Below are 144,179 nucleotides of genomic sequence, written 5' to 3' on the forward strand. Positions count from 1 at the left end.
AATTATAAACTCATTTTTCTTATTGCTTGGGCTTATAGCTTCTAATCCATAAATTCAGAAAATTCAGTAATTAGTACTTAATTTAATTTCTAAAATGTTTGATATTTTATAAATTATATATCTATAAATAGTTAAGGTTAAGGGCCATCTAATTTAAAGGTGCAATCTAGGTCAAGCTTGATATAAACTCAATGGCCCATATCTGACGGGACACAGGTTGTTCTTTTTATAGTATATGCCAGGTCATATAGGTAGGTGTTACATTTACACTCGTGACATTCAGAACCTATAAATATTAGAGCGTTTATTCTTAACACCCTATATTTAGTAGGTTTCATTTAGGCACATCTACTATGTATTGTAGGTATTTAAGTATGTATATTTTCTAAATGACTAATTGTCTGTCATCAAAATGAATAAATAATGTACATTGTATATTATAATGTACATTATTTATATGCCTTTTGATAAATTTATCTATCAGCATTCAAGTATGGCAAATAAGAACTCATACACAAAACTCAAAAGTTATAGCAAGCCTATATCCTTTTCCTTCTCCATTATTCCCCTCGTCAATTATTTCTTTGTTCCCTACATACTATCTAAAGTTGGCAAACCATTTTATTATAAATTAAAAAGTGCAATGCATATAGTACCAGAAGAAGTACATTGTATATTATAATGTACATTATTTATATGCCTTTTGATAAATTTATCTATCAGCATTCAAGTATGGCAAATAAGAACTCATACACAAAACTCAAAAGTTATAGCAAGCCTATATCCTTTTCCTTCTCCATTATTCCCCTCGTCAATTATTTCTTTGTTCCCTACATACTATCTAAAGTTGGCAAACCATTTTATTATAAATTAAAAAGTGCAATGCATATAGTACCAGAAGAAGTACATTGTAAAAGCCGTAAAAAATCGTACTTATAGCAAACGTAAATGTTCTGTAGTCACGTAGAACGTTTGCTCTACAACTGATAGAGTAGTAATTCTTTCACGACAAGAACACACATACTGAAAATATTTTATTTATATACATTTTTACGTAATAGCGTGTTATGTTGGGTTCGTACAAAGTCCAAGGAACCGAGAAGCGCTATAAAGCGTATAATGTTATTAGAACAGTAAATGCTTGAACTGGAATTGCAGCCTATTAATGTTTAACTGTGGGTACTAGCTAAGAGATTGCCGACTGTAGTGCAGAGGTCGTTAACCGCCGACAATACTAAAAGAAAAGAATGCAGTTTATATGTCACTAGAGAAAAATACCGCAAGAGGCGTACTTTTTATATAAATTTATATTCTATACCGTGTTACTTCATAATACATAATTGAAAAAGCTTTTAACGAAAATTACGGATGTCGTATGCTCTCGGTGGACTTAAGCTTTATTAAAATATTTTATTTCATTCATAGTCAGAGATATGAAGTAAATTTAACTAATGATAATGACATCATACAATTTTAATAACAAAAAAAATCTTAAGAGGATGTTTGTGATATATTTGGCACATTTGTATATTAAGAAACAAGATAGCACTAAATACTTCCAACGTTATTAACGTTATATACTATAATTCAAAACTCTTTCAACGGCTTCACAACATGAAGATTTGATTAAAAAGAATTTAATTAATGATATTTATATAACTTTATATATTATAAACTAGCTTCTGTCCGCGACTCCGTCCGCGCGGAACAATTAAGAAAAATTAAGGTTTATTTTTTTTTCTACGCATTTTTCCGGGATAAAAAGTATCCTATTATATGCCCAGGATTATAAGGTATAATTATACCAAGTTTCATCGAAATCGAACCGTTAGTTTTCACGTGATGCCTTCACATACAGACAGACAGACAGACAGACGGACAGACAGACAGACAAAAAATTTTTTAATCACATATTTGGGTTTGGTATTGGTCCAGTAACACCCTCTGCTATTTATTTTTTCAATATTTTCAATGTACAGAATTGACCCTTCTACAGATTTATTATATGTATAGATAACAATTTTAAAAGTTGCATCCATAATTTATAAACGTTCAATAGTCACCTTCATCAGATCTTAGACTATTGAAAATTTTAAGTGAGGCGCAGTAGAGCGGAATATTACATTGCACTTTATATTGCCGCATGAATAAAAATTACAGATTTTTTCACAAAAATTATGCACATTTCCCGAGTTCATTTTTAACGGTTGTTTAAAAAGTTAAAAACATATAACTCATAAAATTAAGATGCATTTTATTTTTTGTATAAAGATTTTAGGGAATAGTTTCCCTGTATTTGAACAGTTATGTTACATAAGTTAGTACTTATGTAACATAACTGTTAAAATACACAATATGAAATGGTTTTACATGTACTTATCTACCTATCTATCTCTTTTAGAAATGGGGAATAACTCTTGGGACAATCCGAATGCTACATTACTATAATGTAAACACTTTTTGTATACGTATTAGGTACCTTCATATGCTTTCTGTTTGTAATTTGTTAACAACAAAGGTCAAAACAATACTGTACTTAGAAATAAAGTTAGCATTTACACGTGATATACTGATATACGTGATATACTCGTGATACACTATTCTATATATCAAACGTAGTTACAGTTTGTAAGTAAGAGACGACCCAGGTTACTTAGAAGATTTATAAAAGATTATCGTAATAGCTCTCTTCAAACCAATCCGATAAGGTTCGACATATACCTATTTTATGTATTACCTACGTTCTCAAAACCTTTTCCTTCCTGTTGTCAAGAGCTAACGCTATCCGGGATGAAAAATACTCTCAAGGGGATTCATAAAGGCGTTCAGATTTATAAAATAAAGTATCGCTTAGCATATCTGAGTCTGTATATAATATACATGTACATTGTACATACTTATTTGTTTTCCGATGATTTTAACGCCATCACTACACTATAAGTGATAGCTTTTGTAAGAAATAAAATGTAAAAGGTATGTATCTATCGATATCTCAACTTATGCATTGCAGACATGGGTGACATGTGCAGAAAGTACTAATGTGAATAAGTACGTTCGTTCATGTTACAAACGACTATTTAGCAATTTCCAATTTACTTTTTTGTGAATAGACGCTAGATAGATATAAACAATGTTATCTCACGCTCTCAAATATGTACGAGTGTTAAGAAAACTGAAAATGTGGAAATTTAGAATTGAAAGAAAAATATACCCACCTGCCGTGAGGACGAAGCTGAGCAGAATGTTTGCATACATTATTCAGGTGAATTGCGAGTGAAACTCAACGCTAGGGCGGGAGGCTCCGCGCCATTACGGGCATTACAGCTTATCTGATTCCTATCTCAGCTCACGTACTAACATATCACCAACCACAACTCTATCAATATTCACCACCGATAAACTCTAGAATCAATCGTAGAAGAGAGGAGAGAGGAGTTCAAGAAGGGTGAATGACACTGCTTATGAAACTAGATAAAAATTATTCGGCTCAAAAAACACCTAGGTATATCTTCAAGTGACGGAGGCGCCTTCTTTAAGATAATGGTATACCTGAAGTAATATATGTTGAAGTGCTCGTATCTACTCCTGGAAATAATGTCGAAGAAAGGTCAAGGTTAAGTCCTAAAAATTTCCATTTAAACACGTGCAAAAAATGCGAGGCCCTCTATCGTATGGTTAAGTAAGTATATTATATAGGTAGTTAAATTTCCATTATCTGCCGCACCTTTGTTACAGCGGGATCAAAACTGAATGCGATTGGTTGATCACGATAACATTTTGTCGAATGATGACCACCCAGAATACAGATGCCATACAGATTTAAATTTAGTTGTTGAAATCAAGAAAATATTATTAAATAACGCTTTATAGAATATACTTTATCTTCATACATTCAAATATTATAACGTATTGATATTAATTATTTATTAATAAGCACATAGAGTACAACAGGGAACGTTATTTTATGTATTAAAACAATCTTATAAGCTATAGAATTTGTATGTTGATGTGAGGGTTAGAGAAATTTTTGGTGACTGTGGATCACACGCAAGCTTGTTGTCAGATTCTTTTATCAAACTTCTTGACGAACAATGTAAACTTATACAAAGGTAAACAAAAGCTTTACATTGTTTCTGAATCGAGATGAGTACGCTGATTCTTTGAAGTTTCAAAATCCTCGGCATCGCTTCCTTTATTATCTAGAACGATATTAAATATTGGTTGCTCTCTTATTTAGATCAGTTATTTTTATAAATTATTAGTTATTACTAGATAATCTTTAAATAAGTTATACATATAATTGGTATTTTTAAATACACATTTCCAAATTATGATGAATGTTTAGTATGTAATCATTTAAATATTGATAAACACAAAACCAGAACCAAACAAACCGAACTGTAAATTGTTTGTTTTTATTTTTTACACCTGTGTTTTACACCATAAAACAGATACTAACTTCTATCAATTTTTATTTGTGAAAGACAAGCTATTCAAAAATAGCATTCAAACTTTACACAGACGTCAACTTAGATATTTATAAAATTCGCGTTTAATGGTCCATTTAAACTAGGGTTGTAACGGAACTCCGCCTCCGCCTCCGTTTCTGCGGAACTTCCGCAAAGAATTTAACCTCCGCCTCCGCATCCGCCTCCGCAAAATTTATGCGGAGTCATATCGGAAGTTCATATACGATCACAAACAACGCGCAAGGACGCTAGGCGATGCGGCCGCTCGGCTGCGTGTTTTCAAGTGAAATGGTAGAGAGTTTGCTTCAGCCGCGGGAACACGGCCAAGCGGGTGGTGGGAGTGTGAGTTAATGAATAACAGGAATCAACTTGTCAAAGCGTTCGTTCATCAAGGAGGAGCCCTTATTGTGGTGGAGATATAACATTAAATATAAAGTTTTTGCTCCCATAGTAAACCACCTACATTACATAGTAAACTACATTTACTTATCGGCGCCACCAAGTTCAGTGCCAAGCGAACAGTTATTTAGTGCTGCTGGTTTAATTCACGAACCCTTGAGAAACCGCTTAGAAGGCGAAAAAGCCGCAAAGCTTTTGTTCGTTAAATATAATTTGCCTCTTGTATCAAAATATCTCCATGCCAAATTCCATGCAAATTGGTTCAGTAATCAGAAGTTTAGGCGTGATTGAGTAACAGACAGACAGACAGAGTTACTTTATAATTCGCATTTATAATATTAGTATGGATATAAATAAATGTTGCTGACTCTATTAATCATAAATTTATTTATATTTTCCCAACAAATTTCACCTCCGCCTCCGCCTCCGTTTACCTCCGCATCCGCGGAGGCGAACCTCTTCACCTCCGCATCCGCCTCCGCCTCCGCTAAGTAGGCCTCCGTTACAACCCTAATTTAAACATATACGGTTTACGCCCAACTTTGGGACCAATTCTGTACGGTATTAAATGATCAAAGTATCCCCTACAAGCATTTCACTCGCCTATATGGAATTCACCAACGTGAATATTTAACTACCAACAAAAAAATATATTAAATTAATTTGTTCCGTACATGCACTCAACAGTCTACATCCATTTTTAGAGCTTGACATTTAATAATTCATGAAAGTTACCTATTTACATATAACCAAATATATTTTGGTGTTTTATGGAATAAAGTCTACCTATCTTATTAGAAAACCACTTTTGGCTATTCAATTGTTTCGCTTTGATAAAATAACAACTCGATATCTACTAATTAAGAGAAAGTTGGAAAGGTCAACGTCTTTTTTCAGAAGTAGTATTTCCAACAAGGCAACCTACAACTTCTGTCACGTAGTTATGAAGTTGTTATAGACAATGGCAGGCTCTTAAGACAGTGTTCATTGTCCTTTGCCTCCTATAAATAGACGAGTCTATTTAGAAACTACAAATTGCGCCGACGTTATATGCATCTGTGTCTATTATCGTCTACCTACGTAAAAATGAAAATATAAGACTAGTTCAAAAGTCATTAAAGAATACAATTTATGCTGTACGGTAGCTACTTTCTCAAAATATGCTTTTGAAGCTTAAAATATGAAATGTTATTATACATTTTAAAGTATAGCAACACTTTCGTTATAAATTATCCCCAACTATCAAACATTCTCCGAACCTCCTCGCGCACTTATGCTCCACACTGCGGGCTGGTTTTGAAATCGTTGCGCCTCCTGTACACAGGAAGCGATAAATATTTAAACGCCCAATTCTTCGAGAAGGAAAATACCCACACTCTAAGTTTTATACATAGACATATAAATATGTAACAAGACATTTAAAAAGCTTTTGTTTGTTGAAATATCTGTTATTCTATTTCGATTATGTTTATACTGAGATTGTGACATTATACCAGATATATAGAAATTAGCATGATCATATTATATGAAAATAACATATGGCGAATTAAATACATTTGTAAAATGTTCACAAAGAAGATTTAGTGGACCATCAAAAGCGCCTACGTAGCGTAATAATTATTCATGAGACTTGCCGCCGGTGAGGTGTAGTCTGGTTTTGTTAATAAGTGTCATGCTTAAAATATTACGAAACAACAAAAATGACTAAAGGATAATGAATATATACAGCCCGTTTTAAAACAAGCATCCGACTATGAACAACAATAGAGTGCTAGCAATCACCATAATTATTATTATGTTGATAGCATAATACACATCTGTAATGGATGTATCATATAACTCTTTGACTAGCAACTTTTCACCTGTGTTTCCTATATACTAGATATTATACAAAATCAATTATACTTATATTTTATCGGACAATCGTCATAGCTCTACAAAATTCACATGTTTGGAAGAAAGGAAGTAGGTCGTAATTTAAATATATTTCTATCAATTAAAATCATTAATTCAATGTGTTATGTAAAGAAATAAATAATTTTGTTAGCAACTCGTCTCACAGTACTACGGAGAACCCTAAAAATTTGACACGCAAAGAGATACCGTCATAAAGAGCATCGGGAGGGGTCATAAAATTTATGTTCAAACGTCCTTACTCAAAAAATATAAATTTTATGAAAGTTGTACAACAAATGCAGAAAGATTAATTGTGTGAATAGGTAACATGTTAAACTGTTATTCTCCTATCAATCTTAATATAGTTAAACATGTTTTAAATATACTTAAAGTAGTACATTTTAAAGTAAATGTATGTAATATATAATTTATTATTTAATTATAGATTTTATAATTAGTAATATTAAGAAAGCCCTTACGTCTCCATTTCCCTCTCAGAAGCAGAAATGATTAAAAGAGGTCCAAATAAATAAATGAACTAAACTCAACCGTGAAGGTCTTTGATAACGAAAAAATATATGCTCTAAAGTATTCGATATCATCCTTTTCATCTATATTATCGAGTATGAATGGTCAATTCCATAGTCGATTCACAACTTACCCATTTGCTATAATTTACATTACCTATAAGTTCTTATTATTGGAAAATGTGAATTTTATATTGAAAATATGTTAAAGTAATGAATATATCTAAATTCAAGCATTACATGTTCAAAAATTGTTATTAATTAGGTAGGTACTACTTACTTGACATCGTTAGCAAAATGCTAACTTATCCATTGTGCACATTTTATAATTACATATTTATAATTAACTAGCTGTTGCCCGCGACTTCGTCCGCGATTACGTCGTTTTTCGTCATTCGTCGTTTAAAAAAAAATACGTGACACTTTATTTTTGAATGTTCTTAATTAGTGTCTCTTATAAAATTTAACTACATTAAAATTGAACACTGATAAGAAAATCTTAAAATCTAAAGACAACATGAATGAATGTGATTTAAATTCTACATTACTTAGTATTTCAAATAATAATCTAAATTAAATGTAGATTAACAGTTTGAGCGCACCATTATAGAATATGTACCTAAGTATTAAATTACGTCAGTATACATAGTAACTTTACTAAAAACACGATGACTTTCTTTCGCGCTCGGTACCACAAACTAAGCATGTTTGTGGTACGTGGCCCGCGTCACTTGACCCCCCGCGAGTTCCCCTCCGTTGCTATGCGAAAATACATTCGTTGCTCTACTGTAGGAAAAATTGTAATACTGTGGCCTGGGCGTTATAACACGTCCAGGGAGTTCCTGAGTGCCGATATCACCATCTTGAGGAAAAGCTTCTAATGTCGATTTAAAACTGCATACATACGAATTAACCTGTTCTAAAATAATTGTGAAATGAGTTCAGTTTTAAATTTGAGAAATATTGATTTCTTGTATTCCACTATTCGTTGTAGTCGAATACAAAATATATTTAAACAAACTTAGGTTGGCCTTCAGGCAAAAGGGATCCTATCAAATGGTAAACTTGACCTTGTATCTTAAAAGTAAGCATGAAAGGACCTTCTGATAATTATTGAGCACCAAAGGATCATTTGAAACGCACTACTATAAGAGCGAATATTGTCTAATAACAGTTTAGATTGCACAGTATGTTCCTCTAAAAGTAGTGATTTCAAAGGTTCCGGTGTATCTTCAAACGAAAGCCGTCTCCTTACTCCACTTTAAAGCATGTAAAGCATGCAAAGAACATACTACGTTAATATCGCCTATACAGAAGATGATCTGTAATAAATTGTGAGGTTATAAGCAAACCCACTTTTATATTTGTCGGACCACACCACCGAATTCGTAGATTGTTTACCTCTAAGTCATCAAGACTATGACGAAATCGTCTGCAGTAAGACGGGCCATATCTCGCTATTCGTCCGTTTTCAGAGACTGAATAATTTCAATTGTTAATCTTTCATTAAACAAATATTAATCGTTCTTGTCTCAAATAATTGTAATATTCGCGTCCCTACTCTAGTCATTGCTTATGCTCATGTTCATCTTCAAGAGATCGAATAATATTATGATACACCCTATCATTTGTCAAACGGTCTTCATATTGAGTAAAGTTTCAGATTCTCGAGATAAAATACGACTGTCGTGATCAGTAGTGAGACGTAATTCCCTCTCAGTGAGGGTTTCGGTCTAACGGGATAATAGGGGAAACCGGGTTTGTTTGTCTCACGGGTTGGTTGTCACAGCGGTCTTAACACAAAACTGAACTATCGAATAAGTCTGTTGAAAAGCGTGGCAAAAGCGATACAGTGACAACGCTGTCCCCACTTCGCGTCAGACCGCCCCGATCTGCCGTGAGGGCCTTTTTTTTTTAGTGGGGAAATCTTGCATAGATACCCACGGCCTCCGGGGAAGAGGCCGTGGGTTATGTCGGATTCCTACCGACCAAAACCCCACTGTGTTCCGTCGAGCCGCATCAACGACAGGGCCACGGGTATGTGTAGAATTCATCCGTGACTGCCGTGAGGGCCTCACAAGTGTTTATAGTTTTCGCACAGATTTTTAATGATATGAGGACCGAATATGGTCCTCATAACATCACCATCAGAAAAAAGGAAATATTTTTAATTGTGAAAAAATATTAATATGATTAACACTATTTTAACATAAAATATTATAAGTCTGTGAGTGTGTAAAAAAAAAGACGGGTTGCACTCCGGGAGTGCCGGCAGAAGTGAAAACTTGATTATTAACGTTCAGCATGTTTGATATTTTGGAATGGTAGGTATCTGTCTTACGCATGGAATATAAGGGCTAAAAACACTAACATCCGTCTTACGCTTTTTCGATGGTCACGTGTTCTGACGCGAGTTTAAGATTTTATACCCAACGCCGCTAAAAAAGTTTTCACTTCAATAAATCCAGCTAATAACACATCAAACTTATGTTTATAATTAAGTATACGACATGAAAATATATTAATTACCAAGCAATAATAATACAGATAAATACTGAACATAAGTATAATAGTTAGTATTAAGTAGTATTAGTTAAAATATACTTTGACTGTTAGTCAAAGTTTATTTTTACTAACAACATGTAAATGAAGAAGAAATAATAATTACCAACGAACTAACCTTTTCTATAATACTTAACACGGCACATTTTTCAAATTATCTTGCTCAACTCTGCTCAAAAATTTGAGGGTTTTGTTGGAACTTTAATGTGTCAAAACTATGATATATCTAAACTACGATACTACTTGAAATAACTTGCATGCGGAAATGCTCATTACAATTGTGAATCTAAAGAATAACTAACAACATACTATTCAATTTTATTGAGCTGATGAATATCTTTTGCCTGGAAGAGATCACCGTCTCCTAATAAATATACTGTGTTTTCTTATAAAATCTTTACATAATTTATTTTATTTAGTAGTTTAGTTTTTGTTATTTTTATGTAAAAATGAGCTTGAGCAATGAGCTTATACATATTTGGCAAAAGTATACATAAATTTTTTATAATTTCAGGACCGCAACTTAAATGGGGCGCTCGGAAAATATGCCTATGGGTTATTAATAGAGAAATGATACACAACAAAGTTATGTTGGATCCATTTTATTTATAAATAATGAAAATGATATATTTATAAAATATAAAACATATTAGTTATGTAAAATGATTAAAATTAAATAAATGAAGCAACTACGATTCAAAGAAAACATCTTTTTCAGTGTGAAAATGCTCTTAGCAATCCTGGATGATGAACTGTATATCATGTACTCTGATCCCAGTACGGTCGGTACCTCGATAGCCATAACGATAAATATTATAATCAGATAACCGCAAAGTCAAAATAAAAACATTACTTGTACAGTTGTGAGTGCAAAATTTACGTTTCATTTGGCAATAACATTTTTTCGGTACTAAAACGTAGTAGTTTGATATGTGGCTGGCTGCCCCTCCTCTCCTTCCTGAAAAATATCCTCCAAAATTTCCCGAGATACTTCCAATGATTGAACCATTATGATTAACACTATTATTGATATTGATCAATGATTGAACCATTGGACGTTGGACATTAACTTCAGTCAAAAATTAACGAAGCGATCCTCGCTGCCACTATCTTTATCATCAAATCATCAATTTTCAAGTGGTGTTGTAAAATTGTCAGCAGAAATCGTCTTCCAAAGGCGATATAATTTTATGAGCATTGAATCTGTAAATAAAAAAATCAAAAGTTAACTGTAAATCTATAAAAAAGCTACTTACAAATAAAATTTTATCAAAAACTACTGTTCCCAATGCACCTCAAAATCTTGTAAAAGTCATATATAAAAGAATTCATCAATTCATCATTTTATTATTTCATTCAAAAAGTGTAATAATATAATACCAACAAAACACATGAATTGCTATCATTATAAAAAAATAAATACCTGTATGTAACAACTTACCTTTAGTGGGAACGCATGACGGTGAAAATTCACAAAACACTAAGATTGCATTTGATATTTTTGGTTTTATGGCATTCAATAGTCAAAAGTCGATTTCTCTGTCCCTATGTCCCTTTGTATGCTTAAATCTTTAAAACTACGCAACGGATTTTGATGCGGTTTTTTAAATAGATAGACTAATTCAAGAGCAAGGTTTTAGTATATAATTTATTAGGTTTTAGACAAAGCGGGCGAAGCCGCGGGCGGTAAGCTAGTAAATTTATAAAACACGAAGATTTTTAAAATTGTAACTAATGAACACAATCAATATTAGATTAATTACTGTAGATAATGGTGTCTAGTTTTACTTAAAATTAAAATAATAAAAATCTACCCTCACTTTAAAAAAATGTAGTATATTTATTATTTACACGAAATATACCTTATAGGGAAGGGAAGATATGGGTTAAAGAGTTAAATAAATAACATGATTATATTTAAATTATTAATTTTCAACAGTGTATTCAGTAGTGTTAACATGTAAATTGATTTGATTTTTACGAAATCCCATAGATGGCGCTGTTACAAAATTAACATTATACAACTTACATTCTTTAAACTATGTTTCTCTTCCCAAGTTACTTAAATGGCATAATTTTTATAGTTTCAATCTAGATATTGTCAAACAACATTTATATAAGCGTCATTTAATTATTAATTTCCAATAGTTAATGTGTGTTTGATTTTTATAACACTGGCTATAGATGGCGCTGTTTCAAATTTGTCTTTATACTGCTAAGATTCATTTAACTGTTTCTCTGCCAAAATTACATAAATGACGTAGTTTTTATAGTGTAAAGGTAGATAATAGCATGGCTTACTCAAAAACAACATTTAAACATGAGTCTTTAGATTGTACGCTGTCGTAGTACACGGAATATGTAAGAAAAATAAAGGTTCACAGCTCCTCCCCCGTAGGTGATAGCTTGATAATATGTAGCCTATAGCCTCACCCGACCTGTTAGTAATATTCATGCAAAATTTGAAGTCAATCTATGCAGTACTTTTCGAGATTAGCCCAGACAAACATACAGACAAACAGACAAACAGACAAACAGACAAACAGACAAAAATTCTAAAAACTATGTTTTTGGCTTCTATATCGATTATAGATCACGGCCCAAGTATTCTTTTAAAAAAATATTCAATGTACAGTTTTGACTTTCCTACGATTTTATTATATGTATATAGATATATAGATAACCATTTTCATGCACAATTGATTCAATATACACACACGTTCGCATTCGCGTTTTTAACATTAATTTTTTTTTTTCAGATGCTTTCGACTTATAACATCATGAAGCAAACCATAACATTTTATTGCATTGTTTTCCATTCGAAACACCGATTGTGTCACATTTATATTATCATGGAAATTACCACACCACAAAGAATATCAGCGTCAGTTATCACGTTTCAGTGAATGGGGAGGCCAAGTTACGTTTCATTAAGCCATTGTATAATAATAAACCTTAGTGGAAGTTGTTTAAATTACTTATTTCAGGGAGCAGCTATTTTTACTTGTAGCAATAACGAGTTATTCAGTGTACATTAAAGACACACAACACAAGGAAAATACTCTATATAATATGTAATAGGTACAGGTACTAGTATAGTATTATATTTTATCTGTGGGGCCATCCAATGTTTATATTATACTATTATTTTTTAGTCATATTTGATACACTTTTAGGTAGTAACGTTAATTTGATGATATGTTAGTTATTTTTTAAATGTGTCTGGTAAGATGTAAGAACCATGAAAACTGTCCGGGTCTTGAGGTAACATCTTTTTATACATCCCCAAGTAACATAGATAAAATTTAGCTTTTAAAGTATAATGAAAGTTAGGTACAATTTTATACACCTTTACTACCTGTTTCCTGCCAAAGTAACCACAACCCAGACTTGATAATCGCTAGTCGTTCTTATCTGTATCGGAGACATATACAGAGAAACTTTCAACTTTCCTAAAGAATGGAAAGTCTGGCCGTCGTGGGCTCTTGATCTATAATTAAAGATATGCGAAAAAGTTGTACGCGTTTGACTAAAAATAAATACATGTAACGCCGCTTTTCGGTTGAGTATCGCGCGCTTGTCGAAAAATAATATAATTTCATAATCTGTTTCTATGAATGAATCCTACTTTATATTATAAATGGTAAAGATTGTGAGAATGGATGTTTGTTACTCTTTCACGGGAAAACTATTGAAACTTTGTTTGCTGAAGACAATTTTTTTTTATAAATTTTATATGAAAACAAAGTCAACACGAATTAATATCAAATTAGTTATTCGATATCAATGATAGTTCATTTGGAACAATTCCAGCTTCACAGCTGTTCGAAATTTGGTGTATTGAAGTTATTTACTTTGATTTTCTTTAACTAGAGACAATACTTAAAATACAAAAATATTAAGTACCTTGGAATTGTAACTTTTATTATTTTGGTGCAACTCACCGTCAACTATTTCTTATTTTTATTCATGCCTGTTATTTACATTTTAATAAAAATGTATTATATACAAATCTAGTGTGATTCATTTCAAATTTTTAATAATTGTCAATGGAGTAGGTACTATAAGGTAAATTAAATTGCAAATGCTAATAAGAGGGAACATTTTTAGTTTTTACTTTTTGTGGTGTGCAGCATAACTAGGAAATTTGCTGTTTACTCAACCGAAATTTTAAATGTGCAGTATTAATTTTCTCGTCTAAAGAGCAATTATTTTCCACTCTTTAGACTCAGTACGAGCGCTCATTATTTGAAACGTCATGACCCAGTCATGAATATCGCAAAATTGTCAAAACAAACAGTGAAATGAGTACCTACGATTGAACGATGCAATTAATTCTGTGATTCGCATTTATGATATGCCCGTATAAAGCTATATAAAATCATAAGTATGTAAGTTATTCGCAATGTTTATGCACAATGCTTACGTTAATTAATTTTCATTAATTTATCCGTACTTACCTATTTTATAAATCATCGTCGATTAATATGTTCGGAATAAGTAGGTACCTGTAATTCGTATTTTTAATGGGCATAAAATACCAGTAGTTAACGATTTAAACTCATAAGCTCTTTGTTTACCTAAAAATGCATAATGGAATTTTTTTCCTTCTCATGGTAACGTGGTCTTAACAAGCAAGGTGTCAGTTAATTACCCGCGTATTAGTATTCTTCTTTATTAATTCCCAGGCTACTTGCACTAGTATATTATTATGTTTTAGTTGATATAGTTGTGTATATAACTACATTGTATAAAACAAAATCGGTTTTTCTGTCCCTATGTCCCTTTGTATGCTTAAATCTTTAAAACTACGCAACGGATTTTGATGCGGCTTTCATTAATAGATAGAGTGATTCAAGAGCAAGGTTTTAGTGTATAATTATTTTATATTAGGTTTTAGACAAAGTAGGCGAAGCCGCGGGCGGTAAGCTAGTATTATAATAAAACACATATCGAATAATGTCTCGCTTTAATTTTTGGTCTAGTAAAATTTACCTACAAACACAAGCTCTAGAAATAATAAAGACCACCAAATATAGTGTGGCTTAGCACCGCTGACCCAGGTAAGATATTATCTTATGTAAGTACGTAGATAATAGACATACCCAATTCAGATGACCATAGTATATAACCCCGAGTAAGTATATTCGCCGCAAACATTATAATATATTGTATTATCGGGATCGCGGCAAAGTTCTAACGAAATTATACAATAAAGTCGCAGAGCTTTCCTCTTCTGTAACTTTCAATTTGCACAATCGGAAAATTAAATAAAAGACAGTTTTATTACGAAATATGATCTTCACTCTCGGTGTACGGTTCGTTCGGAATTAATGAAAGATTGATCCAGTGATTGTACCAACGTCTCACCACAATTTTATATCCGTAGTTGCTTTATTTTATTCACGTTTCTTTCATCTGCTTATAGTTATATGGGAGTAGAGTCACGTGCTTAATTATTATTCGAATCCTTCCCTCAAATATTCAGGGAATCTTATAATAAGGAAAACCAATTTACACAAAATTGCATGGAGCACCTAAAGCTTCATACAAACGACAACTTACACATATTTAACTAAAACTTCATAAAAGATAATAGAAATCTACACTCTATATTAGATAGGTGCAATATGAGAGACGAGGTTCAAAACCTGGCGGAGAATTAAATTACGTCTCATTCAATCAGGTATCTGGCAGGGCTGAAATACCACCTGCCTTACCTTGTGCCTCAAAAGGGTTACACCGTACACGGCCGAGGAAATTATACTACCTTCTTAATAATATTATGTACCTATACCTAGTCCATTATACAATCTTATTTACATTTTCATCATACATTTCTTAGTTACGGCAGGCAATTATTATAATTTATGTCACTTGGGATCTGGGAGATTAAGTTTATTCTTTATTTCGATATTCTCATTTTCTATTCGTAAAACAAAATACGAATGCGCAGAGAATTTCATCACGTCAAAGAGCAAGACTGTAAAGTCGGCGTAGGAATAATTAATCTGTCATGACTCGTCTACGCTCATTGCAGCTTCGCACCCGGCACTCCGATTCTAAGAGCCATAAGTACATCATTAAATGGGTTTCAGAATATCGCAATTATGAAATGTTCGACTGAATGCAAATGCAAAATACAAGTTCGGCGAATTTTAAGTCAAAGAGATGTAGTCCAATAGGTATTTTCAACAATAGCCTATTCCTTTTAGATTGCAAACATTTTTGAATTGCGGAGCAAGAAACCAGAATGCTTGGCTGTGAATATATAATTCCTCCACTGTTATATTCGAATAAACGCTATTGACACAGCCAAACTCAGAGTAGGTACCTAACGAATGTTAAATTAGTGCTCTCTTGTGTTAGCAAAGTTGGAAACATCAATTATATGCACTGAAATTTAGGTACGTATATTATGCTAGTTAACAAATGGATTGAATAGGCTTGTACATTTCGTATTATGAGAATAAAACTAAGTTATATATAATATTCTACAAAAAGTATTAAATTGGTATATAGGTAATTCAGTGTAACTATTTTAAAATTGATTTTCGTCAGATTCGGAAAGTTTATTTTATAAAAAGTATTTTTAAGTCAGTAGTTCAAAAATATATAAAAACGTTGAGTCAATATGCTGTGGGTTAATTTGAAAGCTCCCCGATTTTACTGTGCTTTCCGCAAATTAGTGTTCACTCAACTAAAATTTCACCGTCTCTACTTTGAAAAACAAAATACTACATACCCATTACCCACATATTATATTTGACCTGCGTATATACTTACTGACATCATCATCACAACATAGTATAAAACAAAGTCGCTTTCTCTGTCCCTATGTCCCTTTGTATTAGTTAGATATATTATGTTTCTCAATACCTACCTCATTCCAATTTTACCAACAGGTTGAACTTGAATAAAATATATATTTAAAAGATTTCCAAAAATAAAATTATTTCAACTACTTACAACATTTTTCCAGCAACATCAAGAATACTTGAGTAGGTAATGGAACTTTAGATTTTTTAGCGTTTTATAGCCTTTATCTTTAGTAGGATATTTTATGTAGGTAATCCTCGAATCAAGCAAATTGGCTATGAGATCGTTTCCTGCAAAGAGTATTTTAACATCAGTATGAAGTATGAACCACTAGATACACTAATTGCTAAAAATAATATTAGCAATTTTAAAAAACTTCACAGAAAACCGAAGTATTACTAATTAATCTAATGGTGGTTTTGTTACTGATGGATAAAGCTATTGTTTCATATTAATCACTGAACGCCGCGTAGTATCATTATATTTCCTCCGCTGTTCTAGTCTATTTCATCCTCTTATTAAAACGATAATAAGTATTTGAAATATTGTCTTTTTTAAAGAGATATTACTTTGAATTACATTTAATATAACCTCAAGATAACCTACTTTATATAGTAATAAAGCAAAATATTTAAATACTACTTACTTACTACTTTTAATACATAACTATAAGTACCTAGGTACGACAATTTGTTACGTTTCGTCATTGTATCTTTAATATGAATAATAATAATACCTAATAATTTATTATTTAAAAAATCAAATGTGACCCGTTTCCAAGTTAGGTGTAAGAACTACTTACACAAAATTTAAAAGGAAACGACAGGATGGCACCATCCCACAAATAAAAAAATAATTTTCAAAATCGATTCATCCAATTGAGAGTTCAGTTAATTTTTTTAAGTTCTAATTAACATATAATTTTAGACAAATGTCTAAAATAAATTGACTGTTTATCTAATTTTTTCTATTATTACTGAGAAGCAATATATAAATTAATATGTAGTTACTAAAATAAAACTATACCTACAATAAAATTCCTCATGCATAATATTATCCAAAGAGTACATTAATGAAATCAGAAATGTGTTCAACAATTTACTGAACAGAAAAAGCAATTGCTCAGTTCTCTTTGCCATTCCTGTTTAGCAAATGAATACGAAACATGTTTGAGATTTCTCTCTGACTATCAATGTATAGGTACCGAGTAGTGGAAACTTCAATTTAGTATCAATAATTATGTACCAATATTCAATAATATATGTTTTATATACCTATGTCATGGATATAAATGTCTGTTCCTTGGTCTGTTCTATTATATCTTTAGAGAATTTATTATAGGTAGGTACCTACCTCTTTTATGAATATGGTATTTTTTGAATCTGGTAATAATTTCAAAATAGAAAAACTCCACAAGATAGCTCTCTCTGGAATCAAAAAATGTAAAATGTTTTTACATTAATAGTGTGCTTATATAGAGCAACTTCAAAGTTTCTTCCTCTCTTCTCTGCAGAAACTGCTTTTCGAACCGGTTGTATTTTTTATATTCTGAAAAGCGCTTTTAAATGAAGTCCAGTTGAATATAAATGCTTGGGTTTGAGTTTGACTGTTTATAAAATAAAATTAAAAGCTATTCATAATGTCAGTAGCACGGCAATATAAACTTAAGTAAAGGAGATGAGTAATTGGATCTTAATAGCATGCTTACAGTTATTTACGAGAAGATTTAATGAATGAACTGAAAAACGACGCTTTTATAATGTTACTTCATTACAAAATTATTAAGCTATCAATAAATATTGCTAGAAATATCTGATGTCGACCTCTTCTACTTATAAACCTTATATAATAATTCTTTATAGATAACACTTTTTTAATAGGTACTTAGTTACCTACATTTATTTGATCTGAAATCTACAAAATGGATATATTGATGAGATAGATGTTTTAATTGACTTTTTTGAGCAGCAATGGTATCATGAATATGCAGATATGTATATATCTATAATTGTAGACTCGTCCGGGCCCGAACCCCGGACGCTCTGTCCGACCATCGAGCCACCATTGTTTTATTGTTAACGGTAATAATCTCAAATGAACAAATCGAATAATTTTACAAAAATAATCATACAGGCTACAGCCAATACAATATAATAGTAAATTGCGATAAATATCTATCGAAGCTAATTCTTAAGCCCCTTGTTGCCGAGTCTTTTAACGGATTATTGGACAAGCTTATCTTTCCAGTTCCCTGTACGGTTAAGCTTACATAGATTACGCCATCTTATAACAATATAAACTAACCTATTCTCTTTCTTTACAAGCAACATTAATTTATGACTTAAATAGGTATTATTATTTTTATAATAATAGGTACTAGCTTTCCGCTAGCGGCTTCGCCCGCGTAGTCAAAGAAATTACCCCGCGTAGATCCCTTTCCCGTGGGATTTTCGGGATAAAACCTAACCTATTATGTCCTTCGATTTCATTATATGTATAGGTTACAACAATTTAAATTAAAAAGTTAGTAAGAAAATATAAGCTTATCGCGACGATAGATCTGCGAATTTTAAGACTGAAGAATACTGAGAGTATTCAAGAGCGGTCTCACAAGAAAAATAACAATTAAAGAGGATATAGTACGGACTGCACTTATACACCGTGCCTCCTTTAAGTTCTTTTGATCCTAATAACATCAACCTGCTGCCTACCGCGCCTCTAGTGTAACAAGTGTCCTCTGTCAATCAGCAGAAGAACTCTAAGGAAAACACGAAAATAAATAACCATAGCATGCATAGATAGATTCAAAAGCCCGTAAGCGCCCGAGTAGCATTCTGAAAATAATCAACTTTTGAGAACCAATTAAATACGAGATTTCCCTTTAAAATAAAAAAATAAGATATATTACCACAATCATCGGTCTATATTTTGAAAGCAATTTATTATAGGTACTATTTTTTAAATTACTTACCACAAGCTTAAAACAAACTGTTATTTTTACTAATCTGGGGGCACGGTAGTGCCCCCGCCAAGACGAGCAAAGCGAACAAGCGAAGCGCACGGGCACTACCTACCTTTTCTCGAAGCGCTTCGACGTTTTTTTGAACCCTCATAACTTGGGTTTGGATTATGCTAGATCAACAAAATTTTCGGGATATATTGCCAATAGCGGACTTATTGAAAATATTAAGTTTTAATTACATTAGCTTTTATACTTCAGATTTTATTTATATCTAAAAAACGCTAATTTCGTCACTGACTCACTGATGATCATCAAAATTCTTAAGGTATTTCCTAATGTCCTAGAAAGCTGAAATTTTGTATGTAAGCTAGTATTAGCACACAAACAACAAAAAAATTATAAAACTTGTAACTTTCATCCCCCAACCCCTTAAACTAGGGGATGGGAGTTTGTATGAGACCTGTAATTTTAAATTAAATTTTGATGACGCTAGAGGTCTAATCTAATAATCTAAAACTTGGTTCCCCTAGATATATATATGCATAGGTACTCCTTGTTAAAAAAAAAATTAAAAATTCAATAGACATACTTATAAAATTTTGTTACAAACAACTTACAAAAAGAAATGAAATCCCACCAAAAACATTTTCATGTAAAATGTTGCCAAGACGAGCCCATATGACTCGCACTGTGAAAAAGTTATCAGATCTCATGTAGAGACAAGCTTCTAACACTACACGCCCTAACTCTACAAGGCCTAACTTCACAAACTCTACACCTTAGTCAAATTAAGTGGCTTGGCCGTTCGTTACTACAAGAACTTATTGTATAACACAAAAGTAATGAATAGTGAATTAATTAATTTTTCACCTTACGCCGATGTGAATGTAGCGAAATGGCCAAGCCACATATTTTGACTAAGGTGTAGAGTTTGTGAAGTTAGGCCTTGTAGAGTTAGGGCGTGTAGTGTTAGAAGCTTGGCTCTACATGAGATCTGATAACTTTTTCACAGTGCGAGTCATATGGGCTCGTCTTGGCAACATTTTACATGAAAATGTTTTTGGTGGGATAATCTATTTCTGTTTTGGGTTTCTCTTTTGTTTAGGCACATAAGTGGTTTTTAATTTTTATGGAGAGAAAAAAAGAAATATTTGATTTAGGATTATTTTCTATACTAATATTATAAAGATGAAAGGTTTGTATGAACATTTAGGCTACATTTTATTGCGAAATATGTACCACGGGCGAGGCCGGGCGGACGTGGGGCGGACGGACCACTAGTATTCAATATAAGATGATTCTATATACAGGGTTGAGGGTTGTTTTTTTCAAGCGGGATCTTACCAAAAGCGGTCCGAGCGAGAGGTCTCCGAACAGTAAATGGTCTTTGTCTATCGGTCAATCCGAGTTCGGGAAGTGGGAAAAAGAGAAAAAAATGGTCTCTCTCGATTTCCGACAAAACTACAAAGTAATAAAAAGATCTACAACTTTTTTATTAACAATTTTTTCACAAAATCTCAAAATTTAGGTGAAAAATTCAAAAAAACAACTTGTTGGTTTTTTATTTTTATCTACTTACTTCAATTTTTTTTTCTACGAAATTTGGTGGAAACTTACTTTATTATGTCCCAAATACACTGTAATTTTTTTGACTGAATATATTTATTTTTTCGCCTTATTTTGAATTAATACCAAAAAACAACCTAATTTTCAATCGAAAACTCACCCGTCAAAAAATCAGCTTTTTTCAAAAACTTGGGGAGCCTTTTGTTCATTGAAATCTCTACTTTCATATGGTGTAAAAAAAATAAACATTACCATAGTAATTGTGCTCAGTAAATGCATACAATCAGTGTGATAATGAGCTTTTAGGGCCGATTTTTCAATGCTTGAATAAAACTTATCCGTCCAATAAAGTATTACACGATAATATTAAAATGTCACGTAAACTGTCAAATACGGGCAATTAGAATACGTTTTTAAAATGGTAGTTTTATACATTATTCGACGAATAAGTTTTATCCAAACATTGAAAAATCGGCCCTAAGTCAATCAGGCACACTTCTCGAACTCTATATCTTCTCTTGTATCGGCTTTTCGGTAATATTTAGAAAGAAAAAAAATTATCTGTTCTAAGTATAATATTTTACAGCATATTCAAAAGCAAAATGATGTTGATAAAAACATACCTGAAGGTAGTTTGAGAAATTTGCCTTATTAGTATAATAATTATTAACTTAACCTTAGATTACAAAATAAAAGACAGATGGAGCGTTGCCGAACTAAACCGAATAATTTATCGTCATTTTCAATAAAGCTATGTGTGCTGTCATTTCGCCGCTGCACTGTACGTACACGGTGCTTCTGTGTGCGTGTAATGTTGCCAGATATTGAAAAATTTCCAAAATTTTTCCCCGACTACGGAAAAAAGAGGGTTATGTTTTTCGAGTTTATGGATGTATGTATAATATTTCTTTGACACGCCCTGCAGTATAAACCGTTGGACCGATTTTGAGTTGTGAGGTTTCATTGCAATGATCTGAATTATTATGTTAGTGGCGGTAGTGACGTAGGCTATATACATAAATGAGAAGTCAAGTTTTAATTTTTATTTAAATTCTTTTATTACATAAAGTACCTGCCTACTAAAGTTATATATGGACAAAATAATTGTATTCAATTTTTTATGAAATAAATTACATAAAAAAAGTTTCAATATTAACTATAATAATTATATTATTTTTTATTTTTCATAATAATATATGAATACGAATAGCGGTAGTTTTTAGTCGAGAATACGGGACATTTTATTTTCATCATATCCATCATGGAGTTCACATAAATTAAATCGCTAGCGAAAACGACTATGACGTTTTTAAGCTTTATAAAAGTAACAAAATAATGTATTATGCTTATTAAAATAATCTAATAATTATCATGAACCTTTAGTGCACTATACAAATAATCACATTCACGATCGAAAAATCCAACAGCATTACCCTGAAGATCCTTTAACCATTTTACCGTTTTACCAATAAAAATGGCAAATTCATTTTCAAAATACTGGCAACATACGTTGAAGTTTTGTATTCCTTCATATCTGTAAAATTATTATTCGTATTAAAGAAATAAATCAGCCAAATAATCTACAGAAAACCTGTGAAACGATGTTTTATCTTTTTTTTTTGTTTTCGGGAACAAATTTTACAGCGTTTTATTATCACAAGACGGCATTTTTTTACTAAAATTGCAAACCCTTTTTGACGTATTGCATGACACTTTATGCGCTATAGCACTGGTGCAGCGACGTAGGTATTTGTTTTTGATTTCGTATTTTCTTTGACAAGGGCGACGGGCGGTTGTCATGCTCCATCTGTACTTTATTTTGTAATCTAAGAACTTAACGTAAACGTCCTTTACCCTCAAGGGCCTAAAAAACTAAAGCTACATTATGACGAAAACTGTATCTATTTTTCAACAATGTATGATATTATGTAAACAAATCAATTTTATTTTATTTCAATTTCAGTCCCATTTTTCATCACATTATAATCTTAATCTAAACAATGTGTCTATTTTAATGCAATATGTATGTGAATCTTGCTGATTGATTATAATCTGACGGTGTCTACATTTTTACTGTTACAGTATTATAATTTATACTATACGGTAACATTATTTCTTATTTTTACATACATTAAATTAGCTTATTATCATAAATAAATAAATATTATAGGACATTATTACACAAATCGACCTAGTCCCACAGTAAGCTCAATTAAGGCTTGTGTTGTAAATAATATTATTATAAAAATATAATATTTAATAAATACATATTATATAGATAATAACACCCAGACCCAAGAACAAATAATTGAGTTCATCACACAATTAATATTTGCCCTGACCGGGGATCGAACCCGCGACCGTCGCCTCAGTAGGCAGTTACTTTACCACTGCGCCAACCGCGTCATTTGTATACGTAGTATATTATTATTAGTCTGTGGCGTACCTAATTATATAAGGATGCCACTGTTGCCAGCCGTTATATGATTTTTTGCACTTTGTACCACCTACTACCTAGGTATTATAGCTAGAGAGGCTAGGCTCGCGGCTCGCGGCGGTGACAGACGTGCGAGCTAAGGCGGGAGTAAAATTTCAAACATGTTTGGATCGTCAACGAACTTACCTTGGGGTGATACACGAGCGAAAAAGGTCGTCGAGCCACAAGTTCGCGTACTTACTCGTACGTCTATCACCCCTTTGTAAGGGCACAGGTACATCAGGACATTTTTGTAACAAGCTCGTTTTTCAAGTTTATCTGTTATTTTACCATAAAAAAACATTTATTGGCTGTCACTGTCAAGTGTCATAAGCACGTTTTTAATTTTTGAAGTGTTTTGAATTCTAATTTCCAGTGTTCGCGTGATACTCAGAAATCTAACCTATAAAAAATAACATAATACAGTTATTATCGTTTACATTACGAAATATTTGTAGTATTATAAAATGGTAGCGATCAAAAACTCAAGTAAAAATTCAAAAAAAGAAAAAATAAAGAAAGTAATAATAAAAGACACTCCTAAAAAAATCAAGAAGAATTCTAAGAGTATTATTAATCTTCCACTAGAAAAATCAGAACAAAAGGAAAATGGAAAAAATGTTCAAGCTAAACCAATTGCTTTGAAAAAGAAAAAAGTTAAATATGTATATCCTTCAAAAGGTGTCACCGCAGTTATTGTGGACTCATGTTTAAATGCCCTGCAAAAGTTAACAGAACATTATAATACTAAGAATGTAATTTTTGGCGATGAAAGCCCAATATTTTTGCAAATCCGTTGCATTAAAATTCAGAATGAAAAAGGAAACATCAAATTGTAAGTGGGCTTTGATTTTTTACAAGAATCTTTTATATTTCTACAAACTGTCTTGGTCACAATATTTTTTAAACGCGAGGTCTCTTTGAAATATGTATATCTCTTCGTTTTATACAAAAGTCTGTATGGACATGTTTGTGTTTCGCTGATAAATTTTCTCTCTCTGTAGGGAAGAAGTTGGTCATCAGTCTTATATTCTTAGTAGATCAAGCCATTTATTATCTCCACTATGGATCATAATCATTGTGGAGATTATAAGAAATATACAAAAATATAACCTCATATTTTTATTACTAGCGGGCAGCGGCCGCCCCGGCTTTGCCCGTGGTACATATGAAAAATAGATGTTGGCCGATTCTCAGACTTACCTGATATGCACAGAAAATTTCATGAGAATCGGTCCGCCGGCCGTTTCGGAGGAGTATAATGGCAACGAAAACTGTGACACAAGAATTTTATATATTCGATTATAATATCATTCATTATTTTATTTTGAATATTCATTTTGCATTCTGAATTTTTAATATTGTTACAGTACTCTACCACATAGTACAGTTGCTTCGTCAGGCGAAGTGTGTTTAATAACACCTGACCTTAAAAAAGGCAAGAAAGTGGATCATGAACCAACAATTGAACATTGGGAAGATATATTAAGAAAAGCAGGAGTAACCAGTGTAAGTTCTTTGTTTACTTTTTAATTTTTTAATCAATGCAAATTCAGTAAAACTACAATTTTGAATATTTTTTTAATTGTTATGTTTCAGGTGAAAACTATTTTACCAATGAGACAGTTGAGAGTTGAATATGATCAATTTGAATTACGGAGAAGACTTATGACACAGCATGACTTTATAATGGTTGACACAAGAGTCCTAAATCATGTATCACATCTGCTTGGAACAATGTTTTTCAAGAAACACAACATGTTGATTCCAGTAAAACTAAATGAAAATAAAGATATAAAAAAAGGCATTGATGTTGGCTTGCGAACAGCTATGTTGCGTTTGAGTGAAGGGCCTATCTCAACCATGGTTGTTGGACATACAGCCATGCCCGCAGAACAAATAAGGGAAAATGTGCTTGCTGTAATAAAACAATTTGCTGAAAAATATCCTGGTGGAGAAACAAACATTAGATCTCTTTGCATAAAATTACCACTTTCATTGTCACTGCCTTTGTACATGACACTAAGTAAGTGCTATTTGTTATTTTATTTATTACACATCTAGTTCATTTTATTTATGTGGTGTTAGATTATTTTTATACCAATGCCAACCATCTAGAATCTAGATCATCCCCATACATTTGAAAAATATCCTAGTGGTGATTATCTTGTATTATTTAATTTCCATGAATATATAGGTAAAATTGTTTCTTATTCCTTTTTCAGGATCATCAAATTTGATTTCTGCTCCAAAGATAAAGAAAAGTCAACCTAAAGAATATAAATTCTATGAAGATGAGCTTTCTACTATACCTGGAAGCAGGGTAAAGGTTGGACCAGATGGCACAGTACATGTCAAAAAAGTTCCAGAAGGAGATGCAGAACAGAGAGACAGTGAAGAGTATGTATTTATTTTATATTAATTTTTATAAAATTATTGCTTCAAATACAAATCCAAAGACTCAATTATAAGACCTCATCTCATTTGAAATGTAAGCAAAGTGATTTTTATTGATTTGAAATTTGTAACCAATATATTTGTATCATGTTTATAATTTATTTAATCTTTATTGCACTTAGGAAGGGAATAAAATATATTATAATTTAATAACTAGCACAATGCTTTTTCTTACAGAGAAATGGAAGATGATGAAGAGGATGAAAAATTAGATGAATTAAGTGAAAATGAAGATGAATAAAACAATTTTTTTTATAAACAATTTATTGTAACATAATAAATGTGCTGACAATTATTTATTTTTTTATTTAAAAACCTTTGATAAGTTTAAGATATGATAGAGATTTGCATTTTAACAGGCCATACTTTTTTGAACTTTTTAAAATTTTTAATGCTTCCATCAGCAGCTTTTATTTCCAATGGTTCTCTTTTAACAATTAAATCATGTCTGATAACAATTGTTGTAGAACCTATATCAATACTACTGAATTTTTCATCAAGATCTGATAGGTCTTCTTTCTTTATATTTCTTGTTACCACCTTACTTGCATTGGCTGCCATTAATTCTTGTAACTTTGATCCTCTTAATTTTTCCAAATCAATATTATCCTGTTTTCTTTCATGAATTGTTTTTATTTGTGGTTCATCAGAATCATCATTGGTTGTGCTAAAGTCAGACTTCTCAACACAAGGTTTCTTGCTATTTACAAAATTAAATAAATCATCTTCATCATTGTCTTCAGTAACCAATTTTCTTTTGGATGGTTTAGATAAGTTTAATTTCTTAGTTGTGTCATTGCTATTGTCATTTTCATTTATTTTTGTTGAAACAAAGTTAAACATATTATCATCATCTGCTGAGTTGCCTAGTGCAATTTTTTTGCTATTATGATTTAATTCTTCATCAGCAACACGTTTTTTGTTAGCACTTAATACATTTTCTGTGACTTTTTTCTTATCAACATGATTGTCTTCATCATCCTCTAATTTTCTTTTGCCTTTTGACAAACAATCTATTTCTGTTCCATGATTTATCTCATTTTTAGAATGTAAGCTTTCATTGATAACAACATTTTCCTTCTCATGCAACTTTTGTGTTGGCTCTTGAGATTCCTGGGCTAATATTTTATTGTTTTTCGTAGCAGGACCCACTTGCTTAATTACTTCAGAAGAAAAATTGAAATCAGGATTACAATATTTATTAGTTGAACAATAAAGAACGGCTAGTCCAATTTCAGCATCAGCTATCACTCTTTTTTTATTTGATTTTAAGTAATTTACTATATCATTTATCTGATCTTTTTGAGCTTGAGACTCTTGAGAAGTGGTTGTTATATTATACTGAATAACAATTACATTTTGCTCACAAAGAGCAGTCTTGGTCATTTTACTTTCACTTAATAATAAAGGTATAGCAGAGCTCTTTTTGAGAACCAATTTATACATTTCTAATTGCCTTTTTGAAAAAAATATAAATTTTTTTCCACAAAATAATAATTTTCTTTTCTCATCTGGAAGGAAAGACACAGCTTCCTTATTGAGTGTAGATTCCACTACTTGGGGAACAAAATCATTTGAGCTTGGGAGTGTAGAGTTATTGTTGATAGCTTCAATACATTTGGTCCAAAATTCTGGTGTAACAATAGATGAACCTTGTACCAATGCAAGCACTACTTTAATAGTTAATGTAATGGCAGGCATTGTTAGGTGAGAACACGAATCATCCCATTCAGATTTAAAACTAACGCCTAGCTTATTCCAGTTTATTTTCAATGCTTGAAGGATTTCTCCCTTAATTGTGGAAGTACAAGTCACAAAATTTAATTTATTAACTTTCCACACACAATTCATTTTCCCAAATTTTACAATATCACCAGAGCTTAGTTTATGAATAACATCACCTTCCAACTTTTCAGAACTATCATTCAAGTAAGTTCCGTATTTAGAGCCTGCATCTTGTAAAACGAGATCATTATCAGATAGTGATAATGTTGCGTGTTTTCTACTTAATGAAGGATCATCGGGAACTGCAAAATTACAGTTCTGTGCATCGACGCTTCTGCCAATGATAATTTTTTTATCCTCAAGCACGTATATAACTCTTTCATCATGTTCGGAAGTTAAGAACCACATTTTGTTGTGTGATCGGTCTCGGTGAACGTCTCGGTAAGTTTGAAAATAAAGAATCGATATTATAACTATTAATTAGATAGTAAGAAAGAAAGCACTAGAATGTATAGGTGTTGGTAGAATTTTTATACATTTTGTAAATTCAATTTGTTTTCCAAAATTCAACAAATCAAGTACCTACACAATTACAAATGACAGACGTCAGACATAGACCGTAGACGCTGTTTGACTTTTGTGAATGTTGGTACCACAGAGCAAGTAATGGTTGGTACTGGGATGAGCTTGACGAGTTGCCACTTAAGAAAATGAACAGATCTCAGGAAGCTTCAGCTTCTGTTTACACTGTTCTAAATTTAGAAACGATATCTGTAATATCCTTTGGAGATATCAGATGCTGAAGATTATGAGAATTTTAGAACCAACGGGTACAGAAATTACATCTACAAATTAATTCAAGATCGCTACTACTCACTATAAATTAAATTAAATCTCTTGACATCAATTCAGAAGACAGATTCAGATACTACTTACTATTTAAGAGAATATCTATTTATACCTTATTTTTACCCGTGTTTTACCCTTAGCAAATAGCAAAAATTTATTTTTATTCTCTACAAATAACAAAAACTTAAATTATGGCGTTTTAATCTGTTTTAATCGGTATTTTCAGGAAACATTACAGGAGTTGGCATCTCTGGTATGGTTACCATGGCAACAAAATATGATGACAACCAAACAGATTCAAAGTTCAAACTTTCAAAACAAAAATTACAATTTTATTTTAATTTTAAATCTGACTGAGCTCTCCACAAGAGAATTATAATACATAAAGCAACTAGCAAGAATATGTCTATAATGAGCTTATATTAGTTATAAACAAATATGAAGAAATAAACTGTATAAGTTATAAACAAAAAATATGACTCTGTACATTGATACAAAATTGAATTTTTTAGATAATAACATCGTTTCGACTATCGGATCATGGCACAGCTCTTTACCATTGTTAGCGGTCGGTTCCTTCAATCAAGAAAAAGGAGGCTTTGTCACAATCTTCCAAGAAAATGTAAGTATTGTTTTATTTTATTCATTTTTTATGTAACATAAATATATTATTGAGGTGAAGTCTGATTCGTGTGTACTTATATCTAATATTTATACAACTTCTATGTTTTTATGTTTTAGAATTGTTGTTTAGAATCCAAATAAATTCGTACTTTTCTTTAATTTATAGCAACTGTTGGATGTTCTTACAACTCTATCTGATTTTATTTTGCTTGCCTTTCTAACAAAATAAAAGTTCATAACTAGATTTTAGAGCTTTGTGTACTAGAATGTTTGATATCAGTTTTGACCCTATTATTTTACCCTCATTTCTTTTCAAATACCCAAGGATTTTTATAATACCGCATAAAGTCCAATAGTGTGGGGTTTACTTTCACAAATAAAATTAAACAACAAAAATAAAACAACTGATTCGGCGAACCTTGTATAGCATCAAATTATTTTTAATTTCTTATTCTGCCATTCGGTACACCAGGTCGACACTATTTTAGGATTTAAATTTATTCAGGTTTAACGTTTTTAAGTATTATATTATATATATTCATAATAAGACTAATAAGAATGCTTATAACTAAATGTTTTGTATTAGAATATAGAAAAGTGTTATGCTTAGACTTCATCCTATAACTTTTTTCATTTTTTTCTCTGTAAGAGCTATCTTCAAGGAACATTATAAATAATCTAAATCAGTTCAGCTGCTCTCCAAATTTGCACTAAGAAACACATTAATCAGCAATTCATTTTTGTATTAGGTATAGATATTATACAATATATTTATATAAAATGTATATAATATGTAGTTACATGGTACTGCATGAAAAAAATTTAATAGTGAAGGTCTTTATCAAAGCAGTAGAAGTAATCGTAAACAATAATACCTTAAAATTCTTATCACTTTGTCTATAATGTTGTGTGTTTGATTTTGATGGTCTCTGGCCTCTGTTATGTGGCCAAGCTTGAAAAAATAACAAGAATGTATACCTATTCTATGTGCTACTTTACATTCCAATATTGCCATAGGCATTATATTGCCCCACAAATGTACGTGCAGGAATAGCAAGTGATTAAAAAAGTTATTAGGAAAATTTGTTTTAAAATAATAAAGTACCTAACTTAATGGCATATCACTTGGACACATAAAACTGAAAGATAAGAATAAATTCGATTGCTCTGGCGGGATCACAGCCCACGGGTGGCCAAGAGATCAGGCGTGGCCCTTGTAAGATGAAAGACGCGGGTTCGTTTCCACCATCGATTGAATTTTACCTATCTTATAAAAAAAATTTCAAAATATGTTATTTTTATTTTATTTTAGGGTCAGATGCTCGAAGGATGTGATTGGCCAGTCCTTGCAGCTAACCAAGTGACTGCTTTAGCATGGCATCCATCCAGACGCCTTCTTGTAGTGGGCTGGGATGGTGGAGAACTTTACATCTGGCTGGAATATTCTTGGGCACGTTTAGAAGCACCCCACAATGCTGCTTTAACTACAGTTACATTCAGTTCTGGTGGAGGTCGACTGTTAGCGTCAGACGCGACTGGCTCATTATCTGGTTGGCAGTCAAGTTCAGGCGCCCCTTTGACTGCTTTCCACCATCAGTTAGGAGATGTCATTACGCATGTAAAGTTTTGTGCACCGCTTCAAACGTCTGAAACTTCTATAAGAGGTCTAGCACGAGCAGCAGTAGCTGGCGATGAAAACGCATTGGATGTTTTGGCTGCGTGGAGACCTCGTACAACTGCCAGAATGAGAGAAGGATACCAGCCTGATAATCATGCTTGTTTTGCTGCTCAAGATAATGGTGTAATTTTGTATATTGACCATGCGGGATCTTGTTCAGAAGTTCTGAATGCACCAGGAGTAATTGTATTTTTGGATATAATTAGTCACATTTATCTTCTTGTAGCATGGGAATCCGCTGGAGCACTCAGTTTATCCAGATTCCTTATATCGGATGATGGATCACTTACAACAGATACTCATGTAAGAATGTCTTCAAAGAATGGACAAAGTATAGTTTTAGCTGGAAATTTTTCAGTTGCAGTTATAACTGGTGATAAAGTTATAAGAGTATGGGACAGTGAAAATGGCGAAAATGATGTTTTACCTAATGAGGCTGAAGAAATTGCCTCTGGAGAAACATTTACAAGTATAAGTTATTGTAATTTAAGCGATACACTATGTTGCGGAACTTCGTTAGGCAATCTATACCTTTGGAGACGTGATCATAAGAATAATTGGAAATTATTAAGCAGAACTACAGTTAAAGGAACAGTAAAACAAGTTTGTTGGGGATCTGAGGGTTTAATGAACCCACTTCTACATGTAAACTGTATTACAAATGCATATATTTTGTCTGAGCAACATGTTTGTTGGGGATATTCTCCAAAATTATTTATGGTTCAAAAAGCAGCTAATGAGATTAATATTATGGGCAAGGATAACGCAACTTCTACTATAAGTTCTACTCTTACTATTAAAACCTTTGTATATAAAGACATCTATGTAGCTTTGAGTGATGGGAATGAAGTTCAAGTAAGTGACACTACTCTGTTAAAACTTCAACATTACTTTTGCTCTATTTTGTTTCTATATTAATGTAATTAACAGTCCTTTATTTTGCAGATATGGATGTGCCACAAAGAGGATGTTATACAATTTTCACATATCCGAACTTTTGCGTGGAAGACTAGTGCCCTTTTTATGTACAATGAAATGTTGGTTGGAATAGCAAATCCTCATATAGAATGTTATTCAATATTAGGAACTAAATTAGGCATTCTGCCATGTTCTGAAGGAGAGGGAGAACCCATTGCTGTTACAAATACAAATAGATTTATTGTAGTTGCAACCATTGATGGTGTTCTAAAGCTAGCTGAAATAACAAAGAAAGGCTTGAGAATGCCCTATCCACCTAAAAATTGTTATCAAATATTTGAAGACTTCGGAGAAATCATGAGAGCATCTGTAAATTCAAATGGAAATTACATTTGTTTGAGTATAGCTAATGCAGGTTTAGCGCCAGATCCTAAAATATATCTATGGGATGTTGCTAACGATAAAATAAGTAATACTTTGCTCTCTGATTCCAGAACAACTCCATATCAAAGTGTACCTATTACAATTCTGTGGGACAATTTCGATTCTCGTTTAGTTGCAGTTCATATGCGCTCTGTTGACTTTGATCGAATTCATTTATTTTTCTGTCATGAAGGCGTGCTTCATGAATACAAGAATTGGTGTCCAGCTTCAGAAAATTATCTATCTGATTTTATCATGTGCTCGATACATTCACCATATGTTGTAATTTTATCTCATCAAAATATGCATAAGATTCTATTAAAGGAATTCGAAGAACCTTCAGATCATGATAGCAACAAAATAAAGGAGGTTTTAAATTTTCTGTTTTATATGTGTACAGGTTTCTTAGAAAAAGCTGTTATAATAGGGACTAATATAAATGGACCTAAAAGTTCAGTTATATGGGATAGTTTAGCTAAAGAATGCGTACTTCGCAAAAGAGCCGATGTCGGTGCAGTTTGTCTAAGTAAAATGGGGAATATAAAAGGAGCAATGATGATGCGTAAAGTTATGCAGGATGATAATATGGATGAAACATCCAAAGTTGGAGTACTTGCTGTTAATTTAGGCATGATCGATGAAGCTCATAAATTATTCCGAGAGAGTCAAAGACTTGACCTTGTTACACGGCTTATATCTGCTCGGGAAGGTGGATTGAATGAAATAATCAATGAGGAGACCTTAGGTGAAAATATACTTTTGGTAAAAAGTGCTCAGCATAGATTAGCAAAGATTATGTGGATGAATGGAGATACAAGTGAGTCTCTTAAATTATTCGAAAAAGCAGGTACTCTTGTCCCCCATGTTCCTAGAATGCTTATAGCGCAGGGCCAGGCGCCAATGCTGGCCCAGTATGTTTCAACATCCAAAGATGCTGGTTTGATAACGTGGTGGGGTCACTATCTTGAAAGTATAGGTGATCTGGATGGGGCGTTGGAAGCATACGCTCGGGCAAATGATTATGGTGAACAAACAAGATTGTTATGTCATATGAATAGACTTGAAGAAGCTGAAAAGCTTTCTCAGAAAAATTCTTCATCACTGTATCAAATGGCTCGCTACCTGGAAGCAAATACGAATGAAACTGAAAAAGTCGTAAAGGTAAATAATAAGTAAAGTCCCATTTTTTGTTTATGCCATATTATATTTGTTAAATATGTTTATCGATCGTTAAATTGATTTCTAGATGTATATAAAATGTGGTGCTATCGCATCAGCTATTAGAATTGCCGCCGAAACAAGTTCATGGAATTTGGTTTGGAGAGCTGGATCATCATCAACGAAACATGCACTTTACGCAGCGTCCATTTTAGAAAATGCAGGCCAGACAGAGCAAGCCATAGCTTTATATCAAAAGTCGGGTATGAAATCAGCTATTTCTGAATTAAGTTAAATTAGTTTTCATTTAAATATTGGTACTTACATAATTCATAATATTTAATATTTAAGGAAAACCCCATATGGCATTAAAACTAGCAATGAGTTCCGGAGACACGAATGCGATTGTTGCCGCTGTAGAATCATTGGGAGATCGAGTTGACCCAGAATTAGCGTGCACACTCGCTACGCATCTTAAGAAAAGTGATCACCACCCACAAGCAGCGGCTTTGCTAGCTACTGCTGGAAAAGTAAGTCAAACAATTATTTCTAAACTTTTAACACGCATTTTAAAGCATGTACAATCCACCAGAACTATAGGATTAATTTGATGATATTGTGATTTATACTAATGAAATTAATTTTCAATTCTAAAGCAACGTTAATCCAATTTGATTCAGTATGAGGAGGCGTTAGAAATAGTAGAAGAATCATCCGCACCGCTATCTGAAGAGCTGAGTGAGCGTCTCGCAGCTCCAGCGGGTACCACTGGTCGTGATGTGTTGTTGCGTCGTTTAGCTGACGTTCTTGGCGCAAGGGGGCTGTACCATCAAGCTGCTAAACGACTGGCTAATATAGGAGACAAGGTGAATTAAATGCTTTTCATTATTGGTATTATATGTAAATGTTGTAAATAAGTATTTCAATTCAACAACCAAAACATTATTAAAAACACCTTTTAAGTTAAACCGCAATATGAGGGTAGATAAAAATAATTACTTTATGATTTGTATACTGCCCTTTTTACCCGGCTTGATTTGCCTATTTGTTTTCCTGATAGTAAAATTATGTTCATAATGTTTAAAAAAAATCACTTTAATGATGAAATATCCAATGCGCTCTCAGGCGGGTGCGATGCGTTGGTTGATTCGATCAGGGGACGCGGAACGTATCGCGACATTTGCAGCCGCCAGCCGCGATAGAACTGCGCAGTTGATGGCGGCTGACTACTTGCGGCGGAGGGCTCCGTGGCGGACACGACCAGATCTCACTAGACACATCCTGCACTTCTATACCAGAGCAAAAGCGTATGGGAAACTCGCTTCGTTTTACGCGGAATGCGCTAAGATGGAAATTGACGAGTATGAGGTATGTTTCAAGATCGTTTTACAATAGTGGTACTCTTATGTGCTTTGTTTATCCTGTCTTGACGTTATTAGTATACTTTGTAATAAAATAAATGTGGTTTTGTGTTATAGAATTATGAAAAAGGATTGGATGCGCTTAAAGAAGCAACGCGATGTATAGCAAAGTCCACGGATCCTGAAATGAGTGAGAATATAATATTTTTTTTTTATAATTTATTTTCTGAAGTCTGCATACTATAACTAATAAATTCATTTTATTTTTCATAGATGCTCAATTAATAGCTTTACAAGAACAGAGTGCTCTAGTAAAGCGGTTCATTGATGTGAAAAAATCCTTGCAAGGTAGCGACGTTAATGAAGGTGAGTTGGGTAAAGTGAATGATTATATTAATAGCTGACCATGTTCTATTTAAAACATTACGTTTCTGACTTTAAATCCGTACATATATATTTTTAGTTATTTGTTAGACATGACAATTTTTTGATTTAACAAATACAAAAAAATCCATGTAATTTCATTTGGAAAGTACTTAAGTATATTATTTTTAGAAATTACACATTTTTTGCAATTTTAATTGTATTATTTAACCTGAAGTGAAAAAGATGTTTTGAATACTTTATTGATGTGAATATGTAAAGTGTGAGTTTGTGTTTATGAATGGTGGTTACCGGGAGACTGGCTGTACAGTATCTTGTATCTGTAAACTGTTTCAAATGTCGGCATAAATAAAAATTAAAATAATAAATCGCGTTAACTTCCTTTATTATCTTCCTTTATTATTAATCTTCTGAATATATAATGCTCGGGTTTTTTTTTTGGTAAAAAATAAATTTCCAAAAAAAAAAAAAACTTGGATCGTGCTAAGAAGAGAGAGAACGTATTATTAACACTTTTGCTAATTATCTCCTTAGGTGTAACAAGTGGACAACAATTAATACGAGCTGTTAGTGGAAGACCTGGACTGATAAATCAAGAGAAAATATTGAAAATGCTACTTTTGCATGCACCTTCTCACCCAGAAGTTGAAAGTATGTACTTTGGTTTTATTTTATTTTATATGTTTTAACTATATGAATTTATATACTTATTTGTAATATGGTTTAATTTATTGCAGGACTGGAACAGCAACTAAAAACGTTACAAATACAGCCACAAGACGAGAACTCGAGATCAGAGTCTCCTGATCAAAGTGTCGAAGAAGTTATTTAAAAATAAATGTTATTAGAAATACAATGAGTTAAGTTATACGTCTTGTTATTTTTGTTAAGTAGGTACCTCTTGATAGCATTGCATTTTAGAGTTTCAGATTTTCAGTAGATTCACTGTTATTCTCTTATTAAAAGTGGAGTTAATATTCTTCTAAATCTAAAACTCTAAAATCTAAATACAATGAAAACCTAAATATTTTAAATCATTTAGGGACTTGTCTACCAGAGATTTGTTATGCAGCTATGAAAAAAAATGTGACTTCCACTGGTACGTAGCTTAGAGAGTAAGATGAAGATACACTGCTCCCAATTAGATGTGCAAGAAAGATGCGCAGCTCGAGCTATGCGATGTATCGATAATATGCTTCGCTCTAAACATAGCACGCAATACGCATCCAAAGCACGCATATACATATACACGTATCCATGGCACGCATCTTTACATATAAAATACATTGCTGAGACCTTGGGTCGGGCCGTTGCGGTCCCTTAAAAATAGAGCGTTCTATTATCTACAAGTAGACTGACCATTTTTTGCGTATTATTCAAGGTCTTGGAATTCAGATTGGATTCACTTTAAAATGATCATAATATCGCATCGCATACGATAATTGAATAACGTCAAACACAAATTTAAATTCTTATAAAATTATCAAGAAAATTATACGAGAACATAGTGTAGGTGCGAAGCACAGATGCGAAGTCTTATGAGTCTTCTGTATCAAGAACACAATAAAAGGGGTAAAATTGTGATTAAATATCTGTGCCTCCAGTGAATAAGGGAGTAAGACGAGTTATTCCCTTTGGTTTTTATTGCACCATTGGATTCAGCTCGTCAAAATACACAACATATCAAAAGGACATATCTCTAGCTGCATCCTAACCCATTTTTTCGAATGACCCAAACGGTATAAGTAGGGTGTGATTAACGGTATAAGTTACCTTATCCATCATTTTAGGCAATCGCAAAGGAACTATTCGTCTCGAGTCAAAATAACCCACGAACACAAGGACGTATGTGTAGTTATACTTTTTGAATAAAGACATAATTCATTTTGTTCCATCCGTGCTAACACTATTTTAGTATATAAACGCATTTGTGTCATTTTTCTAACATGAGCATAAAGGAACAACTCTTAGTGTCATTGGTTCAAGGGACGACATGAGACAGTTTCGCATTAATGCCGTGTTGTAATTGGTCTATTTGAATACTGCACGGAAACAACAGACACTATTTCTTTTTGCTTAATAATATTTTTCAATCGTTTTTTCAATAAATATGCAACAATAAATCTTTATATTAAAAAAAAAAAGGTATTTATCAATCAACTTGGAATACTTACTAATAATATTTCTATGGAAATTAACTATTTTTTGCAATAGATAAAAATACAGTTTTAATTAACACATTAAGTGCATTTAATGATATTATACTCTTTGTTTATATAAATACAGAACGATAATTGAATTATCTAAAAAAGCCAACAAAAATGTTAAACTTATATTTTCTTCTTTTAATTGGGTAAGTTTTCTAAAAAATAACTAGTTTTTAATCTTTTTTTTAATTTAATCTAACCAATAATACTATAATTATAGACGCATAGAAAAAAAAATTATAACCAGTCTTGTAGAGTCTCTTCAAGTCGTATTTGCATCCAAGGCACCTTCAAATCTGTGCTTAATTTTTTCATAAAATCTCTGCGGCTCATTGTTTTTTCTTTATTTATCTATATTATTTTGATATTATAAGATATAGAAATTGTTAAAATTTCATATCATGCCGTAAAATATCGCCACAGACCACCTATAACTTTCCCTGTAAGGTAACTGAACATACAGGAATATGGTTTTCGAGCTTCTCTTAACTCTTTATAGTGCTTGTATCCTCAATGTATAACACATATTCGTTTATAACCACCAGACAACATCTCAGCCTCCCAATCCTATTTCTTGGAGTCCAAATCCAGCGGAGGACAACAGTCATTTACTAAAATTGAAGGTTTTTCGTCCTAGTGTTAAAGTTTTCTGGATCCTATTTTATACTCAATATATAGTATATAATACTATATCATGTAAAACGTGACTTGGAAAAAAAATATTCACATAAATCACAAAATAATTTTTTTTAAACAATCGTAAAAGTTACGAAAAGCCCAATTATACGTCAAAATGACGTACAACATCCTCTTTACTACAAAATGGCGGAATTCACCGGGAAGAGCCAACTATGTACTGCTAGGTCTCGACGGCTAATGAGTTGTTTCTGGATTTCGAAGTGATTCGATGGTAAATATAGAAAAGACAAAGATATTTCGCCGCGGTGTACATCAAATTTACGTAGATTGGACTTCTAGGGTTAAATGCATAAACACCTAAATGTTGTTTTGTTTTTATTATATCTAATAACGTTAAAAAATCCGTTGATTTCACTCGTTTTTCAAGCTACATGCATGGTTGTTCCACTAAAAGGCTTCAATTGAGTCATAAAGTACACAAATTTCAAGCATGATAAGTCGCATTATTTCTATAAAACCAAAACTGGCAATAATATAAGTCGTGTTATGCGACTATGAACATAGTGCTTTAGGGCATAAGTCGTTATATTGCAAAGAGCAAAAAAAAAATTATGTGAATACATTGAGTTATTCCATGAAGTACTCGTTCATAAGGCCACAACTACAAAAAAACACGAAAAAAGTATATTTATGGGGTTGTTACAATATCTGTTTATATGTAAAACTAAAGTCTAACATCATATCTTACCCATACAAGCTTAAAAATTTGAAGTTATAAAGATTTAGTGTTGATATATAGTTTTTTGTCTCTCCTGAAAAGTGCTGTTTTTGAGTTATTCCCTTATTCACTGGAGGCACAGATATATAGGTTTCATTTAGCAACTTCAAAAATAATTTATACATTTTTATTGGAAAATTCTTGGCCTCGCAATTACGAAAAACTCATCGTGTTTCGATGCGTTCTTGTAATCACAATTTTTATTTCTTTAATTAAATCATTAAATGAAAAAAAAGTCCCATTATAGTACATTCTGTAGGACAGAGTTAGTAATAAATCCATTATTGTGATCTGTAGTTTCTTTGTCAATGTCAAATTTGAAATACGTCATGCGTCAAAGTCTATTGATCACATGTGTTCAAAAATGTGCTTGTAAAAATTTAAATATTGTGTTTAAATTGTACACATATATCATCATTTAGTGCTTAATCAATATTTTATATTGTGCCAATCAACAGTAACATTGACCTTTAAAATGGTGCGACATAATAATCAATTGCCTAATAATTTGACTCAACTACAAAATTTGGTAAAAAGGGATCCAGATTCGTATAAAGATGAATTTCGACAGCAACTAGCCCACTTTGATACAACGTTGGAAATATTTCAGTTAAATCCAACACAATATAACAAGAAGTTGGATGAACAAGCGATGTTTCTGGCACAAGTTACCCAATGTTATCAAAATGATATGAAGACATTTCCACAGAAAATTGTAGATATTTTAAAAACTCATAATACAATTCTCCACAATGATATGAGAATGGCCTTATGCAAATGTTTAATTCTGCTAAGAAACAAAAACTTTGTAAGCTCATTTGACTTGCTGGAGCTATTCTTCTCCCTCATCAAATGTCAAGACAAAAATTTGAGAGAATACCTCAAGACACACATCATAACTGACATTAAAAATTTAAATATGAAACATAAGGATATGAAATTAAATTCAACATTACAGAATTTCATTTTCACTATGTTGCGTGATACTAATGTTAAGACTGCAAAATTAGCTGTGGACATCTTGATTGAATTGTATCATAAAAATATATGGAATGATAATAAGACTGTTAACATCATTGCAGATATTGGATGTTTTTCAAAAATAACTAAGGTAATGGTTGCATCACTTAAATTTTTCCTTAGCCGAGATGAAGAAGACAAAAAAGATTCTGATAGTGAAGATGAGGTTGACCCAAGAGATACAATGATATCAAATAAATTTAATAAGAAGACCAGGAAAAGAGAGAAAATGGTTGATAAAGTGAAAAAAATTGCAAAGAAAATTAAAAAGAGAAAGGAAAAGGCTCCAGTATTTAATTTTTCTGCTCTACACCTTATTAATAATCCACAAGGATTTGCAGAAAAATTATTTAAACAGGTAGAATCTTCCAATGAGAGATTTGAAGTAAAACTTATGACACTGGATGTAATTTCAAGATTAATTGGTTTACACAATTTGTTTTTGTTTAATTACTATCCATTTATTGCAAGATTATTGATGCCCCACCAAAGGGAAGTCACGAGGGTTCTTCAGTTTGCAGCTCAAGCTGCACATGAATTAGTTCCACCTGAAGTTATTGAGCCAGTCATGAGAGCCATAGCCAATAACTTTATCACTGAAAGAAATTCAACTGATGTTATGGCTGTTGGATTAAATGCTGTAAGAGAGATTTGTACACGATGCCCTCTTGCAATCACAGAAGATCTGCTACAAGATTTAGTACAATATAAAACATACAAAGAAAAATCAGTAATGATGGCTGCCAGATCACTCATTCAACTATATAGACAATCTATGCCGAAGATGCTACATAAGAAAGATCGAGGAAGACCTTCTGAAGCTTCTGTAGAATTAAAAACAAAAAAATATGGAGAAATCGATATAAAAGATTATGTGCCTGGCTCAGAAGTGCTATTGGAAAGTGAGGAAATTGTAGACAAGAAGAAATCTAGTAAGAAGACAAAGAATGTAATTGATGACTCTGAGGAAGAATGGGTTGATGTAGCTTCTTCAGATGAAGATATTAATATATCTACTGATAGTGAAGAAAGTGACGGGAGTGACAATGAAGATGAGGTAGAGGAAGAAGAAGAAGAAGATGAAGAAACAAATGCAGATAAAGAAACACAACAAAATCCTGACAAAAAAGACACTACTAAAAAAGTAGTTAAAACCAAACAACGTAAGTTGACACCAGAAGAAATTCAAGAAAAAATAAAAACTGCTCGTGAAGTTGCGATGGGTAAAATTTTTACTGATGAAGATTTTAAAAGAATTGAAGCTGCTCAGTTAAAGAAACATGTCTCTGGTGCTAAACGTAAAAAAGTTGTTGTAGATGAAGAAGACGAATCCTCCGAGTTAGTGAAATTGTCAGATATTGAAAATATTTATAAAAAAAGAAAACATGATAAAAATGCTAGACTTGAAACTGTTCTTAAAGGTCGTGAAGAAAGAGAAAAGTTTGGATTCAAAGATAGAAGGAAAAATGTGAACTGTTCTAAGACAAATAGAGAAAAAAGAAAAACTAAATCATACCAAATGATTAAACACAAGGCTAAGGGTAAAATTAAAAGATCATTTAAGGACAAACAAATTGCCTTTAGAAATTATTTGATAAAACAGAAAAAAATGAGTTAGTATTGAATATGACTGTTTTACATATTATAATAGGTAATACAGATAAAATGAAATAAAAGGAATTTGTTAAGATGTATTAAGCTTTTTTTACTTTATATTTATACAATGTTCTAGCTTCTCTGTCCTCTGCCAGGATTAAATATTACAATCCCTACTGTAATAATATTTAAAATGCAAAAACGACACTGTCTGTTTTTTCTTCAGGCCTAAACCACTGAACCTATTTTGATGAAATTTGGAACCACCTGACAAAGAATATAAGTTATGGAATACCTAGGTATGTGTTTTCTTCACACAGCCTCGGAAATCTAGTTTTTTTATAAAATATTATAAATTCTGTCTATGTCTGAGACGTGAGAAAAATATTAACGTTAGCAAGACTAATTGCATGGCGTTCTTAGACATGGCAATACAAAATTTGTTATTATCTTAATATATATAAATCTCGTGTCACAATGTTTGTCCTCAATGGACTCCTAAACCACTAAACCGATTATAATAAAATTCGCACACCATGTGCAGTTCGATCCAACTTGAGAGATAGGATAGGTTTTATCCCGGAAATCCCACGGGAAAGGGAACTATGCGGGGTTTTCTCTGAAGCCGCGGGCGGAAAGCTAGTTATATTATATACTTTAAGCAAGATTACGACTGAAGGACTTGTATCCATGGTTATGAATAAATTATTAAAAAAAATATATTGTCATATTACTTGCTCTGTGATTGTCATGGTTGTCACTTGTCATGTCATTTGTTAAAAATACCACATCAAGTTGTCGTAAAAATATTGCGAATTTTAATTGATTTTAACAATATAGGTAGTTTTAACCAATGAACATTAATTCATTATTAATTGTGATATATTATTACATTTATTTATTTATTTATTTGCGAACTTTCATTTAAGGTTTTACAATAATAGCACCAAACAAGAACGTCCTGAGAAAAAGCATTTCTGTTGATCGTTATTAATTATTATTCAATTTCGTGGGACCAATTTGCGTAAAACATGTTAAAACCTAAAGCATTGACTCAAGTATTGAGCCAGGCTAACACCGGAGGTGTCGAAAATACCCTGTAATACACAGCTTTTAATATTATAATAATTGAATATGTACTGAACAATAAGTATTAGATTTCTTATTTTGATATTTTAATTACAGACTTCTTACTCATCAAGGGGCACTCTTAGCTTATTCTGGCTATAATGATAAAGATGCAAGAGTCACTGCTGCTATTGCAAGTAATGTGTGGTCTGCATATGAGAAACAGGGAAGAAATGTATTCAAAGAAGAAAAGTTAGATTTAATATTAGTGGATTGTCAAAATGGAAAAATTGCAGTAACACAAGTTGCTAATTTGTTACTTTGCTTATATTCCAAAGAGATTGTTGGGTTCGGTATTTTACGAGAAAAGATTAAAGCAATTGCACAATATTTAGAGGGTCCTCTTAAGCAAGTAGCTAATTCATAGTTATTAAGGCATTATAGCCTATAGGCTACTTTTATATTTATAAAAGTATGATGCTGATGTATAACATCATTATAAAACTAAAAATTATTAAAAAAAAAAACTTAAGTTTATTATTCCAGACTAATAAAATGGTTGCTTTTGTTGTTGATTATCTTGATTAAGTTAAATTAGGTAAGTGTAATGATCTACAACCTTATACAACATGTTATTTAAAATAAATATTAATAATTTAAGATTGAATAATGTATTTTTTTGTAAATTTCTTATATTTAGGAAATGTATCATATACTGAATGCGGCATACATAATAACCAAACACAGAAATCCTCTCCACATTTTAGTCACTACAGTAACAACTAACATGCCAATTATTATAGCTGTACCTAGTACCTACAACATTAATAAAAAATTGCATGTCTACAAGCAAATCATTGAGATGGTCCTCATTCTCAAATTCCTAAGATCAAGCAATTACATATAATTTTCCTTGTCATCAAATTGCAGACAAAATTAGGTTTAGGATTATGTAGGATCGATTTCTTCGTTGTATTGCATAATGATCAATCAATAAATTAAATACATTCAGCTATCGTCCAATAGGAAGGACGCTAGCTTTTATAGGGAGTAACTTAGTCCATTTTGATATTTACACCTCAAAGAGAATAATGTATATAGAATACACCTGTATTCCCACAGAAACATAAGGATTAAAAGTAAAAACTCATTAACGCGCGGGCGCAGCTAGTATAATCTATACTTATACTCAATATAAAGCTAAAGAGTTTGTTTGTTTGAACGCGCTAATCCTGTGCGCTAATCTCACTTCTCAGGAACTACTGGTCCGATTTGAAAATTATTTCTTAGTTATATAGCCCATATATCGGAGAAGGTTTTAGGCTATATATCATCACGTTTTAGGACCAACAAGAGCGGAGCAATACGGGTGAAAATACGGCCACAGCTAGTAGGTACATGATATTTGATTCGTTTTACGATTTCTAGTTGGGCTAGTTATGGAATCTGGCAACAAAATGACATGACGTATTACTGACACTGGACACATGACAAGCGACAGAGTATTTTGTCAAGTTACCGCAAAGTCAAAAATAATATCTATTTATTTATTTGTCTATTTATGTATTATTTACACGTACTTATCTGTTTTATGGAGTTACAATAATGAATTTATCCGAAGAGAATAGTTTTTCAAATGGCTTGTTGTACGTTGGATTTAATCAAGACCAAGGTAATGTCTAGTTAACTGTTTTAACAAAATTATTTTTTTTGTTTTGGTAGAAACTTACAATAATTTAATGTCGCAATGACTTCAGGTTGTTTTGCTTGCGGAACGGAGAATGGATTTCGAGTTTTTAATAGTGATCCACTGAAGGAAAAAGAACGTCAAAATTTTGCCGAGGGAGGCCTTTCTTATGTAGAAATGCTATTTAGATGTAATTACATGGCCTTAGTAGGTGGTGGTAAAACACCTGTCTATCCTCCAAATAGAGTAATAATATGGGATGATTTGAAGAAAGATTCTGCTATAGCATTAGATTTTAACAGCCCAGTTAAAGCTGTGAAGTTAAGAAGAGACCGGATTGTTGTTGTTTTGGGTAAGATTGTTTAATTTTGTTTTGTTATTTTTAATACTTTTCTACATAACTTTACAGTATTATTATTCTGAATTACAGAAAATTTAATAAAAGTATACACATTTACTGCACAACCACAGTTACTACATATATTTGAAACATGTCAAAACCTGAGAGGTCTATGTGTAGTTTGTCCAAACAGCAATAATGCTTTGTTAGCATATCCTAGTCGTAAAACTGGACATGTACAGGTAAATATTATTTTCTAATAGAATTCATTTTGTTATATTTATGTTTGTTTTGGGAAAGTTTTTTAGATTATACTGTTCAATTAATTTATACATTGTATAAACCAACCTTGGAAGGTTTAAAAAAAAAATCTAAATAAAAGCCAACACTATTAGTAAAAGTGCATAGTAGTTGTTGTACTCTTCTAGTTTCTTTAAGTAAGAATAGTTTGATACTTGGTGGAGTTTAATGTTTAATATAAAAAATATTTTCAAGTTGGTGGAATTAAGCAGTCATGCTGGCACCAGCACAGCTCCAGAGGGGCATCTCATAGCCGCACATGAAGCTCCCTTGAGTTGCTTAGCCTTGAATGTGGGAGGGACAAGGCTTGCTACAGCCTCTACTAAAGGAACTCTCATTAGGGTGTTTGATACAGCTACTGGGCAAAAACTGGCAGAATTGAGGAGGGGAGCTAATCAGGTGAGAAATATTTATAGTGTATAATGATTGTTATGATTGGTACCTCTAATGTGTATCTAACAAGTATGCATGATGGCAATGGTGATGATTATCACAATGATGAATATCATGAAAATAAAATAAAATCTTCAAATTTATAACACTCTTTCTTACTTGATTTAATTCTGTTTATCATAAATAAATTATAGTATGGGCTTGTCTACTTGGTTAAAACTGCAGTTTCATTTGTTGCCTGGTATCTGGATATAATCTTATGATCAAATAATGAATAAAATATAAATCATATTATTAAATATTTTAATTTTAGATTGGATCAGCTATTTGGCATTAAATATTTGAAACATACTTTCACCCGCACAAGCTTCTAATTATGATAATACTAATATATTCAATGTAACATTTTTTTCTACAGGCAACTATATACTGTATAAACTTCAATCACACAAGCACAAACTTGTGTGTAGCATCAGATCATGGCACAGTGCATGTATTTAGTCTGGACGAAGAGAAACTCAACAAGCAATCTAATTTGGCGACAGTTTACCTTCTGCCGAAATATTTTTCAAGTAACTGGAGTTTCTGCAAGTTTACAATACCTAATGGACCACCATGTATCTGTGCTTTTGGTGTTGACAAGAGCTCCATCATAGGTAAGATATCTATGTTTATCTTTACTAATATCATAAAGTGAGCTTTTTAGATCTCTTCAAAAAAACATTAACAATTACAAGGTAATTTAAAATGACAAGAAAAGAGCGTGTTTGCCGAGCACACGTGTCAGAAGTGAAACTTCTACGGAAATATTTAAAATGCCAAAATCGTATAACTAGGGACGCAATTTACTCTCAACGCGCCTAAAGAAGTTTCACTTCAACAGACACTTAAAATATATATTTTTTGTATGCTTTATTAGTCTATAAGTAACTATGTTCAAGTATTTCATATTTAACTTTCATTCCAGTTATCTGTGCTGATGGATCGTACTACAAATATAAATTCAACGAAAAAGGCGAATGTACAAGGGATGTTTACGCGCAATTCCTAGAAACGTCGGAAGATAGATAAATGTGATAAATGTTTTGGTTAAGAATTTTATATCTACGACTTGAAATTAGTTGTGTCGATGCTAATTTCTACTTTGTGACCTAAATGGGGTACTATAAAATTTTGTTCTGAAATAATATTTTATATGATAAGCAAATTAGAGACTGCTACATTATCATGATAGTAATTATTGTTGCTTTTATAGACCATTTCACTTAAAATGTTTGCCATTCTTGCACTTGCTGTGTAGCACAAGAAACATTATTATCATTCTGTCTAGGTTATTCCTAATTGAATCAATAATAATTTGGTCTAGATATTTGAATAAAGCATTACAAAAATAATCCTGATCACGAACTTTGATTTAAGTAAATTAAAATTTAAGACCAAATGAGTGTATAGGTAATGATCGAAAAAAAAAAAATTATAAACATCAATTAAGTATTCAAGTAAAGCCTGAAATTTAAAGATCTCAAAAACATATGAAACCAAATTATTCATTTTAAATTAGACATCATTTACTATTCATCCCCTTCGGCCGGTAATATTAATTATATACATAATATTTGTAATCTAAGCATAATATAATAAAGGAGGCTGTCATGTTTTTTGTTTTTCATGTTGTAATATGTATCTAGTTTGATGAATAATTTTATATATTATTACTATTATGAATTAATTTTCTGTTTACAGTTTCTATTTTTATATTATAAGCTGGATCTATTGTGGATTATTTTTATTCAGTAATTAGGTATTTTACTTACTTAATTTAAATTTTTAAATTATCATGGATCCGCCATATTATCTCTATGGGATCCGCCCTCTCTATCGGCATTTCTTTAAATCGGCCAACATATCAAAAAAAAAAATTGTATTTTATTTGCAAAAATAATTCAAGGCTGAACGCCTTGACTTTTGTTTGAAATTCAGAAGATTCGTGACTTTTTTTAACGTTTTCTTAAAATTTTGGTTGCGATGGCGGTCGAAGGGCGCTGGAATCAAAATCGTGTTTTCATAATATTTAACGTAAAATATGAACTCAATCTGTTGCACGAATAGTTATAGGATTAGTAAATCATTTGTATGTTTATAACATTGTTATATTATAGAGATGAAAGAATTTATCCATGAATAATACATTTCATAAAATATTATTGAATATTTATATCAGTAAAACTGAGTTGTATAAAAGATTGTAATATGCTAACGTTACGAATTCTTAATAATTTTTTATGTCTTTTTGAAATTGATGTATTGTCTGAAATAATTTATATGTACTATTGTTGCAAGTAGTTATATATATTAATTATTATGTACTATGATGTTGGTAATATTTCTTATCACTACAGTAAAATAATAAATGATTGATGCAATCTTGTTAGTAGCAGCTTTGAACTTTGTAAATGCCTAATAAACGGATATTTTATCAATTTTAGCGTCCCAGAGACCCATAAAGAGTAATTTGTATTTTTCATATAAATTTTTTTAACTATTTCTTGTTATGCCAATGTTTTGTGTTTCTGTGGTATTTGTATGATATTATTATGATTGCTAAATTTCCATTATTGTTAGTTATCATTTTAAGTTTATGTTTAGTAAATATAATATTATTATATTTTGTGCTTATCCATGAAGTCATTGTAATCAACAGTTTTTAAATAAATTGACGATGAAATTAATTTAGTTTTATTATTATTATCATGGATAATATAATACCTACTATGTTATTACTTATTAATAAGCAAATAAGATAGGTATATGAATGTGATGTTACTAAAATAACTGGCTTGCTTTCTATGAGAGAGAGAGGCAGAGAATTGCGCGCGCTGCATGGCATACAACTATTATACAGGGTGTCCCACTATCAGTATACTAAGCGCGAAGGGATTTGTAGTTTTGCTTACACAAATCACGTAAAAAATACTTAAACAACAAAATTACATCAAAAACTTTTTGCTATTTTTTTCCTTAATAACTCAGGCCCCGGAACCACAGACACAATAGAAAATCGGTGTTGTGGACCGATCGGGCCGCTTGGGGCTCAATGGGTTAAATCCATGTTTTCTTCTCTAGCTTTGCGTATCCGGCATATACCGCTTCGCTAATGTGAGCATTTTGTCTATGAAAACATAATCTTAAACGATAGCCCATGACGATATCTCACGTGCGGGTTGCAAAGTTGGGCGCGTTGCTTGGTAGGGATGTACACAAAGAGGTTTAAAAATTCATCTATTTAAAAAAAATTGGTTTGGAATTTTATAAGTATTTTTTACGCACTCAGCATAATATGCCAAAGTATAACCTCCTTTGAGCTTAGTATACCAACAGTGGGACACCCTTTATAGCAAAAAGTATAGTTACAACTTTTGGTCTTAATTCCGTCCAACCCCCTTTCGCAATGCGCATTATGGAACTCGCTCTAATAATAGTGAGTGTGAATGAGTTCTAATTATTATCCAAATCAGTTTTAATTCTTTGGTTATTTAACCGGCGACTCCAGTGCCATCAACAGGATTTATTAAAAGAAACAAAACTGTTAAGTAATAGCTCTATTTATTAGCATTAACATTATAAATTAAACTTAAATTATTTTTTCAGTACATCTATAAAGGTATTTCTTGGAATTTTAATATTGGCGACACTTCGCATTTTTTTCTTCCCTTCAGCTTGTTGTTTCAACAATTTTTTTCTTCGGGTCACATCACCACCATACTGAAATTCAAACATATAGGTACAATAATTTTAACTTTATAAGAATCTAACTTAAAAACATGTTTTGTCCGGAAAGGTGAAGTAAACACATGAAGGTAGTTGATTCGAACTGCATCGTATGGTCTTCTTGACGTAGTTACAACTTACATTTATGCCATACCTACATACTTACTAACATACATTTATACATACGTTTTGAGAACATAACCAAATATTTTTTAAGAAGATATTTGGATGAATTTTTTAAATAAATAATAAATGTCTCTAAGATTTTTTTCGCTAATAAACAACCGTTTTAAACAAAGAAGTGTACATAAAAAATTGTATACTCACCAATTTTGCTGTAACATCCTTTCTGTAGGCTTTGAGAGTTTCTCTTGATAAAACTTTGCCACCCACTACGGCTTGTATTGCAACCTAAAAATAATCGGATTAGGATTAATACTTATTCTTTTAGTCTGATATACCTATATTATGTCGCCTTTATCTGATTGAATCTTCTATTTAATTGAATGACTAGGCCGAACTATTTGATTAGCATACATATACGACCGAATTTGATTTAATTAGCATCACTCAACGTTCAAATAGTTGGCGGTTATAAACTAGACTTTTGAAAAGAGCGAATATAACGTTCGGCATATTGATGATGCCTAGCGCGTTCATTGAATGACGACAGAATTTGCTTTTACCAATTGTCTACAAGAAAACCGTTGCGAGTCAACGGAGCCTATTCAGGGTATTTAAAAACAAAAAACACGATACTAACCTAACCAGTAACCCCCTTATCCAAACCAAGGCTTTGTTAAATGACGTTCGGTCAAGATATTGAACGTTTTATTCAACAACTTGACGGGTTGTCCTTTCGTCATTCAATCAAATAGCAAATTCAACTAGATGACTGCAACATATACATTGCAATATGTATATGAATGTTCTATTTTGCAAATTATAAATACTTATTTTTTTAAACTAAGTATATATGCTACAGTCAAAACCCTGAACCAGTCAATATCCTTATTGACGGTTATTGACTAAGGGCGTCGGTTAATATCCTTATTGACTGATTTTAACTGATAAATAAGTCAGTCAGTAATAATAACCTTAATAACCGTCAATTAGGATATTGACTGATTCAGGGTTTTGACTGTAACATATACATATTTAATTACCTGCACCATTTGACGTGGGATCATTTCTTTTAGCTTTGAAGTGAGTTTCCTAGCATTATATTCAAGGCGACTGGTGTGTACGATCGACGATAACTCATCTACTAATACTCCATTGATGAGGATATCCATCTAAAAACAAGTCATTAAATTATTAGAGATGAGATTACATTAGCTATATTATTTAGAGGTTATAAATTGAAAATTTATCAATATAAACATGTTCATACACATATAAACAACTTACTCTCACTAAAGCACTGGGATGAAATCCGTAATCTTGATAATCGAAGCTTGCAAAACCTGAAGTAATACTCTTAAGTGTGTCATGGAAGTCCATAACTACTTCAGAAAGGGGTAAAATGTACTGTAACATGGTCATATTGTCGTCCACCGCGCTAGAGGGGAGGGGGGAGCCTCGACGATCTATACACAGGGTGTTAACTGCACCTATGTACTCAACTGGGGTTATTATTGTACCTAAGAAAAAAATATTTTTTATTAATAATTTTTATAGAATAGTTAATTATGAGTAGCTTGCGAAATTAAACAGACAAGAACTAAGTAGTTACAAAATACAAATGATTGAAAATAAAATAAATCTTCGAATTGAATTAACAAATTAGATACATAAAATACATACCTATAACAAATGGTTCGTAATACTCAGCTATATGATTTGTATCAGGTAGTTGTAGTGGATTTGTTACAATCACTTCTTCACCTCTATACTGCTTAATAATTTTTGCGCCTTTTACCCTAAAATAAACTTAACATTAACAAATAACAACTCACTTCAACAACTTTGATACATTAAAGAATGGAATAAGTAAATGAAATACTACTGCATTTTTTTGTTGTGGTGTGATAGATAGAGCTATCAAGACTAAAAAAACTGGTTCTTCACTACTTACTTAACTTTATAAGGTACAGAGGGAGCAGTCAGTATAGCTTCTGCTTTGTACTCTTGCAACAGCCGCTGAGTGAACACGTCAAGATGTAATAGACCTAGGAAGCCCACACGCCATCCTTGGCCCAAAGCTGGGCTATAAAAAAAAATTAATTATGATTAGGAAATATTTTTAAATTAGAAAAAATTCGACCTGGATCCGAACCGGCGTCTTTAAGCCATACCGGGGCAACGCGCCTAGCCTCTCGGCCACTCGTGAACCCGTCTCAGCAAACCAATTTTTGTTCTACTCTTTCGGTTTTATATGAATGTTTTTTAGTCATAAAAATTTCTCATTTATAAAACAAAATTTTAATGATTTATAATAATATAATAAATACAAAATCATATTTGTTTATTGTATTAACATATTTGTTAAGATGCTAAAAAGTGCTGTAAGGTACTTACTTGTTGCTGTGGTGAAATATTTCATTTGGATATAATGTGAGAGTCAATAAGTTAAAAAAATAATAATAGCAACAAAAATAAGCCGTTTTCGTTAAATTCATAATATTACTTTATGAAATGAAGAAAAACCTTGAATCCACATTGATGCTAACAGCAGAGTCGTTGAGAGCCAGTTTTTTAATAGAATCACTAAGTTGAGGATGTTGCGATTGGTCAGCAGGAAATATTCCAGCGTAGACCATATGCTTCACAGCTGTTACTGATGAGGATTCTTGGCTGTCACTAGCTTCTGGTGCATGTAATGTGTCTCCTACGCTACCTCCACCTTTCGGACCCAATCCTAAAATAGAATAACTATATGAAATCATAGAAAAACAAAATAAAACAATGGAGAAAACAGACATGGCATTTATAAATGTTTGTGCAGAGTAAGTGGGCAACAATAATTTACATTTTCATGTATATGACATTGTAAAATAAACTATTCTCCATGCTCTATCAGTCTGATGAATGTCCGAAATGCATTGTATGTTAAGATATACTTGTGTTTGTGCCATTCCTAATATGTACACTTAATAACTTACCTACCATGACAACTTGCCCAGCAATCGCTTCAGTTATATTCTCTTCACTAGGCCTGAGGATAGCTAAATGTTTCACGGTATGTTGTTTGGTATCTGATCTCCACTTGACAGTCTGTCCCATTTTTAGTGTTCCTGAATGTATATAAGCTAGACACATAACACCTCTGTACTTGTCATGCCATGTGTCAATTATATGGGCTCTAAAATGATCATTTAAAGTTACATTTGGAGGTGGAATTCTGGTAATGATAGCTTCTAGTAGCTCTTGCACACCCCATCCTTTTTTTGCAGATATGCTTAATACTGTATCAGGACTAATTTTGAAAACTGAGTTCAGTTGCGCTTTTACTCTGTCTGGATTTGCTCTAGGCAAATCTACTTTATTTAGTGTTGGTATGATAATTAAATTATTCTTTTTGGCAAGTGAATGTACTGCCACGGTTTGAGCTTGTACGCCTTCATTTGCGTCAACCAGTAATATAACTCCTTGACAAGCTGTGACACTACGGACCACCTAGAAAAGATAAATAGATTTAAAATCAAGTTCATTTATAAAAATTAATGCATCATGTTCATTTCATTTTGTGGATTACAATTACTTACCTCATTTGAAAAGTCAACATGACCTGGAGTATCAATAAGATTCAATAAATATGATTCATTATTATATATATAATTTAATGAAGCTGTCACAGCCTTTACTGTTATTCCTCTTTCTTTCTCAACCTGTATAATGAAATCATGAAAAATTTAATTTGATAGGGAAGTATTACTATAATTTTCTCAAAAATAATGTTTGTACCTGTAGCTGATCTAAAACTTGCGCATTCTCTTTACCGGGCTTGATTGCGCCTGTTAATTCTAACAGACGATCTGCTAAAGTACTTTTCCCGTGATCTACATGAGCAACTATACTAAAATTTCTTATCCTTTTAATATCAACAGGTAAACTTGAAGATTCTGATGAGTATTTTCGACTCATACAACTGTAACAAGCATTTTAATTCAATAGCATAAAATAATAAACAAACGTAATCCAGCATACACTAAATACATAATTTTATTTATTTTAACCTTTTAGATGGAGTTTTGTTTCTTACTAATGGTTTGTATAAATTGTTTATGATCCTTAAAATATGTACCATCATAATAGTATTTGAGTAACTATTGGTATTTGGTAAATAATGTTATTTATTTTTCATTTCTGAAATTATAAGGTTATGCCGTCGAACATATGATATTTGACATCTGTCATAAATCATAATTCCAAAACCGATCGAAAATTAAGAATGAAGGAATTGTCAAAATCAGCTGAACGTATAGGTAAACCAGAATCTGATGGCAATTAGGGAAATCAAAATTTGGAGTGTGCAACCCTAGGGAAAATGGACTGAACGATCTTGATACTGCTTATTTTTTATTTTGTCCTCAATATCATTTGTCACATTACATAAATGGACAATACTGTACTTAATAATGAGATATCCACTTAATATTATGTAGGTACATACTTACATGTATAATATACAATTATACATATTACTTTTATACAGGTAATACATATTATTATTAACACATACCTATATTTGTATATTATTCATTACCAGTATGCCATGTGAAAATATCGATATAATCATAATGTAGATCAAAACTGCTCATAATTTTTTATTAAATAAAATAAAAAATAAAATAAAACTATGTTTATTTTAGTAAGTATTAACAGATACAGATTATAAAATTGACTTGGACAGCTTGGACTTGACTATTAGCCGTATTGGAAACTCCTGTAATAAGTTTTCATAAAATTATATTCTAATCAACAAACAATATTATAGTTACCTACATATAATATTATTTTAATTTAAAGTATCAAAACGGGTAAGTCCAATGTACCAATAAAATCTTCAAATTTGAAAATTGTGATGTGTTTGACCCTTTTTCATCGAATGTTTTTCTATACATATTATAAACAACACCTATTGCTTGTGATCGCAGCGGCTTTTTCGACATTTTCGAAGATTTTTTAGACAAAATCCTAAAAATTATTCATCAACTGCAAAAAAGATAAATAATTTGACAACCAATTTGATAGTTATTAGTTGTCAAATAAATTGCCACATGAAAATCTTTTTTTTTTTTTTTTTTTTTTTTTTTTTTTTCGAACTTTGTTGTGTCGGAGAAAACACGTGCAATTGAGATTTTTCTTAAATAATTTGTTGAGAACACTCATTTATAGAGTAAAGTGGTAGTGATAACCAAATTTGTGACTGTCTTTATATATATATTGGGGTAAGCGTATATTTACTAACTTTCCTCATCCATCATGAATCCTGATCCTCCCGACCCTGGTAAACCTCCTGATATTCAGGGTGAGGCGATGGAAGCAGAACACATACGCAATAAAAGACAACGGTCAGAGCCTTCTGTTGCTGATATGGACATTATTCCGTCTAAAAGACATGTAACAGTTACTAACTACGCGATTGCATCTTCTCAAAATACATATGTGGATCCAATTTTATCGAATCCCATAACCTATTCCGGAAATGACAGTGGTCCTTTCATTGTTTATGTGTCTCGAACGGAAGCCGATCCTGCGGCGGGTTTAACTATTAGACCGATTAAATTTGGGTCATTCCTGCACAATCATCGGGTAGCTAACATAGCTAAAGATGGTGTAAAAGCTATCGGGCGTAACAAAATATCTGTGCAATTCCATACCGCTAGTGATGCAAATAATTTTATTAACTTCCCTCCTCTTAAAGATTCCAATTATCAAGCTTCCATACCTACTTTTCACATCACCCGTATGGGCATTGTCAAAGGTGTCCCTACGGAGTGGTCTATGGAGGAATTCATCAATTATGTGGATTTTCCTGGCGGGAAAGGCAAAATTTTGAAAGCCAGACGATTAAATAAAAAAGTAAGAATAGATGGTGTAACTTCATGGTCTCCATCTCAAACTGTTGTTTTAACCTTTCAGGGTCAAGTTCGCCCAGACAGAATTTACTGCCTTTTCAATTCCATGCCTGTAGAGGTTTACCAATACCCCACAGTCCAATGCTTTAAATGCTGTAGGTTTGGACATGTACGCGATCAATGCCGGTCCAAGGAACGGTGTTTCAAATGTTCACAGGCCCACTTGGGTGACTCTTGCCCAACTCTAGAATCTGATGCAACATGCCTTCACTGTTCTGGTAAGCATTATGCAACCGACAAGAAATGCCCTGAACAATCCAGACAAAAGGCCATTAAGCAATTAATGGCATCCGAAGGGATATCATTTGAGGAGGCGTCTAAAGTCATCCCATCAGCACGTAGGTCCTACGCTGAGAATACCCAGATGCAGAATACACTATCTATGAACTCCCAAAGCCTCCCCTCTTCCCAATTTAACCCTCCTATCCAATCAACTCCTAATATTTCATATAGAAAAACCGTCACTCAAACCCCCCGTCCCCGTGCCCCTCTTGGTAAGTCTTATGATAAAACTGTACATCAGTCTATCATCCGTGAACCTTCCTCCTCCCTTTCCAATGGTTGTGCTTTCCCTAATACAGGCTCCTCTTCTCCCTTTGATGAACATCTTCTTAATATGTGTTTATCATTTATAGAAACTTTACTTTCTTACCCTCACCAGTTACCGTCCAACGTTGCCCAAAGATTATCCCGATTCTCATCAATCCTTAATTATGGATCTAGTGTTTCTACAATGGAACGCTCAGAGTATCCGTCCCAAGAAGCATGAGATTTTCGATTTGATATCCAACCATAAACCTCTGGTTCTTGCTATCTCAGAGACATGGTTAATGCCTGGCTCACGCTTTAGGGTTCCAGGATATTCCTGTCTTAGAGATGACAGAGCTGATGGTTACGCTGGCTGCGCTCTGCTTTTGAATAATAGTATCTCCTTTTCACACATTCCACTTCCCCATCATGGCTGTAACTTTAATGCAGTTGCAGCTAGAGTTGCTAATATTTCAGTCCTATCCGTTTATGTTCCTCATCCTCATTCTACTTTTATTCCTGAGCTTTCCCTAATCATATCCTCTCTCCCTCCTCCAATTCTTATTATGGGTGATTTTAACGGGCATCATACTTCCTGGGGTTCGTGCATGTGCGACTCCTTTGGTTATCTTTTGATTGACCTTTTTGAAGATCTGAATATGTGCATTATTAACGATTGCCTACCTACTCGGAGAGTCTCCCCGTTACAAAACCCCAATACTGTAGTGGACTTAACTATTTGTTCTTCCATTTTAGCTCCTTCCTTTACATGTTCTACACTTTCCTCTTCTCATGGCAGTGACCATTTTCCAATCCTCATCTCCTGCTCCCGCACAGTCCATGTTCCCACTAGAACTTTTCCTCCTTTGCTCAAATTTAAACTGGGTAATGCTGACTGGGAGAAATTCACTAACTCCCTCGAGTCCAAAATAAGTAACCTCCCGAACCCATCCCTTGAGAACTGTCTGGAATGCTATTCCCTTTTCGTTAACTGCCTCGATAACACTGCTACCGACTCCTTTCCATTGAAATCCTTTTCCACATCATATACTAAGAAGCTATCTCCTCCCTGGTGGGATCATGAATGTACTGACGTAGTTAAAGACCGTAAAGAAGCCGAATTAAGTTATAATTCTAATATGTCGACGGAGAACTTTATTCATTATAAGAAAGTTGCAGCACGCGCTAAACGAATGCTATCAAAAAAAAAGAAAGAGGGCTGGATTCGATTTTGTGAGAATTTATCTCCCAAAACACCATCATCGCTGATGTGGAATAGTATTCGGCGTTTCCGTGGAGCTTTAAGTGATAATAATAGAATATCCAACAACTCAGACGCTTGGCTTGATGATTTTATTGACAAACTATCTCCTCCATTCGTTCCCTCCTCTGATCATTTTCCTTGTTCTCCCCATCATTTAGTATCTCACGACAGTATGGATTGCCCATTCACCTTGCAAGAACTTGTTACGATTCTTGACGGCTTAAAAGACTCATCCCCTGGGGTTGACGGTATTCCATATTCTTTTCTTTGTAAGTCAGGTGATCAGACCAAATCTTACTTTCTAAATTTAATCAATATCTTCTTTTTATATGCCATTATTCCTGATTCTTGGAAAACCCAGATTATTATTCCTATCCCCAAACCCGGCAAGGATCCCCTTAACCCCAATTCCTATAGACCAATCGCTCTGTCTTCTACCTTAGCCAAAATCACTGAACACCTTATTAAAAATCGACTAGAATGGCTGGTTGAGAACAGGGGCCTCCTGTCTAGTTCCCAATTTGGTTTTAGGAAAGGTTTGAGTGTGCTAGACAGTCTTAGTATTTTAACAACTGACATTCGCTCCTCTTTTCAAAATAAACAGTATCTGGTTGGTGTATTTTTGGATGTAGTTTCAGCGTATGATAATGTTATTCTTCCAGTGCTCAGACAGAAAATGTTACAGCTGAGTTTGCCTGAGAGGATGATACATTTCATCTTCAACTTATTAATGTTGAGGACGATACAGGTACGCTCTTCTAAAGATACACCTACTAGACTTGTATTTAAAGGACTCCCTCAAGGGTCCGTTCTGAGTCCTTTATTGTATTCTATTTACACCTGGGATTTGGATAAATCCATTCCATCATATTGTAGCGTTCTGCAGTATGCGGATGATATAGCATTATATGCCTCGTCAGATAATATGGATGTGATTACCTTCCGACTTAACAGTGCCTTAGCTTATTTGGAAAATTGGATGAGTGATCATGGCTTGTCACTATCGCCTAGCAAAAGCAATGTAGTTGTGTTCTCTAAAAAACGCTTGATCCCACAGCCGGTAATATTGCTAGAAAACTCCTCAATCCCTGTTGTCAACAAGATTAAATTTCTAGGAGTGGTGCTTGACCAAAAGCTGAATGGTATGGCTCACACTAACTACATTTCTCAAAAGTGCGAAAAGGGTATTAATGTTTTACGCTCCCTATCTGGTGTTTGGTGGGGATCACATCCATATTGTCAAAAACTAGTTTATAATGCTATAATCCGTAGCCATTTAGATTATGCGTCGTTCATCTTAGAACCTTGCAATAAAACTGCTTTAGTAAAATTGGATAGAATACAATACAAGTGTCTGCGACTCATTATAGGCGCCATGAAGTCTACCCCAGTCAATGCCCTTCAGGTAGAATGTGTAGATCCTCCTTTATCTCTCCGCCGTCAATATCTGGCAGACAAGTATTTCTTTCGGCTAATACAATTATCTTCCCATCCCCTCCTTCCTAAAATTCGAAATCTTCTTCAAATACTTACCCTAAATAACCTCCGTTGTCCTTCTGATTTTCCTTGCCTACTTAAAAGTCTCATTAAATTTAACCGCCTCCCAGACCCAACATCCCAATTTAGTATCCATCCTTTATATTCAACTCCGTTTCATGCTCTAGTCTTTATCCCCAATATTAATGTGAGTTGTGGTATTCAAAAGCGTGCTCCAGATTCTAATATTGCTTTTAATTGTCTGGTTTCCTCCTACTGGCATGGTTATAATGTTTTTTTCACGGATGCCTCAAAAGTGTCAAAACATCTTGCTGTAGGGGTTGCTGTATGGCACCATAACTCCAAAACTATTTTGCAATTTAAATGTCCCCCTCTCTCTTCTGTTTTTACAGGTGAAGCCACTGCTATTCTGGAAGCTTTGAATTTTATCGACTCTCATAATCTCCAAAATTCTGTAATTTTTTCAGACTCCCTCAGCTGTCTTCAGACTATTACTTCTAACCCTTTCCGCTCAAAGTCTAAATTTCCTATCATCTTTCGAATTAAATCCGCTCTTTACAACTGCTTCAGAAAAGGGCTCCAGGTAGATTTAGTACATATTCCAAGCCATTCAGGTATTATAGGCAATGAGAAAGCTGACATTCTAGCTAAGTCAGCCATTCAACATGGTACTCTGGAGCATTACTCCAATTATGCCCATGATCTCTCTTCTCTGTCTAAGGATCGCTTGGACTGTACATGGAACAGCCAGTGGAAAAATTCAAATAAAGGGAAATTTTATAGAGACATCCAACCCTCAATTCCACGTAAGCCCTGGTTCTTCCGTTTCCCTAACTTAGACAAGCCCATTGTTTCCACCATTTGCCGCCTCCGTCTAGGTCACAATTCCACTCCTATTCATTTATTTAAAATTCATGTTCGTGACCATTCTCTCTGTGAGTGTGGTATAGACGAGGGAAGTTATGATCACTTATTCTTTGTTTGTCCAAAGCTTCGTGTCTCACTTCTGGATATCCTCCCCCCAGATGTTCCCCTCCCTACTAATTTTAAGTGTTTACTTTGTCTTGTCCCTACCTCATTTGTCAATATCCTATCAAAATTTATCAATTTTAACAATCTAAAATTTTAAACTCCATCTAAGTACCTATATCTATTTTATGTTATGCTTTTGTGATGTGTTGTGTTGTTTATAACTAATATTTGTTCTTTGTCAGGTTATACAGCTCCATGTAAGAAGTTTATGAGTAAATAAAAAGTGAATCATCTCATCCGTGATTTTTCCTCAGCACAGAGTATGCTTAACATGAGCATTAACTTAAATTGATCATCTGTTCAAAACTTGACATTGGCAGAATCCGTCTTCACTGGGATCGGGAGTTGCCATTTGTAAAAAGAAGAAGAAGAAGAAGATCTTTTATTTCTTAAATATAAATATGCCATCAGATTAAGGTAGACCTATACTAGTGGGATCTGTGAATAATGAAGAGAAAATTAACTGTGTACACCACAGTGTGCGGCATGTGTACGGCACAGATATAATGTACGGTGTGTGTACATTTTACACGGTTTTTTTATCATATCCATTGATGGTTGATCTCTATCGTTGTTAATATGCAATGTGATCACTTTAATCTACGTTCTACTGTACACCACAGAGCAAGTAATATAATACTATACACCACACTATACAACTACATAGCACTGTGATTCACATTATTTTCGGCACGTCTGTGAAAACAACAATAGCTCAATCCACACGATACATGCAGAGAGCACTATCATTCCTATTAATTAACAACCCTATTCAAACATACATTTCTTCAACCTTTCCTTTTTCAACATTACGATTAATACTTAGTTATGTGCAGCTGAGTGTGCAGCACAATCCTTTCACAATAGTAAATAAATGAATATGGTGGTAAGTGGTAACACTGTTCGCAATGACTGTCAGTCGCGACTGAAGGACTTGTATCCATGGTTATGAATAAATTATTAAAAAAAAAAAAAAAATGACTGTCAGTCAGCCACGTCATTTTTGCTTGAATGAGGTTGTTGAGTTTTAGTTTACGCGGCGTCTAATTATAAGATAGTTTGAAAAACAATAAATCATGAACATATTCCGTTTACTTGCAGACTTATCCCACCTTTTAGCTATTATTATCTTGTTGCTTAAAATATGGAAAACGCGATCATGTGCAGGTAAAACATAAAACCGGCATTCAGACATAGGAATTTTATTGCATTATGTTTCATACAATATCTGTTTCAGGTATATCGGGAAAATCCCAAATACTTTTCTCAATCGTGTATACTGCACGATATTTGGATTTACTTACAACGTACGTGTCGGCATATAACACAGTAATGAAGGTGGTGTTTATCGTGGCTTCATATGCTACCGTGTACTTGATGTATGTTAAGTTTAAGGCCACCTATGATCATAATCACGACACGTTTAGGATTGAATTTTTACTAGTTCCATGTGTGATCCTTGCATTGCTGATAAACCGTGAATTCACATTCTTGGAAGTGAGTAATATTGATGATTGATCTAATGATACAATGCTTATGAATGTTGATTGTTTTTACACCCATATCTGTATGCATAATCATAATTACATTGCAGGTGTTATGGACATTTTCCATCTACTTGGAATCTGTAGCTATCTTGCCGCAATTGTTTTTGGTGTCCAAAACTGGAGAAGCAGAAAGTATTACATCACATTATTTGTTTGCTCTGGGTTCCTACCGAGGATTGTATCTACTAAATTGGGTATGACTAATTTATTATTTATTCTATCAGGATAATTTTGGTCTTATCTAACAAGCTTACCACATGCAGGTTTGTTTGCTTGCATTGTAGAAAACTTAACAATTCATATACTAAAACCTTCCTCAAGTACCACTCCATCTATTAAAAAAGTACATAACGACTGTTTTATACTATGTAGTATAATGTGTATAAATTGTTTTTTCAGATTTACCGTTATATCGTTGAGGACCATTACGAGTTGATTGCAATCGTAGCTGGTGTTGTGCAAACTGTCTTATACTGTGACTTCTTCTACCTTTACATTACAAAAGGTAACTAAATGATTCCTTCTCTTCACTTTAAAACTTTATATAGTTAAGTGCTACATATGTTTTATACTTTACTAATATAATTACATTTTTATTTTCAGTTTTGAAAGGAAAGAAACTACAATTGCCTGCATAAATGTTGATTGATGGATTAAAAGGTGCAATAAGAAGAGACGAAAATGTCTGATAAGATATTTAAATAAGTCAATATTACCTAAGATCTAGTTTTACATGAAGCAGTTTGTATTTAAAACTTTAACCACAAATAGTGATGAATCTACCGCATAATGAGTTGTTATACAAAAATAATATATTTTAATTTTCATGCTTCCTTTATTTAAAACTTACTAAAAACCTTGATAGTTTCTTGTTCTGATAAGTTTATTTTCCTACAGTCATACATTTTGCCATGTTTATCTTAAATCAAACCAAATTAGTATTACACAGATATGCATGATTTGACCTATTTAAATGTGTGTTTCAAATGTGAAATGTAACTAGAATGACATTTTAATGAATATTAATTATTGTAACACTCTTCTTAAATTCTGAATAAGCCAATGTAGGCATCCTACAACCTAGTGGTTGTAAATATTAACTAGAATAGTTAATAAGTATAAATTAACTTAATGGTGATTAATTATCTTCCAAATTATACTGATACAGATAAAAGGTCATTGTGAATGTGATTCTGGCGCAAAGCAATGTTTTATTGTTGTTTGGACTAGTAACTTAAAACAGCTATTTACCCATAAATATCTTTTTTTATTTAGCCCATAAGATTTTAATGTAATCTTGCAATAAGTATTTGTGAATAAAATTTGGAAGTGAATATAGTTTTATTTTTCATTAAAATTAGTATTAACGATGGTTTGGACAGTTGTGTTATTTTATATAACCTTTATTCAGGTGTTTTTACATTAAAATATAGGATAAATGAATATATCAGAAATAACACAACATGGAGTTTTAATATTTTTTAATTAACTTCTAACTGATGTTAAATATTTATATACAACTATTTACTACATATTAAGGCTGCATAGTCTTCAAAGTCCGCTAAATGAACTTGTTCCTGAAATAAAGAAATTAGAAATAATTAGTTAATTGTCAAGATAAAGACGCGGTTATATTTCACCTTTCAATGGAATATCTCCTCATATTAAAAAAAAAGGTTTAAAGACATTTATTCCCATTATGACATAAAGTCACTTACATGAGAAACTTAAATTTTTAAACATAGGTATTTATAAAAAATATCATTCGTTAGATAAAAATTTAGAGTAAGTTACATACTATTAACCCTTAGCTGGTATCGCCTTTTTTGGCAACACTACCGGTATCGTGGGTCAAATTCTACCCAAACCAAACAATCTGTTGTGGAACGTAGATTTTTTTATTATTTGTATAAAATATGGTTAGATAAGAAATAAAATATATTTTTTTATAAAATTAACTTTATTTAATTTTAGAATACAAAAAAATATCATCTTTTACACGCATTTGTAAAATAACCTTATTTGTTGGCACTTTTTGGTTAATGTGAACTTAAAACATAAAAAAAAATAGAAATGTTAGAAAAACTTTAACTAAAATATATTTATGGCACTTCTCATATCTTTATTATAACAAAAAAACAAAGTGCTTCTGAAATCAGCATAAAATAAAAAAAATGACAACCAAAACCAAAATGACTTCTATCATCAACTATCATCCTCATCTTCTTCACTCTCATCTCTCGTATTTTCGTTCCTCGTATATTTTCTATTATTCTCGTATCTCCTCTTCGTTTTCACTGTAGTCAGAATTTACTCCAAATACACTGTCTTCTAAGCAACTAACAGATTAGGGATTGTCTCGATCGCTGATGATTTCGTCGTCACAAAGTTGGTTTACATTTGGTATTCTTTCATTTTTCAATTCCAAATCATCACTTAAGTCGTTCATCGACTCCTCGATTTGTCTGTCGTTCAAAAAGCCCTCCAATGTAGTACAAATAAACAATAAAACCAAAAAAGTAAGTAATTACACTCAGTGAAAAAAGTTACTTATTTGGTGTCGTGGGTCGAACTTGACCCAGAAAGCTACTTACCTCCGCTCCTAAGATAGTCACAGTTCTGCACATCCACCCCCCGCTGCAGCTAGCGACGCACTGAGAATACTTAGAAGCGCACAGTCGTTGCATAAATATTTAAAGAATTATAACCGAAAAAGTTCGCTTCTGGGTCAAATTTGACCCACGATACCTGCTAAGGGTTAACATAAGTTTAGGTTAGGTACTCATTCATTGCATTCAAAGTTTGAGCGTGTGGTCTTCCAGGATGTGTTTCGCTAATTGTTTTTTGAATACAATGAATGAGTTATAAATATACAGGGTGTAATCGTTAAGTGTGCACAGGCGATTATTCCGTAACTATTACAGATATCAAAAAACTTTAAACTGATATCGAAAGTATTTAACCTAATGAGTAAAATGGCCATAATATTTTTTTTAAAATAAAACGAGAAATATCTAAAAAAATAACTTGAAACCCTCCCATACATTTAGTATGAGATACGAATATCCCATGTACATGGGTTGATCCAAAAGTAATGATAATCAATATTAAACATGGTCAATACAGTTATATTAACCCTTAATTTGGTATAGTCCAGTGTGACGGACACTTACTTAAAATAAATCCTGTCAAGTTTTTATTTCATGTTCATCGATTTTTAATCGATTAAATGTTTATTTATACCATAAACAAATAGTAAAAAATTAAGCAATGATTGTGACAACATTGCATATGTCAGTTGGGACGCAAAATGTCTGCGAAAAGGCGGCCACCTGTTTTGCTCAAGGTATTTATAATTATTTTTCTTATTTTTTGTCAAAAAACGAATTGAATTTTATATTTATTTATTAGATCATAAACATTTCAATCATTATTTACAAAAACATACACACTTTATTACATTTTTATGGTGTTTATTTGTAACCGAAATGTTTTGTCCGTCACAGCGGACATTGCTAATTCTATAGAAAAGTACCACTTTATTAATATGTCCGCTGCGGCGGACACCGTCAAAATGTGTGTGTGTGAGTTTGGATTTTTTTTCATTGCCAACAGCCTAATCGCGCAAGTATAATTATTGCTTTAGTGCCGAATGAACATACACCTTCCCATCAGGGCCGTCTTAGACTATGCCGGGGCCCTTGGGCACTCAAGAATTGGGGGCCCTTTCAAACATAAAGAAATTAAACTTTAATAGGTATACAAAACTTTTCCCACAATTATGTATATATGAAGAAACGAGAAAATTTCTATGTAAAATTTTTGCTCCATTTTTTAAATACATTTTACAAAAAAGTTAGTTCTGACCAATTTTGTATTATATGGTCTTTTGAGGAAAATTTTTTCCTTTGAATTCATTTGAAACGCTGCGCTGCTGCTGTAATGGCGCTCCAAAGTTGACTTAAATTAAATTCAATTAAGAAATATTTTAAGAATTACTTTTTCAAATTACCTTTCTCTTTTTCAAATTTATCTTTTTAATTAGCGTCTGGATTTTTTCATTCGTAGCCGTTTCATATTGATCAAAATTATTGCGTGCGTTATTGACATAATTTATTCAAGGCCTAGGCAAATGGCAAAAGTCAAAACGCTTGTCATCTATTCGTATAGAAATGGTCCGGTGTGAACAGAGTTCACCAAATTCTAGGACCTTTAAAACTACAAACTTGAACTGGAATTTGAATTTGAAAAAAAAAAATAGGTGATTTCGCGATTAATACTGAAACTATAAGTTTTATGATAAAATCATTTAGGTGTGAAGTCATTTAAGAAACGTGTGCATATTATAAGGATGGGATGAGTTTATAAATCGTTATATCTTAGAAAATTGTAGGAAGCTACATCTTAGGAAAATAATGTATTGATTCTTTTGTATAGATAATTTTATGATCTACAATTTGAGTAAAAGTGGTTATATGATAAAACTTACCGTTTCGGTAAAAATCACGAAAAACCTACTTACATATTACCTATTGACTTTTAGGAAAAAAAATTTTCCTAGTAACGGAAGGTTGGGAAATTTTAATTTATTTTTGAAGTGAAACTTCTTTAGGCGCGTTGACAGTAAAATTTCAAGGTCGCATCATAACAATACCGTAACGTCATGGAGTAATTCAACGATTTTGGTATCTTATAATCTTGCCAAAGAAGTGGGCTATTTAGCACCGAAATAATTTTTCAAATCGCACCAGTACCTAGTTCCCGAGATTAGCGCTTTCAAACAAAAAACAAACTCTTCAGCTTTGTAATATTAAGTATAGATTGTGTTTTTAATAATTTTAACAAATTTCGGCTGGATGGGAATTTTGGTCGTGGTCGTCGTTGTCCTTGGTAGTGTGACCGAAACATTAGCAAAACGTCATAAGCTTATAATATCAATTAGTATCAATAGCGGATTCTATTCTCTAGCGTTTCTGCAAATTGTCTAGAGGCCCAGAGATTAAAGTTTTGTCACAACGCCCTTGTATGCTATTTGTAAACTTAGACTTGTCATTAATTTTCATAATTCCCAAAATAATTCAAGTAAAAATATATTATTTTACGTTAATAAGTAAATAAATAATTCGAGTAAATGTCTGATAAGTTAATTATAATGGTGTTCGAATCACTCGAATTATTTTACATAGATGTTTTGATTCGAATAAATCTGAATATGATCTGACGTTCTGGCAACGAGAAAAGTGTATTGCTTTTTAATAAAATATTTTGAGATTTACGTGAAAAAAATTGTCAGTCCTACATGGAGATGTAGGACTGACTGGAGGAGTCCAGGGGGGCCCCCAGACGATGGGGGGCCCTGGGCACTGGCCCCCTGTGCCCCTATGGTAAAGACGGCAATGCTTCCCATGCTAGCGAAATATCAGATTCGGAAACTCAATTGCATGAAGCACGTACTAATTCTTCCACCCCCCTGTTTTCTCCTGCACCATCTGCACCATCTCCCCTTGCTAACGTAACAATAGATACATCCGTCGATGAAGAATTACACTCCGAAGATTCTGATAGACCTGCTGATGACCAGATTCTTTCGTGCGTGAAATTGGCGAGTCCATTTTTGAAAATGTTCAGTCCCTATCTGCTATTCCTTGATTGCCTGCAACGCCTATAACACCAATAGCTTCTTGATTAGCACCCCGAAAAATAAGATCTAGGAAACAACCTACACTCAAAGCCAAAAGACCAAAAAAACAAAAAAATTCAGCTGACTTACAATTATTGGAGAGTAACTCAATTCCGTCACCAAGCGACAATAGAAGAAGGTGAGGAGGATGATTACATAGACATGCCAGAAGATGATTCACCTTTGAGTTTCCTTCACCTTTTTTTTCTAGATATTTTACTAGTATCGTAGAGCAGACAAACTCATATTCAGTTAAAAAAACCGGCAAGTCAATTCAACTAACAGAAGTAGAATTTAGAGACTTTTTTTTTAATTTTCATACAAAATAAACTTGAATTGGTTTTTTTTTAATTTCATACAAAATAAACTGTACTTCGGTATCAAATAGTTCTAAAATTTTCATTTCTGTATTTTTCTTTAGTAAAAAAACATAAAAATAGCTGTGGTTTTTATTTTCCGTAATTTGGCAGTGTCCGCTGTGACGGACACAGGTTTTCCCAGCAGTGGGCTATGGTAGATTTTTTTTTCATTTTTCGAGAACTTTATGACATACTCCTAAAACCACAAAATTGTCAAATTCATATATTTTGAATATTTTTATCGGTGCCAAATTAAGGGTTAATTATGTAGTTCTCTAGATAGTCTTCTAACTAGAAAAAATACTTCAATATTTATTTCCTAAACTTAAAAAAAAAAAACTTTGACTTCATCCACAAAAACCCCTCCACGCGGCCATCACTTCGCTGTCGTCTTAAAATAATTTATTGATAAGAAAGTGTTTCTTGTCCGAGGAAAGAGATAAAAGTAAATAGGAGCTAGATCTAAAAAATAGGGTAGGTGTTCAAGCATTTGGAATGCCGATTTTTGAATGGCAGCCATCGCAACTGACGCTTTGTGATCTGGTACGTTGTCTTGGTGAAACAGCGTTCAGGTCCGCAGTTTGCCATGTCTCTTTTCCTTACTAACCTACCGCAATCTTTTAATTTGGTCTGTTTAGTAAGAGCCCAATAAAGTGGCTACCTTTTTAAAATATTCCACCATAATTATTATTCCTTCAACGTCCCAAAAATCCGCTTTAATCTAACCTACTGATTTTCACTTTGAATTTCTTCATCGTCACTTTGGAAGCTCGCATCCAGGACATTGATTGTTTTTTGGTTTCAGCATAAACATGGTGAAATCGGGTAACGTCCATGATCACAAAACGTGACAAAAAATTATCCTGATATCATTAAAAATTTAGAAATTTACCCTCTACATGTCGAATCATTGTTTCTTCTTTTCGTCGGGAAACATTCTGGCACGCACGGTTCACATTCAAATTAATGTAAATAATTGGAAACGTGGCCTGTTGATATGATTTTTTTGTGATTACTTAGTGAATACATGAGCAAGCAAAAAACATTTATTTTATATTTTTATGTGCATAGGAAATACCCAATTATCATTACTTTTGGATCAACCTAGTACATTTAATATGAAAGATTTTAGCTTTTTCTTTCTTTTTTTGGTTTTCTGCTTTAATTACTTCGCAAATTTGAAGGGAAGTTCATTTAGAAACTGTAAATAGAGCTCCTCATTGTATTGCACAATGAGGATATCACTTCGAAAATCTGCTATGAATACAAAACGTATGGGAAATAAAATGTATGGGAGCGTTTAATGTAACATTTTTGGATATTTCTCGTTTTATTTTTAAAAATTTGTTAGGGCCATTTTACTCATTAGGTTAAGTACTTTCGATATCAGCTTTAAGTTTTTTGGTATCTGCAATAGTTACGGAATAATCGCTTGTGCACACTTAACGATTACACCCTGTATATAATATGAACTTATTTACATATAATCAATGAACTGTTATCAACTATGTCAATTGTTTCTACTTCCAATCCAACTGATAAGGCTAATGTATGTCGCTTATATTTTAGTTTTAAATTTGATAAATATAAAGACGGAAGATCCACTAATCACTATCATTAAACAGTTTTAATTAAGTCAGACCCCTAAATGCATAAATAAATAAAATAGGGAAGTGGGATGGAATATTGAGTGCTTTTGTGAGCTTTCTATCACGATCTTTTAAATATTTTAGTGTTGGCCTTTTAAATATGTTGTGTAGTGTTCAACATAAGAGTTATTTCTTATAAACAAGCTATTTTATTATTAAGCACTAGCTTCCGCCCGCGACTCCGTCCGCGCGGATGTCGGTCTTCGCGTGGATGGTTTATTTATCCATTTTGAGTACCTCTGACAATAACATCTTATAAATATCTATTGGAACCAATTCCCAAATACGGCTAGGCCTATAATAATACGCAACGTGTGTTCGCGGTTCTACGGAACAACGTCTATGGATAAAACTGAAAAATTAAGATTATTTTTTTTCTACGTATTTTTCCAGGATAAAAAGTATCCTATTTTACGCCCAGGATAATAAGGTATAATTATACCAAGTTTCATCGAAATCGAACCGCTAGTTTTCACGTGATGCCTTCACATACAGACAGACAGACAAAAATTTTTTTAATCACATATTTGGGTTTGGTATCGATCCAGTAACACCCCCTGCTATTTATTTTTTCAATATTTTCAATGTACAGAATTGACCCTTCTACAGATTTATTATATGTATAGCTTCTATACATATAGTAAATCTGTAGAAGGGTCTATAGTATATAACTTCTTAATATTTCTAAAAAAAAAGAAAAAAATAAACAATTGCAAAGTATCTTAGGTACTTTAATAATTAATTAATGTTATGTATAGGATTTATTCTAGTAAGTAATCGAGTTTATGGTGCATAGCTAATTTCATTTATGCACACTCAGGTATAGTTTAGGTATATGAACAACTATTTTAAAATTGATTCAACGGTATCTTAACATTAGATAAAACAAAGATTTAAAAAATATCCAACATAATAATAAGTCGAAAAGTACCTATGTAACTGATTATAGTTAATAACTTAATTGTAAACGTCATACCTTCAACATTGTACTGCTGTTCAGCAAATGAAAAATACCATTTATTAGAGAGTCATCACTTAAAATCGCAGTATATGTGACACCCTTTTCGAGGTTTTCTTCTATCTATAAAAAAAAAGACATTGGGAGTGGTGAAGAGAAGTTTGAAACTCTTGTGTATAACATTTTATTTGAAACATTAAATACAAAGATGATAATATAACTTACATTTTTACCTGTGTAACAGCTTTAAATTATTAGTTTCATGAATAAGCCCCATTATGGCCTACGCAGACGACAGACTTTTCTCCGTGGTGGAGAAAAAAGTAGGCTCCGCGAATTGCAAAGAGCACGCTTTCGAAGCGAATATTCACAGGTTACAACGCGGACTAAAAGTCAGCCGTGTGCGTTGATTCGCCTAGTCACAAGTGTTATATTCTTTTCGGGGACTTTTGTCCAGTCCGCTCTCTGCATGTCCAAGGTTATTCGAGGGACTTTTTGTATGCGGTTCTTTTAATCCCTCGTTTGCGTTTCTTGATACAGTTGTTATATTTTAGCTAACAAAAAAGTGCGCGGACAAAACTTCCTCGTCTGCACAGGCCATTAAGTGTGAAATTTCTAAATAGTCAAAAATATTCATCAGGCCTTTACCACTTTCCATGTTTGCGATAAGTTTGTAATAACTTACCTGAGTTTGCAGTGGCAGTGAGAAATTAGGTAGCCATGTTGATATGTGTCTTGCATTTAGTTTACTGTAAATGAGGGTAGCCAATTCTTGCAGTGTTTGTTGATTATTTGGATCTAAAATTTACAAAATATACATATTATAAAAGTGTAAAAAATATATGTAATCAGATTAATTGAAAGCAGTTTTTTTTACATATTCAAACAGATTAAACTTCGCCAAATTGTGAAAATAAACTACCTACCCTCCATTTTTAGAAAGGTCTGTTAAAATTACGAAAAATTAAATCCCTTATTGTTGAGTGAACTCATATTCTATGAATTATGTTTTTTATTTTCAAAAAGCATTTCTTGTACCTTTTTAAGTAAGTGTTTTCTATTACCTTGACAATTTAATGCAAATGAAATTTGATATGGAGCCATTTTGTTGTGCAGGCGTAAATAACCATTTGTTGTTTTGTTCAATACTCCATCCAGCAGCAGAGTGCACAGAGCTGTTTCTAAAGACAGGCTGCACGTAAGACTTGCTGTATGTTCTGAAAACTAGGTACGAGGCATTATATTAAAAGACTCGTCAATCTTGTCTATGACTTCAAAAAAAGGAGGAGGTTCTCAAATCTACGGTATATATTTTTTTCCAGTACAAAGCACCATTGCCGCCACTAATATTGATAAAAATACACATTAATAGATTACTAGACATACTGATTTTATTGAAAATGTCCCTGATGGGAACATACTTCTTGTAGTTCAATCAACTAGAAGTACCGTATAGTTGGAAATGAAACTGAAAAATTAAAGTTTTTATTATTTATACTTACATTTTTAACTGTGCTAATTGATACATTTTCCACAACAATTTCATTATCTTGGAACTTTGCGACTATCTGTGTGTCTATTGAAGAGGATCCATATTTCATATCCTTAACTGCAAATAAACTTGGAGTTGTGGTAGTCTATAAAAAAGATTAAAAAAATAAGAAGATTAAAAATAAACCTCTACCTAGTTAATCTGTACTAGACTGACCTGTCACCAAAAAGGCTGACTGAAAGAAATAATTGGTAAAAATATGCTTCACAACAGTAACAGAACCTTTTCTCTATGAAATTTTTGCAATGTCACTAAATTTGGTCTTTTTCCATGCGGATGCCCTTATTTTGCAGAGGTTAAGAAGATAGATGGATTAGCATACAAAGAAATACATAAAGACTTACTGAACTCCACCAATACTTTCTATATCTTTGCCACTGAAAGAAGTACTGCATTACGTCTTGTTTTGGTAAAGTTAGTATTAGCTTTAATACTGATTCATTCTTAATATTACATTCATCTTCATGAAAAACTATCATTTCAGGATAAAAATCAAAAGTTTTCTCAATAATCCCATAGCATAAGGTGTTCTTTTCAGCAGCACGGCATGTTTCTTTGTTTAAATATACTGGAAAATTTGACTGGGACTTTGAATGTATGGAATGCAACCAGCTTAAATAAATGTTGTGTAAAATGTTTTTACTGGAGGGCTCTATTTTGTATAAATGTTTACTATCTATCTTTTTTATTAGAGAGAAAAATGTTCTCAAGTTAAATACTTGTTTAATTTGAGTGCTCATTTTTGCTTAAGTCAATGTTACTATCATTTTGTTCGATTTCATGTAATGGTATATTTCCTGGCGGTGCAACAAAGTAATCATCTTCTGTTATCACAGCATTCTTAAGAATATCTTCTTGACAGTTGCCTTGAGTAATAACATCATTACGTAAACTTAAATTCCTGCAATATCAATTAATATTCATTGATAAACTAAGGTTGATGGACAGTTCTGATAATTTTATTGAAACACTAAAAATATACTTACTCATCTTCCAATACAGAATATAGAGGGTCAACGTTGTCTGTATTTATATGAAGAATCTTATTTGCGAATTCTATTGAATCTTCTAACACAGTAACACCTTCATTTGTATCGCATTTCACCAGTGATAGCCTTTCTAACAATGCGATGGTATTGGAATCTAATTTTGGTTTTTTATTTTCTGTATTCTCTATAGTATTGATGGGACAACGAGGAATTACAGAGTACCTTTTTACATTGATTGGGAAAGAGCAATTAAATCTTAAACGAGTTGAATTTATAAATCTGCAAAACATAGTAGAGTTGAACAAATACTTTTATATAGTAAGATATCATAAAAAATAAATATGAATAATTTGTATGAAAATTATTATTTAACCTACGGAATTTAAATTCGAAATAATTTTGAAATGATAGATTGGCAAATGGTTATTGGTAGGTTTATTGCTCTTAGGTTATTGGCAATTGGCATTCATTTGGCAATGACGTTTTGATGACGTTTATCTACAGTATTACTATTGTGAATAATTTATACTTTTCGGAGGTTTCTAAATAATTATAAATTATAGAAATATAGAGTATTTTACGTAATAATTAATATTTCGAAAATATTTTTAAATTACTCGTCTTGGCGACTCTTTGTTAAATGTATTTGTTTTTTTCTCCACGCAAATTCAGTACTAACTTGAAATATATGATAGGTTGAAATATATTATAGTAAATGGATCAATAATATTTTAAAACATATTATTTACGAATTCAAACGAAATTTATTTAAAATTTTATGAAATGGCAATAAGAGAATATGTTTTACTCCTAAGAGCAATTAACCTATAGAGTACTTGTATCGAGCGTATACAATTTACATATATTTGTTTCTCTCTATCTAAAGAAAACGTCGTATGAAAGAATGAGACAGCTATAGACAACAAGCTACGTTTCAACATAGTCATGGCACCATTTTTACTATAGGTACGTATTTAGATAGATAGAAGGTGATAGTGATGGGATGTGCTTCAATCGATAAAATCGTGAATGTATTTTGCATTTACGGTTTCGTGAAATAATAAATAATAAAAAAACAAAACTTATAATTAATTTCAGTTGAATACATTATTTGTTTAATCCTACGTATATAATAAATGCGAAATTATGTGAGAAGGGATGTTACTCTTTCACTGCGGAACCGATTACAATGAAATTTTGTACATACACACATAGGTTAGGTTTTATCCCGGAAATCCCACGTGAACGGGAACTGTGCAGGATTTTCTTTAAAAACGCGGGCGGAAAGTTAGTACATTATAAAAGAAATTTTAAAACTTGAAATGTAATTTAAAATAAAGAAGGAAATGATGATAAAGTTAAAGGAGTGAGGAGAAAGGCACAGTCAGCATGAAGGAATCATGCAGCATTTTAACAAGTTAATAAAAGGACAGTCTTAATGAAAACATTTTCCTAACATCCTACTAATAAATCGAAAGTTTGTGAGGATGGATGTTTGTTACTCTTTCACGCGAATACTACTAAACCGATTACAATGAAATTTGGAAAAATTACTTTTGATCCCGTAAATCCAACAGGAATGGGAACTATGCGGGTTTTTCTTTGAAAACGCATGTATATTAAGTATGTATTTCAATAGTAGTTTCTCATCTATGAGAACTGTCATTTAATCAACCGTTTAATTTTCACATAGTTACACATTTAAAGTAGGTAACTTATGTGTAAAAAATTTCTAAATAAAAATTCACTCTCTTTTATCAAATGTATTTATTATCTACAGGAACAAAAAAAAAACGTAAGCGTAAGATTGCACAATTCTTCTAGAGTATCCATCTTGATAACACGTAGGCTCGAAATGCAGTGAACACAATATTGCAAATTGTGGCGGCGTCCAATCAACTCATGTCTCACGTTTTATACCCATTTTTATTTAGCTCTGGAAATCTAAAACAAAATGAATTTATTAATAATCTGAAAGAGAAATTAATAAACAACAAACGAAAACTAAAACACATAGGGCAAATAAAACAACCACGTGGTATGTTTTATTTTCCTGCGGTAAAAAATTTACATCTATTATTTGCAACAACAACTACATATAAATCTGATTTATGAAACAAAATAAATAAATCAACGTTAATATGAAATAGATTTTTTGTCATAAATCGATAATATACGCTAGATGTGTTACAACACTACGGTGGTAAACAAAATGCCAAACATGATATTATTGTGACGTTTTTTAAAAATTATTTCATTATTTTATATTCCACAACCCCATAAAGTGGGTAAATGTTACAGTTACAACATAAAATTACAAAAAAGTGCTTGATAAAACCTTCAAATAGGTTTAAAACATAAATATTTATCAATTTGCTGAAAATCACTTACCGATGGAAAGATATTTTTACATTGTTTTTATCCAAAACTCCCATTCGACTAGTGATAGCCGGTTGCTAAACATACAATAGTTATTTTAGCACACTGACAAATAAAAAGAAACACTGTACACTTTATATTTTCTAAATATTTCGTTAAAAACACTTGACGCACTGAGCCCACCAGCTGGTTGGAAAACAAACTGACTGCCGGCGCGCTACGTTTGAAGACATAGATAGGGAGGCGAGGTAGCTAAATGACGTAATTCAACGGCGTCGTCGAGACTTATCAAAATCGAAAGAGAAAATAATTTCGAAAAGAAAAGCTTCTATGGTAAAAACCATTTTAGCGGTGGGTTTGGCGTGTACGGATTTTCAAAAATGTAAAAAAAACAGTTACTTGGGCATTCTCGAGCGCGTCAGATATTTATACTACGTATGCCCCAAGTCCCTCTGATAACAACGGTATACTAATCTGCCGGTTTGCGTGGTGGGGCTAGGCATATAAATTCGTCAAAAATGCACAAAAAAAAAAATTTACTCGAGCGCGTCAGATTTTCGGAAGGGGTGTTAAGTAGGCCCCAAGGAAGCTCCCCTTAAAAAAACTGACGATTACGACATGACGGTAAGTTATGATGAATTTTTGAAAATGCAGAAAAAAAGAGTCCTTTTGAAATACTCGAGCGCGTCAGATTTTCATAGGGGAGGTTTATCTCGGTATCCTGAAAGCATATTTTCTTAATCTGACAAAAATGTTGGTGGGTTCTCTTAATCTGACCGAAAAAGGTTTGTGGGTTTCTTTTTTTTAATCATCGTTATTTCATATCAATTTTTCTTAACTCCCTCAGTTTTCGAGATATACACAAAAAACCGGGAGTTTGACTTTTTACGATGCTTCAAGTAAAAAAAGTTTTAACTTTGGACAAAAATGAAAAGAGACCTTTTTTTGTAAAATAAAATTACCTTTTTTGTTTATTTAAACTTTTTTTTTTTGGAAAAAGTAAAGTTCGCGACTTATATGCTGCAACGCGTTTTTCGAAAGATGAAATGGCTCCTCCAGACTTCCGGTCATGCGGAAACCGGCAGATTTTGTATTTTTAGTAAGTTTTAGATTATATTCTTCAAAATAAAAATAAAAACAATCGCGCTCGAGAATGCCGGATTAACGTTTTTTTTTTACAAGTTCGCGACCCTATAACTCGGCGGCGTCAAGGACTTATGGTCAGATTAGTTAAATTTAGTCTTAAAACACTAAAATCAACCCCCAATATCTTAATCTGACGCGCTCGAGTATTTCAGACTATCGATTTTTTTTTACTAATCTGATCGTCTATCCTAGGCGCGCGTCACTACATATAGAGCTAAATAGTTAACAAGGTTGTTCTATTAGGTCTAAGGTATCTCTCATATCTTAAACTGCCACGCTCGAGTATTACAGAAAATTCCCCTCTTCGCCTCCCTATCTAACAGTGCAGATACTCTATCGCTATCTCAATCTGGCTTATGCTGTTATTGACTAAGAGTAAGTAGATTAGAAAATATGTATTTTGTTCTGTCTTAATATAAGAACTCTATAGGTTAATTGCTCTTAGTTTTACTCTGTCTACGGTTGAATAATATTGTCATAATGACGTTATGTCATAGGTTTTGTGCATTGACCGTTTGACGTTAGAAATTAAATAAATTATTAAAAATAAACAGTATAGGTTAAGTTAAAAGTGAAATTAAACGAGGTAGGAAAGAGTATATAATTCATTACTACATTTTATGTATAGCAGATAAAATAAGAGTCAGTTTTAATCCAATTCTGTTATTGATTATTACAGAAAATCATGAAGAAATATCCACGCACCGCTTTGTATGATAAATTACACAGGGGTTTTGTGATTTGCTGCGTCGGGTTAACTATATATGGTTCAGTGATCCTGGGTGAACATTTCTACAGATATTTTAGATATATGAAACCTCAGATAGAAGCATCAAAAGCTGCCGCAGAGAAGGAATTACTTGCTGAAGGATCACCAGAGAAAATGATGTAACAAATTGAATGTTTTTAGTGTAAACTTTGGTTAAGATAGAGTATTAGTTGCTGTATTTATTTTGTTAAAATAAAATGTAAAACTGGTTGTGCTTTGTTTTAATTCTGGGTGTTTGTTTTTTAACTCTAAAAACTGATAAACATTCTATGCATAGTTATGTTAACCTAAGATTATGTTTAACCCTGTGGTTTAACCAGTAAAAAAGAAGACAATTTTTATAGCAGTAGGTAATATATTATACCAACCTAAAATTTATATGAAAATTATATAAAAAAATGACAGACAAACAGTTAACACCTTGTTTATTTAGTTTTTTTTTTATGTTTTGCTGTAAAATCGAGTACAGGCTCTACTGCGAATGTTTTCGGCGGTGGTGATCGCTTACCACCAGGCGAACCATCAACTTTGGCGATTGCTCTTTCATAAAATAATTACACATGTACCTATGTACAACATTCTTTATCTGAACTGTTATAATAAAGTAGAAAAGATTTCTCGTACATACCTACGTGTTTACATAACCCATAGGAATCGTAAAAATTGAATGTATCAACACAGTCAAGGTCTTTGTATATATAAACATTGATAATATTAAAAAAATTGATACGAAGTCAAATAAAGGTAATAAAATATGTTTATTTCATTTAGTTTGCTAGTCTTCATTTAGCAGGATGTCTAAAAAAGTTATTTCAGTGAAGTTTAACAATGGACTCTCTTGTCCTATTCTCGGCTTGGGCACATGGAAGGTACCTACATTTTATATATTTTAATGAAAGAAAATAATTCATACTCGTGTACATATTGCTGTCATAACTAATGGTTAGAGTAATATTATAAAATCGTAATGAGAAGTTATGTTTCTGTGAGTTGTGACCATGTTGTGACCTATCTTCGTTTGAAAGCAATAAGTACCTACCTAGGTGCCAACAATTCTCAAACTCAAACTCAAACATTCATTTATTCAATTAGACTACTATTTAGTAGCACTTTCGAATCGTCATTACATAGATAAGTATTTTTAACATTTACCACCGATTCGGAAAGCAGTATCTATGGAGAAGAATCGGCAAGAAACTCCATAGTTGCTCTTTTAACATCATGTCAATATTACAATATATGAAACTTATATCTAACTACAATCATTCGTTTAGTACCCACAATTCTAATTACCTATTTAATAATCATGATTAGGTAATGGCAAAGAGAAAACAATTACTAACTACGTAAGATACGTCCATGGGTAATGGTCATAGAAATCTAAATAACATGTGTCTTGTTATATTTTAAATTTCTATGGTAATGGTATATTATGTTCGATATCACATAACCCGATGGCTTTCATTATTTCCTCCAAATAGGTATATATTTTTAGTAAAAATTTTAATTATTCGTGTAACTATAAATTTATTTGAATTTTTAAAAAGCATATTGTCTTTATCGAGAATCTCGGATGGACAGCAGCTAATTTCTTCACTCCTGAACTGTTGCCTGAACCTATAATAAAACACAAATTGTTGTTTTTTGTAAGCCTTCAAGGAAAATAATTACGGAAAACAATTTAATATTTCCTCTCAGTCGAAACCTGGTGAAGTATATGATGCAGTCAGTTCTGCGATTGATATGGGTTATCGGCATATAGATTGTGCGTACCTTTATGGAAACGAGCGAGAGGTTGGACAAGCTATCCAGGATAAGATAAGAAGTGGAGTTGTCAAAAGGTATTTTTAACAATTTATATTATTCAGTTAATGAGTAGTTACTTATAACAAAAAAAAAATTTTTTTTGGTAAAATAAATAACCTACAAAATAACAACGTAAATACCTAGTTACAAACTTAAAAGTAGGTAAGTACAAGGTAGGTTAACCCTAAACTGTAAAATCAGGATGTATCGACTTTCTCCTCAGTAAAAGTGTAGCCAGTAGGAAATTATATAAAGATTAAAGAATGCTGATGATTGATGAACTACCTAAGCAGTTTCGTCATCGTCAGAGGGACACCCGCCTGTTAGCATTGGCCAAATTTTGTTTCAGAAACTGTATTGTAAGTTCTTTTGCAGTATATTTCAGAAGCCAATTTCCGTCTATAAGCTATTTCCTGTTTTTTTTTCAGGGAAGACTTGTTTATAACTTCTAAATTATGGAATACGTACCATCGTCCGGATTTAGTAGAACCAGCTATAAGGGTGTCTCTATCAAGTCTCGGATTGCAATATCTGGACCTTTACCTCATTCACTGGCCCATGGCTTATAAGGTATATTGTGTCCTTCAGGTAGGTAGGTAGCTACATTTTAAATTACACGGATTGGTTGAGTCACAGATAACATAGAATTATAATATTATATTACACATATTGTTGAGTGTTCGAGTTTTTCATTCTCCGACATTCATTCGGTTTATGTACCTAATAAATTGTAAGTAGATAATAAATTCGGCGCCTAAGCACAATTATGTTTTGATCGTTCTCGCAATTTTTACTTCATAAAATCATGATAAAATTAAGTAGGTATAATATAGTTACAAAAGTAAAAAATACTTCGCTTAATCTAAGACTTGGCTTATCTCATCTTAGTATCTAATATAATATCGATTTCTAGAGTGTATTGAGACTCCTTGTAATCATATTACAGGAAGGCGATGATCCGTTTCCTTCAGACGCCAATGGCAAAGTAATCTATTCGGATGTAGATTACACAGATACATGGAAAGCAATGGAAAATCTTGTCAAACAAGGTTTATCGAGGAGCATCGGTGTCAGCAACTTCAATTCAAAACAGATCGATCGTGTTTTGCAGATCGCTAAAATTAAGCCTGTTACGAACCAAGTAGGTACATACCTATTTATACATCATGCTATGGCTTTCGAAACGTATTTCAAATACGTTTCGAAAGCTTTTAAAATTGTTTGTTCCGCTTTAAAGGCTTCCTTTTATTTTTATGTTGTTTGGGTTAAAGTGATTTTCCTTGTTAATTAAGATCCAAGTTTGATATTTAAATGAGATACGACCTCAGATACGCCTGTTCATTAAAATATGAATCCAAATATTAGCCTTATAAGTAATAGAAAAAAAATAATAATAATTGAATTTTTAGGAAAGATTGCACTTTTAACGTATTTACATTATAATTATTATTAGGTAGAATGTCATCCATACTTAGGCCAAAGGAAGCTTCTAGAATTTTGCCAAGAAAGGGGAATTATATTAACAGCATACAGTCCACTCGGCAGTCCAGACCGCCCCTGGGCGAAGGCAGGCGACCCGACCCTGTTGGACGACCCAAAAGTGAAATTAGTTGCCGAAAAGTTAAAGAAAACACCGGCTCAAATTTTAATTAGGCAAGTACGAATATTATTTCAGTTTAACTAAAATGTAAACGATTTTGTGGGTTTTAGATTAATGAAGGGAATACTTGTGAGTTGTGGCATAGTTGAGTGATTGTTAGTGAATTAAATGGGATAGTTGCCGGGCTGTTAGATGGATATCTTATATCTAACGAAGTCTAGAATATGACGTTTATTATCCAAGTATACATTTCAGAAGAAAAATACTCAAATGAGAATATAATAATTATAAGGAAAACGGGAAAACATTTTGGAATGAGTATGCGTAATAAGTATTAAGCAAATATTATGTTTGTTTCCTGGGGAAATAAAACACTTGATATAATAAAACATTCACAAATAATTCTTCTTTCAGATACGCTATCGATCGCGGCATCATTGTCATACCGAAATCAGTGAACAAAACACGTATCGCTGATAACTTCAATGTGTGGGACTTCAAACTATCAAAGGAGGATATTGACGTGATTAGCAGTCTCGATTGTAACGGTCGTCTTATACCCCAGGCCGAGTAAGTAATTTGTTTTGTGGTTCTATCGTTTGTTGTTTGATCCACAGAACTATATCGAGATAGAAGGAAATAGTTCGTCGATTTATATGAGAACCGACCGTGTAACATTTTGCGTAGGTATTTTGACGTCACGCGAGTCTTTTAGTGATGTTCACAACGTCAAAATAATTGACTCCTAATAAATAGAAACTAAGTAGGTAGTTAAAACATTTTATGGAATCGAATTGGGAATCGATTTTGACCTTGACAGAATAATGAGAATAAAAATTTATGATAATTTTTACAAGCTTTTTATTAACCTAAACTGTATGTATGTATATGCATGTGTATATGAATGTATTTATGTATGTTTGGATCAAATCTTGCAATTGAATATTAAAGTTCTTTCGAAGACGACTTCAAGAGAATCTTTCGGAAAACTGAAACAAATTTGCAATAAGTATATAGTAAATATATTTTAAACCATCGATATACCTTACAATAATATTATAGGATTAAAAAATAATTATCATTTTTCTGTTTTCAATAGGTATCGATTTGAATCGACTAAGAAATCGGCATTGAAAATCGTGGCGTACAACTCTATATGCTTACTTTTGACAGAAAAATGAGAAATCAACCTTTACCGCGTTTCGACAGTTTGGAATGTTTTATTTTCATTGCTGGTTTTTAATGCATGTCCAGTCTGGCGTGTAAAATTAAAACCGTAATGGAATAGTAGCATCATTCCATTACCGTTTACATTAAATTAATACGGAGCACAAAAATAAATTGTTTTATAAGTAATAACAGATATTTTAGGGCAAAAAGTACTTACAGGTGAAAGGAAATATTTTTATTGACACCTTCAACTTTTTTGGTGGTGTTTGCACAGTTAATTATCGAGCACGGGATCATTTTCTGTTTGCATTAGTACGTCACACACGGAGAGCGGTCGAGAGAGGACTGAGCATCGTGGCGAGCAAAGACGATGATTAATCGTCTTTTCGCCACGCGAGGTACATACACTCTTTCCTTCTATCTCGATATAGTTCTGTGGTTTGATCGGTGAATGTCGATATCGAGAGCAAGATTAATTACTTGTTAGTAATATTGTATTGTTTGATCATTGCCCCAAGGTAAGTTTCTTTGTTTAATTTCAAGTTCGCTAGATTGCTTTCTAGCCACAATAACGGTAATATATATTTGATGAACTATAATTAATATCTAGTGATATAGGCTATTAAGGCCAATGGGCATTAACAGTGAAAGATTTTAGATACTACGAATAGTAGGTAGGTATCTACACACATATTAAATTGTATTGTATAGAATAAAAATTCTATTCAATTTGTATTTACTTTATAATTACATTTTAATTTCAATACTTATTTAAACTTAATTATTAATCCAATTAACTTTTTACAGAGGCAGAGAACACAAGGATCATCCTTTTGTGAAAGAAGAATTTTGAAATTAAGTGATGACATCTGTAATTGCAATATAATATTATCGCAATACACAAACATAATATTATTACAGCAATAAATAAAAGTAATTGACAATAAAATGTTTTATCGTCGTTCCCGACACAATATTATGTGGACTGTGGAGTTCCGATTTAAATGTAAAGTTCTTATATTTCCCCGGAAAAAACAAGTTAAACCAATCATTCACAATTACACATAGGTATGTTTTAAGTTTGGAGAAACATCAAATTGTACACAAGCTTTTACCGATCATGATATCATGTTATAGCTAGGACAAATTATGATTCAGAAACTTCTATAAAGATCGATCTTGATGCTTAGGATTTAGGAATAATCGAATAAATTATATAATTTTATGCAAGTAGGTACCTACACTATATTGTATTTACTTTCTGTCATCTGTGGTATTTACGTCCTATAATAGGTACGAGTAAATTTCAAGCACCTCTCATCGTTCTTATTTGCTTTTCGTTTTATAATATGTTACCGGAAATGTATGAAATCAAGGAATTGTATACAATTCCTAGGAAATGTGTACAATTCCGATACCATTTAGGAAATGTATAAAATATTGTTTAAAAAACTATTTAATGCATGCATATCCTAGGAAATGTATAATCTTCCTAGGAATTGTATACAATTCCTATATCGTATTAGGAAATGTGTAAAGTAAATGCTTTCTGTAATAAAACACGTTGTTATTTTTTTATTATAGCTCTTATTGATACAATCGGGTAACAGTCATACCGTAAAATTGTAATAATATTATGTTCTGAATATTATTATCTTACTAATTGGGTCGATCAACTTTTATTGGTCCGACGTGTACGGATCATGTCCCTGAAGGATAATTAATAAACATGAAATCATAAAGAGTTAAATTCGTTTTAATTATATTCCTTTTAATATTTTCTAGCATTATTGCGAACAATATTTTACTTGTTTTATTAATTTGTGCGTTGTTTCATGGTTGTCGAGGGACTAAATGCAATTTTCCAGTACTATCACATTTGTCCCCATGCCACAATGCATTAACAAACTTCGCATCACGAACACATACTATCACGACCATAAATACCAAATACACTCCTTGTTTCAGTACATAATTATTGACATCCAAACATACAAATCATTTTTTTTTATTGGATATTATACGATTTTCAGGCATTTTACTTTTGTCCCCATAAATCACCTACATGACACAGGTCTCACAGACAACCGTAATTTAGTTATGAAACCAAAACACATATGGCGCGGTAGATTCCTAAACAACAAGCTAAACACAATAATTAACTGTCGGGCTCAAACGCCACTTTGATTTGCATAAAATCACGGCAACAGTCGTCCGAGCGTTGTTGGTGAGTGTGGGGTGGCTTTTTTGTCAGTCCGTCAGACAACTGTGATTAAAACGTAAGTACTTGATGCATTGTTATCAATTATACTACACGAGATGCGCTTTCGTCTATATTTTAGTGTGAGCTGAGATTAATATATAAAATAACAATAGTATTTGCTTGGCGGCACAAAATTTAAAAAATGTCCCGCGGACAACCAGTCACTTGGTCAACCAAAGTGGTTGTACCATGGACAATTTGGTTGTCCCTAGGACAATAATTATATAAAACTTATACTTTAACAGTTAAATAGTTCATGTTTTGTTTATTACTCGGCTGTTTCGGGAACACATTTTTATTACGCGATTTTATGTCTAGTTTAATTGTAATTTTAACATTTCAAAAATCAAGACGCTACTACTACAACTAAGATGTCCCCATATGAAAATCACATTATACTTCATTCATTCAGTTTTATCGAGAATCAGTTCATTTTAATTAAGTAAAATCAATAATACGATACGTAACAACCTCGCCTTAATAGTTTTTTTGTAAAAAATATCACTATTTCCGCTTTACTGAAACTTTTTTATATATGAAACATTATTTGGTTGTTCAAAAGACATCATTCGTTTCAATTTTAATAAAAATATTTCGTATTTTGGTTGTAAATAGAACAAATATCAAAATATTATTTATTATTTAATATTAGAAGAATTTGTTTTAATTCTTAAGGGAATTTAACATTTAAAAAAGTACTATTGTGTAAGTTGTCCAAAGGACATTATTTCCCGTGAATAGATCGGTTCGTGAAGTTAAATCCACAAATGTATTTAATCAACATCACTGCTGCTTATATAATCTTAATCTACGAAGAATTATCTTCTAAATGAAATAGTAAAATGCTGAAAATTAAGTAAAAAAAAAAATACGAGAAAATTATGATCGGGACCTTTAAAAATTGATTGACCCAATTAACAGTTTAAAAATCAACTATCTAACTTTTAACGTAAATATCACAAAATCAACTTATATTTATTCTTATAAAATCAAATTTTCATTTTGCAAGTAATCAGTCCCCTCGTCCCGCTGTCCTCGCGTATATTTGGCGCAGTCGGATTGTACAATCCGCCGTATTACATTACGGCTAGCTGTTTTAATATGCCGAAAATTCGTCTTTTTCCAAAATTCTACAAAAAGACGGTTGCGAGCCGACGGAGCCCCACTTCGTGGTGCTCCTATTTCTGTGTAGTTTTAAAAAACACGAACCTAACCTAACCCACCCCCTTATCCAAACAAAAAATTTCTGATTACGAATTATCGGCATAGTTACTACAAAATGCCGACCGTTTGTAAACGGCCAGATTATATACAACTTGCCTACGACGTCATATCAATATCTTAAATGTTTTACATTTCCGATAGCTATTTAGGAAATGTATAGATTTCCTAGGAAATGTGTATAAAATAATTTATTTCACACATTTCCGTACGATTTTAGGAATTGTATACAATGACGGATTACATAGGGGAGTCCGGGAGACTTGAACCGCTTTTTACTAAAAACCCTATAAAATCTGATCAGTGACCTTGAGAGCTTTAATATCTATACCATATGGAAGCCTTATTATCTGGCTAAGATTTTATACCATTTTGAAAATAAAAATTGCAACGAGAAGACAGTAAACTAAGTTGTAATGAAAAATGAGTTTTGATTCAAGTCTCCCCAACCGGTGGGACACTTGAACATAAGGTGCGGGACACTTGCTCATACCTTTTTAGAGAGGAGAAATGAAACAAATAAAGCATATTACACATTATTTATGTATTATTTAGACTCGTTTTACAGTAACTAGAATATTCATAATCACCTTCTAAACAAATTATTGAAAATAATTAACCAAATGTTTTCAGAGCAACTGCATAATATTCGCTTTTATTATTAACTAGCTTTCCACCCGCGGCATCGCCCGCGCAGTCAAAGAAAAACCCGCATAGTTCCCGTTCCCGTGGGATTTCCGGGATAAAACCTATCCCATGTCCTTTCTCGGGTATCAAAATATATCTATACCAAATTTCATGCAAATTGGTTCAGTAGTTAAGGCGTGATTGAGTAACAGACAGAGTTACTTTCGCATTTATAATATTAGTATGTATTAATTAAATACTCGTTTTGAGGTATCTACTGCTAACTAAAAATAAATCTAATAAACTAATTTAAATACATTTTTACTGTATAAACTAAGAATAGCTATCAGTCTCAAAGATTAAATGTGGGCAAAATTAACATAGGTTCAATAAGTGGAACTATAATTCAATGAAATTGGCGTAGTCGAATGCTAGTTGCATTTTTTTTATGGTTAAGCCATAGTGCATTTTAGGTCAATAGGTAACGAACGAGCAATGTCTCTTTATTAACATTGAAAATCGGGGAGCATTTGTATTGGCTCCCCTTGTCTTGCAAAGGTGTTAACTTTTGTTCACCTAACAGGTAATACCGTCGTAAAATGGTTCTGTCTATCCCATACTTGATTGAAATTTGACGAATAGATTTGCCACTCTTTATTTCTCTGTCTGCACTTTCAATCTCAGACTAAGTAAACGGTTTCCTGTGACGACTACCTTCCTTAGGTTTATACTGAAAGGGCATTTTCCTTTCTGAAACAAAACAAAAACTAACTTAAATAGTGCACTGGGAGGGACACAACTGCAAAGGGAGAGTTGAACCACTGTTTAAGTCTCCCGACTGCAGACTGGTTCAACTCTCCCACACCCGACTCAAGGCCATATCTTGATCTTTTCCAACAAATCCACTATCAACTGGAGAATAACACTGAACGTACGACAAAACATGATAGTCTAGTAATGCAATAACGTAGGTGTTTGATACATACCTTCATAAATGCGTGCATAGAAATTAAAATAATAGATCCAAAAAAATTCAGTCCGCGACGATGAAAACACTTTTTCGTAACTCACGGTCGAACGCGTCTGTTATCACTCAAAATTTCGAGTTGCTTGTGATTGGCGGATTATGCGCGTTCATTTTTTTGCCATGTGGCGTAATTTGGCGCCTAATTTAAAAAGTTATTGAAAGTGGTTCAACTCTCCCACCTGGGCAAGTCTCCCGGACTACATCATTTACCTACATTTCCGGTAACATATACAAAAGTAACTCTAAGTAAGTAACTAAGTAAGCAGCTGCTTCTGCTTTAAGAAAAAATGTGTAAATCTATAAAACAATTATATTTTTATAACATTAGTTGAGATTTAACGACCAAGTTTGAGTTGTTGCGAGATTTTTTCAAGTGGCTGGCTCTATTTGTGTTCGGGATGGGCCTCTTTAGTAGGTGGGTGGGTTTGCGTCAAATGTAAGGCAAGCAATATCCGGCCAAACGCTTTCGTTGCGTACGTTTCCGTTACGCTGACGTTTGATCCGAACCCACCGTCGTCAAGATTCTTTGACTGCTTTGTTCTGAAATTGAAATTATTATTCGGTAGCCGCTCATCTCTGGGTATTTTTATATTAAACTGTAGTATCCGGGCAACATTTTCATGTCATGCTTTGATATACAATTGGAGTGAATTAAATGCATAGAAATCTAAATAACAAGACTGTTATTTAGATTTCTATGAGTGAATGTTTAAATATAAATTGTTGAAGGATTGGTAGGAAAATTGATAGGTACTTACTTGTAATACAATTGTTAAATTAATTTAAAGACATGTTAAGTAATAACATACCTACAATGATAAAAGCAACAAAATTATTTGAACAAGATTGAAACATTAAGAAATAAGTAATGAAACATTATAAATACTTTTTTTAAACATTAAAACGATATAGAAATAGTTAAGGGCTACAATGAATAAATAATAGAGTAAAAATACTTTTTCTTTAATCTATTTAATTTAATGTATATTGCTCAGCATTCAATTCCATCGAGATGGTACTACTCGGGTGTAAATCCATCTGTGTAATAGGGCACTTTTGCCAAAGGAACGGAGATGCTTGAAAAGAAATGTTATTTCTTAAATTGTGTATAGGTACATGAATTTTACGAATCCCTTGAGGATGCTTTCATTAAGTAGACTAGTAGTACTCTCAGACTTTTATAATTTCTTTTCTTACATGATTGTGTTTCAGATGACATCTACGATTTCTTCTTTCTCATTTAATATTTTGTGTAACTAATTAATTGTATCTAAATAGAAAATAACATCTTACAAATTCTGATGTTGATGAAAATGTTAGTTCAAATAAGGACCTAATTGTTTTCTATGTAATAACCACTAACTAATATATAAATAAAAACATAGATATATTTCATCATTCATAATTGATGCGTATAAAATAGCTTCGAAACGCTTTACGAACTTACATAAAAGCTCATAACATAGTTTTATCATAAACTAGGAATATTAATTTCGAACAAAGCTATATACTTCGCTAAATATTATATTATATGATAAAATTACCCGTCAAACTATGTGATTGCAAATTCCATACGATGTGGCCGGTGTAATATCTAACTAAGAAACCATTATATTAAACGGTATGTTGTTCTGTTCGTTTATTAATTTCCGAAAACAATATCCGTCCAACGTGGTGAGAGAACACATCTGTCATCATAGTAGGTATGCTGTTAGTTTTGTCATTTTTCGCGACAAAAAAACAAATAATATTTTAGTTTGCGTTGAACTTTTTAAAATAAAATATTGTGTACAAAAATATCGCAGCACCAATATAAGCTTCCCGAATTGTATAAAACAAAAACAAATATATTATCCATTGCCATGGATGATGTGTTTTGGCAGTCAAAAGGAGTATGTAAGTAAAAGCGGCGAATTCCGTGTTCTGTCACCCATGTTGTACTCGTTAGTAAATTTGGTTACAGCCGTCGAAAGTTTGGTGTGCATTGGCTTGACAAACCTTAGTTCGTTTATGCAGAATTCAGCACAAAAATGCGTCATATTCTTTGTACAATTTAAAGGTAATGCTTTTAAAAGATAGACCATTTACACATTTTACTCAGGCGTTAGTAGTGAACACGAAGAATCTTTCAAATATATCCTTCCTTCTATTCTTCCTTTTGTCGAAATAGTAGATTTGTACCTACGTGTTGCTGAATTTAGGTAGGTAAAAGAATTTCAAAATATTTTTTTCAAATTTAGTTCAATAAATTCCAATATGACGTTCGTAATGTTCATACAGGTAACGATATATACAGTATCAACTTGGAAGTATAATCTTGTATGAAACGTAGCAAATAGTAAAGTATACCTACCTAATTAATAAACTCTTTAACAGACATCACGTTAGAGTTGCCAGTTTGTAACTATAGCTAGGTACTATGTATTTCAGCACATTCCTACCCGTAGTCGGACACTGCGAAATAAACAAGCTCCGTGGAACGTGATTTATTTTCTAATCTATAAGATATAGACGAAATGAATAAGTAATAATCAAATAACAGTGGAGATTGCGACTCGGAGGACTGAAGCAATTACCCGTGATGGATCGTTGAACTTCGCTGAGACTGAAGTGACCCGCTGCTTAATAAAGTCTTGTTTCTTTCTAAAGGATTTTTGTAATTTATCACAATGAAAGACGTATTTAATATAGCTCTCTATATAAAGGTTATTCGGGACAAGTTATTGTATTTATAACATTAAATTATCCTACAAGGTTGTCCTTTACTGAAGTTAGGTCTAACTCTTTGCATGAGTCCGTAAATATATATAGTCTTATATATTAATACGTGCATGTAGGTCTGTTAAAAATAGACTGTTCCGCAGAGTGGGTTTTTGCACCGCAGAATAAATTCCTGAATCATTGCATCTTCTTACATGCTTCAAGGCATTAAGACTATAATGTTAACGATGTCTTCCATATTTTGCATTATAGTTCCTTTAGAAAATAATTATTATTAGCTTTCCACCCGTGGCTTCGCGTTTTCAAAGAATAATCCGTATAGTTTCCGATCCCGAGAGATTTCCGGGATGAAACCTATCCTATGTGTTAATCCAAGTTGCCATATATATGTGTGCTAAATTTCATTGTAATCGGTTCAGTAGTATTTGCGTGAAAGAGTAACAATCATACATACACATACATCCATCCTCACAAAAAAATTTATTAGTGGGATAGGATTACTGGCTTTTAAAGTTGAATGAACATTTCATCAAGTACGCTTTAGTAGTAGTAGAGGTATTGCAATGAAAATTGTATAAAGTTCTGAGATTTTTATTACCTACCCATCAGCTTTCTTGTGAGTTGTGACAACAGAAAAATATTTAGAATTGAGAAATGTACACAGACAGGTTAGTATGATGCCCCTACCACAACGGAATCTTTTTCACCAACAAGATAGCATAGAGCTATGATAAGGATGCAAAGTAAGGAAGTGACGAGCCCCACGTCTTTGCCACTTGCGATAAACTTGGAATATCCATCATTCTTAATTACCTAACGCAAAATTCTTCAAGAGACTGAGGATTAACGGGCAGTTGTCGGCGTTTCCTGATTCTGCAATTAAAGTGTTTTAATTTTTTGATAAATAGCTGGAGTTATCGTACCTTATTTTTTGTGGAGTTCTAATAAGAGTAATTTTTTTGGGTATTATAATATAGAATGAACAATTTTCTCTTTCCCGATAAAAAAAAGAAGAATAGGTACATATTATAATATTATGTAAGTGTAGGTATGTGTCTCATGTGTAACAGTTGACACTCACTGCTGAATAAAAAATATTTCAACTAGGGTCTGCTAAAAACTAAAAGTAAATCAGTGTTGATAGCTACCCAAGTGGAATTGTAGAACATGGTTCACAAAATTTAGAAATCCCGTTCCCAGCAACATGGTCCGTATTTACGAGTAACATAATGTATTTGCACACATTACATAGTAGGTACAGATATCTCGGCTTGTCTGAGCGTGACCCTTGTCAAGTGCGATTTGTTAGCGGAATAGCCGAAAGTCTCTAATTTAGTCTATGATATATAAAAGAGCTAGATACGTTACCCGCTCTCTATTTTGGCAAGAAAAAACTCAGGTAAGTGCCCGAGTTTCACTTAGTCACGCACCATTCAGCGTCGTGGCTGGACGTTCTTTTTGTATTATATTCGGCAGTTGTTATTACGAAGTACATGAGTGAGACATGTATTATGTCTCGTGCGTGAGAGTGAAAGAGAGAACAACTGTATTGGTGATAATGCGTTAGTAAGTAGGTATGTATTAATTACGCTGTTTTTTAGTGCAATGATGTTGGCGTATGCCGCGTCTACTAGTATAATAGGTCATTGAATTTAGTTCCTTTTTTGATGTATTTTCTAAGATTGGGGTACGGTGGGGCTTCCTTTTGGTTTTAATATTAAGAAATAATAAGACTGCTTATAGGTAAACGTACTTAATACAGTCATATTATAAAAATAAAGGTAAGCTGGAGAACTCTTAAATATATATTATCAGTTTTATTTTTATTTTCAGTATAGTTTATTGACTGGACTTGAAAACCGAATTCCAAAAATGAATTTATATTCTTCAATAGGTTTTACGCCGAAATGCTCAAAATATATCAATGATGTGCAATGATTAGCATTATAATATTATTGCTGCCATTTTTCTCGGCCGAACCACTCCTATGACGAACACCGAACTGCTTGATCCTTCGCGCAGTCATTGCTTCGCGAGGCTGCTCTATCTGAGTGGACCCACCTATTTCAAAGTAGTATCATATTATATACCAAAATATAATTAATATAAAATAGTCATATGCAAATATAAAGATCTGGATGATTCAGCTAGGTATTAATTACTTATATAATTTTGTTATCTATAGCTACGTCCGTAATTACTAATTAGGGTACTAGCGGGCTGGAATATATTTTGATAAATTGTACTTACTTATAAATATATGAATATACAAATTGCACCACTCTTTGCTAATAAAGTTCTCGTAAAATTCATGTATTTTATATTCAGTTTTCTCTCTAAAATTACGGCGCACACCACAATCCAATAAACATAATGAAAACCCCAATGAGTACTTCTCGCTCTCATTTTATATAAGTTTAGATTCATGCTACAGGACGAGGAAGTTAATTTCATGCTTTTTGCAATTACTTATGCACGATAGAGGTTTATAATATATTCTGAACTTTATCGCTGATGCGCTATCTAGGTAAAAGGTAACTGCAAACCATCTGCATACTAATAAAAGTTGATGTTTTTACAATAAATAAAGTGAGTTTTAAATGACGGTTATAAATAATATTTAGCGGTACAATAGAAACATTTATATTATAAAACGAAATTGAACAGGTACATAGAATAAGGGTATTTGTTCTCTATTTTTATTGGTAGTTTATAGATTGGTTGATACCAATATATTTTCTTCTACCTATGATTGTAATGAACATAAATCATCATAAATTAATTGCAAGCATAATATTTTTTATCATATAATTCACTTATTGGTATAAAAATAAATTCGTTACCTATCAGGTGACGCAACAATACATAAAAGACAAATTGTTCCATATTTTTTACAGTCAGCAAATCCATCTTGACGAGGGTTCGCTTTTTAGGAAAAGTACAAATAAGGGAGATACAAAACAAATCCGGCTAGATCACGATCAAGATCCTGAGTTTATTCGATTACTAAGGCAAATTGTAATTGGAAACACTGCGTCTTTTTATTCCTGTATCAAACCTTTCATTTCCTATGTAATCATGATTTTACAATTATTTTTAACGAACTATATTAGGTACAGCGTGAATCCAAATGTATTGGCTTCTAGAAATTCTTTATAAAGAAATGAAGTTTCATAAAAACAAGATGTATTGCACGCCTCATAAGCGAAGCGTTGAGGTGGGTACTACTGTCACTTCGCGCAAAACATCTGATTTTTCAAACTTAAAATGTCTTTATGTATCATACATTGCACTTGTAAGATAATACATACACACACATATTAAGAAAAAACACTATTTTTAACATTCATGATATTTTTGATGTCATTTTTGTTATTTAAACTAGTTAAAAAACAGTTTAAAAAAGTTCTGTCTTGGACGTCCGTGTGTCTGTATGTGCGGAGGATTTTCTTGTTAACACGATAGCGACCGAAATACTTTACTAATCGAGTCTTTTTTTTTCTCTTACGCTTGAGTATGCTCAGGAATAGAACCCTTTCATTTTTCAGGGTCTAATTCGATGTGGTTTAATTGTTATTAAATAAACAAAAAAAAAATATCGACTGTTCTCCATAATTTTACTATATCTATATATATTCTTTATTTTATTTTTTATTTTTTTATATTTATAGTGTACTCAAAATTCACCATTATAAACTCGATTTTTTATACTATAAGCCAAGGTTTAAAAAAATAAGTTGGTAGTCAGTCCCTTAAAGCTGCGCAGTTTCACATCTAGGTGGGGCCACAAGAAAAATAGCTCAATTATTACGGTACCGCTTTCTTTACTTTTCCAACAGTTTTATTTTATTTCTTTTTTATATTTATAGTGTACTCTTTATAAATAATCAATTTTATTGTAAAGGATGAAATTATGAGGCGTGCACTTTTGGATTTTCCAAACTATTTCTCAAATAGTACAAAGTAAAGAAGCAGATGTCTGTTTCTTTTAGTTTGCAAAAAAAATCGCTGACGAAAACTAAAACAAACTAATGAGCTACTTTTGAAGTATTTGTATTTGCACCGTAAAGGTATTCGACGTAAAAATATTTCCCGCATTTCGTTTTCGTTTCTCTCTGCTTTTGAATTGAATGATATACAGAATAGAATTTTCAAAATACTATTACAGTAATCCAAAAGTAATAATGCGCATAGAAATCTTCGTCACTGTTCGGCAACTGTCATATTCTCGGAGAGTCCGAAGATGATATCTATATAGAGCGGTTAAATGCATTTTCTTCATGCATAATTTAGTCAAATTATATGTTTTGTGCTAAAAGAGATTAATATGTATTTGTAGGTAAGTAACGATTTTGTTTCCATAATTCCTTGTAAGTAAATAGCGAGTTCCCCACGATTGCGAATATATTATCTTTGTTGGATTGATTTACTTGGAAAATTTTATAGTACTTTTAAAGTGTCTTACTGAAGCTGGTGTAATGATGGAAGAAAAGAAGGTTAAATAACACAAAATTTATATTGTTCTAGCTTTCCGCCTGCGGCTTCGCCCGCGTTTTCAAAGAAAAACCCGCATAGTTCCCGTTCTCGTGGGATTTCCGGGATAAAACCTAGCCTATGTTACTCGTGGATAATGTAGCTTTCGAATGGTGAAAAAATTTTTAAAATCGGTCCAGTAGTTTATGAGCCTATTCATCACAATCAAACAAACAAACAAACAAAGTTTTCCTCTTTATAATATTAGTGTAGATAAAGTATGGTTTTCAAACACAGGTTTATATTTAAACCATATATCTTATCATTAAAATCTCAGTTCAAAAGTATTTACAGTACTGATCATTCTTCAATATTATGACAATTACAAAAAAAAGAAAACAATCAAAATCAGGGATTATCTTTATTTCTGACATTTTAGATACATCGGAACTCTTCTTCATTTTCACTTTCCCTACTGCCATCACCTGTGTAAATCATTTCATCGATTAATTCAATTCACCTTTAAAAACAAAACCAAGAAGGGTACGTTATAGCAGCTCTATATAATTCCACACAGAGAGAACACGTGCAGTCACCACCAATATTTAAAGACAACTGACGGATTTTTGAGTTTTTTGACTGACAGGCTACCGTCACCTACCGCCCGATTTGTTTTTGATTGTGTATGACCGTGAATTGACTTCTATTTCTTTTGAACAAGGTGTAAAATGCAAGTTCGTTGTTTAGGGCTCTTACGATTCAATGATTCGAGTGTCTTCGGAAATACGACAATTAGCGAAGATTTGCATGCGCATTATTAATTTTGGATTACTGTACAGGTTCTCTTGTAATTTTCTGTAATTGTTGCTTGTAAGCGATTACGCATTTTTAAACCAAGTCTCTTTACGCTATATCTATATCTATACTAATATTATAAAGAAGAAAGGTTTGTATGTATGTATGTATGTATGGTTTGCAATGAAATTTAGCACACATATAGATGTAATGTAGGTATTAGGTATAGGTGTGTGCTTATACCTATATATAAATATAATGTGACTCCTATCAGATATCACTAAGGAATTTAGGTCACACGTGTCTTTAAAAACTATAAAGAATATTATATTTAATTATTTTAATTGTTACTGGAATATCATATTATTTCTCCTTAATTAGTAACTAGAGATAGTAATCCGACGCCTGTAATCGGATAGATATTTAGTTTAAGTACCTATTTACATTTTATTATAAAAAGGGGTAATTTCTCTAATAAAAGTCAGTGTATAACCAACCATCATTCGTTTTATTTCTCTCCACGCACACCACACATCACATGGCGACCCTGCCAGTGCGAGCGCGTCGGATAACAGCTTTCTAGAATTACGTTCCTTATTTGGCGCTGAAATCGGAGTTTCATCTTCATACGGAGAGCCGAAGGCTTCATAATAAATTATTATGGAGAATTACACCGAATTGGAGAATTATTTTTATACAAAATAAGTTGGGAAAGAGATTCTACATACGCAGATTGGTAAAGACAAAATGGGCAAGCAGCAATCTAAAGAAGTCGAAAAAGAAGAAGTATTTATAACACAGAGCGGACAGAACAACTACGCACCAAACAACATCGCACCCTGGGAAAAATCAGAAACTATGTTCAATTTGACCGTGGTAATAGCAGTCATTTGTGGAATAATATTGGCGTATTCTGTTTACAAGAAGATGCACAAGCGACTTACAAAGAAGATACAGCGGCAAGCTACGGAAATAGTTTTGAAGTCACGTCGCGCCTCGGTTTAAAGGGATATAAAAAGTAAAACACAACTTGAAAACCCAGTTCAAAAGTGGCAATTAGTGTGTGCAGTGACTCGCAGTATACTTGTAAGTGGCAATTTTTCCTTTCCCTCTAATCTATTTTTATTTAATCACGTTTATCCTTTATGTAGAAATATAATTAAGATATTAGTTAAAATTATGTTTAAAAAAAAATATATATATAAATATATAATAATAAACATAAATGTCTAATATAATATTACAAAAATATTTAAATGATTTGCTAGAAATTAAGCAATATTTAGTTAAGTTTGGAATTAAACGTCTTAAAAGTGAAACAGCATTCGAAAAATACGAAGTAGCTAAACAAATATACAAGGAGTATAAAAACTATATACAAGTGGTAGAAATTAAAGTAGAAGAATTAAGTGTAACATTAGAAATAGATAGTCTTTTTGATAAAATCAAAAATCTTATGACAATCATGTCGACAAAACCAGAATTTGAATTAAAAACGGCAGTTTCTCTGTTGCCCGTAATGGACGACACAGAAAATGTCACTCTGCAGTTAATAGATGCTATTGAATTATATGTGACAATGATTTCAAAAGAAAGTATTACAAATCTTATTGTGTAAAGACACGGTTGTCACGAAACGCGAAATTAAGATTAAAAGATACCTATAGTAGCGTAGAAGAAATGGTTAGTGACATGAAAAAGCACCTCCTAACTACTAAGTCAGAAATCGCTCTGCAGAAAAAACTATTAAATTGTTATCAAGGAAATCGGTCGATAGATAAATTTGGAACAGAGCTCGAGCAACTGTTTGTTAACCTTACCATCTCACAATCAAAAGGAAATTCAGACACGTTCAGTATTCTGAAATCCATAAATGAAAAACAGGCAATACATAAATTCGCCGATGGTCTACGGAATGACAGATTGAAAACTGTTATAGCTGCACGAAATTACAATTCGTTAAAGGACGCTATTCAAGGCGCAAAGGATGAGGAAGTAACGATGACTTCTCCATCATCTGACCAAGTATTCTTTGCAAAAGGAAGACCCTATCATCGGGGACTCCAAGGATCTAGACACTGTGGAAAATCATATTCCTATACTAATTCAAGGTCACCAAAAACACAATTTAAGAATACATTCACCAACTATTCATGTGGTAGGAATCAAGGGAATTTTCAAAGAGGTCGAGGTAAAACAAACGGAAGGAATAAATCAAATACCCGTAGTACTCAACCATATACTCATAAAAACAGAAACCAGCATCAGCAGGTAAATTTGGCCCAAAGTTCGCAAAACGAAGAGGACGAAGATGAGCAAAGCTCGATACCGAAGTGGTTTTTTCGACAATAATGAATTCGTATTAAGTTATAACAACATGAATTCAGTAAAATTTTATATAAATCATAAAAAACTAAATTTTCTATTAGACACTGGAGCATCCTTATCTATAATTAAAGATATTGCTATACAACATACTAAACACAAAGTTACCCAAAAAACAACACAAATTAAGGGCATTGGTGGAAAAATAACCTCAGACAGATATACAAAATTAACATTGAAATGTAAAAATGAAAAATTTGAACATAAATTTCATATATTTAAAACGTTACCATTAAACATTGACGGTATACTCGGGCAAGACTTTTTGTCGAGATACAAATCATTACTAAATTTTGAAAACCAAACATTAACGCTTCAAACAGATTCAAAGTATACAACAATACCAATAGACATGTTTTCAACAGAAGATATAAACACAACAAGCATAAAACTGCCACCCAGATGTGAAAAAATAATTAATATAAAAACGAACCATACTAGCAACTGTGTAATAACTTCAAAAGAGGTGTGTGATGGAGTATTCATAGCTAATACTTTGAATAAAGCCAGAAATGGAAAAATATCGATACATATTATGAATACTAGGGAAACAGAAGTAGTTTTACATTGTTTCACACCCGAAATAATACCTTTAGACGAGTTTGAATGCTTTACATTTGAAGAAGTAACAAACAATGGAGAAAGAGTTAAAAGGTTATTCGATTTACTGAAACTAGAAAACATGAACACAGAAGAACAGAAAAGTATTGCAAGTATATGTGCTAAGTTTGCAGATATATTCCACTTGTCGGGTGATCGACTGAACACTTGCAATTTATACGAACAGAAAATACACTTAAAAGAAAATACCAATCCAGTTTACTCTAAACCTTACAGACTACCTCATTCACAGAAAGCGGAAATTAGTAAACAAATACAGGAAATGATAGACAACGATATTATCGAGGAATCAACTTCAGAATGGTCCAGCCCATTACTGATAGTGCCTAAGAAAATAGGAGCAAATGGTGAAAAGAAATGGAGAGTTGTACTAGATTACAGAAAACTAAATGATTGTATCAAAGACGATAAGTTCCCATTGCCAAATATTACCGAAATATTGGACTCTTTATCAGGAGCTATGTATTTTAGTCACTTAGATCTCAATCAGGGCTATTATCAAATGAAATTAGATGCAGAAAGCCGAAAATATACAGCATTTGTAGCTGATAAACATTATCAAATGAAACGTTTACCAATGGGTCTAAAAACAAGCCCTAGCGCATTCAGTAGAGCGATGACAATTGCATTATCAGGATTAAATTATGAAAAATGCATAGTCTACCTGGATGATATTATTGTGATGGGAAGAAATTTAAATCAGCATAATAAAAATCTTATTGATGTATTCTCACGTTTAAGAAAAGTAAATATGAAATTAAACCCATTAAAATGTAATTTTTTGAAAAAAGATCTTTTGTACCTAGGTCACATCGTTACACCAGAAGGTATAAGACCAGATCCAGAAAAGATTAAAGTCATGCAAAATTATCCAACTCCTAAAAACGCAGATGAAGTCAAAAGGTTTGTTGCGTTTGCCAATTATTATAGAAAGTTCATACCAAATTTTGCAAACATTACAGCAAGTTTAAATAATTTAATCAGAAAAAATGTTAACTTCAATTGGACTACAGATTGTCAAAATTCTTTTGAAACTTTAAAACATACACTATGTAACCCGCCTTTATTGCAATATCCAAATTTTGAAGAAAGTAATGAGTTCATTATTCATACAGACGCTTCAGGGTTAGCGATTGGAGCTGTTTTATCAAATCAAGACAAAAGACCAGTAGCATATGCCAGTCGTACTTTAAACAAAGCTGAAAGAAACTATCCTGTGATAGAAAAGGAACTTTTAGCAATTGTATGGGCTATCAAATATTTTCGACCTTACATTTATGGAAGAAAGTTCAAAATTTGTACAGATCATAGACCATTGATATACTTATTCAACATGAAAGACCCATCGAGTCGACTTACCAAATTCAGGCTATGTTTAGAAGAATACGATTTTGTAATAGAATACACGCGAGGAAAAGATAATGTCGCTGCAGACGCTTTATCTCGTATAGTATTAACAACGGACGACCTAAAGTCTATTAATAATAAAGTCAATTGCCTCATGGTTATGACTAGAAAACAAAGAAAAATGATGGATGAAATGGAAAATAAGAAGAAGGATAACGATGAAAAAGCTGACGATTGGACTGATCACCCAAGAGTCGTAGAAATACTTAAACGGACAAAAAATTCGATAGAATTCAATTTGGAGACTAACGAATATACGAAGAACGAGACATGTTCAGAAAATGTCCATAGTAAAGAAAAAACATTTATGTATACACCTTCAAGGAATATGGTTACAATGAATCCTAATTCTAGATCATGGTTGAAACGAGCTTTCGCAGTGAGAGAATTAGAACAATTCTGTAACAAAGAAAATATTCAAGAATTATGCATAATAAAAAATGAAAGAAATGAAAAATTAATAAAAGAGCTAGCTCAGGAAGTAAAAAATATAAATAAGTGGCAAGGACCACGGATATGCATATTAAAAGGTGTAGTAAAAATAGAAAATATGGATGACAAAAAAGGTCATACTAAATGATTTTCATATATTACCAAGCAGTGGACATGCTGGTATAAGAAGAATGACGAATAACATAAAGAAACGTTACTACTGGACAAATATGGACAATGACATATATAACTTTGTGAATAAGTGTGAGCAATGTCAAAAGCAGAAATTTCATAAGCAAGTGAAGCAACCTATGTGCATTACTAGCACTGCATCTTCAGCTTTTGAAAAAATATTTCTTGATACAGTTGGTCCAATAACACGAGATGTTAATGGAAATGCCTATATACTAACACTACAATGTGAGTTGACGAAATACGTGGAAGCATACCCAATACCAAATAAGGAAACAGACACAGTAGCTCGTGCTTTCGTTGATAATTTTATTTTACGTTACGGTATTCCACAGACGATTGCAACTGACAGAGGTACTGAGTTCATTTCAGCAACTATGAAGGATGTTTGTAGATTGTTAGAAGTAAAGCAAATACAATCAACAGCATATCACCACGAAAGTATTGGTTCTTTAGAAAACTCGCACAAAACATTGGGAGCGTTTCTAAGGATTCAAACTAACAACCAAACTCAAAATTGGAGCTCTTGGTTACAATATTGGTGTTTTGGATATAATACAACGGTTCATAGTGAAACACAATATACACCTTATGAACTTGTATTTGGTAAATTGTGTGGTATACCAAGTAATCTTGTAAATAAAATTGATCCAATTTACAATTTTGATAACTACCCTATTGAGTTAAAATACAGGCTACAAAAATCCCAGCAAGAAGCAAGAGAAAATTTAATACAGTCCAAATTACGTAGAAAAATCAATTATGATAAAACAACAAATTCAATTAACTATAAAGAGGGAGATCTATTACTTGTTAAAAAAGAAAATAGAGAAAAGTTGGATCAAGTTTATATGGGACCATACAAAGTAATAAGTGATATGAATTTCAATGTAAAAATATTACAAAATGGTAAAGAAAATATAGTTCATAAAAATAGAACAATACCGTATCATATATAAAAAAAATGTATTAGATATTTTTTTTTAAAAAAAAAGGAGAGAGATGTAATGTAGGTATTAGGTATAGGTGTGTGCTTATACCTATATATAAATATAATGTGACTCCTATCAGATATCACTAAGGAATTTAGGTCACACGTGTCTTTAAAAACTATAAAGAATATTATATTTAATTATTTTAATTGTTACTGGAATATCATATTATTTCTCCTTAATTAGTAACTAGAGATAGTAATCCGACGCCTGTAATCGGATAGATATTTAGTTTAAGTACCTATTTACATTTTATTATAAAAAGGGGTAATTTCTCTAATAAAAGTCAGTGTATAACCAACCATCATTCGTTTTATTTCTCTCCACGCACACCACACATCACATAGAGGGTAACTTGGATTAACACATAGGATAGGTTTTATCCCGGAAATCCCACGGTAATGGGAACTATGCGGGTTTTCCTTTGAAAATGCGGGCGAAGCCGCAGGCGGAAATTTAGTACATAATTATATACACAAATCTTATAGTACATAAATCTTTTAAATATTTTCGAAATACACTTAGTACCTACGATGGCTGGAAACTGGAAAGTATTACAGTCGAAACCATATGTGGTGCCATATGAGTCCATTAAGGCCATCACATTCATGGCCAGTTGCACTCAATATAATAAATACTTGGTAAGTAGTTCAGTCTATTGAAAGGTAATCGCTTAATGGTCTTTCAGCTTCTCCGATATTCGTAGTACACGTTAAAAGTCGATCCAGTCTGTTTGATAGCCGTTCAAGTCAAATGCTTTAAAAACGGCTTGATCTACTTCAACTATTGGGTCACTAAGCAAATCATTTAAGATAGCGCATATAAATATATATTTTAAGTAGATTATTGTACCTACTTGGGTGCGTTTGTTAGATAGGTAAAAATTACTAAAATCTTAGTATTTATAGTAGACTAGCTTCCGCCCACGACTTTGTTCGTGCATCCCCATTTTTCCCGTTCCCGCAAGAATTTCGGGAAATCCTTTCTTAGGGGACGCCTACGTTATGACATCTACCTGCATGCCAGATTTCAGCCCGATACGGTTCCAGCGGTTTGGGCTGTGCGTTGATAGATCACTATATCAGTCACCTTTGAGTTTTATATAGATAGATGTATAATAATAATACTTTAAAAAAACTAAAAAAACACGCTTTTTATAGAAAACCGAACTTAAAAATAGAAAATTTTATCAAATTAGTGTATTGTCATCGGTCCTCAATAAATCTACAAAGTTTGAACGAAATCTGGCCGTTTAAAGTGGGTCAAAATCGCGCCCAAAGAAGTCGGTTACAAACATACAGGTGAAGCTAATATAAAGCGTGTAAAAATGCGGCCAATTTTCTTGAAAATAAATAAGAATTGTAATGGGTAAGACATTAAATCGTACATTTTAGGCAGCTACATTAAATGAATTCTGTCGGTAAAGGGTTGAATTTCTTCCCTCATTCATACTCTAAACTTTGTCGAATTTGCGGTGATATAAATTTATGTAAAAGTGCAATTAAGTTAAATTGTATAATTTCATAATTCTCGGTTGAAAAAATAAATGAATAACAAGCGGAAAAACACTATAACTTCTTATTAATCTGTATCCGTTCTAACTGAAGTAAGCTCGTTATCGTAAACTAAAAGTTTGTTCGACTCGTTTCATAATTTCCTATTGCTAGTATCTACCAATAAATTAGAATGGTAGTCTACCATTCTACAACTTTAAAAGATATTTAAACGGCTGTTTGTTACTAATGAAATACTACCAGTTCACTTACTTAATATTAATTTATTTAAAAATACGTCTGCGCTAAAATATTTTAACCAGTTTTTAATACGTAATTACTACGCGGAGTACCTACATCGACAAGTTTTTTTTGAGAAAACTCATCTTACAAGAAAATGTATGTACCAGAAAATTCTCAAAAAATATTAAATATTTGTAATAAATAAATTTAGATATAAATTCTGCGGTGGAGCATTATTGTCCCTTATCAACAAAATCGATAATCGTAGGTACTTTACTTATATGTCTATGTTATACTATATAAGTTTTTCATAATGCTTAGAAGTTAACTTTTTAGACTGAGACTTTTTCTTGTTTCTAACAGAACATATCTAAGTCGTTCCTAATGCATATGCATTTGCTTGAAAAGTGCCATTAAAGCAGCAGTCATATTTGTATAAATATTTTTTTCGTTTAATACAAAGTCAATTTCCATCTCTCATCGCCGCATTCTAAAAAAAACATTTATTACCACGATCTTAAAGTTCATTTCACAAATAAGAAAAATAAGATCGAATGAAGTGTAATTATTATACTAATCGTGGCACCTTAACCTTCGAGTAATACCCATTTTACACGATCTCGATGAGATTACTTTTAATATGATAATGACTTTTTTACGTGACAGAAATAACAAAAAAAGCAAATCATTTTATTGGTCTCTGAAATTTATAAAACGCTTTTCTAATTCCTCGATATCAAATTGTATATTGTACCTTTAATGACTTTCTGTTTTAGAAATGAAAATTTCTAACATGTAATGTTATAGGTAATACTAAATAACTTGTATAAAAATGTATTACCTAACAATTTATACACAACAAGTACAAGTACAAGTTTTGGTTGTTTTGGTTTTATTATTTAATTGTTCAAATTGAAGCCTAAAAAAGATAGAAATTTGTGGAAAATTCGATCTAACTCACCCTTAAGCTTTAATGGTGCGCGAGAATCAAATAAACCAACTAAAATATAACTAAAACATAGCAATAATAAAGATCGTTTCGCACGGAATGCTTTGAAATAGGAAAGCGGAATGTGCATGAAGAATTTTATATTACATTCTTTGTACATTATGAACGCACGTACTACCTGGCATTGTTACTCGAGTCAGCAAGGTAAATAAAAGTACCAGACTGTACCGCTGGCTTGTCCTGATTTCAAAAATTTTCCGTTGCAGTTTTATTGTTAAATTGACTTTAAGCTTGTCAGTTTGATTTTGAAAGTTGCAAGGTTTAGTAATAATCGAGGGTAGAAATTAATACCAATAATTATGTATGTTAATGCCCCGTAATTTGGCTTCTGACAAGGATTGTAAGTTGTAACTGTAATGTTTCAAGATCCCAGAGCCACCAGATGTTTCGTATTTTCTGACGAATTAAATATCTGCCAACAAATCTGTGTACGAATGAGTAATATATTATATTCACTATCAACTAAAATCTAAAGTTTACTAATCAATATTAATATTAATGTTACGCATTAGATATCATTTTCATGATTTCCTGGATTTAGCTAGAACAATAAGAATCTGTCAGAAAGCGAATTTAATATTCGTATAACGTACTATTGTTTCACCGTATTTACTTATTCGTAGCGATTTCCAACATTTTAATGAATAACTCCGAAACAGTTGTATAATATCTCTTTTCAAAGAAATTGTGATGTGATCTGTAGAATGAGAATGAGAGTTCATATTACGAAAGGTTCTTTCAATTTATAGAGATGCTCTCAGGCGCCATTTCAAAAACTTTGTGTTCTACTTTAATTGGATTTTCAATTACGTGAGTGTAAAAGATGATCTTATATTTTTTGCTACAGTTGAATAGATTTACAATCTCGTGACATACCGAGATAATATTCTTGTCTAAACGCACAATGCTACAGGGATAGTGGGACCGCCTCCTTGGTACAGTGGCTGACGCGTGAGCGTAGAACCGAGGGGCCTGAGTTCGATTCCCGGTGGAGACGAAGAAAAAAGAATGTCTCGGTCTGGCAGGAGTGCAGGACACAGAAGGCTGATCTAGGTGATCAGCCCTAAGTGATTCTCCCTAAAGAAAATCGATCAGTGAAACATGTATGCATAATGCATCTGCCCCTTACCCCACTTGGGGACTTCACTTAACAGTGGATGTTTGTGGTATTTTCCTTACAATCCTTACATTAGAAAATCACGCAAAATAATTTACAATCCCGGCCATAATATTGAAATATATATTTAATAGGTACTCGTCATAATTGCGTTGTTGACACGAGATAAAAAGGTGAAGTAGGTTGAAGTAAACTTTTAAAACACGTTTCACAATTTCCTAAGTTCGAATTGACGTTGCCTTCACGATGTCAAGAATACAGTTACCGTAGCAGGTGTGACTTTGCCTCTTTGTTAGCGAATAATACGAAATTTTCAACTTTCATAACGAAAGTCCCAGTCATTGTTTGAACTCTTTTAGTGTTAGTTTTACAGCGAACGAACTCGTGTTTCCATTCAAACTTATAGTACGCTTTTACAATATCTCAAGCTACTTCGTTTAATAGCAATAGATTGTGGAATTGAATGTAAGCAAACGGAAAAAAGCCGTCGGTCTATTTACGTTACAGAATAATAATTAATACCTACGCTTTCAGTTCCGAAAACTTCTGTGTATCTATTTGCAAAGCTATCTAACCCCCGGGTTAGTTTACAGCGAACTATTTGATCTACACAAAGGATTACTATTAATCTCAACAAGATACAGTTCCGTCCCACGTCACTCTGCCAGGTTTTATCTAATCCGCGACAAATAAGGACGTGGGGTCCGAGGTGCTTTGCCGTTTTTCAAATAGTTATCATAATGGACGCTATTCAATATTTTTATTTTTTAAATATTCTTCTTCGTCTTAATCTTGTTTGTTATTTGAAAAGAAACAAAGGTATCGGCTCACCATAGGTTTCCTCCTCATAGAGATTTTCTGTAACTTATTATGAAAATCTGATTACTAACGAAACAATGGAGCCGGAGGATAAGTCTTAATAACTATGTATAATAATATGTTTTTAATGAAACATATGAACCCTTATCGAATTTTGGGCACGAGTAGCTACAGAGCTTTCAAATAACTCAATTATAGAAGTTCAAAACCAATAGAACTATGACATAGTTTACGTTAAAATTGATGAAAACTTAGAATGTAAATATAAGTTGATGTAGAACTGACAAATTAATTTAAAATATTACTCATTCCATTTTTTAGTAATGCATGCATCGTATAAGAGTACCAACACACAGAAAATAGAACATCAGCAAGAAAATTCAAAAGAGCGTAGGTATGCAAACAAAATGTAATTTTAATATAAAAATATCGTTAAAGTAATTTTTCAGGTGAAATGTGCAACGTTCTACCTCGACCAGATATTGCATATCCAAGCTGTTTCTGACGTGTATTGTGTGTGGCGAACTCTGTAAATTGCTTTTCGTGACGATAAATATTTTAATACAATTGGTGTTGGAACCAATTAATTGTGGTCAAGTATGTTTTAATGATCCTATTCTTCGACGATTGACTTCGGTCGAGCAGAGAAGTCGATAAACGAATAAGGTGCGAAATATATTTAAAGGTGTGCTTTTTTCAAAGGACCAGAATCAGTAGGATTAAATGTTGTTTTCCAAATGGTAAGAATAGTTTAAGATTAATGTGAAAATATCAAAAACTTGTTACGTATCAATCTACTAAACTCAAACAGACTAAATAATAGTTATATTGTAGAACTAGCTTCCGCCCGCGACTCCGTCCGCGCGGAAAAATTAAGAAAAATTAAGATTTATTTTTTTCTACGTATTTTTTCGGGATAAAAAGTATCCTATTTTATGCCCAGGATAATAAGGAATAATTATACCATGTTTCATCGAAATCGAACCGTTAGTTTTCACGTGATGCCTGAACATACAGACAGACAGACAGACAAAAATTTTTTTAATCACATATTTGGGCTTGGTATCGATCCAGTAACACCCCCTGCTATTTATTTTTTCAATATTTTCAATGTACAGAATTGACCCTTCTACAGATTTATTATATGTATAGATGTAGAGGGATGATATTGAAATAGTTTCTAAAAAGTTTTAAAAGCACATAAAATGCCGTTATACATAATATAACCTGCAGCATTAGCATACCATTTATCTTTACGATAATTAAAGGGTAGAATAAATGGACAAAAATGTGATTGGAGTTTTTTGGTCGCATAAAAAGGTACAAAGATAATGAATGTTTCTGCTTGTTTAACGGTGGAACAGAGATAAGGCACAGAGTTACATTTAATGTAACAAGAGAATAATTGTCTGTGTAACAACTGAAGCGAGTGCATTGCGGAAAAACTTTTCTAAATAATCAAAGAATGAAATTACATTATGTTAGCTCAGGAAAACGGATCGCTTCTAATTAGAGGTGAATTTGGATAAAGAATATTACAGTGGAATGATATAGAATAATAGAGCTTTATAATATTTTCCTGAAAAAGGTGATTCAGTATTTAGTATCTCACAAAAATGTTAATAAGCATTCATTTGAACTAAATTTAAAATTATTCATTGACATTAATGTAGTGTAAAATAAACAAGCGCAACTTTTTTAATTAATGTTTCGAAACTAACCGTTAAATCAGAGAAGTTACTGGAAAGTGCATAAATAAAACAATAAATAAAGCAATCAATCGTTTTATGTCTGACTTTATAAATAGGTTAATATCATAAATACGAATATAGCTGGTCTGCAAATACGTTGAACCTTTTCGTTCGTGTAATAACGGGTGGGCGAGAGTTTTTCCCGTTTATTGGGTCGTTAGGATATAATTTCATCTTGTGTTTATGACGTCATAAAAAGTTTGAAGCGATGATACAACCACTGTCAATTACTAGATCCCAGCTCTCCAAAGTCCGATTATAAAAAGTACGTTGGTTATACGTATGACTTTATTTGTTTTCTCAAGTGCGTGTTTAGTGTTTCTTCAACTTGCTTTAGAATAGTTTTGTTCTCTATTGCACCTCATATTATAATCCAAATGAGTTGTTTTTATTTATTATATCTTCATACTTGGTAGTATGGTGAACCAATAATCTTATATCGATTTGAAGTTCTATTTGAAAATAAATTTTGGTTTGATAAAAAATACATAGTTTTAAACATGTTTTAAACATCAATTTTACTTCAAATAGCTTTTACTTTGTATAAATTTCATTCATTCCGACGAACACATATTTTATTTGCTTCCTCTTCAAAAAGTTTCTTATAAATATAGTCTGCATTACATTTCTACGAACTGTACGTACTTGCAAAATATATGATTTCCATTTCATATTTCGATGCCATGAGCATAGCGTACGTACTTAATAGAAAATTCAATCCCATGACCGTGATTTGAAATTGAACGCAAAAGGAATTTTGAAATAGAAAATTCCTGTAAAACAGAGGTTGGTTGGTTCGGATAAATTAATTTCGTCCAGACCCGCGTATTAATATTCAGAGCACTCACAAAGTTCGCTTTAACTGATAATTTACCAAGAGCTCTTGAACCTTTAGGGTATAACGCTTGTCCTAAGGCTCGAACTTGGGCCAGACATGCATCTTGAGAAAACAATACCGAATTAATATCGCCTGCGTTAGTTGAACCTTTTTTCGGATTGTATTTTGTCGAAAGTAATCGTTAATGTAAAATAAGAACAATATAGTTTTTTTTTGTTTTAATTTCCAGTAAATATTTATTAATTAACATTTCAATATACTTATTTGATGATTTTAATTATTTCGTTAGGTAACACAGTCTGTCGATATACATACATACATACATAATACATCGGTATTATATCACACCACACATTTCGAAAAAAGCTTCACAAGCTCTTAGACTGTACAGGAAATCCCCAAATTTATTAATTTTCTTCGCGGGTTCAATAGCTCACTTACAAATAAAACACATCAACTGCAAAACCTTCCAACTATTCGAGGAGCTAATAAATAACAATCGATTAGATATTAGGAACGAGTGAAATGTAGCAACTTTCTCATGCAATATTGCTTTCGTAATGTCATAAATTTTTACATGAGAAATAATTATTCTAAACTCAAAACATTTCTCTCTTTAATAAAAAAATACTTATTAAAAATAAAAATACGTCTTGAAAAAAAATTCAGGTTTCTTTTTTAATATTAATTGTTAACCTAGTTGTTCTTATGGTTAATTGAAGCTTTTAACACATTTAAACCTTTAATAAAGATACACTGTAATAATAAAATATGACAAAACGTTAATTAATGTTTTAGATAGATTCAGCTAAAATGTTCGCCAGCGTACCTACCAGCCTAAACAAATTTGACTCGGTATTATTATAAGAGGTCAATTTTGGAGGTAGCATAAGCTGCGCTTTGTAGTTTGGTTTGTATTTGTAAGAGAAGGATTTGTGTCACCTTGATTAAACTGTGAGACCAGAATTATTTACTTTATTCTGGTTTCTGTGTCTTACACTGTATTACAAACGTCCATTGCAAGTTTAACTATATAATGCCTCGTTATCGGCCTAATCCGTTTCCAATCATTGCTTACCGCTAAGCCATGTAATCTAATACCACTACGTAGTTGTCTGCAAGTTATGCCTAGGTATATTATGATCACGTGTGATGCAGTACATAGGTATGATATACCTACATGATACGCAACATTCCGTAGCTGTTGACTTCAACACCTACTTAGGTTACATATATTTTTAAAATAGTAACAATAGGTAATGAAGCATTACTTTTTAAGCACAAATACAAGGACCCTCAATTTCAATGCCCTTTATCCGGTAAAATATTTATACGTGTTTTTATCGATTTATGGAACTTTCCTTAGTATCACGTCAAAAGCATTGATTTGTGTCGATAAGAAGGAGGTTCATTTAATATTTATTACCTACTTCATTCGTTACCTTCGGATTTTTAAAGATAATAATGTAACTGTCATTCCATACAGAAATGGTTTATGATAAGAAAGTGTAATAATTCAGGGTGAAATAATAATAATTTGATATCAATGTGATAAAATGTTTTATAGTCTATATTTATGTAGTTTCATAGATGGTAGATGCACATAATTCGAATCTCCTCCAGGAATAGAGTTAAAGACATGATATTTGCAGCTATCACATAAATTTAAATGACTATTCAATTTAAATTACCCCAAACACACATCAGGATTTTATCTTATTATTTTTTACATCAGCAAACATATCTGCGAGCTTTGATGGCACATTACATACCTACTTCCTGAAAATTGCAATTTGTTCAGTGTTCAGGGCCATTATAAATATCTGTCAATGAAAATATCCAGCAAATGGTCGAATTTAACATCAGTGCTTTTGATTTTATTTTTCTGCAGTCAATACTATATATTTTATGTGGTGCTGTCTGTGACTTTGATTTTCGTTTTGATAATTTCAAATTGGCAGGATGAATCAAAGGATTTTGCTAAACATTATTTAATTACAGAATTAAATCAAACTCTGTTAACCACGTTCAATACTAAATATTCAATTTTAGAAACGTAGGGTTAAATAATTTAATTAATAAATCTCGTTTGAAATTCCTTGACAATTGTTTTGTTTTATATTTATATCTTGTGTATGGTAAGTATACGTAACCATTTATTTTTGTGTTTGAATTTCAAATTAATTACATATTACATAAATTAGGCAGTTTATAACTAATTCATTTCATTCACGTGAATATAAAAAAGTGATTGCAACAGATTATTACACATTATGTTTTCAGGAATCTTAAAGCCACGTAAGTTCCAAAATTTAAATTGAGAACACGTACTCACCGCAGTATTAAATTGAATATAATACGTGTTCATTATTAATTCGGGAACTGTGTAAAGTTCTCAAGTATTATGTTAGCATTAATTACTTAGTCACAAGAGACCAGTAACTTCGTTCGTCGAGTTTTAGATTGAATCTTGTCACTACATTTATTAATTAAGAAAATATTTCGGCTTATATTTTCATTTATATGAAACAAATAAATCTTATACCTATTATTTACAAGGAGCATTGACGTCACGTTAAAGCTTTTGTAACTAAACAAAACAGACAGAACAACAATAAACTGAAACAAATTATTTTAAAAGGCACGTTTACTGATTTATAAACGTGTATATGAAAATCGAAATAAAGGGTTTAAGGTAAAACAATAAACAATGCTGTAAACGGTAAACAATGAATAATAGAAGGTGTGTATTCAAACCGACACTTTTATAAAAGGAACTTTCCATTTGTTGAGCAGCAGGTGTCCTTCGCAATCCCATCGTCAGCGGATTAGTTCATTGTCCGGACATAAATCTAAGATGGTGGAAAGGACTAGTGCTTACTCTGTTCTTTTGCGACGGGCGTAAAATCTACCAAGTTTCTCTTAAATGGTCGGCAAGTTAACAAATTGACTGCGTAAGTGATTTCCAGTTTATATGAGCATTCATTGGATTATCTTACTTAAATTTATAAATTTCACACAATGCTTAGGGAGTAAATGATGCTCCATTCTTTATAGGTACATATTTTATCCATTTTCATCAGTAAAGTGATAGTTAAACCGGATCATCGTGATGAAACTAAACGATTGAACAAAATATGTGACCTGCATGATGGGATTGGCTTAAAACCTCATTCCTCAGGTTTGCAATCTCGCATCGGAGAAAAATGGGCACACAATTATTATCCATTTTTACAATAAAAAGCCAGCAATTCAATAGCAATAACACGTCATGGTAGCAACCAGGACGTATAAATTGTATTTATTCATTGCCCCAGCTGTAATCACGCGCCTCTTAATCCACCTCACGCGGTGACGTCTTTATGTATTAGTATAATGTGTCAAAGAAAGTATGAATAATGGCGAGGGCTTAGTGCGTCACGTGTTTACGAATGTTTAATGAGGTTTGGTTAACTTTATGGCGTTTCTTTGGGGAAACTTGTGAAATGAAATGGCAGGCATCGCAACGGGTGACGTTGAAAGATGTTTATAAAGTGACCTTTTAAAAGAGTGAGGTCCCGTGTCTATATTTCTTTGATGATTTTCTGAGTGCCTTGTTTGTCTTGTCAATTGAAGGCATTTTTACGGTGATAAAAACAAGCTTGAAGTATTATTTATTGTTCAAATAACTATTTTTTTCGTGAAGAATATTGCTCTATTTTCTAAGGATAAAGTTTAAAAACGGTAGATAGTATTTTATTATTCCATTGCGTTATTCAATATCAATTCAAATAAACTTCGGAAGACTACTCACGACTCTATCCGTGGGGAAAAGTCTAAATAATAGATAAGTTTCCGGTTATTTTAGATATTTCAGCGCAGTTGAGATAAACTTCTTAAATCATATTTTTTTATAATTTTGTTAAGTTGTTTATTTTATTCATGAATAACACTAGCCGCAGTGTAGTTTATCACGACCAAAACCTAATAATTCAATTTATAAACTACACGTGTGCCAAATTTCGTTCAAGTCCTTACCATTTCCCAGAACCACTTCCGCAGTTTAAAAAACATTCATAATATATCGTCACATATTTCTGCGATCTATAACGTCTACCTACTTTTACCGTCAGCACCATCTTCGGCGATGAATTAAGTGTTCAGTGAACCTAGCGGAAGATTCAATTTACTGAATTCAATTGATTAGCTTCTGGTAATAGAAACATCCTCATTGAATCTAATAAAGGCTTGATTAAATGCTAAGATTAATTTTATAGCGCCGTTCACGAAGCGAAAATCACTGTGCTTTATAATGTTCTCGGTAAAACCTGGTGTAGAAATGATGATTACGTTATAATATACACTTACACGTAGCTACGTAACGTAACGCTGCTATGTTATTATGTGTGAATATTTACTTTATTTTACGCGTCCACACGGTTAATACCTAATTACAATCGGTTGATTTAATGGTAACATTATTGTTAAGTTATAGTATGTTAATCAGGACCTTATACAACTATGTATTTAATTTCACATTTAAAAACACATCAATTAATGTTAATCAATTGCATGTTCTTAATCAACTTCTCAAATTTAAAAGTAATTACAAAGGATGGACTTTTAATTTAGCGAATAAAAACATTTTTCAGGCCAGTTTGTTGAACTTCTATCAAGAGCGTCAGTTGGCAAATATAAATAGCAAGTCCATGTCATTTGAAATGCATACAGCTTCCACAGTTCAGAGAGCCAATTTAGTCATCGGACGTCGCGCCTGCTTCACTGAACAGCCTAAATTGTTAATTCCTTGCTTTTACTGCTGTCCACAAACTACTTTAACTTTGTATTAGTAATCTGGAAATAATCTCTATCTATATTAAATTTAGATTTGAAATATGAGTTTAATATTTTCTTGTGTGATTCATAATAATATATGATTTTGCTATTTATTATTCCATGACATAACATAATTATAATTATTAGTTATCTATCTACATTTCAACATTTGTGTTGTTTTACGTAACGCATACCTGTTATTTCAATTTGAGATTAGCTTACTATCCATAACAATACACATTTATGCAAACATTATAAAATCAAAATTAGTTCCAAAGCCTGTACGAATACAATATGTAAATTTATGTATTTGAGTATTTCTGCGTCTATACAAGCTTCCAACTGAATTGTATATTAACTTTTTTTGAAGTCTGAAAACATTTGCAGTTTTTCATACAAATATAAGACGGCTTCTTTTTAAATAACCACGAATATGGAGCGCAATAAAAATACAATTTTATAAGACGCGCTCGCGTATTCTTTAGCGCTGTTTTGTTATAAAGATATTATGTTCATTGTGTTCTATTTAAGATGATTTAAACGACAGAATATCATGTAAGCTTTAGCAAGTCTAACATGATACCAAATACACTCTTAAATACATTCTTAAGAACATGCAATGCTATCATTAGTTCACTTAGTTCTTTTTGAATGATGGAGACGAAATAGTATTGATATTGGATAATGGAAAAATAGCGTGTTGGAAGCATTGTTTCTTGAACCAAATATCGCTATTTCCTTGCTATTTTCTATCTAGTCAGTCTCTAATTGTGTAAGTAAATATTACCGCATTGCATGATTACCTACATTTTACCTGATAATAGAATTCGCAGCGGTTTTAGTTAACAACATTTTAGGCGTTCATGTATTATACTGTTATTAGTATAAGTTTAAAGTAAGATTAGTATCAGAATTTATGGCTAATCAATTAGACGTAATTTTATTAATACTTATTCGTATATTTATTAAAGTTATTTTCTATACGTTCGAAATTTTAGTGTATGCTTCTTGTTACTTTAAGAAGTCAAGTAATATTTAAGTCTCAGGATGAACAAGTGTCGTAAATTTAACATAATTTTAGAATATATTTTTTAAAGAATTATTCCAAGTGAACAACTTTATAAACCTAAGCGTGTTTCTAACAACTACAAAAGCTGTGAAGGTTTGTATTGTTACAATTAGTGAACACGTTTAAATAATCAATTTATTTGGCATGCGTCAAATATTCAGTTATTCAGTAGATTGTGTCCGTATAATTCGAATTAGCTTTGACCCGAGATTTAAGTTCATTTCCATTCAAATTACATACATAATAGTCACAGCTTAGTAAATTTAGTATTATTCGTGTTTGTTTAGTAATACCTACATCATGTTAGTGCAACACAAATGTATGCATTATAATATTTATTGCTACAAAACAAAAACCTTTTTTAAACCGTTCAGATAAATAGAGATAATAGTGTTTTGTTTTCCATGGTTCGTGCGTGTAATTTAAATCATCCTACAATTTCTGGAAAGTAAACTTCAGCGCAGAATTTAGCAGAACGTATTTCTAAATCTAAATTATAATTAATTTATCTTCCCACATTTTCTAGGCAGCGTTTCGTTTTCTATTAGTGAAGATCAGGTTTGTGCGCAACCACAAGCTCTAGTTCTACGCCATTGTTTATGCGGCTACGTAGCTAATTTTATAACAAGCAAAACTTCCATGCTAATGAACCATGGGAACATTATTAACGCTGCGTGTAATTTACTTGAATACTTCCCTAACTCCATAGAAACCTTTGCCTCGACCTCATTAAAAGAGTGTTGACTTTGATAAAGTAACCTCTACACCAATATTTAAGCCTGAATTATTGATGTACCTATTTCACTATCACCGTCCAATAAATTTTATACGAGAATATGCGTATTCACCATTAAGTATGATTTAAAGGTCCGTAATTCAGTTATGACACATAATCGATTCTGATACCCATGGAAACGACCGACCACCCTTCCTTTTCTTTGACAATTAAGTTAGAAATAATCAGATGTTTTATGGCTGCAGAATTGTTGCCTTCGAAACTTTGTACTCTTGTTTTTGAAATACTTTCTTGTATTGAGGTATGTACGTAAGGAATAATTTATGAGGTCTTCTCGTACATTTTTATTCTTCGAAACATTTCGATTAAGAAATTTTGCTTGAAATAAATATGGGTAAAAATTTGCAGCTGTTTACCTCCTTTTGATGAATGTTAATATAATTAATAATATCATCAGAAAGCTGAAGTACCTACATATTATTATGTAGGTATTATAAGGTAGACATAACACATTATTTGAATGAAAGTTGACAACCGTTAACCTATCCATTAATGTGCATTATTGAGTATCACCATTAAAAATCTTCATAAAATAGGACTTGTAGTTGTATACAGTAATGTTAGTGAGCTTACTTTTTTTCACTAATTTCTAATTAATATCAAGTTTTTGAATCTAGTTAACTCTTTGCACTAGTTGTTTCAGCTATAAACAAATATAGGAATATTGAGGGAGCTTGAACAAAGTAAAGCATTATCATGTTAGAGGGTAACCGGCAACCGAGCGCTGAGATTAATGCTTGCCTAATGAATCAGCGCCTGTGACAAATCAGGGAGCAATAATGGATAAGGCATTGTGCGTCCTTCCACTATAGTTTTGTACCCTTTCTGCAGCGCACATTTAACTTCTTAGCGTAGTTTCTCACATTTATTACCAAGGAATATAATAGATATTGACATATTCCGGTACACGGCGTTTCGAATATTAGCCTGTTTATATTATGTTGAAGTTGATGGATCGTTTGAGCCTGACTCGGCGGAAAGTGAACTTCTGCCATACAAGGTCGATAACGGAGGTTGAAGAAGCAAGTTCAACAATCAAGTTTAAGCAGAAATTTGTATTATGACTTGCTGTTATATTCTCCAATTAACTTGTCAGTCTATTATAACGTGGTCACTGACATTCACCTTGATGTCATCATTTAAAAATGAGCTAATTAAATATTTCTAAGGTTTCCCTATTTCTTGTTTTTGATTAGATGTGTCGAGACTCATTCGAATTAAAATTGATCCGTACTAACCTTTTAATTCCCAGCCCGACCCTGTTAGTTATAGTACAAAGGCATTGCATAGCTTACCCTGTATTCTTGACCTATATTCACAATTATCTGCAAAGGTAGCGAAAACTGCTGTCAGCGACATTCATGTCAACCGGTTTTCCTGACCAAAGTTTGACTTCTGAGAGACTTATTAATTACCTGTATTGATTAAGATATCGACGTCCAATAGTTTGCTGAAGTTCTGTTTATGACAGGTTATTTTAAGAGTCACTTATATATAGTACGATGTATGATAATGCTAGCGGTCCGCCCCGGCTTCGCCCGTGGTACATATTTCGCAATAAAAAGTAGCCTATGTCCTTTCTCGGGTATCAAAATATCTCCAAACCAAATTTAATGCAAATTGGTTCAGTAGTTTAGGCGTGATTGAGTAACAGACAGACAGACAGAGTTACTTTCGCATTTATAATATTAGTATGGATGGTAAATATCACATTCTATGTACATTGTACAACATTGTTTTGGTGAAAGCACGGAGAATGTTCTCAACTATGATTAATAACTAACTAAGATGTCTCCAATGCCTCCAGAGAGAAAGTTATTGGGAAAACAGGGACATGTTTACTATGTAATGAACCTTATTTAACCCTTGCTTTTCCATAAGCCTTATACATTTCTATTTTGATTTGTAAAGTAGGATTGAGGATTTATATATTTATTTATTAAATAAACTTTTTTCATAACATGCACGCTTGGTACGAGTATCTAACTTCAAATTAAAATATAATGTATGTATAAGGGTGAAAAATAATACTATGTTATATTTATTGTACTTTTAAATTTATCGAGACTATATATTTGACATTCCTGATGGGGTCTAGATGTATAGAGTCGTTTATAACAGCAACAAATAAATAATGAATAACGATTAAATAAATTGCATCACGTTATAATTATGCCATACGTTCCAGAAATTAATTAAAAATGAAAATGGGAAACTTTGATATTATTATTGTGAACGGAAATGTAATTATAAATTTACTGTCAAGTACGTTTGTTGAGGAATATTGACAAGCTCCCGCGGGAATCACTGAATCAATAATACCTCGTTACAGTGTTATGGCATGTCCAGCAACCCTCGGGATTACCTAGGGAAGTAATCATAATCATAAGTGGAGCAAAACAAACTATTAATAAGTATTTAACTATTGTTTTAAAAATATACTTTTTAAAGACTATCGTCTTAAATATATACCTACTTATTAAATGAGCTTACTCGTGAATATAGAGTGTATTTTGTAGAGTTTTTGTTCTTTTCAATTAAAAATTTCAGCTACGTATAACGTTTTCAGATTTTATATAATTTCAAGCTCAAACGGACATTTTGTACAAGACAGAAAAAAATGGAACATTTCATACTTATTATTCAATCCATCAGTATGCAGACAAGCTTTTTACGATTGTAAAATTAAATGAGCATTTTTATTCTACGAAGGAGATTTAAAATAACTTAACATTTTCTTTCATCTAATTGCCAAGACATCTTTTGATATGAACTTTCTAAATATTATATAACTAGCGGCTCCACGCGGTTTGACTCCCGTGGCTCCACTCCTGTTGGTCGTAGCGTGATGATATATAACCTTCCTCGATAAATGGGCTATAGCAAGGGCTAACACCGAAAGAATTTTTCAAATCGGACCAGTACTTCCCGAGATTAGCGCATACAAACAAACAAAAAAAATTTTCAGCTTTATAATATTACCGAAGTATAGGTTAAGTAAGTAGAAAATGTAGTAAGGCCCAAGACCGAACGCGATGGCGACGCACTTTGGACGCCCTCTGCCCTACATAGGGGCCATAGAACCTTAAAGAAGAAGAAGAAGAAGATAGGTTAAGTAGAAAATTAAAGTTCTTTTCTGAACATTCTAAATATTAGTATTCGTCGTAACGTAATTCGTTGCTAAAATTAATTATCTTATTTGGGTTGTCACAATATACAAGTAGTACATAAAATATAAATGAGTGTATATTTCAAACAAATGAACCAAATAAGCTAGCGATTAGAGCATGAAACATAAAGGGAATGAAGCGCTGTAGCATGCAGGTGAATATTCTCATGATGAATGGTTTTGCTGTAATAATCACCGAATTTTGACAAACATAATATCACGGGAGATTCGAGCGCAAATTTGAATGAAGCAAATATTGCTGCATTAATACTAGACTTCGCTAATTTGTGTTTAACAAAGGCTATAGATTAATGATAGTGTTGTGTATTATTTCAAGATAGTAATTTCTATTTTGAATTTATAATACTTATAAGTAAGCAATTAAGATGGAGGTCTGGCGTCCTAATTTAAATGCTAATGAATTATAATGTTTTCAATAAGTTGGTTGCTTGTAAAGTTAACAGTCTCATAGGCAATTTGAATATTATTTATTTCGTTGGCTATGGCATAAAATAAAATATTTTTATAGTGACAATTTTCTGACTCAAAGTCAAATAAGTTAGATGGTTTATTATTTTACAGCTGTTTTTTTTTATGTAAACTGAATGGATTCAGATCCTTTTTTCCTTCTCTTGTATTCTACACTTTTCGTAATGTAATCCTCAGTCCGTTTTCTCCTTAGCAACCAACACATTCAGTATTCACATCTCTAGGGTTGAGAATGCGTCTGCCAATTTGCCAGGATCACACATGAAATAAGGGTATAAAGATTGTATAAAGTAGGTGAATATTGTATATGGTATTTTAAATATGAAACAGGTAATTTATGCCATATTTACATTAGATTCATCCTGAAACCACAACTAATTTAAATTCTGCTTGTATATTATATTTGAGCCACAAACGTACTCTATGTAGATATCTACTTACGTACCTGCATGAAGGTATTTATATAAACTGTATTAATAAACTTTACATTGGTGTTCACACAAGCATGGTGCGATGTATGACGTTGATATTGTGAATGGACTGATGTAAACGTGTTTTATACAAAGAAATGCTTAATTAAAGAAATCATACATCAGCACTGAAAATCCATTACAGATCGTCATACACCTTCATTAAGTAGTTACATTTTGCAGGCAGGGCGTAATTAACGAGTGGGCTGTATTACTAGGATGAGCATACTTTTCTTACAGCTTAAACCACAGGTTTAAACATATTTTACTTATTTTATACAGGGTGTCCCACCGTTGGTATACTAAGCTCAAAGGAGGTTATAGTTTTGCATACTTTGAGTACGTAAAAAATACTTAAAAATTTGGCAAAAAAATTTTGACGTAATTTTTTTGTTTAAGTATTTTTTTTACGAGATCAGTGTATGTAAAACTACAAGTCCCTTCGCGCTTAGAGTTTGCTAATGGTGGGTGGGTAAAGCATTTTTATAACTATAGTGCCGAATAAATTCGGGGAATGTTCTATATGTCATTATTTGTACAAATGTAAAAAAATGAAAATATACTTAAGTATACAGGGTGTCCCACTATTGGTATAATAAGCGCGAAGGGACTTGAAGTTTTGCATACACTGATCACGTAAAAAAACAACAGAATCTTGTCAAAAATTTTTGCTAAATTTTTCCTGAAAATCCATGTTTTCTTCTCTAGCTTCGCGCAGCCGGCGTATACCGCTTCTCTAATGTGAGCATTTTGTCTATGAAAACATAACCTTAAACGATAGCTCACGTGCGAGTGGCAAAGCTGGGCGTGTTGCTTGTTTATGGGTGTACAGTGTACACATAAAGTTTTAAGAATTCATCTATTTGAAAAAAAATGCGTCTGGAATTTTATAAGTATTTTTGACGTACTCAGCGTATGCAAAACTATAACCTCCTTTGAACTAAGTATACCAACAGTGGGACACCCTGTATACTTATATTCGATAGTCCGATCTATTTTTTGTTGATAAGCCCTTCGGAGAAAGGTCCTGGGTTTAAAAACAAAGACAAAGAGAAAAAATGAAGTCTAGATTTAGCTGGGCGGAAGGTTGATCAAATGATCACCTTTGAAGATAAATCGACCAGTGAAATGCAACTTTACCTTACCTGCCAATATGACGATTGCTGCATAATTTATAGCCTAGATTACTATTCCTTCATAATCATAATATATTTAATTATTATAAGTTAGGAAATTTTATTTCAAACAATGCTTTCTATAAACATTGCGAGGAAGTATAGAAATGGAGTCACGGTATAGCAACCATACACCCACACAACCTTTGTTGCTAAAGTCTCGATTTACAGTACCTATGCCTACGCATAAAATATAGATACTTTCAGTTTATTATTCACCAAACAATACGCAAACGAAAAGTATATATAAAGATTGTTATTATTTGGTTTATATAAATTGTACTAATGATATATATCGATGAGAAGATTATTTATTATGCTATTTTCGTTTTATTTAAGCATAAACTTGACAGTAATTGAGTAGAAGAACAGTTAATAGGAGATGCGAGGTCCTATCTTTAATGTATTTGCATACTAATTTAACCCAAGTCGGTTTAAGTTTAGTAAAGAGCAACAAATATCTTCTCAATTCCCTCTCATATTAACTTTCCGACTTATACAATTAAGAAGGGTGAAACCCGGTAAAATTGTTAATTGGTATATTACGTAACATTCAATTAAATCCCCTATAGGCCGGGCCTTATGGAATCCCTAGGCATATGGAAACTATGGGCTCGTTAATGAGAACGTAATAGGTGTTCCACGGAACGGTGCGATCCGAACATCATTCCCTTCACTCCACTATTAGCAAGCGTTTAATGTGTCTGCAAATCCCTACGAATTACATTTAAATTTTAACCGGTTTAAACTTCGTTGGATTGTTACAATTTATTTATCTTCTAAAAGCTTTAACAGGCTATCAGTGTTTTACGTAATCCTATGATCTTATTGAAAATATTGTATCGTTGAACGGATGCTACTTTAAATTTTTAATACTTTTTTGTTGTGTTTGTTGTGATATTTTAGAGATGGGTTTCTTTAGAGTTATTTTAAGAAGATTCGGTCATTCGATAATAAAACAGCATTATAGTTTTTCAATTACTCGGGATTTGAAAACGATACAGTCAAAAATGATTATGAATAATAAGAATGAATTGTTCAAAATAATTATAAAATTTATTCATATCATATTAAATATTTTGTGTGTTGTAAACACAAGCGCTGTCTCATATTTAAGTGACTTTCTACATTATTTGCTAACGTACAGCTTGTTATCGTTTCTCGTTGTCTAATTATGATTGAGGCTCTGCATACACTAAGAAGGCAACAATTGCAGCTGTATAACAAAAGCATAACAATCAAAGTAATTACAACGAGCGCCCCCAACGTAATTAGAAACGTGTTCGGTTGAACAATCAACTGGAGATGAGCAACCACAAATTTCATATCACTTCGAAAGTTAGAATCTATACATCCAGCGGTATAAAAGAACAATCTATAACTTGCATACGTGTGCAGTTTTCATTCACTATGGCCAGATATATAGTTCATGATCGAGATATGTCGAGGTAAGCACAGAGGTAAAGTATTCTCAACTATGGTTCATGGTGACAGGACAGGAATTGATTCGAAAATCATCATCATTCGATACATCATATTTACAGATAATAGAATAATGTATCAATAAAATCTTAGTTATATTTCCCATGGCGACAACATTCCAATTGTTACCGCCTATTTTAACTAATTTATCTAACATAGCACCCACGCGCCAGTCTTGAATTTATTGTAGAGACCAAAATATATACAGCACAATATATTATGTTTTATATAATATTTCTTCCAAATATACATAATTTAATACAGATATTTCATGTTACAGAATTTGTCGATGCGTTTCAATACAGAAATATTTCAATCGCGAGCAGATAACGAGATCCTACGCGTAAGCCGATGGCACATTTTGTCATAATATTATATTGCAAAGAATGATGTGTATTGCAAAATAAATGTTTTTATTGCTAATAGATACTATTTCAGAGTCTTGGAGATATCATTTACAATATTCGTTGAGTATTTTATTATCATTATAGTTTGCTTAAAATTTTGTGTCTTGTGGTGTTCGCTTAAAAAAATATGTTTTTACTCAATTTTTGCTTTAAAATATTATCGTAGCTCTGATTAAAAATGCGTAAAATATACGCACGTCTCTAAAATCCTTATTTTATCCATTCTTTTTTAAAGACGTCATAAAATGGGTACCTCGAGAGATAAGGAAGTTATACGACGTCCTCGCATCTCGAGTCGGGGCAATCCATCTCGGGTAATTGCATTATATTCGAAGTGCGTACCTCAAGAGCCTTGGAAGAACTGCTACTTGTGATTCTTTCCGATATCGACGCTTTTTAGATCCTCCCCATCCCTTTACCGTATAAAAATTCAGTCCATACAATTGCTCAGTAACATATTGTTACGTTTTATGGCTCATCTTGGTATAATGTAAGAGCGTAATATTTGGGTTGGTTGGGTTGATGTCTTTGTTTTATTTCTTGTCTCGCCAACGCCAACTTTAGTTCACCTATCTATTGTAGTTGTAGTTATTCTGATAGTCTAGAATTTAATTGCATAAATAAAATTAAAATAAATTGTTTTACAATGGGAATGCTAAAACAGTATCATATAGAGTATAGTACCAAAATAATGTTTATTAATTTTCATAAGAAAGTCATTTATTTATTATAATAATTGTTTTCATTTCCATTCTTGAACATATTCTTTCCGTTTTAATAAAAATAGTGTTAGTAAATAGCGATATCAGAATTGCAAACAGAAAGGAAACGCTGTTGTGTATTTAACTTAGTCCGCAATGTAACATGCGATGATTTAGTAGTGAAGTTTTTGTATGTATAGGATTCATAATTCTATTACGACAATTTCACATTTCTGCCTATTTGTACGAACAAACGCAAAATTTTCCCGTTTCGCTACAGAAGTACAATATTAGGTATGTAGGTATCTACGTCCTACAGATACACACGTTATATTTTGGTGAGATTCGGTAACAAAGCTTTTCTATCATATGATAACAGTTACAAACAAAATGTTTTTCTTCAGCCCACATTGTATGATATTTTTTCACGAAACCAATAATGAATTATGAAACATTTTTCATGTAATAGAATTTTATTTGTATTTTATCAAAATATTGCTTTGATAAATATATGTTTTGCGCATGTTTATTAATAATATAATTACATAATTTTAAATAAATGAATTGTTCATAATTAGATTCCCATGCAGAGATTAGATGGAAGTCGTAGGTAAATATTTTATTAAAAGTATTTGGATTCATGGAACCCTTTTCATGTGTAAGGAGGAATTCATGGGTAAGGAGTTGTATTTATTATTCCTACATAAATATAATTTATGATTAAGAACATCGTTTTTATGTTTCGACCACAGATTACTTAATAGTTTTATTTACTACGTTTCAACATTCAAAGTCTCATACAAAGATCTAAAATCACAAGAGCCATTTCATACTGAATAATAAACGGACTCATTTCAAATATAATATGGAATATTAAAGTTTCTATATTGTACCTAACAAGAACCATATTAAGCTCATATATGAAATAAAATATTTAATTCCTGACGTAATTGGGTCTACCCAAACTCATTATTGCGTAAACTACATATTGACAAATATTCTACGTAGAGACTATAATATATACTAGAGGTATAGAAGCAAAGGGACAAATTTGGGTTAATTAAATTCTATTGTCGGGTTCGACAGAGTACGAGAGTTCGTCATGGTTTCTTTAACCACGTAAAGCGTAAAGCCTTATCGCATCGCTCCCCAGTGATTACAAGGAAACGCCTTTCACCTACTCACTAAAAGATAAATGGGAGTCTAATTAATCAGATGCCGTGACAAATCAGATGTCGGTAATGGATTAGGTTTTCCTGATTTCGTGGCCTCTATAAATTAGCTTCGCGTTAAAATTTTGATCCCGGCCAAATCGATCCAATTTCATGGAATGTTAGTTTCACCCTTTTTGCTTGTTGACTTGCAACAAATAAACGTTTATTTTCGGAATAGCCACTAGCGAGCGCTAGCGACTTGAAGTGCGTACAAAAAATAAATTGTTAACGTCAACTACCAAACTGTCTTGGCTCTTAAAACAATTATTTTGAGAATTGAGCTTTTAACTGTTAATAATTGATATAAAAAGCAAAATTAGAATACAAATACAATTGAAATAATAATCTAAAACATGAAAACATTCATTACATGAGGTTTAGTTACGAATAAAATGCAATATCTTACGAATAAAAAACATATCGACTAATTATTATTTAGACGTGATCACAGCTTATTCAATAATCCATAATCAACAATAAAATTTCGGTTCACTCATCTGATTATTTTAACAAACCCTTATATTATTTGCAGCCGTCATTTTCAGTAAAATGAAACCATTCAAAAAATATGTCTTTTCATTGTAAGTAATGTTTAATTTAGACCATGACGTCTTTGTCCTCGTGAAATGAAAAAGGCCGCTCGTAATAAAGCTTGATTAGTACAATTATGATTAGAGACTCGAAGTTTCATCAACGTCTCTTGCCCAAGGGTAAAAGCTCTCTCGTAAGTGTGTCTTATGGCCCGCATTTGCATCTCAACAGATCTCGAGTCTTTGAAACAGTATCAGTTGTTTGAGGTAAAGCCATCACGGCTTCACTGCATTCCTGTTAATACACTTAAACGTCTAACGTTGTCTATAGTCTATTATCTATACAGAATGTTGATATTTCGGTATTCGAAGCTTGTACATTATGCATTTTCCTTGTTTCCTGTAAACGGTGTGATGCCAGGATCCAATGTTCATTGTTTGTATCCGGAAAATAATGATACATGAATTTTCATGTATCTCAATATATTTGTAACAAATTAAATTCCATATTTTCCCATTTATGATAACAAAATATACCTAAATGAGAATATTGTTGGGCGACTAATGCTTTTATTAATATTATAAATAATTTAAAACAATTATTTTTGTAAATTTGGAAAATTTACATACAGAAACATTGTAATACATTTATACGATTAACTATCAGTATCAGTGGAAATTAAGTATGGATAAAATTAAAGTTATATAATATAATAATTTTAATAACATTTTGTACAAATATTGATATTTAATCTTTGTAATTAATGATAGAGCAATTCATCGAAAATTGAAATAAATAATAATTGATGTATACTTTTAATTTGAATAACATTTACAATACAACAACAAAACGAATTCAAATTGTATAATTACGCAATTTCATGCATTGTGTTATTTAGGTCGTTACGAGAATTTTGATTTTAAACTAAATTTTATATTGCCGTGAATAATTTATGTGACATTAAATAAAATCTGCGCTTAATCACCTTCGGGAATTGCAATCGTGGAACAAACCAGAGCCACAATTTACCTCGCAGGTAGGTACACTAACAAGCAAGGGGAGTTTGGGCCATATTTTAAATTCAGTATTCAGAAGTAAGATATTCTTGCCACAAAATAATTAAGATAATATTTTGATTCAGTATGCAAATGATGTTTCGTCCGGCACACACGATGTAACGTTGTTAACTTATTAATTTCATTCGCTGACGTGTTTTGAGTAACATTGTAATTACATTTCCCCATGTCACATCACAGAGCGCTCGTAATCTGCGAGGGAAGAGTCTCCTATAGATACGTGTTATTAAAATTCGCTTTAGATCGATATTTAATCGAGTCAAGTTACAAGTTTGGTATTATACGCTCGACGTAAATACAGATTAACGTTTAATTTAACAAAATGATTAAAGTTTTCGACAGCGTAATTTCAAACAGCTGATATTAAAATTATTTAAGCTATTTATAGATCACTTGTAAACTATAATACATAGTAAGTTTTTAAAACTATTTATAACCTATTAATTATGTATTATGTATGACTACTCTAAATTTAAAACATTAGATATGGTTTGCTATCATTTGAGAAGCTTAAATACAACAAGTTACGTTTTTGGCGTAAGGTATATTTAGCTCAATAATTCCTTAAACTTTACAGACGGATATCATTTGTCATTACATTTAAAAGAAGATAATTTTTCAACGATCAAGGTGTTCGCCGAATAACACAAGAATAAGAATGAATAATTCATTCATTTTGAAAATTAATGTTTTACACGCGTATAGCAGGTGTGGCGAAATGATTTGTATTCATTCAATAGCCAATGCAAAAGAGGAAAATGTTCTGCTGAATTTCTGTTGGAAAAAAGAACATGACGAGTCACTAAATGCTCATTTCGAAATGTTTCGCCTGTCGACTTCCGTGGTCTTCAACTCGAATAAATTGGATTTGGATTCGTAGATACAAATTGCATGATTATGTTACTTATGTAATGTAATAAGAATATACGTAGGGAGTTGCAAATCGAAAGGCTTTAGTTGATTAGATCGTTTAGGTTGCTTTTTTATATTAGTTGGTGGTTAAAAAAAAAGATTTGCACTTTTTAAAAACAATACCTGGCGAAAGATACTATTCTAAAGTGTGAGTCTTTCTAGAACCATGATTCGTTTTGTACGTTTTTATTTTTAGCCGAACCTATACTATAAACAAATCACATTTTAAGACGTATGATACGTTATTGAGAACTTGTATCATGTTGTAAAATTAACAACCACGGAACAACAGATTCCTATAACGCTTCAATATTTCATAACCTAAATATACAGCTTTGTTCACGAAGTATTCGAGACGACTTTCCAGTAAATTTCTACGTTGCGTTGTCCTTCTGGCGTCCAAACAATGTTATATTAAGTATCTTAGTGCTCCACTTCTGTACACTTTTACATAACTATAAATCCTCTTTGCTAGTTAACTAGTAAAACCGCGTGAATGGATTTTGTTACATTTCCAACTTATATAAATACTTTACGAGAATATAAGGGCTTATACTGTTGATCATTCAGAAACAAATAAGACGTTTTTAATTAAAGTATAAATCATCAAGAAGATAGCTTAGCCTAGCCTAGCCATAATATTAATAACTTTCGTTCATATCTTTAGTATTGAAAATCCTTAGGCATATTTCTATTCAAACAATTTTAGTAGGTACCAAATTATACAGTCTAAAAATAAATGTTTATATTTTTATACGAAATGTACGTTTTTAGTTTATACTTTAATATTAAATGTAAGATACATAGACGTGTCCTAAAAAGCATTTAATTGACTGTGATGATTTAGATAAAATTGGTTGGAATTCTGTTTGTTCAGAAAGTAAAGAAAGTTCACTTGACCCAAAAGTTTTCCTATGTAACAATGTAATTAGCTCCTAAGACTTTGTCGGTCTTAACTTGTAACAAATTCTTAATCTTTTCGTGCGAATTTCGATGAACGAAAATTCTAATATCTCCACTTTGATCAAAGCAAATACTTTTTATAACTTTGGAAACTAGCTAGCGAATTCTTTAAATATTCTTGTTCAAATTATGATTTTAAAATGACTGGATTGTAATTTTATTTCGATTTTAATATTGTTTTATCATAATGGTATTAAAATGTGAGTTTAAAAATAAGTACTTACCTAAAAATACAAAATAATCCTAATGATAGAAGAAATATTTGTATAGGCTTTATAGAAAGCATTTCGTAAAATTAGTTGTTCGTAAAGTTCCCACGGCCAAACTTACTAAGGTTGTTAGCGATAGTGGCCTCGACGTATGTTTATTTCAGAGATTGCAAGGGGTGTAACTTGAGAGTGTTTGCTGGTTTTGAGGGCGCCGAGTAAACATTGCCGCTGCGTACATACTACAACTTAACGAGCTAACTCCGACTCATCGGGGAATTTCATGTTTCTAGTACTTCGCTAAATTTGCTTCGATATAACACGCCGGGATATACGCTGTAAACTCTTTTATGTGAGGAATAACGCGGGCGCACAATACGCCTGGACGGAGTTTTGTTATCGCAGTAGGCGGGAGTCGCGAACAATCGCATGTCGCACTTGCGACTGAATACGTACGCGATGTTCATTCTCACGGATATTGGGTAGACAAGCGAGCGGTTTAAACTAGATACTTTACTTGAAAAGCGAAAAGTTTCTGCTGAACTAAATGCATGTACGTTCCGTTTTGCTCAGCCAGCCGTCACATTTGTCAAGTTTGAATGTTTCGCCACGCTGGCTCTACCTGTTTGTTTTGGCATATATTTCCATTTGTGATATGTTTTAGCTTTTTATTTTTAGTTCGATTGAATTAGATTTCCCTGGTGGTACAAGTTGTTGCAAGCCAGGTAAAATAGTAATAATATTATTTGAATAGTTGGACGTCACAAAATGGATAATTTTGAATATTACTTCAGCAAGTTTAAAGAAGTCGTTAAAAGTAAAAGTATTTTCCGTCGTCATATATTTATTTGTCCATTAGGTAATACCTGTGCGCCTGTTGCGGCGGAGATGAATGGCTTTCTAATGAATCGGCAGCCGGAGCACAAAGTTCGTTACCGTAATGGATAACGTCCACGTTTCACGTCCCCTGCACTCTCTGGATATGTGCTACAAACAGTTTTTAAGAAAAGTTTCATAATTACACTGTAACAAATAGAGATGCTTTAAATCTCCCTTTTTAATATATTTTTGGTTTTTTAACTGTGCGAAATGTTTACCGTAATTAATTCTAAATGTAAACAATTCAAAAATATCAGAATAAAATAGGATGAGAGGTATACGTCAATGATACTTATGTTTATGATGTATCACACGAGAAAGACGCTTCACAATTGTATTTGGGAGCTGTCATATGTGTGAGGTGTTCCTACGGATAATCCGTTATGAAGAATTTCATATTTCACCAGCGAATAAGTAGCGTATTATCTTGTGTCAGACAGGTGTCGCTTGCGTCGGTTACCTAAATTCATCTCGGGACCTCGCTAGCAGCTGCTTGCAAACGACGCCTTAATCCCACTCTGACGTACCAGCCCACCGTATGAACTGAGCCACTGAATAATAGAACCGGCTCATGCTATCACCAACATAGAAAACTCCATTTATACTTGTGTTCGGGTATTTGGAGCGTTGAATAGATAACTACTTGTTTGCTGTGAGCTTTTAGTTAATATGACGCGCTGAAAACGAATAACTTTTGTGAATAGCGAATAGTTTGCCATAATATTTGTCTGGTGTGCATTCATGCGGTTCGTCTGGATCATCTCGCTGTAATATTATTTTAATAGAGATAACTTTCTATTTGTTCTTGAACATATTCTGATTTCGATTTATGAGTCGTTTCAAATACGCAGTTACCGAAGTATGATGGAAGAAAATTTTCGCATGTTTAGCACGAATCTAGACGTTTTGTTGGGACAACACAATATAGGTTAGAGACCCAGCATTATTCCCTGTCTATTTTTTGTTAAATATTACGTACCCTTTTTCGTTTTTATATGCCCTTTTATTGAAATAATAGTTAACACACACTCAGTGCAGGAAATGTGAGGCACTACTAGGCTTTTTACCCATGTTATCGTGTACTATAGCTGAAATTAAAATACATACGAGGTGAAATGAGTCTCGCATTTGTTTATTTGCCAAAAGGTAAAGCGGGTAAAACACATAACTTACTGCAGATATGATGTTTAGAGTATGTTGGAGTACGAACATAACGCCATTGTTTTTTATTGAATGGGCAATCAATAAGAATTACAAAATAAACCATTCAAGCAACGCATACTTCATAAATTTGGGATCGTGTTTGAACAAAAAAGAATAATAAAACAAATTGCCACTTCCGAATCATGTATTGGATACCGTTCAGTAACAATGGCGGTTGCTGATGAATTATCAATTTTCTCTTTGTCGCACACCAAACAAAAACTCGCGATTGCCTACCTGGGGAGCGCGTTATCTTGGCAGAGATGTATGACCATTATTTGTTCGTGTGTTGATGTGTCGTAGATGTGTGCTATCATGTGTGGATATCAATCAATCGCTCGCGACACTCGGATTCGCGGGCGCACTCTAAATAAAATAAGAAATGCTTTTATCTCTCTATCTGTCAAAACAATAGAGAATAGATGATATCATTCATATTTTCACTTACGATTTTCTATAACCAATACATTTACAAGGAATGCTTTACAGAATAGTTGTGTTTACTTATCAAAGGAACATGCAAAATACTCTTTAAAGTTAAAAAACTCCTTTGGATCAAAGTTTCTTTTACATCATGCTTTTGCCCGGATGAAAATGAATGTGTCGAGTCTGAAACAATGATGCAAAAAGTCGCATGTAGCGTGTAAAATAGATTCAAAATGTCACAGAATGCTTTTCAATATTCTATGGATGAGCTTTTGAATTTCGCGGATCAACACGTTTGCATAAATGAAGTGTCGATAATGTATGAAATGAAAATAACTTGTACTAGAAATAGGATAAAGAGGAACATTTTTAAAGCTAAATTTATGTGGTAAATTTGTTTCTAAAAGGGTGTAATTCAAGAAATTTACACTATTTCTTTAAAAAAGTTGTGGAGAATGATCTTTATTGGTTAAGCTTGTATATCATCAGAAACTTGATTACTAACTACAGTTGTCTCTTTGCTTAGTATGCATGATACGTTAGTAATTATAATCTTAATTGATACCAGCATTAGTGCATGAACTGTAATATCGATAGCCTTTGTTGACGACTTACAAACGCACCTGGATCTAACAGGATCAAAGCAATGTGTCATTGTTGCAAATAGGTTATCATCTTACTATAACAAGCATGTATGATAGGTAGGCAACAGGATTTTCGTATACGATTCAGTATACAATAATTATGGTTATTGTCACAGGTTATTGTGTATTAAAAACTAATTCAAATTTTTAATTCATCGGTCGATATGTATTCGTCCTTTATATTAACGAATCATATTGGAAATTAAAATCCTGTCTGGAAAAGTTGTTAAATATATGATTTATAATTCATACCATTCATACCAGCAAGCAAGTGTGAACATTTCCGAAATATATAGGTAGATGATCTCATTACATCCCATAGTTATTATGTGCTTATTAGTGCGTACGGTTGTTTGTCCAACGCTTCCGGCAGTCGGGTCCTAAACCAACACACTTGTATTAACAGCCTAATGATGTTTCACCTTGGGCCCCGTGTTCAATGACCTTCCCTTAATGTGACTTTTATAAAAATGATTAATAATAGGCCTTGTAAACCACCGTTGTACGTTATGATAATTTATAAAGGTTCGTCTCTGAAAGCCTCGTTTGGTTATTATAAAAAAAGGACTCATTGCGTACATTGTTTTGAAACCTTGTGAATTACACACTTCTGTTATTTAACATCGATAAAATATTTCAGGACAATTTTCACACACGGTACGATCTGATCCCATACTAAGCTTTCGCTTGTGTTATGAAGACCAGATGGCTGATAAACATACATGTACAATTTTAAATAAATATCTACTTATATAGGTAGATAATTAACACCCAGACACAGAGCAAACATGTTCATCACACAAATATTTGCCCCCGGGTGAGAATCGAACCCACGACCTCTGGCTTGGAAGGCAGGGCCACTACCAACCAAGTCAACCGGTCAGTTAAAGTAAAAAAGATGGCAAGTTTGTTCAAACGTAAATGTAGAACAAAACTTTATTAAAGAAACAAGTCACAATTGACATTTTTGTTTATGGCTGGTAAATTTGAAAGAATCTCAAAATGTATTTACTTTTAAGACTAAAGTTACGTACGCGGAGATTAGGAAGGTGAGGGTTCAAAATCGATAGTAAGAAAAGGTAAAAGTAGGTATCAGAGCTCGATACAAATAGAGTATTTCAGTAAATACAATGAAATGAGATAGAGGCTTTCCGAACGAATCCTCAGCGTAAAATATTTAAGACCGGGCTTATTATTGCGGTCATTTTGCTTTCTGTTCGTTCTCATTCCGCGCAAGGAAAATTATAGCGTCTTTTTGGGTATTAGAAAAAACAGTACGAGGAAAATCGTCATACAAACAGGTAGCTACTCTAGATGCCATTTTCCTCGATAACACAAAAAATACGAAAGTCATTCGACGTTAATTTCGGCTTGCTTCCAAGCCATCGGTTCTATCTGAGAAACGAAGAAACGAAATATCTTACACAACAAAATATATTATCCAGACCTAGGTATCTTTTGTGTTTGATCAATGTTCATTTGATTTGATGTAATTTTCGCTTCTATCAACACAATAGAAAAAGATTTATCAAAATGGAAACACAGATTACGCAGTTAAGCACTTATAAGCATTTCTTGGCGGTCTTTATGCTTTTTTTCGGATAAGAACTGTGAAGAGGATTTTTAATTAAGAGTTATAATTTAAAAACTAATCGTTTTAATCGAAATAGCATTATCTAAGAGTATGATTCTTTGTGTGACAAGTAAAAGCTCTACGACTATACAAAACGTAAATGAGATGAAATATTTTTTAAAAGTTTGTTCAATCATAAGATGGAAATAAAATACACGAAATGAAACTTATGCGTAAAAAAGTTAATTTTACGCGCCATTGTGAAAACTGGGACGTCAATTAGAATAAATTGTATTTATTTTCGTTTCTATCCACCATGGATCAGGGTATAAAATTCAGTTGTCTGACAATAACATTAAGAGAATTGTATGAAACCCTTGGAGGCAATAAGCAATAGAAATCGTTTGCTTCGAGCACGGACAATTACGTTCGGACTTCGGACCTGTAGACGATTCTACTCTTCAATTCTCGTTTCTTATCGGTTCGAGGTAAGTATAGTAATTTTGTTGAACTCAATCATTCAATTAGAAATGGTCTTGTGCTCGTATTTCTTAGTATTAAACATTGCAATTCTGAAATCAACATGCTCGTATTTCTAAGTATTATATACATACAGACAGCAGTTCTATAAGAACTTGGTGGTGTGCTTAGTCTAAAATGATATTGCGATCAATCTAAAAAAAGTGCAGTAATTATATAAATTACTTTATTAACGATCTCTAAAAGTTTAACAGATAAAAGTATCTGTTAAACTTTTAGGGAACTTATTTTGTGTAGGTATATTTTCTCTATCTACGATATACTACGTCTGAAATTTAGGAATCATTTAATGGTTTATCTTAATAGGAACTATTCAATTATACATAGACTAACTACGTAGAAAGTTAAGCATAAAAACTCAAACAATTTAATCTCTATTATCATACGTTACGGGAATGTAATGATACATTGTTAATCCGGGTCACGAATTTACATCCCCTCAACTTCGTAGAAACACATCTGCGACACACCTTAAACGATGGCTAGAGATATGTCAAACAACGACACATTTTAACGAATAAAAACCGGTTTTATAAATAATAGTTTTTCCAGTTTTTACGAAGAATCAATATTTGAACATACAAAATATGCAACATCCTTTTAAATGGAAAATGATGTTTCTCTAAACATTTAAATAATGAAAAATATGATTTATTAAATTGTCTCTCGTCCAATCCTATTTTCTTCTTGAAGGTAGCAATGGTAGCTAGTGCCACTATCCGATTTTTTTGTCTTGTTTTTGGAATCATACGAGGGCGATTCAATAAATACTTAGCCTAGAAAAAGTATACGAAAATTTTGGAAAAGTAGCAATTTATTTTTCAACATAGTCTCCTTTTAGTTCGATATACTTAGTCCAGCGATGCTCCAACTTTTTTAAACCGTCCGAAAAATATGTTTTCTCAAACTCTGTAAAATAGGCCTCCGATTTGATCCATATCTATTCCCGACGAGGGATTTTTTCAGATTAGAAAACAGAAAGAAGTCACCAGGGGCTAAATCTGGAGAATACGGTGGATAAAGCAGCAATTCGTAGCATAATTCGACCAATTTGGCCATGGCAACGGCAGACGTGTAAACCAGTGCGTTGTCGTGGTTTAACAGCACCTTTTTCTTAGCCAGATGGGGTCGTTTTTTCTTTAATTCGGCGTCGAATCGGTCCAATAAATTGGCATAGTAAAGCCCTGTAATTGGTTTACCCTTCTCGAGGTAATCGATGTAGACAACTCCTTGTGAATCCCAGAAAATGGTGGCCATAACTTTTGTGGCCGATTTTACAGTTTTCGCCTTCTTTGGAGTACGTTCCCCGGTCTGGATCCATTGTTTTGATTGCTTCTTGATCTCTGGTGTGTACCAGTGAATCCAGGTTTCATCGACTGTCACAAAACGACGCAAAACCTCCCCTGGATTCCGCTTAAACAACGCTAAACACGTCTCCGACGTGGGCTCACTGTTGCGCTTGTTTTCCGGTGTGAGTAAATGCGGCACCCATCGCGCCGACAGCTTTCTCATGCCAAGTTCCTCGTGAAGAATATGATTGACTGTTCCTTCTGAAATGCCTACAGTCTCAGCTAGCTCCCGAACCTTCAATCGGCGATTTGTCAATACGAGATCATGGATTTTTTTAATGTTTTCCTCCGTAGCAGCTGTTTTTGGTGCACCTGGACGTGGTTCATCAAAAACCGACGTACGGCCACGTGCAAACTCGTTGAACCAATTCTTGAGGGTGGCTATCGATGGAGAAGAGTCACCGTACACGGCATCCAAGCGGCCTTTGATTTCGATACGCTCTTTCCCGTCCAAAAATAGGAATCAAATCACCGAACGATATTGCTCTTTTTCCATTTTTGTAAAACCGATCGATACGTTCGCTTCCATAGGTTGTCAAATTAAAACAAATGAAGGGATTGGAATGAAAATTAAAAAAAATACTTAAAAAAGAATGAGCTACATTGTGGTAAACCTATTTTGAAACAATAGCGCCCCCTGGTGATGAGGCTAGGTACTTATTGAATGCACCAGGTACAAATGTTGCCAATTATCTGTGACTTGCCTTGTAGGATTACTATTTACAGCTTAGGTACACTACGGAGAGACGAATTGAAACCTTTGTGATATTTTCTAATAATGATATAGATTCACTTTAAAATCTATAATTACCTAAATAAATAACACAATTACTGTATCGTAAAGTGCATTTCTTTCTACTTTTTCATTATACTTAGATACATATGAAAAATTCGATTTACGTATAGGTACCCACAGCAAACAATTTACGAAACAGTTCATGTGAAAACAATTTTCTTGTGTTACTCTAATATTCCTATTAAATTCAATCCTTGAAAAGGCACCAGTCATCCAAATAAATGAAGGTTTTTGACGGTGTTCTACCTTTAGGTGTCAATTTGAATGACAGCCGAGCGTTGGCTTTGTCGCTTATTCCGTGAGCGTAGGTATATGTACGGAATTACGGCGACCAGACCGCACCTCCACTCCTTTGGGACTTGGATGACAATAGCAGTAACTCTATCGACAGTTGAATCAGTGGTTACGTCCGCCTTCACAAGAAGAAGTGATTAACAGTTGTATGGTACAACAGTCATAATATGTTATGCTGTTTGTTTTAAATCTACCAACTTTATTGGAAACGGTTTCAGGTACCGTTTATGTTATCATTGCGAATTTTACTTTTACTTTGCATATAATGAGCAACAGACAAAATCTCTATGAGAGATCTAACAAATAATATTATATGAATAAACTTATAGATGTGAAGTAATCAAAATTGTATCTAACTACATTTTATATATTTATTATATAAGAATAATAATTTCCTTTCAATTTTAATACACACGTGTCATAAGTGTTCTCGGTACTCTTTTTACGTTAATTAAATTACTTAGGCGTAAGTTGTTTCAATAATATCGAAGCTCGATTAATTTAATTTAAACCATATTAAAACATGATCGTCTGCAAAAAATTCAGAGTAAAAGTATCAGATTATAATAGCGCCTCCAGTGCTTGAGATTTCACGAGTTTTTGAACATGTTGAATGAAGAGACTCGCTACATTTTAGACGAAATGTTTTTGAAGTGTCATTTTATGTTGTCGCACGATGTCTTTCTCAGGCAGACAAAGTGAGCAAAAGCAATTTTGATACAGAGAAAAGAATTGTTATGTCATTATTAACAATACTATCATGTGAATAACTCATCTAATTTTACAGATAGAGTCATTTAACATAGGCTCTTTACATCATTCCCATTATTGTCACGCTTAATTTCCCGTCGTACAGACTGCAGGGTAGTTTGTATGATTATTGTTATTAGGCGTCCTTGGAGCCGTTGTTAGTGCGATAAATATGAAAATTAATGTCGTAAATATAATGGGCCAACGCGGCCACGATGGAACACGACTGCTAGCTAAGTTCACTCAAAATTTCATCAAAGCAATTAGTAAGTAATAGTGTTCGTCTCTAATTATAATTATTCAACACACGTATCATTATTAGCGAATTTGCATGTTAAATTCGTTTCAAATGTTCTAATTTTTGTTATTATCTGTTTGTATTAAACATCATTATGCAGATGACATTTGCATTAATTAGTATGGATGCAATATGTGAACTAATTAAAGTCCGTTTTACTAACAACGTTTCGCAATCAAAATTGTTATATTATGTAATTATATCATCTCATTAGTCATTATTTGAAATTAATTGGTTTATATTAATTAGTTTTTATTTCAAGGTGAGTTGTCTAATAATTTTGAAAGTTGTGCCGTATGTGTGATCTACTTGACCTTTTATCACATTAATTTATCGTTTGAGCCACTTGCAATGCAAATGCTAAAATTTATTAAAAAGTGTGTGATAACCTTATTACTTAATCAACTACTTTACGTTATTCCATTCGCCTATAAAAAGAGGAAAAAATATCTGAATTTCTTTATTTATTTAAAAACTAGATAAATATCAAAAAGCATGATATAATCCGATAAAATATTTTATAAGCATAAGGATAAATATCGCTGATATTCGAGAACTGTATCTATTTGAAGTGCGAGCAAGTTTTCGGGTCACCGCACGCGCCTCCACTGCGACTGTTGAAAGGTTTTTACTAAAAGAAAATATTTGATTCACTTTCAAAGGACTTCCGAAAATATATGTCGAATTGTAAGCCTTCATTGAACGTAGCAATTGAATATTTGACAATGCGGTTAGGAAGTTTTGCTGTTTAAACTTATATTTTTTTTATTGCAAGTATAATTTATATTTAGTGAAAAATTAATATTTATTGCGTTAGATTATAAAATGGCAATATTCATTTTTCAACTGTAGAGTGTAGGTATCATTTTTCTTAATTGCTGAATTAAGAAAAACGATGAATGTTTCACCTTTCTGCATAGATTTATGAGATGATCGTTTACGTATACAACATTTGTGTAACAATATATCCGTTCAAATACGAGTTTATTTTATAAACTTTTAAGCAGGGTCGTGTATCAACATGAATCCGTAACATACAAAATACGAACGTATTTTATACAATTCAATTTGGTATTTGAAACAGTCTCGTCTTTCTGCGTTTCCCATTACAAAAAGCTTTTATTCGTTACAAATAAAAGGCTTAAGATACTAGTAACTTTCGTGTCACACATCGTACGTGAACTTCCGTACATCAGCGGAATTGTCTCAGTTTCTAAGTTAAATTTGGTTTGGCCCATAAATTGTATCAAGCGTGCGGGACGCAGACACGCTCTTGGCGAATCGGGTAAGGCGAAACATACGAGCTTTATTTCAACTCCTTTTAATGCGTCGAATAAATTCAATTATCGCACCTCTGTTATATTTCATGAATGGAGCAATGAAACTCAGGAAGCGAGCGAAGAAATCTAGCGCTTGTTAATTATACGCTAGCGTATTATTTGTAGAGTGATTAACGACTTGAAGGGTATTTTTCATGTTTATAAACGACAAAATGTATACAATAGCTATTTTTACAATTGTTATTTTATATTCTCCAATGTAAACTTGTGTCACACCCCGGACACTCCATACAAAATTATAGTTTTGACAGTCACACTGTAGAGACTGCAAATGTGTGTGTAAACTCTTTATGGTTGGCACATTTGTGACTAGCGTAAAAAAAATTCGCGTTTTTCTGATGAAATACATCCGTAAACAGCACAATATCTAACCATTTTCTACGAAAAACGATAATCACAAATCCAAAATAATAAAATTGCTTTAAGTCAATTTGATTAATGTTGTCAATCTTCGTTGCGTTTCGTCTAAAGACGTCGTTGGTATCGTCCTTGCGGGGAAATGGGTACCATAACATGTCTGATCGTGCGGGGTGAGGTAAGTGTTTAATTTTGGCGGGAGGCGGAGAGTGTCCGTTCTGTAGCGTTTAGCTACTATTATGTATTCTGTGCTTGTGTGCAACCCTGGCGATTGGTTGAAAGGGTAGCCTTTCCTATTTCGATTGTAATTTTACATCCAGATATTATATTGGGTAAACAACAGGTTATAATATAGCATGTAGTAGCAGTAGTCTACGACATAAAAGTCTATTTTCTGTTAGTTTTATCTAACCGCGCTGTGAAACTCTTTTCTCTAAAAATAATAAGTGCTTTAACAGATTACTTAATTAAATAAATATAATATGTTTATTTTTATTTCCAGGAATTTAACTTATCCTTGTAAAAGAAAATAATGTTGCTTGTAAATATTATATTAAGATGCTAACATACAATATTGAGTTTATGAGATAATATTTAATATTTTAATGCTTTTATTGCTTAAAAGATTTTATAAATAAAAAAAGCTTGACTTGAAATGATAGTTAAATATAGCTAATTAATTTTTCAAATGCAGTTATTTTATCTACAAATAATATATCGTTTTTAATAAAGCGAAGCTACAGAATTTTTAGAATTCTATCTCAGAGCTGTATTACTGTTCCCCTCTTTGATTTTCCATAGACCTCAGGCAGAGTACTACGTCGTATGTTTCCCCGAGGTAGGTATGTCGGTAGATCAACTCGCAAAATGTCTAAAGCAATGTGCTTTGATTCAATCTTAGCGGAAGTCGCGCGTAAGCGGCTGTCACCGAAGACACATTGCCTCTCCGTTTCTAATTACGTATATTATTGCTCGCCAAATAAACACCATGTGTACATGATGGCATATTTATCTCTCTTATGCAATTCCAGTACCTTTTGTTTCCTATTAATATTTATAAAGGTGAGCTATAAATCTGAAACTGCAGTTGATAATACACCGCTCTTGCTACAGAAACTATATAATAAAATATTGATTTTCTTTGTAGTTTATTTTATACTAGCTTACCGCCCGCGGCTTCGCCCGCTTTGTCTAAAACCTAATAAATTATGTACTAAAACCTTCCTCTCTAATCACTCTATCTATTAAAAAAACCGCATCAGAACCCGTTGCGTAGTTTTAATAATTTAAGCATACATAGGGACATAGGGACAGAGAAAGCGACTTTGTTTTATACTATGTAGTGATGTAGTAATTTGTCTGCTCAACCATAATATCACCTTATTAGTCCTGAAATATAATAAGTAAAAAAACTCACATATCTAAGTCCTAATATGATACTCAATTAGTGTTAAACTTCACATTAATTATATACCTACCTACCTATAGCCAGCTCTCTCTTATTAACGTACGAGTATATATTATGGCCTACTAGTTTCTAATTATTATAAAGCGATCATTGTTGTAGTAGTTCTAAACGGGTCAGTTCGCATTTAGTTTATTTACAGGTAAATAAGCAACCTATCTTATATCTCGGGTATCTTAGAGTTTGTATGTAACTTTTGTCATATAAACGAAAACCCCTTTCAAATGGTACGTATCTCAGTATTCAAAATTTAACTACAATTAAACATTTGCATATTCTTCAACATGTTCGTCCATATAATATTTTTAGAAGGTTCGAGAAAATTAGGTTAAATTGTGTTTAAATAGGACAAAGGTTCATGGAAAATTATGTAATTTTCAACGATTAAATACGACATACACCACAGGAATATGTCGGATAAGGGCGTTATTTGTGTTTATGCCTTGACCCCAAAGCGGAGTTCTGGAGGTGTTCAGTTATTAATACACGTACCTAAATGAAATTCTTAGTCAACTATGGTGTATATGTGTGTAGCAAATACTTGATACGTATTCGATACAGAACAAAAGTTTCAAATTTCTTATCTACTATTTAGAGAACGTCTTGCTAGGTAGTAATCTTATATTTATTAGGAGTAATATATTATATATTATAAAGATGTCAACCAAGACTTAATTTTTGTATGTAATGTGATAGAATAAAAAATAAAAATATTATCATCTATAACTTTGACTTTTAAGTACATTAAAATTAAATGATATCTTCGCTTACATTCCAAATAGTAAATTTATTATTTAAGGAAAAGCCCCAGTCTAGCTTTGAAACGGGTTAATTAATAAAGACAAAATGACCTCAGAGGATTATATATCTTTATAATATTCCCCTATCTTTATAATTAAATGTAAGTTGTCTTTTTCATAATCAGATAAATCAGTTAAGGATTCCATTGTTTTATGGTACATTGCAACAATAATACGGGTTGTTTTAAATTTATCTACTTCTGAATTCAGTTTTATCTATAAAACAAAAGGAATTGTCGACTTATTGTCTTTTGAAACAATTATGATGAAATTCGTTGCAATTATGCGCAAAATCGGAAACAGTGGGTCGCACAAAAAGCATTCATGTTACGATTTTCGTTATGGAAATATGGCATTATCTGATATCATAATACAACTATGATAAATAGCATTTGTGGTCCTCTGGTATTAGGTATTGCTGCATAATGTATGCAAATTAAACGATCGGAACAATGATATTTTATTTATTACTCGGGGGGAAGTATAAACGTTGTTGACGATATATAAATTGTAGTTATGGAAATGGAAAAAGGAAGTTAACCATATCATGCTCCATAAAAACTGTAGCACTATAAAATATGATCTATTTGTGACAATGGATTAAGTTAGGCAATATGTATTATTTGCAGTACATTTTTGCAGTATTCTTTTTCAAATCCACAATTCTACGTAATTTACGTATTTTCAGAATAGTTGATTTTTACTGAAAAATAACTTGCAATTGATCAGCATAAGAAATGAGAAGGTAAACAACAATACTATCTACAAAACAATCAATAAAATTATAATATAAGGAATAGTAAAATTTACTTTATAAGGAGTTTAAGATAGGAAACTCATTAGTGCTATAAACTATTGCATAACCATGAAATTATACTATCATTCATCTCTCTCTCTCTCTTGTCGGTCCCTCATGTCTGAGGATCGTGGTCAGCATCAGGGTTGCATCTGGAGCGGATGATTTGCCTCCACCGGTCTCTGTCCATGGCATCTCTTACGACCGTGTAAAAAATCATCATTAATCACGTAACTATAACTTAAATTGCTTCATAAAAATGATAAATGTTGCTGTTATTTACAATCGATTCTACAACAATTACCATCTAACCACAAGCCACTAAAACTTCACACTGTTATTTCAGATCGTCTGCTTTAACTCGTGCCGTCAACTGTAGGCTTTTCAATTAAGGATTCCGTGAACATGAATTTGCTTTCTTACAAACCTTGTTGTTTACTATTGTATTTTTGAATTAATTATTTCTTCAATACTGATTTGTTCAATGCCGCTTTACGCTATACATGATCGAAATAAGAATAGATTTTTTCTATACTTATAGCTCTATTATATTGGAATTATTCATACAATTCAACAATGCAGTATTAATCGAATGAAAATACAAACAAAACAACATTCTATTATTTAATTTATAAATGTCAGGTCTATCGAAATAAGCATGTACCTTAATTATTAAAAATAAGTTGTTCCAGTTAAATACCACGTCCGGCAAGTCAGATAAAACATCTAACAGATTTGTTGAACAAAGTTAAAATAACAGTGTGATCTGCCGTTAGCCGAAACAAAAACAAAAGTTAGCAAAACTGGCCCAATTAAATTAATTCCGGGGCATTAGCAACAACCGGAGTAGCCTGCAATCAGTACAATATAAACCGGCACGGAAATGAAACTTTCCCTAGATGACAGTTTAATTTATTCCCGCATTGTCACCGTCTCATTGGACATTCAAAATTTTTAAATAATGGATTGCGTAGATTATTGTCGAGCATTATATAAGTGTAGCTAATAAGTGATGTATTACGAAAAACATATAGGCTTACCTATAGGTAAGCATTATTATTAAGATTTTGTCAAAAAATAACTTAAGCAACAGCCTGTCTGCTTCTTGTATGTTATCTAGATAAAAATATAAGTATTAAAACCATTTAAATCGAACGGTTACAACCAATGTTATAGTACAGTATCACATTTATTCTAATTCTCGTTATAGCAAGATAAAGTTATGACTAATTTGTGATTATTAAGTGAAACGCTTGAAAGCTTCTGTGGTTGATGATAATACGAGAAGAAGTTTTGCGTTATGTAAATATTTCAAGTCAATAAAAAAAGTATAGCTCTTCTTCACAAGTAATATTTTAGTAGTTTCTGACAGCGTCGTGTTGTATTTTTTGTGACATTGATTCTCCATTATATGTCTATAGGTATATTTAACCCTTTTGCGATTCACTTCAGATTCCCATATATCTTTCAATATTGATGCATTGACGATACGTAAATCAATATATCTATATAAATATATCTTGCATAGATAAATTTGGATTTCAGTTCTACGTTCTCATTTATGTATGATGGGTATCTGATACATAAACTGTGAAATTCATTCAAAATTTTGTTACCTATATTTTATTTTAGTTATATCTATCTTTGTATGAATTAAACTGTAGATAAGATTTTCTACGCCTTGTTCTATCTATGAGATTTAAAGTAAAACTCATGATGAAGTCAAAACAAATATAAAAATAAAATATAACTTTATTTGTCTCTTCATAATATTAGGAACCTACTTTGCTTGCAAATACATAGTGAGATAAATATTATCTTATTCTGTGAGTGTTGCTTTACATTTATTAAGTACTAGTGGTCCGCCCCGGCTTCGCCCGTGGTAGTCTATGTCATTTCTCGGGTATTAAAATATCTCCATTCCTATAATTTCATGCAAATAGGTTCAGTAGTTTAGGCGTGATTGAGTAACAGACAGACAGACAGAGTTACTTTCGCATTTATAATATTAGTATGGATAAATGGCTAACAAAACCTGTACCATACATTTAATAAATAAAAAAGGAAACAAATTGGTTATACTCGTGCCAACCAATTCCCTAGCTGGATCTTTAAATAAGGGAAAATAATATACTTATGTCTGTCTATAATGTGACAGATGACTATAGACAATGCTTCTCATGCATAGTCACGATGTGAACCCCAAGACTGTCAAGGGAATACCTGACCTTTAACCGGATTGAAAAGCCTTGCTAATAAATCAATATGATACCCAAAAGTGTGCATATGCGCCTAGAGCTTTCTAGAAAGTTTATACACGCCTTAACACGTCATGTTCGTGAAAACAATCCTATTACAGTGACTATAATAATTATAATTCTAATCTAATTATTAGATTATTTTGTTGAAATTGTTTTGTTTATTCTAGTCGACCTTAGATAAGTGTAGAATGTTATTATATCTAAAATGTTATTAAATATTAACCAGATCACTTTCGCTTGGTGTGTCGCTATCGAAATTCACATTAGTTTAAGTCTTTAAGCAGATTATTTAACACGAAAACCTGAGGTAAATTATACGTAATTAAAAACTTCAAAGACGACTCGAGCGATGCTCCGTCATAACCAGTTGAGTTGAGATTTTTAATTTGTCTATATACTTAGAAAAACATATTTGAAAATTCCGTCGTATTTAAAGATAAATTTATGTTCAAACTTTTATCTGCTACTCTTATCACGTTATACGTTATACATTATTATAACACCTCACTTCGTATTAATTCCCATATTATTATTCCATACATTTAGTTACGTAAAGAAACATCTGAAGTTTTTGTGTTATGCAAAAGTGAAATAAACTCACCAAAATATGTGTTTAGTGAGTAAATTAATAAAAAGGCTTTACATAGAGGACATATCTGTAAACAATGCAATTTTAATTAACTACTAAGTTTTGTATCGAATGTAAATTTTGATTAATAAAGCGAATGAACTATATTTTGTTTACATAAGCCAATATAATTATAGAGTATAATCTCTAATGAGAGAACCAATTGTTAAAAATTTTGTATATAATAGGAATTAGAAGTTGAAATAAAAGTGACAGTTATTAAGAAAAAATATTTAATTTACATATTTACAAGATTTACAATGTATAATACTTTTGCTTTAATGGTCTTTAATAATTAGGTTGATGGCCTATAAAATGATTTATTTAAAAATAACAGTAAAGTGTGCAAGTAACCTACATTTATCTGCACTGTATTTTCTATAAAATATTTCGAGAGAAATGGAAACAATGAAAAATAATATTGCGGATACATCCAGGTCGCATTTAATTTTTATGATTATACGGTATGAGAATTGTATAATTAAGCGAAACAAAACAGTTCGACATTCTTTTATAAAATATATTCAGATCATGTCCTTAACAAAATAAAGTTGGACAGATACGTGTTAAGTAAAACGTACAAAATTTTCTACTATCTACACGTTTATACAATGCTTATAAATTGATCTTATTCATTGACTAGGTAATAAATATCCTTGAGATATCCTCGAGATCTATCGTTACTTTAATTGCGTAATATATTAAAATTTACAATTATTTACACATTTTACATAACAACATGAGCATTATCACCTGAGAACCAAAATCCAAAGACTAAATGTGATTTTGTAAATAAAACTAGTATAATTGGGTTGGGCGTCA

The 144,179-nt window shown here is 32.4% G+C and overlaps 12 protein-coding genes and 1 long non-coding RNA gene across 16 annotated transcripts in view; 7 read left to right on the top strand and 6 right to left on the bottom strand.

The window, feature by feature from the left end:
- The first annotated feature begins 23,822 nt into the window (after positions 1-23,822).
- On the top strand, positions 23,823-26,428 carry LOC123695485 (ribosomal L1 domain-containing protein CG13096). 2 transcript variants are annotated; one of them, XM_045641346.1, is made up of 6 exons: positions 23,823-23,911; positions 24,053-24,511; positions 25,047-25,185; positions 25,276-25,702; positions 25,902-26,076; positions 26,311-26,428. In XM_045641346.1, exons 2-6 carry the CDS (start codon positions 24,144-24,146, stop codon positions 26,372-26,374), a joined length of 1,173 nt encoding a protein of 390 aa, XP_045497302.1. In that variant the 5' UTR covers positions 23,823-23,911; positions 24,053-24,143; the 3' UTR covers positions 26,375-26,428. The 2 variants fall into 2 exon arrangements, with proteins under 2 accessions (XP_045497302.1, XP_045497301.1); XM_045641345.1 differs by lacking the exon at positions 23,823-23,911 and having other exon boundaries at positions 23,985-24,511.
- LOC123695484 (nibrin) lies at positions 26,422-28,461 on the bottom strand. The gene has a single exon (XM_045641344.1). The coding sequence runs from the start codon at positions 28,264-28,266 to the stop codon at positions 26,461-26,463; it is 1,806 nt and encodes a 601-aa protein (XP_045497300.1). The 5' UTR covers positions 28,267-28,461; the 3' UTR covers positions 26,422-26,460.
- An 86-nt stretch (positions 28,462-28,547) lies between these two features.
- LOC123695608 (intraflagellar transport protein 140 homolog) lies at positions 28,548-36,123 on the top strand. 2 transcript variants are annotated; one of them, XM_045641510.1, is made up of 12 exons: positions 28,548-28,688; positions 29,220-29,329; positions 30,644-31,864; positions 31,955-33,511; positions 33,597-33,771; positions 33,860-34,038; positions 34,189-34,374; positions 34,634-34,876; positions 34,987-35,059; positions 35,143-35,235; positions 35,788-35,904; positions 35,991-36,123. In XM_045641510.1, the coding sequence occupies exons 1-12, from the start codon at positions 28,655-28,657 to the stop codon at positions 36,083-36,085; spliced, it is 4,083 nt and encodes a 1,360-aa protein (XP_045497466.1). In that variant the 5' UTR covers positions 28,548-28,654; the 3' UTR covers positions 36,086-36,123. The 2 variants fall into 2 exon arrangements, with proteins under 2 accessions (XP_045497466.1, XP_045497465.1); XM_045641509.1 differs by lacking the exon at positions 28,548-28,688 and having other exon boundaries at positions 29,098-29,329.
- Positions 36,124-39,197: 3,074 nt separating this feature from the next.
- LOC123695590 (protein SDA1 homolog) lies at positions 39,198-41,591 on the top strand. Its single transcript, XM_045641486.1, has one exon. It carries the CDS (start codon positions 39,353-39,355, stop codon positions 41,513-41,515), a length of 2,163 nt encoding a protein of 720 aa, XP_045497442.1. The 5' UTR covers positions 39,198-39,352; the 3' UTR covers positions 41,516-41,591.
- A 644-nt stretch (positions 41,592-42,235) lies between these two features.
- LOC123695480 (ragulator complex protein LAMTOR2 homolog) lies at positions 42,236-43,228 on the top strand. The gene is made up of 3 exons (XM_045641339.1): positions 42,236-42,333; positions 42,423-42,592; positions 42,679-43,228. The coding sequence occupies exons 2-3, from the start codon at positions 42,525-42,527 to the stop codon at positions 42,986-42,988; spliced, it is 378 nt and encodes a 125-aa protein (XP_045497295.1). The 5' UTR covers positions 42,236-42,333; positions 42,423-42,524; the 3' UTR covers positions 42,989-43,228.
- An 822-nt stretch (positions 43,229-44,050) lies between these two features.
- LOC123695613 (WD repeat domain phosphoinositide-interacting protein 3) lies at positions 44,051-46,841 on the top strand. Its single transcript, XM_045641516.1, has 6 exons — positions 44,051-44,233; positions 44,319-44,600; positions 44,679-44,830; positions 45,084-45,287; positions 45,700-45,937; positions 46,249-46,841. The coding sequence occupies exons 1-6, from the start codon at positions 44,167-44,169 to the stop codon at positions 46,350-46,352; spliced, it is 1,047 nt and encodes a 348-aa protein (XP_045497472.1). The 5' UTR covers positions 44,051-44,166; the 3' UTR covers positions 46,353-46,841.
- A 2,026-nt stretch (positions 46,842-48,867) lies between these two features.
- Positions 48,868-60,064, bottom strand: LOC123695542 (translation factor GUF1 homolog, mitochondrial). 2 transcript variants are annotated; one of them, XM_045641420.1, is made up of 11 exons: positions 59,966-60,064; positions 52,956-53,139; positions 52,757-52,879; positions 52,154-52,667; positions 51,699-51,909; positions 51,127-51,258; positions 50,856-50,971; positions 50,460-50,692; positions 50,216-50,344; positions 49,377-49,460; positions 48,868-49,043 (listed from the first exon to the last, which is right to left on the bottom strand). In XM_045641420.1, exons 2-11 carry the CDS (start codon positions 53,133-53,135, stop codon positions 48,918-48,920), a joined length of 1,848 nt encoding a protein of 615 aa, XP_045497376.1. In that variant the 5' UTR covers positions 53,136-53,139; positions 59,966-60,064; the 3' UTR covers positions 48,868-48,917. The 2 variants fall into 2 exon arrangements, with proteins under 2 accessions (XP_045497376.1, XP_045497375.1); XM_045641419.1 differs by lacking the exon at positions 59,966-60,064 and adding an exon at positions 53,228-53,404.
- Positions 60,065-60,440: 376 nt separating this feature from the next.
- Positions 60,441-61,644, top strand: LOC123695426 (ER lumen protein-retaining receptor). The gene is made up of 5 exons (XM_045641269.1): positions 60,441-60,620; positions 60,691-60,950; positions 61,048-61,194; positions 61,400-61,505; positions 61,604-61,644. Exons 1-5 carry the CDS (start codon positions 60,530-60,532, stop codon positions 61,636-61,638), a joined length of 639 nt encoding a protein of 212 aa, XP_045497225.1. The 5' UTR covers positions 60,441-60,529; the 3' UTR covers positions 61,639-61,644.
- An 822-nt stretch (positions 61,645-62,466) lies between these two features.
- Positions 62,467-71,938, bottom strand: LOC123695427 (DNA polymerase subunit gamma-2, mitochondrial). Its single transcript, XM_045641270.1, has 6 exons — positions 71,543-71,938; positions 71,149-71,283; positions 70,711-70,870; positions 70,332-70,444; positions 69,665-69,769; positions 62,467-62,577 (listed from the first exon to the last, which is right to left on the bottom strand). Exons 1-6 carry the CDS (start codon positions 71,936-71,938, stop codon positions 62,521-62,523), a joined length of 966 nt encoding a protein of 321 aa, XP_045497226.1. The 3' UTR covers positions 62,467-62,520.
- On the bottom strand, positions 62,801-63,756 carry LOC123695429. Its single transcript, XR_006751930.1, has 2 exons — positions 63,595-63,756; positions 62,801-63,465 (listed from the first exon to the last, which is right to left on the bottom strand). It is a non-coding gene; the product is annotated as an uncharacterized LOC123695429 (long non-coding RNA).
- Positions 71,922-72,604, bottom strand: LOC123695428 (glutamyl-tRNA(Gln) amidotransferase subunit C, mitochondrial). Its single transcript, XM_045641271.1, has 2 exons — positions 72,185-72,604; positions 71,922-72,099 (listed from the first exon to the last, which is right to left on the bottom strand). The coding sequence occupies exons 1-2, from the start codon at positions 72,475-72,477 to the stop codon at positions 71,922-71,924; spliced, it is 471 nt and encodes a 156-aa protein (XP_045497227.1). The 5' UTR covers positions 72,478-72,604.
- A 4,632-nt stretch (positions 72,605-77,236) lies between these two features.
- On the top strand, positions 77,237-81,998 carry LOC123695774 (aldo-keto reductase family 1 member B1-like). Its single transcript, XM_045641699.1, has 7 exons — positions 77,237-77,350; positions 78,180-78,322; positions 78,716-78,857; positions 79,234-79,428; positions 79,741-79,940; positions 80,302-80,457; positions 81,865-81,998. Exons 1-7 carry the CDS (start codon positions 77,276-77,278, stop codon positions 81,908-81,910), a joined length of 957 nt encoding a protein of 318 aa, XP_045497655.1. The 5' UTR covers positions 77,237-77,275; the 3' UTR covers positions 81,911-81,998.
- Positions 81,999-143,573: 61,575 nt separating this feature from the next.
- LOC123695731 (chaoptin-like) overlaps positions 143,574-144,179 on the bottom strand; it is a 19,661-nt gene continuing 19,055 nt past the window's right edge. Inside the window, exon 6 of the mRNA XM_045641640.1 lies at positions 143,574-144,179. This exon is cut by the window's right edge and continues 214 nt beyond it. Within this exon, the coding sequence (XP_045497596.1) occupies positions 144,107-144,179 (73 nt within the window). The 3' untranslated portion in view covers positions 143,574-144,106.

This window comes from Colias croceus, chromosome 11 (assembly GCF_905220415.1).
Source record: "Colias croceus chromosome 11, ilColCroc2.1".
In the NCBI taxonomy this organism is placed as follows: domain Eukaryota; kingdom Metazoa; phylum Arthropoda; class Insecta; order Lepidoptera; family Pieridae; genus Colias; species Colias croceus.

What these genes read in the sequence shown, in the direction of transcription:
- LOC123695485 (XM_045641346.1), top strand. Translation starts at nt 24,144, where the DNA reads ATGGTAGCGATCAAAAACTCAAGTAAAAATTCAAAAAAAGAAAAAATA. An exon ending in GCCTTTGTACATGACACTAA is followed by an intron (nt 25,703 to 25,901) that starts GTAAGTGCTATT and finishes TTCCTTTTTCAG; the next exon opens with GATCATCAAATTTGATTTCT. An exon ending in GAACAGAGAGACAGTGAAGA is followed by an intron (nt 26,077 to 26,310) that starts GTATGTATTTAT and finishes TTTTTCTTACAG; the next exon opens with AGAAATGGAAGATGATGAAG.
- LOC123695484 (XM_045641344.1), bottom strand. Translation starts at nt 28,266, where the DNA reads ATGTGGTTCTTAACTTCCGAACATGATGAAAGAGTTATATACGTGCTT.
- LOC123695608 (XM_045641509.1), top strand. Translation starts at nt 29,183, where the DNA reads ATGACTCTGTACATTGATACAAAATTGAATTTTTTAGATAATAACATC. An exon ending in TCACAATCTTCCAAGAAAAT is followed by an intron (nt 29,330 to 30,643) that starts GTAAGTATTGTT and finishes ATTTTATTTTAG; the next exon opens with GGTCAGATGCTCGAAGGATG. An exon ending in GTGATGGGAATGAAGTTCAA is followed by an intron (nt 31,865 to 31,954) that starts GTAAGTGACACT and finishes TTTATTTTGCAG; the next exon opens with ATATGGATGTGCCACAAAGA.
- LOC123695590 (XM_045641486.1), top strand. Translation starts at nt 39,353, where the DNA reads ATGGTGCGACATAATAATCAATTGCCTAATAATTTGACTCAACTACAA.
- LOC123695480 (XM_045641339.1), top strand. Translation starts at nt 42,525, where the DNA reads ATGTTAAAACCTAAAGCATTGACTCAAGTATTGAGCCAGGCTAACACC. An exon ending in GGAGGTGTCGAAAATACCCT is followed by an intron (nt 42,593 to 42,678) that starts GTAATACACAGC and finishes TTTTAATTACAG; the next exon opens with ACTTCTTACTCATCAAGGGG.
- LOC123695613 (XM_045641516.1), top strand. Translation starts at nt 44,167, where the DNA reads ATGAATTTATCCGAAGAGAATAGTTTTTCAAATGGCTTGTTGTACGTT. An exon ending in TGGATTTAATCAAGACCAAG is followed by an intron (nt 44,234 to 44,318) that starts GTAATGTCTAGT and finishes CAATGACTTCAG; the next exon opens with GTTGTTTTGCTTGCGGAACG. An exon ending in TGAGGAGGGGAGCTAATCAG is followed by an intron (nt 45,288 to 45,699) that starts GTGAGAAATATT and finishes TTTTTTCTACAG; the next exon opens with GCAACTATATACTGTATAAA.
- LOC123695542 (XM_045641419.1), bottom strand. Translation starts at nt 53,301, where the DNA reads ATGATGGTACATATTTTAAGGATCATAAACAATTTATACAAACCATTA. An exon ending in AAGTTTTAGATCAGCTACAG is followed by an intron (nt 52,880 to 52,955) that starts GTACAAACATTA and finishes TTCATTATACAG; the next exon opens with GTTGAGAAAGAAAGAGGAAT. An exon ending in ATGTTGACTTTTCAAATGAG is followed by an intron (nt 52,668 to 52,756) that starts GTAAGTAATTGT and finishes TATCTTTTCTAG; the next exon opens with GTGGTCCGTAGTGTCACAGC.
- LOC123695426 (XM_045641269.1), top strand. Translation starts at nt 60,530, where the DNA reads ATGAACATATTCCGTTTACTTGCAGACTTATCCCACCTTTTAGCTATT. An exon ending in GAAAACGCGATCATGTGCAG is followed by an intron (nt 60,621 to 60,690) that starts GTAAAACATAAA and finishes TATCTGTTTCAG; the next exon opens with GTATATCGGGAAAATCCCAA. An exon ending in GTGAATTCACATTCTTGGAA is followed by an intron (nt 60,951 to 61,047) that starts GTGAGTAATATT and finishes ATTACATTGCAG; the next exon opens with GTGTTATGGACATTTTCCAT.
- LOC123695427 (XM_045641270.1), bottom strand. Translation starts at nt 71,938, where the DNA reads ATGAGCACTCAAATTAAACAAGTATTTAACTTGAGAACATTTTTCTCT. An exon ending in GAAAGTATTGGTGGAGTTCA is followed by an intron (nt 71,284 to 71,542) that starts GTAAGTCTTTAT and finishes TCTTTTTTATAG; the next exon opens with ACTACCACAACTCCAAGTTT. An exon ending in CACTGCCACTGCAAACTCAG is followed by an intron (nt 69,770 to 70,331) that starts GTAAGTTATTAC and finishes TTTTTTTTATAG; the next exon opens with ATAGAAGAAAACCTCGAAAA.
- LOC123695428 (XM_045641271.1), bottom strand. Translation starts at nt 72,477, where the DNA reads ATGTTTTGCAGATTTATAAATTCAACTCGTTTAAGATTTAATTGCTCT. An exon ending in TATTCTGTATTGGAAGATGA is followed by an intron (nt 72,100 to 72,184) that starts GTAAGTATATTT and finishes TTGATATTGCAG; the next exon opens with GAATTTAAGTTTACGTAATG.
- LOC123695774 (XM_045641699.1), top strand. Translation starts at nt 77,276, where the DNA reads ATGTCTAAAAAAGTTATTTCAGTGAAGTTTAACAATGGACTCTCTTGT. An exon ending in AGAAGTGGAGTTGTCAAAAG is followed by an intron (nt 78,323 to 78,715) that starts GTATTTTTAACA and finishes TTTTTTTTTCAG; the next exon opens with GGAAGACTTGTTTATAACTT. An exon ending in ACTGGCCCATGGCTTATAAG is followed by an intron (nt 78,858 to 79,233) that starts GTATATTGTGTC and finishes ATCATATTACAG; the next exon opens with GAAGGCGATGATCCGTTTCC.